Raw genomic sequence first — 144,179 nt, 5'->3', positions numbered from 1 at the left:
CACAGTGATAGATACTGGTAATCTCAGAGATTCAATAGGCTAATGCAGGAAGATCATAAGTTTAAGAACAGGCTCAGCAATTTTCCAAAACCCTCTATCAACAAAACAAAAAATAAAAGAACTGTGGATATAATTCAGGAGTAAAGAATTCCTAGATTTAATGCTCAATACCAATAATAATAATAGTAGTAGTAGTAATAATAATAATAAAATAAACCACAAAGGAAAATTAATAGTATTAATGTTGAATTACTCCCAGATTTGAGGTAGAAGCCATATCATTGTTTCATAATCAGGTCTCAAAATTTTAGGTAAGAGAGAATTCAGAGTTACAATCAAGATCATTTTATGAATGTGATTCTAAATTTGGAATATTAGAAATAGATCTGTGTCCATTTGAAGTGATCCTCTGTTATGAAAATTTAACAAACTGTCTCCCATTTAGATTTTTTTCATGATAACTTCTAATGTGATACAGCCTGTGTCACATCATTATGTTTTAAAACATTCAATTTTTTTTCTTTTTTAAATGATGTATGTGAGAAATAGATAAATGTTCTTAATTTGATTCTGATCAATATCGAGTATAGTCAAAAGATTAATTCCCTACTCTGATGTGCCATTTTCACATTGTTCCATTTTTAACTTGAAGTGTACATAAAGAAACACCCTGGGTTCTGTTGTCCTCCAACACCTGCATATTTTACATTGCACATGTCCTTGTTGCTTCTCTTTATATGTTTTTTTTTTTTTGAGCCATTCCTTAAGTACCTGACTTAACCAAATTGTAATTCCAAAAATTCTTTCAAAGGTATATCTCTTTAGATCTGGGAATAAGCCACACCATGTTTACCATTTATTAGCTAAAAGACTTCACTTTTCTTCTGTACGCTTTAGTTTATTTAGCTATTAGAAATATCATCCCCTTCCCATGATATTTTTTATTTATTTGCAAAAATAAATGAAACAGAATAAATAAAAAATCTTATTTTAGTGCCTTACCCCTGAAGTGCATGCTGTCTATGGGCTATTTCCCTCCTTTGCCTGTTATGTTCATGTCAACAGTTTACTAATACTTCTAACACAGGGCAGCGATGTTTAGTACAGAAGCTTACAGAGTCAGTTGCTGCCCATGGATAGACCTATAGCAATGACCCAAACAATTCACTCCACAATCATGCTGAATTATTGCTGTCCCAACAAAGGAGTCCACATTATGTATTTATTCTGATAACTGTGTAGGTCCCTTTATTCTCCATTAAAATTAGAGGCTCATGAGGTAGGGATAATAATGTTAATAACAGTGAAGATGATAACATAACAATATCTACTATGTTTAGGTTTGAAAGTCACAGCGGACCACCCAATCAGGAAAGCACTATTCTAATCTCCATTTTGAGGAACAGTGAGAAATGGTGAGCCTCCTAGAGGCTGACTTGCCTGGTGAGCCTCCTAGAGGCTGACTTGCCTGGGGATATACCACAGCTGTTAACAGATGGAACAAAGACCAATCCAGATCTATTGCTCTCCCAATTCCTTGCCCTTCATCATTACACCATGCTATATAAATGAAAATAGTTGTGAAATTTTCAATGATTTACTGACATTAAAGCTGCCACTAATCATATTTATGATTCTTCAATAAAATCCTTAGAAAAATCTCTGGTGTTGAGTGATGTTCAGACACAACCAAAAACATGAATTTGAGAGAAATTACAGCAGCTATCATTGGATCAGATATAAATTAGGACTAATTTTTAGAGTCTCAAAAGATTGGGATGTGGACCTGCAGGGATGATAATGGGATTCTGTGGATGTATGTTCTGGGCCCTAGAGAATCCGGTGATAGGTGGCAATTATCATTAGTGACTTTTGAATAAAGATGTTGGAGTCTTCTCACTCATTAGACCAAACAGTTCAATGGTCATTACAAGTGGCTGTGAAAAGCACTGAAATGCCATCAGAAAAAGAGTAATGCTTATTACCTTAGCAACCTATTATTTCCATAATGGCAGTGTGATTAAGAAATCAACATCAGACATTATCCCCCATCAGCTGTGGTTTTTAAAAGCTGGTGGCAGTGGTCACACATCAAACTTGGAACAGTTTCCATACCTTTAGTGGAACTCACATGACACATACCACTATCTTTTCCAACTGTGACTTTAATTTGAATATTATCAGGGGCAGGCCCAAACAGATCTGCTATAAATCACTCCGAAAGTTTGGTCAAAGTTGGAGACACACACAGAGCATTCACTATGAAAAGGAGACCACAATTTTATAGTCACGGTGTGTTACAAATCTCTCAGGAATAAGAACACAAATGCAGTTGTCACTATTCCACGCCCCCCCCGCCCCCATGCACTGGTTATAAATGCAAGACTCGGGCATTTTTTTTTTTTTGAAAAGTAATGTATCACAGCATGAGAAAAACACCACCCGGTTTCAGTGCCAGGAGAAGGAACTATGTAGACCACGTTGCAAATTAAAAGATGTAAAAACTATACCAGAGGACATTATGCTTAAGGAAACAAATTCTCATTATTTTGAATAAGACTTTGAATTCTTAAAGTCTGACCTAAATGACAATTATAATTGGATATTTACAATGAAAAATATGTACAAAACCTACAAGCAATAAGTCAGTGATTATGCACTTGCTAAAAACATGTGCTCGGCATTTTTTTAAATTCCCTAATTAAATCCTAATTAGGATGTGCAGTGGAGTGTTAATTTTTGCTGGCTATACCTCCAGGGCATTTTTTTACACCTTCAGGAGCATAAGCTTATTCAGATATGTAAAAGATAATTATCAATAAAAAGAACTACCACAATGTTGGCTTCGAGAGTTGCTTATGTGTGTTTTCTTTCTGCTGCAGCAAAATAGCCCTGGGGATCCTTGTGCTCCTATGAAGGGTACAGTCTTCATTTCTTGCAGTAGTGTCCATCTTGACCACCCTACAGGTCAAGTCTGACTACCCCCATTCCAGCCAGAGCTTTCATTCCCCAAAAAGAGAAGCCTGCACTGATCCAAGCAAATCTGGAAAGATGGTTGACAGCCAAGCAGGAATACTCAAAGTTTATTTCTATACAAAAATTCAGAGCTAAGATTAAATTGTGTACTTCAGTCTCTGAACACACAAAGTCCACATTAGATTGGTGCTGCATGTCTTGCAATTAAATGATGGGTTTAGTGATAACTGGGAAGTATCTTAATTACGCTCCTAACATTTTCTCGAAGGAAGGCTAAATATGTTACCATCTGAATTTAAGCCTCTGACATTCTTTGTCCTCCATATCGCCAACATATTTTCTCTTTCTTTTCTCACTATGTTCCAAGTGGCCCCCAATTTTTATCAGATCTTAAAATAGGTATTGACCAAAGCTCCAACAAGAAACGTGCAGTTTGAAAACGGAAAAAGTCATAGGAAACAGAGTTTATAAAATAGTAAACTATTAATAACATCAACAATAGCACTGATAACCAGCATACCTTGCAGTCTGGCTCTGTTATAAACACTATATGTACACAGGTTCTTAATTCATCTTCTCCAAGAACTATAGCATTTTCTACATAGTTTGTACATGCTGATGATTAGAAAAGCCAAGGAAATTGTCTAGAAATTGTAAAGTCAGCAAGCCTCATGGCCAGTCTTTTTTTTCTGAGCAAAAGACAAGTGCAGGATCAGGAAGAGTAGAAATTCCAAACCCATAGTAATGTAGTGGTGTGAATGATAGTAGTGGTGTGGGTGGGGGAGGGCAAAGAACAAGGCATTGAACACCTGTCATGTGGAAGAGAGAGAAAGGTAGGGGACCAAGAAAGATAGGATTAGGTTCCATGAAGGCAGTTTTTGACGAAAACTTTTCTAGTAAGAACTTTCCATTAACATATGTGAATACTTTTATGCCTCAAAAATGTTTAGTTTGAGTCTCACTAATTATTTTAAAAAAATAGAAGCGAATTCCTTCTCCTTGTTTGCCACTCATTAGTACATCTTGTTCATTTATTTTGAACTGTGACTCATATGTATTCATGTATGTATGTGTATATGCGTACAGACACATATACACATTCTGCAACATTGCTCTAATTTTTTACTTTTGCTCAGATCTTATATGCCCAATGTGTGTGTGTTTGTGTGTGCATGTGTCAAGCTGACAGTGAGGGACAAATATGGATTCCTAGGAATACTCCCCCTTCTCGATTTGCCCCAAACAAAGTGTGCTCTCTTACAAAGTTTTGTTGATGAGCCATCTGTCCCAGATCCCTTAGGGGACCCAGAGAAGATCTTTAAGGAAGACAGATAGCAGAGGAGGTGAGGACATAAGATACAGAGGCAAAGACAAGCCCAGGTGTAATTGATCTCATAGTGGCCCCTATCTCCAGAATTGTTCAGGTTAATTGCACATTGGAGAAAATTGACTAAGTTACTAGTTTGAGCAAAACTTTTCTAAAACCAATCCTTTCAGATGGAAAAGAGGAGGTCCTTTGACACAAGGGCATTTCTGAGGATGCACTGCAGAGGAAAATTTAATGATCTGTAAACTTTCACATCTGTTGACAGTTGCTCTCTGCTATTTTTGCAGAGAGCAAAAATTAGAGGAAAGCGTGATTTTTTAAGATGAGTGCAGCGAAGGACTTATTAAAATTATGAATAGAAGTGAAATGCCTAAACTATGAAAGTGTCACCTGGGCAGGTTTTTAAAACTCTGTTTTACATGGAATAAGTACGATTGGTAAAAACAGATTTAGAATGCCTAAGAATATGATTCAGATTCCTAACTAAATTCAAATTCTAGCTCCTTTGCTTACTAGCTGTGGAAACTGGAGTAAGTTCCTTAACATCTATGAGCTTAAACATTTCCTACTATAAAAATAAGATGTAACTACTCACTGATTTGTGTTCAGATGTTAATGAGAGTCTCTCTAAAAATACCTTAATAAGAATTAGAGCTTTTTTTCTTATTTGTTATACCCAAGAATTTTGGGGAGCAAATCTCATAATATCTTTTATCTTGCTCTTGGGTATGTCCCCTTCATATATTTTATAAGTGGAGCACATTGTCATGTGACCAAAAATCCATTATTGAAAATATTTCCTATAAGCTAGGATGACTCCAGATCATGCTGGCAAAAGTGATACCCAAGTTAAGTCTTGAGTTATATGATAGGTGAATAAAGGAGATAACTTACATCACCTTAGAGAGGTCCCTTGAGCACCCAACTATCCATATCTAATATTGCAAATAAGATTTGTTTGCCTAGGCTAAAGAGCTGAAGTTCCTTATTGGATATTGATATTCTGGTGCTGAGACTCTGGTCATCCATTCATTATCTGACCCCCTGGAGTTGTACCACATGTCTTCTATTGCAGTCAGATTTTGTGTCACTGTGACCAAAATAACTGACAAGAACAATGTAGAGAAGGAAAAGTTTATTTGGAGCTCATGGTCTCAGTCCACAGATAGCTGACTCCATTGTTCTGGGCCCAAGGTGAGGTGGAACAGCATGGTTCAGGGAAGTAGCTAAGGACATGGCAACCAGGAGGGAGAGGGAGAGGGAGAGGGAGAGGGAGAGGGCTCTGTTCATCATGGGGCAAAATATATACTTCAAAGGCATACCCCTAGTGACCTAGTTCTTCTAATCACAGACTGCTTATCTACAGATATCACCCAATAAACCCATACCTGTTGATTAATGCACCAATAAGGTTATAATTCTCACAACATCTAATCATTTTACCCCTGAAAATTCCTTCATTACTTCATACATGAAATTCTAGGGGACACTTTATATCTAAACCATAACATTTCCTAAGTAAAGATCAAGTTGGATTGGACATGGTAGTGCATGCCTATAAATAATCCCAGCAGATTAGGAGGCAGAGGCAAGAGGATTACAAGTTCAAATCCAGCCTCAGCAACTCAGTAAGGCCCTAAGCAACTTAACAAGGCCCTGTATCTAAACAAAATATATAAAGGGCTGGGGATGTGTCTCAGTGGGTAAGCACCCCTGGGTTCAATCCATGGTACAAAAAGAAAAAAAAAAAAACAAGCTGGTATTTAAATTTCAGATTCTTTTAAATATAATTCATATTCTCTTTGCTCAACAGTACACATTAATAGATTGTCACCATCAAGTCATTCAAAGGATTATAGAAAAGTCATGCCATACCATACTTGGTTGCTGAATACAATCCCAAATCTTTCTCTGTTTGCTCGGGTTGTTTCAGCACAGAGATATGTTAAAATGCAATCATTAGAAACCCCTTCTATCTCAACTATGCCAGAATGTGCCAGCTATTTGAGGAGTCACTGCTATTAAGCTACCAAATAAGTAAGTTATCTCTCACTAGCAGGTCAAATCTGGTAATCTAAGCCATTGTTTTTGAAATGGTTCACTTTTATTGCAGACAGCAAAACATTTTTGAGCTCATATTCAAGTAAACACATGATTTTTAATCTTCCCCAGGACTATCTGTGATGGTTGAAACTATTATTGCTGTTTACTTTCTATGCTGAAATAAACCTAGCCAGGCTATGTGTACAGATCAGCACAAAGGCTTTTGCTATGCAGGTAAATGCTTCTGATTTTTCAAGCCTGGATTACTGTAATTCTTATTTTCTGGACCTTTTGCTCATGATGGTTTCTCAGATATAGCTCTTAGAAAATGCAGAAGGTGAATCTTCATGAAAATGTACCTGCCTTGGTAAATTATTCCCATTTTGATATCCATGCACATGATCCTATCTAGCCTCCAATAATAGGATTCATATTTAAGAACTGGTGGGATAGTGGCTTTCTGCTTTTAGCTAATGCTAGGCTCACTGTTTTTCTTATAGTCTGAACTGTCATATTCTGGTTAGGAGCTTGAGATTTGAATGTTATTTCCCTAACTAGAATAGTCATGATCATCATTAAAGAAATTTACCTGACATCTCTATTTGTCATTATTTTAAAGAAGCTCACTAATCAACTGCTATTTTTTTTAACAAGCAATTTCATTTCATTCCAGGACAAGCATTGGCTCTTTAGGGCCAATCCTTCCTATCTCGCCTATACTACATTTTGTAAATCACAAATTTTCTTTTAAAATAGAATGTGCCCTTGTAAGTCCTTATTAAAGGAGCTGGAATGGGAAGAAGAATTACTTTTAAGTACCAGTTCTGTCATTTATTTGGTGCGTGTGAAGTAATGCTTATACTTCTTTGAACCCATACTTTCTTACTTACATGTTAAATGGAGAATTAGTCCAGAAAGAACCGTTTAAAATTAGATAACTTGCTGTAATAAGTGGCTCACTAACTGAAAAATTTCTCCAAGTGATAATTCCTTAAAATGATATTCATTTCTAATAATATTTGTGAGTCTCTGTTTTGACATTGTTGATGACCTTTTGCGATTGACTATGACATCCTCCCTTATAGGAATTTTATCTTATTTATTTTATATAGTTAATAAAATGTACAATATTAAAGGAGTTCCAAATAATTGCACATACTTTTTTTTAGTTGAAAAAATAAAATCCTTATGAGTTAAGAAAGCATTACTAATTTAATTTGTCAAATTGCAAAACTGAATCTAGTAGAGAAGAAGGGATATAAGATGATAAATTGAGCAAATCTTAGAAAGATGTGTGGAAGCCATATTCTCCATCTCCCAGTCTACTTCTCTCATAGAGCTTTGCAATATTTGTTTCTGCTGAAATATTCCTACCAGAGAGGGTAAAACACACGTTCCCGGAAGTTACAGACAGTGAAGTTTGACAAAATATGCTGCTCAGATAGAAAATTGAAGATTATGCTTTAAGTATGTAAAACTTCTAGATCAAAGAGAAAATCAAGAGCTCACATTTAACTTATCTGCAACCCCAATAAAACAATGATAAAAATAGTTTGCAAAACCTTAATACTCAAAATGAAGAGAACAAGGTGAGAGAGATTCCAGAGACATATATTGGATGGCTTCTTGACCTCTTAACTTAATGGAATATCTTTCTATTGACAAGCCTGACTCAAATAACTCATGCTGTGTCCTTACCAATAAATATGAAAAGACTTCCAGTGCCTTCTAGACATTTGAAGGGAGACCAAAAATAGTTTGAAGAAGTCAGTGTTCTTAGGGTAATGAACTCTGTACTGCACCATCAAAATATCTTCTCTCTCTGTTCTGGTCTCTGTATTGTCTCTAAAAATCCTTAATATAATCCATTTATAAAGCTGGAAAAATTTCTATGAAAAATAATAAGAATAAAGAAATTTTAAAAATTATAAGAAACAGCTAAAATTAAAATTAACTAATTTATTAAAAACAAAAGATGAAACTTAATTTCATAATGAAGTGAACATTTTGTGAATAAAAAACAAATTTAGAGTTCAGGACATACAATATTTTGCTAGTAGTTTATCCCCAAAGGAGAGAACAAAGAAAAACACTCTGGATTCAAGAAAAACCAATAAAGAGATTTTTCCAGAGATAAAGAACATTAGCCATCATAGTAAATACAATGTTTCATGCTTAGACGTTGCTGCATAATTTCTAAATCACTAGCAATGAAGTGAATAATCTAAGTTATTGTGAGGTAGAGATCAGTGTGAGAGAGAGCAGTAAAAGCCACTTACAAATAAACTGGAATGTTAGAACATAAAAGGGAGTTATACGTTATGAGAATAAATAATGTGCAGCTTAGGACTGTACCCTATTAAACTATCATTCACATGAGTTAAGCAAAATAAATATTTTTTCCTTTATATTAAGAATTCTACATTCATGTACCTCCAACAATACACCATTAACACAGGAAGCAATCTGTACATATACTGGAGTATATTTGAAATTTTACTGGAGTAAAATAAAAAAAGAGAAAAGGAATATACAGAATCAGGGAAATAATCATTCCAAAATGTAATTACAAAAAAATTAAATATCCAACATGAAGCCTTGAGGTCACACATGAAGATTTATCAATCTAGAGTAAATCAGCAGATGGTAAAGATTCAAGAACAATCTATATATACAATGAATAGTATTCCAAATGTATTACATCATTTTCTCTTTTAATTTTTTTATTTAGATGGGGTATCACTATGCTCCCCACAATGGCAACAAGCTCACAAACTTTCTGTGTCAACTTCCCCTGTAGCTAGGATTACAGATGGGTGCCACCACACCTGGCTTAGATTCCATAGATCTGATGCTATTATTTATTCAACTTATGATTCAACCTACATGCAAACTGTTTAGGGCTTAAATATACATCAGAAGAGCATATAAATATAACAAGCCATATACACAGGAAGCTACAGTCAGTTATAAAAGTAGACCTATAAAGCACAAGCACTGAAATATGAAAGGAATAGAGGAGACTTAAGAAAGAGAGCAGGAGGGTCCTAATATCTTTAATTTGCAAAGGGAGACATCAAAACATACAATCTATAGGAAATTAATGGACTGTGAAATATTTAAAAGATACAAGGCTAAGCAACACAGGAACAAAATTTGGATGAATTATGAGTTTAATCCTTCCTTTAGGATAGAATCATTAAGTTTTGAAAAGAAATATTGAACATCAAGACATTTAGCATCAGTATATTGCAGACATTATCAGTGATTTGCCTGTATCCCTCGGACATGCCTGCATGAGTGAAATCCAAATAACTGACATCTGTATCTTCATGCCTAAGGACTTTTCTAGAAGGTCATTCTGCCCACTGGCAAGGGAGGCAGGTCAGACATGTGGAGGACTCATGAACCACCAGGAACAGACCTCAATCACTGCCTCTTGGAAGATGAATAGATATCTCTGCTCTTTCCACCATCAAGTAGGATATCTCTGAGGTACTTACTAATATTCCACTTTTTTTCTACAGGATTAACTTCCTCATTAGGTGACTAACACACACTCTAGAAGTTGCCTTTTCTTCTCTGTGTCCTGTTCTCATTTCCTTAGACATTTCAAATAAACTACTATTTCCATTTCTTTTCTTGCAATTTGCCTCTGAAGAAAACCAAATTAAGACATGTTCATAGATATGAATTCAACCAACAGATCATTAAAATGGAGATGAGAAAGTACATGAGCTTTACTTTTTGTTGTAAACCTTTAAATATTTTTTGAATGTCAATAAATGCCCCTGTGTCAATGGCTAGAGAGATAGATATTGACAAATGATGCAGATAGACACCCAGAGAGAGATGGATAGACAGCAGGCTGAACTATTGTCACAGTTGTTAGTTAATCCGTCCAACATATAAAAGTCTCTGAGGGAATCAAGCTCACATTGCCCAGTATAAAATGTTTTTCCAATTACCAATGCCAGTCAGGCAGGGCAGATGAAGCACAATTTATCCACCATGTTTGGTTTTCCTACACATGATGTGACCATGATACATAGGCAATATCAGGCAAAAAAAAAAAAAAAAAATGGTGCTCAAGAAGTTTCTACATTCTCAATGCAGTTAATCTTCCCTACATCTTCCCCTCTAACTCTTTCTTATTAGACCTCAGCTACATTCTCAGGATGAGCTCCTGTCAAAATTCAGCCCAGTTCCTCTCTCTCTTATATAATGCCAACAAAATACAAACCCTAAATCTTGCTTGTTCATCATTATATTTCCAAATTTCTTGCTTGCTAAAATGTGCACAGCTTGCTGACTGACTCATGCTCACCAAATTCTACTGATTTAGTATCTTTCATTTGTGCTAATAGAACACCAAGTATTTTCAAACAGATCTTCATGTTTATATATTTTCCTTTAGAAATCCTTTAGCCAGGCACATTTTAATACATCTCACTTAACCTAATAAATTTCTGTACTTCACAACAACATATTTCCAACATAATCAATATAAAAATATATTCTTCTAGTAACTTAGAATACAGTTGATTCTCTCAGAAGCTTAAGCCAATCTTCCATATCCCTTTGTGGCTATCACACAACTGTATGCAACAATATATCTCTATGGGGTGTTGTAACCCAACTTGAAAACTATAGGCCATACCATTGTTATGCAAAATTAGCCCACATTTCCGGCTTTTAGCAAGATTTGAGATGCTATAAACTTTTTTCCTGGTTTTATTCCAAGCTATTATAAACACATGGCAAGTGCCAGACTGGAAATGGTGTTAGATTTTGGTGTTCACTAAATGAATGTTTTGTTACCAATGTCTTGATATTACATCAATATTGAAGTTTTCATTGAGGATACTGATCCTAGCAAAGGAAGATTCTTCATTTTTTTTTCATTCAGCTCACTATTTGAATCCCACAGCAATGGATTGGCCCCATCTGTGCCTCCCCCAAATTATACTTTATCATTTCCATTGATGACAAATGCTAGAAGGGTGAATATTTTCACTTTAGGGAAGCTGCTCCTATCTTAGCAAGAAATTTGGAAATGTAACAATGACAGAGTAAGAATTTTAATGATAAGCTCTCGAACTTTATGAAGTCTTGCTGAGAAGACATTAGTTGGTGATCAAGACAGACCCAAACCCAGTCAAGGGAGACTTATACAATTGACTGCCAATGATGAAATTACTGCCAAGTAAATACAACCCTAAAGAGGTTGTATAAAGATAGTATAGCATGTAACCATAACTGGTCTGGAAGATGAGGGTAAACTTCTCTGAGATCTGAAGAAGGATTATCTAAATAAATGAAGCATGCTACTAATCACAGAAATAATGTTTTAAGTGAAAAAACATGGGTAAAGGTCCTAAGACAGAAACCAGATGCTTCTAGAAAAGAGGTAACAGACTACATCCTGAAGACCACATCTAACCAACAAATATTTTTTTTTTTCAAACAGTCTTTTGTTGCTTCTCTCCCAGCCATTAGATATCACCCAATATTTATATGCCAGAAGATAACACAGTGAAGTCTATACATCTGCTTTCAGTTGGAAAATAAAATGATGGAACATAATGCAACCATATCCCTAAATGGCACAAACTAACTAAATAATAGCACTCTCCCTTTAATGGGTTTTTATCTTTCCTCTGTTTCTTTGAGGCCTGTAGTAACGAAATACATCATTGCAGGACTGTGTAGCAGAGTAGACCTTGGCTTATGCACCTGAAAAATAATGACTAACAAGAGCTAACAGCTGGGTGTGGTGACACAAACGTGTAATCCCAACAGCTCCAGAGGCTGAGGCAGGAGAATCATGAGTTGAAAGCCAGCCTCAGCAACTTAGCAAGGCCCTATGCAATTCAGTGAGACCTTCTTTCTAAATAAAATACAAAAAAAGGGCTGTGGCTATGGCTCAATGGTTAAGTGCCCCTGGGTTCAATCCCCAGGACCAAAAAAAAAAAAAAAAAAAAAAAAAGCAATAAAGAGGTAGGGACCACCAAATTCCCTTTAAGGTCGTACTCCCAATGACCTAAATTCCTCCTATGTCCTAAACTTTCCACTACCTCCCAATAATGCCACATTTTGGTGCCTTTAACATATGGGCATTTCGGGGAGAACTTTAAGATCCACACTAGGGGCACTTAGTATGTGAGCTCCCTGGATACTCAGAATTTTTTGTGATCATATCACTGCTGTTTCCCCAACGGAGAACCAAGAATACAATATGACTTGAAAACTCCACTGAATGAAATACAAACAAAGCATTTGAGAGACAATCCTAGTCCACTGTGACTGGATACAAGGGAGAAGGAAACATCACAAGAAAAATGACTGAGAATTAATCAAACATGGACCACAGTAATAGGTTTTTATTTTATATGTTAGAGCAGGAGAAAAACACCAAAATGTGTTCAACTGAGGAGTGAAAATGGTATTTGTAAAAGAATATTTCCAAACCACTAGAGGAAAGGAGGTACTATACATGGTGTATAGTTTATAAAGTAATAGCTTACATGTCTCTTTTCAGGTTTTAATATAAATTGTGTACGTCAGGATAGCTCCTCTGTATCCACATAGTTAAACTTAGACTTGAGGGAAGTGCCTTGCCCAAAGCACAGGGCTGATAGAATTCAAGAGTTAAAGACAAGTTTCATCCCCTGACTCACTGTGCCCTTTCCATATTAACAGCAAGTAAGTAGGGAGATAAGCTTTTTTCACAGTTGCTATATTTAAGATAAGACCTAGCCTTATGCACCTGCATAAGAATGACTAATAAGAGCTAACTTGACCTCCATAAACACTTGTTTATGGTTGAGCAGGAAGATAAGAAGACCCTGATATTTGCTTCCTTTGGGTGAATATGTCCTGATCAATATTGCAACAACTATCTTTAAGAAAAAACTGACATTCTCTTCCACTGCCACCATAAATCCCAATTTGAAAATTAAAACCAAAGTGCCTCCACAAAACTCTGCATTCTTATTTGTCTAATTCTGCACATTTTTTAAACATAGCCAAAATCAAGGTTCTATCATTAAAATACTGTATTTATTTTTATAGAGAAAGAAAAAAGAAAAGTTTAGAGGTTATCACTTCCCAGGCACAACAGCACATACCTATAATCCCAGTGGTTCAGGAAGCTGAGACAGTAGGATTGCAAGTTCAAAGCCAGCCTCAGCAAAAGTGAGGCACTAAAGCAACTTAGTGAGAGTTGCTTTAAGTAAAATACAAAATAGGGATGGGGAGATGGCTCAATGGGTGAGTGCCCCTGAGTTAAATTCATTGTACCAAAAAAAAAAAAAGTGGTTATCACCAAATCCGCCATTCATCAAAATAGATCTTAGATTTTTATCTTTCTTATACTAAAAATCACAAAACCAAAAACATGTATTTTCAAATATTGTACTTAAAATATATTGATGTTCTATGTGATCTGATCAAATATATTCTATCAATCAGTGAAAATCATGGACTTAGTTTACTTCATATTATAACATTTGCAAAATACGAACTGATAAAGTAAATAATTATAACAACTGCATGCCCTAATTTGCTAATGATGTGGGGAAAAGAAAACATAACTATATTGCATATACATTAAAATTGCAAAACATTTTTAAGGCAAAAAGAATATTATATATTTTCATTTACAATTTAACTTCAAAGATACCTACATTTTAATTTCAATCATATTTTTGAATAAAAAACTTGCTGCAAAAGATGTTAATAAATAGTAATGGAAAATTGCATGTGACCTACAATTATTTCTATTTTGTGTTCTTTAGTCTTTTTTTGTTTGATTCTGCACAGCTGGAGTGTTAATTTCAAAACAATAATCAGAACTTGCAATTCCCCTGGTAAACTAATTTGAATGAACACTTGTTGTTCTTAGAACAATTCTGTGTAGATCACCATGGACACAATAATCTGGTTCCTGTCCATGTTCACAGCCACTCAGTTAACACCCCAAAACCCCATACTCCCATAAAAACCAAACAGCAGGCATGCTGGAACCTTTCTGCACTTAGCCTTTATCTGTCACCTGCTGTTTGCACTTGGTATTTTCTCAACCTGAAATGCCTTTTCAAAGGCCTTCATAATCTAGGGTGTTTTTTGGTTGTTTTTCATATCTCAGCTTGAATGTCACTTCTAAGTTCCAGGAATGCAACCCAAACCAAATGAAAGTATAAATCCTTGAGATACCCTGTCAATCCTTGGCAAGATTACTATAAAAGGCAGATGCAGGTCTTGTCATGTGTCATGAGGAAATATAGTCTTGACAATGTTACAGCTTAGACCTGGAATGCACCCCCAAAAGCTCATTTGTTGAAGGCTTTCTCTTCAATGCAGCAAAGGCCAGAGGAGGGGCTTTTAGGAAATGATGGTATCATGAGGGCTCTGACCTTGTCACTAGATTATTCCATGGTTAACTCAATGAATGTTGGGAAGTGGTTGAAACTGGTTAGGTGGGCCATGTTTGGAGGAAGGAGGTCACTGGGGACATGCCTTTGGGGAGTATATCTTATCCTTGGTCCCTTGCTCTCTCTTTGTAGCTTCCTGGCTGCCATGAGCGGAGCAGCTTTCCTTTACCATGCCCTTTTGCCACAACCATGGACAAAACCTCTGAAACTGTAAGCCAAACTAAATCTTTCCTCCTCTAAGTTGTTCTTGATAGGCATTTGGTTTATAGCAACAAACTGTCAATACATACAGCTAAATATTCCCAATGATAGGGTCAGCTGGATTCTGGTTGGGTTTGGGCAATGTATTGACTGACTGGAAGGCTGGGGAGAGATTTCACACCAAGGGTTTCTCAGAGTGAACATGTTTGCCACGACTCCAGCACTCTGAGACAGCCTACGGGAAAACAGACTCCAATCTGGGATTCTGGTTCTTGCTTCTTTCCACAAAGCTTCCTTTCTCTGTCCCCCCATAAACAAAATTATTTCTCATTTTGGTATGGGGATTGAACTCAGGGGTTCTCAAACACTGAGCCACATCCTCAGCCCTTTTTTTGGTATGTTATTTAGAGAAAGGGTCTTGTTGAGTTGCTTAGGGCCTCACTAAATTGCTAAGGCTGGCTTTGAACTCCCAATACTTCTGCCTCAGACTCCCAAACTGCTGGGATTACAGGCATGTGCCACCATGCACAGCTAAACACAATTTCGTAACTGTTAAAATCTGTTAAATTTCTCATTTATAAGTTGCTCTTAATTCTCAAGCTTTAAAGGTGATAGGGTACTGTCCCAAGAATCTTTTTTGAAATTTCCAAGTATTAATCATTATTCCCTTGCTAAGGTAGAGAGGGAAATAGATTTTTTCTCCCACTGCAGCTTTTAAAAATACCTGAATGCCACAGCTATGTAACCACACTGTCTCCTTCAGTTGATGAAGCCAGTTTATAAAAAAAAAGAAAGGAAGGAAGGAAAGAAGGAAGGAAGGAAGGAAGGAAGGAAGGAAGGAAAAAATGGTGCTTTATAGGTTATTTTGAAGAACTTTTCTGATACCAAGAACCAAACAGTCAAAGAATAGAACTTGGATTTTGTTCAAAATTACAATTAAGAACTAGCAAAATGATTCCTGAATTCATGGCTATTCTTAGGAAATAAAAACTTGCTCAGGAATAAACTGTGCACATGAACTAAATAAATAAGTGAATGAATAAATGAATCAATAAGTAGAACTTATTCTCATAATAACCTTTTTGGGATCTGTCCAATTCTGGTGCACTATGCCACACTACTATATAAAGATTTGGATTTCAATGTCAAGCCTTCAGTAATTTGTTTTGATGGCTATTTCATGTTCTGTTCCTAATTGTCCACTGAGACATCCATAATGTAGTTAAGCCCTTTAGATTAATTTGAAAACATTTCCTTACCTTCCATGTTCTTCATGTTGTTGTGATACTGAACACTAAAATCTTGACAGCCACAGTTAAATATAATAAAGATATGTCAGGAATTTAGGATTTTTTTTTCCTCATGAACAGTTAATAGAAAAAGTTGTAACTCTAACACAAGGATATCTTAAATATGACAAATATATAACATGGAAAAGTCATTATTATTATTATTATTATTATTTGTTGTTGTTGTTGTTAACACGGATTGAATCCAAGGAGACACAACCACTGAGTCACATCCTTAGTCCTTTTTGTTCTGAGACAGGGTCTCACTATGTTGCTTAGGGCCTTGCTAAGTTGCTGAGGCTGGCTTTGAGATCCTCTGGCCTCAGCCTCCCAGGCTATTGGGCCATTCATTTTTAAAATTATTTTGGAGAGTTAGAGTTAGCAGAAATAACTCAGTGGGCAGGCCAGGTAATAGCTTCCTCTTTCTCTTTGCGTATTCTTCTTTTTTGTCTTTCAAAATCACATTTACTCTGGTTCTTTTGCTTTCTTGCTTTTTTTTCTTTGCTCTAGAGTCCCTGGGTGTTCTTAAAATGGTCCAATCACATATGGAACATTTCCACCCTTGCCAACTGTTTTAAATGCCACTATTACTCTGAGACAGTTGGTTTTCTCTATTGAACAATTTTGTTAAATTCCTCTTTTTTATCACTTCAAAAGCTGAAAATATTCCTGACAGCCTGCTGCCTCTCCTTCTATTGTTCATTTTCTAGTAAGACTTTCCTGTTCTCTCCATATTTCCAGTTACCTACTTGTCATTCTGGAATTTCAATGTCTAGGCTCAAAATTAAAATAATGCAAAAATTCAGAGCTTTTCATGATTAAAAAAAAAAAAAACCTGTCTTTTCTCACTACTGCATTTTTCAGTGCATCCCTGAAAGAGTACTTGTGTACACACACACACACACATACTTCACAAACTTGTGGGTCTCTGTTCAGTATAATGTCTCTTAACTTCCCTTATTTATTTCTCAGAGATAAGAAAATAATTTAATTCTCACCATCTACAAAAGAGAGTTGGGTAAGAGAAACTCTGACCTAAGGATGGAGAACTTCAGAACAACTTTTCAGTCCTCCTTCACTTCCCCTCCTACATTACAAACTCATAGGCATACATCTGTCTTTCTTCCTGGTTGAATGTGAGTGAATCTTTCCAGTCTGATTTTTAGTAGCTACCTTAGTTTATTGAGCTCAATCTCTGAAAAGTTAACTAAAAAACAGCTTAGCTCAACTCTGCCTCATCAAAACTTCAGTGATTTTTGAAACCTATTTCCACTTTATTTTCCAAAGATGCTAAAATTTGGAGAAGGGCAAGCCTAGCATTTTGTATTTGTAAATGTATGAGTGCATATATTTGCACATTATCGCTGCGCATTGATATTTTGTCAGAGAGGTGGGTAAAAGGACATGAATCACCAGTGATGCTACTTATAATTTGGAAGGTCCTACTGAACTCTGAATTTCATTGCAGAAGACAGACTTTATCACAGATTTTGAATGCACCTGGCACAAATATTCTGTGACGGTATAGATTTCTCAAGAGATAATTTTATGAAGTTAAAAAAAAAAAACAGAAGAAGTCATTGTCTATTTTGGCTGCTATCACATAATATCTTAGAATAGAAAATGTGTAAAGGAAAGAAATTCATTAATCACAGATCTGGGGACAGAAAAATTGAGATCAAGAATCATCAGATTCTGACTGGTGAAGGCCATTCCTTTAGAGAGTCCCCAGCACAAGGAATAGAAAGCTCCCTCCAGTTTCTTTAACTTATCACATCATGAGGGCTCCTACTTTGATCTAATTACCTCCTAAAACCTCCATCTCCTAATATCACAGCACTGTTGATTGGGTTTCAACATATAAATTTGGGGGAGGGTTACGGTTTGGATGTGAGGTGTCCCCCAAAAGCTCACGTATGACACAATGCAAGAAGGTTCAGAGGAGAAATGATTGGATTGTGAGAGTCTAAACCCAATCAGTGAGTTCATCCCCTGTTAGGGATTAACTGAGTGGTGACTGAAGTGGTAGTGTGTGGCTGGAGGAGGTGGGAATTAGGGCGTGGCTTTGGGTATAAATTTGTTTCTGGAGAGTGGAGTCTTTCTCTCTCTGTCTCCTATTCTGTGATGTGAGCTGCTTCCGTCCACCACACTCTCCCACCATGATGTTCAGCCTCACCTAGAGCCCTGAGGAATGGAGCCGCCCTTCTGTGTTCTAAGACCTTTGAAAACTGTGAGCTCTCAAATAAACCTTTTCCCCTCTACAGTTGTTCTTATCGGATCCTTTAGTCACAGCAATGAAAAAGATGACTAAAACAGGGAGTTATAAACATTCAGATCATGTCATGGTCTCTCTACAATTTGGGGGAGAAAGCTACATCAAAAATGGAAAACTTAGAGAGATCAGGCTTTCCTCCATTCAGTTAATTGGCCAACGCATCTTGGCATCTTTAATCTCACCTTTGGTCTTCCTTTTCCCTTCTGCTATGTTAAATGCTTACTTGTCTCTCTTGATCTTTCCTGAAAACTAAATTTGAGGGACATAATGAGAATATCCAGGAAGTTGGCTATTTCTATGATGGTAAGAAATTCTAGAACCTTCTCATTTTAAGATCTTTAATCATAATTATTAATGATATTAATTTATATATTACTAATATATTTTCACTTAGTGATCTATAATAATATAATGGTATAATCAGAATTAATCATAACAATAATATTACTATACATTAATATAATATGTTTATTTGTGTGTTATCATATGGTTTATTAGAAGCAATATATTTTAGAAACGATTAATGGTTTTTAATGTTTCATTTTGCAAATTAAGATACTCAGGTCAAAAAGACTATGAAATCCTTTTCATGTTATACTGAGAGGAACCAGGGTCAAATAATTAATTCTTGAATTATTTCTCACTCTTCTGCCTAATATAATATATTCACAAATAAATGTAGACACAATTGAAAACAAATAAAACAAACAAAAAAAAACCATGCAAACAACAACAACCAAAAACATTTGCATTGGCATCTCGAAGGCAAAAGCTGAGTATAAAAATAAGTACCACTTTTGTTTTCAATAGGAAACAACTTCAAAATATACAATTTCTGCTATGTCTTCTTTCTTTTTAATGACACATTTTGGGGGATTTCTCCCAAGTTAGAGCATGATATAATAAAGCTGCCTTTCCTTCTACAGCAAGGCAAAACAAAGAAGTGGATCTTGAATAAAAATGTTAACATAAAACATAGATAAGGCAATTTACATGAGTATTTCATAAGGATTTTCCTCCTGAGATTCAACCTCTCTCTCTCTCTCTCTCTCTCTCTCTCTCTCTCTCACACACACACACACACACACACACACACACACACAGCCTTCACTTTTTTAAATGTAAAGGAAAATGTAGTGATTAGTTACATTGCCTTTGAGAACTAGGTAAGTATTTATAAAGGAAGAAAGTCTGTGTGTTCTATATATAGATATTTTACAGGGAGAGCAATGGATACTCAGAGTAGAAATCTTGTTTCTGTTAGGGTGTGTCTATTGCATTGGGAACCCATTATGTTCTTTTGTAAAAGGGGCATATATGTTCTATTAACATTTTATTCTGATTTGCAGCATTTGTATTTCTGGAGATTAAAAATAATCCATATGGTTGTTGCATGCTTTCATGAGTAATAATATCTGTAAGGCTGTTTGCTTATAGCACGCAGCTGGGCTCCTTAGTGTTGATCCCAACAGGAATTTTCAACTTTCTTAGAAAATTCCCACTACGTGCCTCCTCTTGCTCTCTTTCTGCTTATACACATGCTAGGCACATTAATTATTCCATTGTGTATCTGCTGACATTGAAAATTTGTCCCTTGATATTTTGGTTATACCTCTGACTCCTGGCATAGAACCTGCCTCATCTACTTGGCACTGAGAACATAATTAAATTTTCTAGTCTGACCTATTTCACTTTGATGAACATGTTAATATCCTGTCTCAGTTATCCTTCCACTTCCAACAACTTCCTAATCTGCTCTAGCTATCCCAAGTACTAACTAATAACATCTACTTACAGTTATACAAATCTATTAACATTTTTCACAATCTCTTCAAGAGAGGAGTCATATCATTTAACATTACCAGGTTGAGCCATGTGTTTCTGCAATACCAGGTTGTAAGAAGGAGAGAAAATTTAAGGACATCACTGGAGGAAATTGAGGATTACTTCCTAAAATCCCAGAACAAGCTAAGATTTCTTGAGCACAAGCTGATGCCCACTTGTGGCCAATTAGCCAATGTATTGTAGCAAATTGTATTTTCCAATGATGTCATCACCAGTACATTTTATATCCCATATACTCTTACAGTGTAACATTGAGATTTCTCTACTGAGAAACTGGGATTATATCCTTTCTCCTTGAACTTAGTTTACCTTCGCAATTGCCTCAACCAGCTCACCATGCATCATGGCAGAAAGGATACTGAGTGACTTCTGAAGCTAGTCAATAAAAGGTAATATGACTTCTGCTACTCTGTCTTAAGATGCATACTTTAAACTGCCTTGATCTGACATGTAAGAAGGCTAGATGCCCTGACACCACTTCACTTGGTAAGCTGTGTGGGAAAACAGACAAGTGCCTCAAGGAGTCCACATTGTGGGTGTACAGCTTGAGTCCTCCCTTTTTAAGGCACTAGGAATTAGTAGGCACACCTTCAGATAATTCTAGCCCCAGCTTCCTGGTAGCCACAGTTGAACAAAAAGAAGTTGACCTCACTGAGTCCTATCTGAATTACTCTCTTAAAAGTAAAAGCAAAGCAAAGCAAAACAAAACTTGAAGTTGAAAACTACTAAATTTGGGGTTGGTCTATGAGGAAGAGGAAGGTATATTAATTAAGACAGACATATTTCTACAGGCCCCCAACATTTTTAGAAATTAATTAGCTGTCAAACTCAGATTTGCATTTCACTTAAAAATCTCAGTATCTACTTACTTGTAAGGTCAGATCTGTCAACCACAAGTCACTTTCCTTCCATAGCACTACTTAGTTATAGATAAGTAGATTCTGCCACTCTTAGTGAGGCTAATATTGTCAAGTTTCCCACATTTGCCACCACTCCTAGCAAACGTATTCATTTCTATTATCTGCCTGGTCACTTGGGGTATTCAAATTTGGACCTTCAATAGAGTGGGGATTTATCTCACTAGTACAGTGCTTAACTAGCATATGCAAGACCAAGGGTTCAATTCCCCACACCTGAGATTAAAAGAGAGAGAGAGAGAGAGAGAGAGAGAGAGAGAGAGAGAGAGAAAGAGAGAGAGAAAATCAACTTATCACTTCTGGACCGTTGATATGGCATGAAAAAATATCTCATTTACGAAAAAAAAAAAAGGAAATGATGTAGGCAAATTTCTTACGATATAGACGCAAATATTGGACATTAACATAATTCAATGCTTAGCTTTCAAAGAATTTTTAGCTACTGCTGATATTTACATTTAAGGATGGTTGTTGTTTAAGTCTGTTTATTTTCATAACTACAACTTTTCAGTAATAGGTACCAGTTGGGAAATAACTTCATATTCTGTGTTAAGGCATAGAGGCTTGGGTTGTTGGGTTTTGAGTATAGCTCTGTGATAGAAAACTGACTTAGCATGAGTGAGAGCCTGGGTCCAATCCCAAGCACTGCAAAAATAAATGAATGAATGAATGAATGAATGAAAAGAAGACTTAAAAAATAGAAGTTTCAGAGATACAAGTCTTCTAAACCTTACTCTGTATAATGAGTAGAATATGCCTGGTTAACTCTCCTGCATTTTCTGGTTGCTGCTTGGTTTTCTGTATGCCCCTTCCATGGCTATCTATTTCAGTAAGTTAACTGACCTAATTAAGTTTACCCAATCTAATAGATTGGGTTCTTAACTCCGCTTTGCAATGGTTTCAGGCAAATATTTATTGATATGTTTGATTTCCACTACTGTAGAAAAGTATTTAGATACTTAGAACAATTCTGGCCTGGGGACATGTCTCAGGAACCTAGATTAGAGCAGCACCAGGGGACTATCTGAGCAGATTCCCTATTGGAGAAAGCAAATATTTTTTTTTTTTTTAAAGAATGGAATATACAGTCAAGAAGTTCATTCTATTTGGTCATTGCTCCTCAGACACAAAGAGAGACCAGTAGGACATCATAAAGCAATTGTCATATGGAGTTTGCCTGAAGGACTGGGCAAGAAAGACATCTGGAGGAATTTCCTGAGATGCCATTGATCGGTGAGGCATGGTTCTATAGGGTATTTCTATTATAGTGTAAGGTACCATATCCTAGGACAATTTTGTCTTGGACTAACTTTTCAAGGAAATTTGTACAGCAAACCACCTTGGAAGATATCAGGGAAAGAAGGAAGATTTATTTCCTGACCAAGAAAATAAAAATAATGTTTTCCTTAGGGCAAAATTTGGGCATATTTATCAGCAGTGCTTTTACAAGACTGGGGATTTCTTAAGTTTGAATTTCCCCAGGCATGAATCACACAAGTCCACTTTGTGTGCATCATCTACCTGAACCACTCTACTTCACACCCACAGGGCTTATAGGATAAGGTGAACTGACATGAACATGAGAGTTATGAGGGCTGCTGTGCTGTGAGTAATCATGGTCTTTGTCTCTGACCCTAGAGTCTTGTGTCTTTTGTAGCATACATGAAACTATGTCAGGTTCACTGGTTTGCTTACAACTGGGGAGAAATAACAGAAGCAGCATACAAGAATATTTTTTCCGCTCTTAAAAAGTAATCCAGGATCTTGCTCCACTGCAGAGAATGGTTGGGGTTGAAGATGGTAGAAGGAGCTGGTAGTAGCTGGAACTACTTCTTTGTTTTTTGTTTTATTTTTTTTTAAAGGAAAAATATTTCTGGGCAGCCTGAATTCTCCTTAGTATATACTCATCACCCCACCCCTGATTGACAGTCCTGAGCATGAATATGAACTCTGCCTCTGGCTTCAAATATATTGCATACGAACTTTGCATTTGGATATCCTATCACAAAGAAGGCAAGAGAAAGTGTCACATCAGTGACACAGAGATGGAGGGGAGATTCTAAATGTAGGTGTCTGGAAAGTATTCTGGAATAAAGATGGTAAAAGAGATCATAAAATGAAGAAGGTTTTTGACACCAGGGATATGAGGACATTTTAATCAGAATAAACAGTGTATGGCAAGGTCATGTGGATAAAATCAATCCCAATTATGGATTTTGCATGCACATCATAATAGGTAAACCAAAAAGCTCCTCATAGAATCATTGAGGATGAGAATAACAGAAGCTTCTCAGATCCCACTCAGAGTTTACCAACTCTGTTTCAAAGAATCTTGGTTCCCTGGAGGGCAGAAGAGAGTAACAGTGTAGTTTTAGAATCCCTCTAAATTCACTTCAGTAGGAAATTCTCCTTTTTTTTTAATCTAAATAAATATATACACTCATAAGTAAACTTGCGTTTCTTCCAAGGTGCATTTATACAGCTTTCATAAAGTTTACAAAAAATGACTATGGTTTGGATCCTTTATTTATATTTGAGAAATCAGATTTCCAAAGAAAGAACCCATTTTTTTCTGAAGGTTATATGGCCAGTAACAGTCAGAAGTGACTCTCAAACTGTGTGTTAATTGCTGAATTGCATTTCCTTCCCTGACTGCAATGCATATGTTGAAGCTCTAAACTCAGTGTGATTCTGAACTACTCAGAAGTAGTTCAGGTTAAACAAATATGGTTAAAAGGTGACCTACTCCAATAGGACTGTTGTCTTTATATAGTGGCAGAGACATGAGGAATCAAATGCCCTGATGAAAGGCCATCTGAGAACACGGTGAGAAGACTGCAATCTTCTAGCCAGGGCGGGAGGCCTCACCCACCAGAAACCTGCCCTGTGGTCACCTTGATCTTGGAATTTTAGCTTCAAGATCTGTGAGGAGAAAAAAAAAAAAAAAAAACATTGCTATTTAAGCCACCCAGGGTATGGTATTATGTTATGGCAGCTCCAGAAGACAAACGCACTGGGAGCTCCATTTCTATGCTCTGAGCTTTTCACTACAACAAACTGCCTTTTATGATGATTGCCAAGATGTCTTCAAATACAAAGACATTTGAATCAAAAAACCATTCATCTGCATTTCTGTTTTGCAGAGAAAGGGATAAAAGTAACCCATTGACTTCTTGAACTTTTTTTTTCACTTTTGCAGGTTATTTTCCTTATTTACTGCTGGATAATGAAATGATAAAAGTGCTCAAAATACTTTTTAGTTGGTTATGAAGAGAAATCAATACTGCTTTGTGTTTCAAAGAGGAAAGGCATGCAAGGACACTGAGGTATTAAACACAAGTGGATTGAATAGTTATTTGTGAGGGGTTGCTAACAATTGAATTACTATTTTAATGTCATAACATGGCAGTACTCGAGATTACCTTTCACATCTAATCATACCATTTACATGGAAGTGGGAAAATGCTTCTGAAGTGGCCAAATGCTATCCACTGAATGGATCATGATAACACTAGAAATTGCTCTGGAGGAAAAATAATCAGATTCCCTGCCAGGCTCTGGGGAAAGGTTAATGTGACTTCATTGGAAGAAAAAGCAAAACAAAAACAAAATCCACAAATCACATTTTTTTTTTAAAAAAAGCAATTTATGCAAAAAAAAATGAGCTTAGGCACTGGCTTTTGGCTCTGATTTTTGACTTTTAGCATGAAAGTCATTGGTTTTGCCACAGATTTGGAGTATAAAATCGACTGACATGCAAGAACACTAGGCCCTAGGATTTCTATGAATTATTATGCCATTAATACTTGCAAAACCTTTTGAAATGGATACAATATTGTGCAAGTCAGGTTTTTGTTGCTATGACCAAAATACCTGATAAGAACAAGTTAAAAGGAGGAGTTTCAAGATGACAGAATAGAGAAAGTCACTTATCTGGTTGCCCTGTGATGTGAAACCAGCAAAGCAGACGGGCATTTTCTCAGCAAGGTAGGTGAACAAAATAAATAAATAAATAAAGGGGGAGGGACTTTACTAGAATTTAATACTGGACATTCAAAGTAGATCAGAGACTCAGGAGGTTGGATATAATAAGGGAAAAAAACAAACAAACAAACAAACAAACAAAAAAAAACAGCACTACAGTCACTGCTACATCTGGAGTCACCAGCCAGAAAAGTCCCTCTGAGCAAAGTGGTGGGACAAGGGAATTAAAGGGACTTCAATCCTGTGGCAAAACCATTTTAAAGAGGCTTGAGGCATGTCTGGGTACGGAGAGTTTTGAAATCAAAGACACTGCTTGACTATACTGAACAATATCCTTGTGCAGGAAAGAAACCACCATCTCTCAAGGCCACGTGCAAAAGACAGAGGAAGGAACCATTTAGCAGCCATGGAGCAGGGGCTGGTGGCTGAGGGAGCTGAAACCAGAGTTTGGTCTGAAATACGGGCCTCGCAAACCCACGCTGTACTACATAGAGTGTGCCTAAGTGATCACAAGAAAATAAAACATGGAGAGAGAGTTTTACCCAGGGAACAACTGGTCATGGGAACCCACAAAGCTCTAACCCTTCCCCCTCCAACCCAGCTGCTTGCAGGAACCACTGGGAGAGAGGATCCTGGCTGGGAATTTTAAAGGACAGGGGCAGGAGAGATTGAGTTGAGAGACTGAATCCCAGACCAGGAAGCTAAGGCACTGCAGGAGACATAGTTGACTAAGACTTAGCTCCTCAGTCACCGGAGTGGAACCCAGGGGAGAACTCTGGGGTACAGTCTTTCACTGAAGACTGGCAAATTCTGGGCCCTGGACGTGTGCGGATTTAAAGTTTCCAGACCAATTGGCATCCAGCAAAGAGTCTGGAGCCCAACTAAGCCTAAACCCCACCTCCAGGAATTCCACCAACAGGATTAACTCTCTCACCCCAGCAACCCCAACCAACACTGATGAGAAGGGAAATTGAGAAACTTTTGAACTCCAACAGCCACAATTCTTTAACTTTTCATTGATATCTTTTTTCCTTTTTTCTGTTTCATTGTGACCTTAATGGTTCATGGAAATTTTATACATATTAATATTTGTCTTTTTCTCATTTCTAGCATTTTTAAAGCCAATTATTTTTCATGGATCAATATTTTTTTTGCACTAGTCTATTTGATTAATATATTTCAATTTTTTTGTATTCTTTTATTTTTCTAATTTTTACTTTATATATATAATTATTTTTTTCTCTCACTTATCTGTTTCCCTTGCTTCTCTCTCTTTTCTTCTGGTAATAGCCAATCTCTCTTGTTCTCTCTTGCACTCTTCCTTTAATTTTTTACCTCTATCTTCCCTCCTCCTCCTTCATAATCATCATCTCCTACATCACTTCTGTTCTGTCCCAGTCGACCGTTCAAATTTGTAAAACCCTTTGCAAACTTAACTGTTTTTACTGTGGGCAATAACTGATCACATCATTTCTGTTTATTGTCACAATTAGCATTGAAGAAGTCATCGTGGGAACTATTTGGTTTAATTCTGTATATTGTTTGCATCCATTATTGTTATTATTCATCTCCCTGTAAACTGTGAGTAGTGGAAACCTTCAGGGACACTACGAGTCCACAGGGTAAAAACTGTACTACCTCAGATACATACTGATAGATGGGTAGACATACAAATAACATGAAAAAGCAAGGGAACAAATCACCCCAAATAAACCAAGATACTTCAATAACAAAATCTAATGATACCACAGTGGAAGAAATGTCAGAGAAGGAATTTAGAATGTCCATAGTCGAACTGATCTTTGAAGTAAAGGACGATGTAGGAAGTAAAATCATAAAGAAAATACAGGAAGTGAAAGATCACTCCAATAAAGAGACTAAGATTCTGAAAAAAAAATAAAGGAGAAATCCTCAAAATGTAGAAATCAATAAACCAAATTAAGAATTCAATGAAGAGCATCACCAACAGATTAGATTACTTAGAAGACAGTTTCAGTCAATGAAGACAAAATATCTAATCCTGAAAATAAACCTGACCAAGGAGAAAAAAAATGTTAAAATACCATATACAGAAATTCCAAGAAATATGGGATATCTGAAAAGATCAAATTTAAGATTTATTGGGATAGATGAAGGTTAGAGATACAAATGAAAAGAATGCATAATCTTTTCAATGAAATAATATCAGAAATTTTCTCAAACCTAAAGAATGAAATGGAAAATAAAATACTAGAGGCTTACAGGACCCCAAATATATAAAATTACAACAGACCCACAACAAGGCACATTATTATGAAACCACCTATAATACAGAATAAAGATAGAATTTTAAAGACTGCCAGAAAAAAAAAAAAAGGCAGGTAACATTTAGAGGGAAACCTATCCAGATCTCAGCTGATTTTTCAATTGAGACACTCAGAACTAGGTAGTATTGGAATAATGTATACCAAGATCTGAAAGAAAATGGATGCTAGCCAAAAATACTGTACCTAGAAAAATTAAGCTTCAGAACTGACTATGAAATAAAGACTTTCCATAAAAAACAAAAGTCAAAAGAATTGACAACTAGAAAGCCTATACTATGGAACATTCTCAGCAAAATATTCCATGAGGAAGAAATGAAAACTGAAAGTGAGAAACAGCAAAGGGAGGAACTACACTAGAATAATAGTCAATCAAAGGAAAAACTAATTCAAAGTAAAAACCATAAATAAATAAAAACAACAGGAAATAAAGATCATTTCTTGATAATAAAATTGGATGCTAAGGACCTAAACTCATCACTCAAAAGACATAGACCCAACAATATGCTGTATTCAAGAGCCTCACCTCAGAGGTAAAGACATCCACAAACTTAAGATGAAATGATGGATTAAAAGCATATCAATCACATAGATCTTGTAAACAAGCAGGGATTTCTATCCTCATATCAGATGAAGTGAACTTCAAGCCAGAGTTAATCAGAAGGGACAAAGAAAGCCATTTGATATTATTTATAGGAACTGTACATTAACATGACGTAACAATGATAAATATTTATGCTCCAAACAATGGAGAATCTATATACATCAAACAAACCCTTCTCAATTTCAAAAATCATATAGACCACAACACAATAATATTGGGTAATTTTAACTTGCCTCTCACTACTGGATAAATCCTCCAAACAAAAACTAAATAAAGAAGCTATAAAACTAAAAAAACACACTAATATGTATAATATTTCATTCATCATAACTGAATACACTTTCTTCTCAGCAGCACACGGATTCTTCTCTAATATAAACCATGTTATGTAAGCTATCACATATGCTGGCATACAATTACAATATTACCTTTATATATTTTTAGCCTCAGTAGAGTTGTTTTGATAGTACCTTTTCCATTCATATTAATTTTTGTATTCTTGCTTTTTTTCTTGATTAGTCTTATTGATATTTGTCAACTTTTAACTTGATACTCATATCTGGTGATATCTAGTGACAGACCCCCTAGTGATGGATTGTTATAAAAACAAGTGCCTGTAATTAGGGAGCCCCTACTTTAAGATGCTGGTTTAATAATGCACAGTTCTTACAAGCACTCTTGGCCAAGAGCGCTTGCCTGGCAGGTGACTCTCTCAGAGCTCCATGGTAAGCAGTGTTAAAAAGGAGAGAGAATCTTGAACTCCTCCTGCAATGGTACTACTGGGAAAGATGAAACTACCCTCTCAGTGAAGTTATCATTCATCTTTTTCAGATTAAGGGACAAGCAGGCCAGGACCTAGCACATGAACCAATTTATTGTATGACTTCATATCAATAACCAAAGGTGACTGACCAGCTGAATCTCTTCCAAAGCTACCTATGCCCTACCATTAGGCTATAATCCTGTCGTTATGAACACAGGATGTATTTGGACTAAGGCAGAGTTTGACTTGAATTCTGCTGATTGTTAAGTGTGTATGACTGGGAAACATTCAAAACACTTCAAACCTCAGCTCTCACATCATTAAAATGGGAGTAACACCAACGCCTAGAGAAGATGGCTAATGATTAATTGACAGAATGAATGAAAAGGATTTAACCCACCACCAAGCATGAATATTAATTGCTTTTTTAATCATCTCTACAAATCCATGACGGGGTAGAGTTCTAATGATCCTATCCTTATTTTATAGACAGAGAATCATGGAGGAGGGAGCTGCACTGGAGCAGAATAGAGATAAAAATTATGCTGCCTCTGCTTGTCTCTGGCCTTGGTGCTTGGAATTTCCAGCACCACGAAAGTTTTTGATTGTACTAACTGTTGACTCGGTGGTTACAGAATGTAGTCATACTCCTGCTTGTAAAAGAGCAGTTCCTGGAAACAAGCAAGTCATTAATTTGTCAAAGTAATAAGGATAGGTACCTTTACTGGGCACTAATTTCATACACAATTTGCCAGGCACCAATCCAAATCCTTTATGCAGATTAACTCGTTTAAGTCTCACACACCATTTCATAGACACCCTAGTTTGCAACTGCATGCATATATAAAAAATATACATACACAAAACAGATGAGCAACTTGCCCAGTGACACAGCTAGTCGTAAGTGGTTGAAGTCTTGATTCAACCTCAGTCTTTCAAACTTCACTAGAGTCCCCAGATGTAAAACATTAGTTGTAGCCACGTATTTTCCTCTGTTTGCCACTGTTTGATTAATTTTCATCGTAAAAATTTAAGAATAGCCAGAGGTGGTGTAACCATGGCCTGTAATTTCAGCAACTCAGGAGGTTGAGGCTGCAGGATCACAAGTTCAAGTTCAGCCTCAGCAATTTAGTGAGACCCTCATAAACTTAGTAAGATGTTGTTGTAAAAAAAAAAATGACAACAACAAAAAACTAGGGATGTAGCTCATTTGCAAATTAAATTGCTCCTGGATCCAATCCCCAATTTAAAAAAAAAAAATTAAGGATGAACATCTTTCATCATCTAATTAGCAATTCTTCCTCATGATTATCTTTGTGTGATTAAGATTTTTTTTTTTTTCGTAAGAGGATATAGTTGAGATGAATACCCCTCCCAAAACACGTGCAGTGAATTTGAAGAAGTCACTAGGAACCAGAGGGGCTTATCATTCCCTGTATTTACAAAATATTTTTTTAATTAAATACGGTAATGCAAATCTCACTTTTTCTCCCAATCTCTCCAGGGAGGAAAATACTTTAGATCAAGAAGAGATGTCTTTAGCAGAAAATCTCAAGTAAAAGAAGGAAGGAAAAAAGGTTTAACATGAAAGTGACTGTAACCAGTGGGGAAGGAAGGTTAGGGGGAGACCTGGTGAGTAGGTTTTTAATTCCTCACCTTCAACACAGTCTACTTTCAGACCATACAGGGTAGGTTTTTGGCTACCTCTGACCAGGGCACAAAATTGAGTCCCAGTTTCTGACTCCAGGATTCTATCTATATGGCCAAAGTCCACCAGATCTTGTGATACTCTTTGGGTACAATCCAAAGAACTTTTGGCCTTAAAAGAAGAATCCTTTGCTTTTGTGTATGGTATCCTCTGTTATAGTTTGGATTCAAAATGACCCTTAAATATCCATTAACCATTTCTTCATAGATTGGCATTGTTGGGAAGAGATAACATCCAGTGGGAGGTCTTGAGGTCATTGAGGGCATGCCCTTGAAGGGGAATGTGGACCATGGTCTCACTTCTCACTCTCTTCTTTAACTCCTGGCCATGACATCTATCATTTTGCTACACTGCATGCTCCTTCCTAATGCCATTCTGGCACCTTACCAGATAGCCTAAAACCAATACATCTGCCCTCTTGTGGACTGAAGCCTCTAAAATCCATGAGCTAAAATAAACTTTTTTCTTTATAAATTAATTTTCTCAGGCATTTTGTATACTGACAGAAAGCAGACTAATGTATTCTCTTTTCTCCTTCAAGGAACAAGTGATTTTCTTCTTCTTTTTTTTCCCCCTCCTAAGTATTTATTTGCCCAGTGTAGACCTGACACCCTTCTCCCCTTGGCTACAATTTGAACCTATTGCTCCAGTGGCTTTTCAGTTCCCAGAATCACGGCAACTTCTGATAATCTGCAACTTTGGGTTTTGACACAAGAAGGAAATATTAAGGTGTTTCTTTCATACCCAGCTTCCTTAGCTCCACCCCGTCTTTGGGGGGCTGATTTTGTATCAGCATTACCTGAGCACCATGACTGACCCATAGTTAATGGATGACAGCTGCCCCTTTGTGGTACGCACTGATTGGTTCAGGTTACCAGCTTAGCCCACTGCCTTGGGAGTTTTTTGTTAAAACATCAGGTCAGATGTGAAACCTAAGTTTCATCCACTGAATATTTATTGATTGCTGATGATGTGTTAACCCTTAAGGACTACAGGGAGAAGAGAGATGAATAAAACATATATTTTCCCCTGGGAAACACTGTATTAAAAAAACCATAAAAATTAACATCAGCTTTCTAAACACTCAGGGAAAGTGATCCAAATACTGCAGTCATACTTGTTTAGTGTGTCTAGTTGGGGTGGATATGTTTTGGTTGTTGAAAAATACTTCTCCAAAGTATTTAGTTGTAAGCTCTTATCCCATGGTGTGTCCAGCTAAGTCCTTTATTCTGACTTCACATGCTTGTTAGAAATGAGTCATATACCCCAGTCCAGACACAAATAATCAGGATTTCTCAAGGTGAGCCTGAGCTCTTCCACTCGTACAGCCCTACCCTGTCTGTGAGGTGTGTGGTATCCTCCACCTGTGTCTGTAAAAAGTCATAAGGAGGAAGGCTCAGTGTAGCTAGCATCACACTGGAGGCACACTCAGATCTCCTTCTTGGGGCTCCAACAATGACTGCTACTAGCTTCAGTTCAGGGTCATTCAGGGACTGCTGAGCTCAGTCATGGGAGGTAGAGCCATGGCATTTCAAAATTTCAAGTTAGCTTAATTGTCACTATCCCTGTGAACATATTCTTGATTTTTTTTTTTTTGCTTTTTTTTTGTTGTTGTTGTTGGTAGCAGGGATTGAACCCAGGGGCACTGAATCACTGAGCCACATCCCTAGGCCTTTTTATTATTTTTATTTTGGGGATAGGATCTCACTAAGTTGTGCAGGGCCTCCCTAAGTTGCTGAGTCTGGCTTTGAACTTGCGATCCTCCTGCCTTCAGCCTCCCAAGTCACTGGGATTATGGGTGTGTGCTACTGTACTCAGCTTTTGATTTAAAAGGCCTCACTTGGGTATAGCATAGGAACCCCAACTGCTATAACTCACATTTTCACCTAGATTGTGATCTCAATTTTAGGGACAGTGTCTTATGCAATATTTTAGTCCCCCAAGAACCAGTATCATTTAATGCATAGTAATGATTTAAATACTAGGCTAAGTTTAGGTTACATGCCTAAATTCATGCATGAATGTTCCTTTGATGTTCAACTGAAATCCTGAGATTGATGACCAATAGCACTTAGGAGTGATCACTGTGTACAGTTTGCTCATTGCTCATGGTTTTGAATATGACTCTTGCCTGGATCATATTAAATGTGTGTTATTTGTGATCATTTTTACTTTTCTTTAACCCTGGCCAGCATTATTCAGAATTGCTATTAATGTAGTTACAACCATGTTTTAATGCTAGTACTTTAATTTGTTAATCTTCACAATATAATGTCAATATGTCAGATAAACCATGTTGTAGGCTAATTTCTCTCATAGCATTATTGAAGAACTTTTAAAATTTGTGTCTCCCCTACCAATTAGCATTAGGTCATTTACTATTAAAATAAGACAGATTCACTATACATTTTGTTAAAGTAACAAAACTGAGAACACAACTACTTTTAAAAGTTTATTTTGGGTGTGATGGCATGTTCATGCAATCCCAGAGGCTCTGGGGGCTGAGGCAGGAAGATTGCAAGTTCAAAGCCAACCTCAGCAATTTAGTGAGGCCCTAAGTAATTTAGCAGGACCCTGCCTTAAAATAAAATATAAAAGGTGATAGGGATGTGGTTCAGCAGTTAAGCCCCACTGAGTTCAAACCTAGGTATCAAAAAAAAAAAAAAAAAGAGAGTTGCTTTCATCTTATTCATAGGTATTGATTAAAAATAAATGTGAAGGATATTTTGTTGAAAATAACATAAAAGGAGGAGGAGGAGAAAAGAATGCATAAAATCATGAAATGTAAGCATTTAGCCCAGAGGCAGGCTAAATCAACTTCATGAATCAAAGGTCTTTTTCCCCTTAGAAGATATCTGCTCAGAAATAGTAAATGGTTACTTTTGCTCATATTCTATGTTCATTTTGTGTCTAAATGCTCCCGAACTTCTATTGCTACAAAGTGGGAGGGCATCTCCCTGGCTTCAGCTTAAGGATTTAAGCAAATTTAATTCAGGCAAAGTGGCAGCAGGCTGGGCCTTCTCTATTAAACTGTAACTCACAGGAGACTATTCAGAATGAAAAGAAGGGGTGATTTTGCCAAAGGTGATTTTCCTAGGAGTGAGCTTCATGGGATTTACTGAGAAGAGTCACATTAGATAGCGGAAAGAAAACATGAATTTCAGAGTCAGGCGATTGGATTCAACATCCGCCTTCATTATTTATGAGCTGTGTGACCTTTAATGAATTACTTAACCTTGCTGAGTCTCAGCGTCTTTACTTGAACAGAGATAATACCTGCTTGAAATTTATTTTGAAGATTAGAATGATAAGGCATATAAAATGGTTGGAACATGATAGTTGTTCACCCTACATACATCCTCTTAATATGAAGAGGAAGCTGTAGAAAGACATTTGCCTTCAGGTAGAGGGTTGGTTCAGGATACTTAGAGATCAAATGGAGTATTTCACACATTAACATATGGAAGCATTCATCCCTGAGAGCTGTGCAGAGAGTGAAGAGACTTCTAATGTGTGAATGGCAGGTCAGTTTAAGGGAGAGTGCGTGGGAGAGGTTGAAACACATTTCAGAGGTAGCTGTTCGTTCATGGCCTCATCCTATGTCAAGTACTTAGATATGCTTTCCATAATAAATATGACCATTTGGACCTTGCTGCACCCTGTCAAGTAGTCATTGATAGTAGTCACTTTGGAAGCAGAAAAGCTGTAGCTACTGGAGGCACATTAATTTGCCTGAGATCAAATGACCACTAAGACCACTATGTAGAAAAACTGTTTTTCTGATTATAAAACAGCCTCTCTCAAAGTTAGCTGTGGAAATAGAGGATTCCCTTTGTTAATTCCAAAGGTATTTAAATATATGAAATGCCCAGTGACTGTCTACTACTTTTACAAAGAACTCTCATAGAATTAATGGAAAATTATAAAATGCCTATGAAAAGTAGATGATGAGCACCTCATGTCATATATCTGTGACTTTGCACATATGTGTGTATGCTTAATATATACAACTCAGTAAGCAACATTGATAAGCCCCCAGTGAGTATGAGATATGTCTCCTTGAGATTCTTTTTCATAGTTAAGTCCTATTCGATTACATACATGTATCACAATTTATTTACCCTCCTTATAAGCATTTTGATGGTTTTCAGGTCCTGGCTATGATAAATAAGGCATCTGTAAGTATTAGCATATAAATTATGGGTGGATATATGCTTTCATTTTCTTAAGAAAATATCCTGGAGTGAAAGAGGTGGATTATAGGGTGGGTTGACTTTAACATTTTAAGAAACTACCAGTTTCAAAAGCAGTTATGCCATTCTATAGTGTTATATAGCAGTATACCCAGATTTCCAGTCCTTACCATATCCCTGCTAACACTTGGAATGGTGTACCTTTTTAAATTTTAGTCATAAAAAAGGTATTTCATTGTGATTTAATTTTTGTTTCCATAAAGACTAATGATGCTGAGCACCTTCTTGTGGACTAATTAGCTATCTCTATAATCTGTTGGGTGAATGTTTAAATCTTTTGTACACTTTTTATTGATTTTTTTTGTTATTGAGTTTTGAGAGTTCTTTATGTATCCTGGTTAAAATCAGTTTATCAGATGTATGTACTTTGCTCTGGCTTACATATTTGTTAACAGTATATTTTCAAGAGTAAAAGTTCTATCTAAATTTAAATTCAGTCCAATTTATCTTTTTAACATCCTTTCTCTAACCCAATTTCATGGATGTTCTACTATTGTTATGGAATTTTTTAAAGAAGTCAACCCAGACACATATGGTCAACTGGTCTTCGTAAAAGAAAATAGGGCAAAGCAGTAGAGAAAGGCTAATGCTCAAAATATAGGATGGGGATATTTGTATATTCATGTGCGTAAGATATGATCCATACCTTACATGATATATCAATGTGTGTAAAATAAAATGAAATGAATCTCAGCTATAAAGAACATTCATTTTTGTTTATTTCTGATGCTATGTGACTTTGGCGATAGTGGTGTGTTTGTGTGCATATATATATATATATATAAATATATATATATATATATATATAAATATGATTCGGTGAGTATGCACACATATACTGTCACTTTGGGTTTCTGTATTATAGCAATGCTGTCTCATAGTTAAAAGAAAAAAATGTTTAACTTGACTAATTTTACATCCTGTGATAGTTTCTATAAGATAAGGGTCATTGGTGCTTTGAACATTTTATGCATCCTTCCCATACAGCCATCTAATCTTGATGCCTTTGGAGCCTTTTAATTTTTTTATAAGTTTATTGACCAATTCCTTAGTCTAGTCATTTTATATTTCACAAATTTTACCCATAATTAATTTGATTATACTCCCCAACTTTGTAGTCAGGTAGTATCTGATATAGAGTAGACATTTTAAGTGTGTTTGTGTGTGTATACATGTATGTATGTCTTATCTCAAATTATAAGTCATTGAAAAAGTAAATTTGATAAGTACTATAGGTTCTTTTAAAAAAAGTAGTTAGAGTTCAGAAAGAGAAGAAACACATAAGAAAATGGAAGGAAAACCAATATGATCATGCTTGCCTCTTTACAGAGATAATGATTTTCTCTTCAAATTAGTTTCTTCTCTGGTATTTCACATCTCAGTACATGACAATAGCATCTCCATAGTTGTTTGGCCAAACAAAAGGAAACAAAACCACATAGATTCAGGATGTACTGACAAATTAAAATTTAGGATTAATAAAAATGAATAATATGAGCTTTCAACTCTTTCCTGAAAACAAGATCTCAGATTACATTTTAATATGTCATTATAAAATAAATCATAAAAAACTTGATGGCATATAATTTTTTTAAAAATTTATTTGCGTTTTTGCTTTCAAGGTATTTTGATACAGGAGGACCTTTTCTCTTGAGGAATTAAGAAATCAAATTGGAGTGGTAGGAAATGATTCACCCTGACATAATGCCATCTAAATTTCCTAAAACTCGTCATCAATGTATAAGGAGACTTAAAAAAAATCTGAAACAACTTTATCCAAAAGTAATTTATAGGTTGAATTAGATTCAATTAAAAAGAATTATAGCCTGTTTGGAGAGACAAAGGATGATAAGAGGTACTGAATCTCATGTGGCTTGGATGAGGATTCACTTTTACTTCTTCTTTCACCTGAAATTTATATATGATCAACTGCTGCGGCTCGATTTTCTACACTGAATCTATCTAACTCAATTGAGTGTCTCTCACTTCTCCATTGACTGTATTCATGCGTATTATCTCTTGGTTGTTGGCCAATGCCACTCTCTATGTTGAGCTGAGTTAAGAAGCTCAAGAAAATAATGACAAGATGAAAGACTAAGCTTGTTTAAGAACCATGGAAAGAAAACTGCAAAAGCAATGACCTCATCAGCTTACTTCTAAGATGGACAATGAACTGATAGAAGAAAAGAAAAGCAAAACAGACAAAAAAGTGATTTCAAGCTCCTCTCTCCACTTATTTTCCTGGTCTTCTTAAGATAAGTTGTGTATTTTCACTAACAGGCTTTTGCTTACATTATTAACTTGCATGGAAGTGCCTACCCCATTTTTCTCTGAATATTTGAGTTGAAAATACCATTTAAGGCTGGGCACAGTAGCATGCGCCTCTGATCCCAGCAGCTCAGGAAGCGGAAGCAGGAGTATCATGGGTTCAAAGCCAGGCTCAGCAGAAGCAAGGCGCTATGCAACTCAGTGAGACCTGTCTCTAAATAAAATACAAAACAGAGCTGGGGATGTGGCTCAGTGGTCAAATTCCCCTGAGTTCAATCCCTGGTATCCCCCCATAAAAAATACCATTTAAAGTTGAGTCATCACCATTCACAGAATACTCTTTTGTGCTTATCAACTAAGGATAGCTAGTCTCATCATTTCTTATTTCTCTAAGCTATCTGGCATGGGAAGATGGAGATGTTGACTGAAAGGCAGTCATCATATCTTTCTTGGATATCCTCAATAACCTATTTTAATCTAGTTGTTTTACATTTGGATAGTATTTGCACTTACATAACCACATAAGGCAAGCATTGTACTCTCACTTTTTTCTGTCTCCATCTGTAGGTGTTTTCTTTGAGTAGCTAGTCTGTAAAACTCTTACAGTGTTATATAAAGACGTCTTGTCCTTGGAGACTTTGCACACAACAGATCTCACCCCCCAAAATTAAATATTTAAGTTATCTCTAATAATTAACTTACTACTAGACACATCTTCGTGATTTTGAGGACATTCTAAAGATTGTATGAGTAGTTGGAAAGATATATCTATCTGTAGTGGGTTGGAAGGTAAAGTAGGACTTCATTAGCATAGCAACTGCACCCACAACCAAAAAGCAGGATTTTTTACCAAGAATAATTCATCCATAATCAAGGAAGTAGCAGTTGATCAAATCTCCAATTCAGATGGCATATCTGAATATATGTGAAAGGCAACTGAAAATGTTGAGAAATGTTAACTTATTCAAAAATGTTAACACCTTACTGATACACAAAAAGACAAATGTAGAACAGGAATTTACCATCTATATATCTATGAACATGTAAAGATTGGGATGTAAATTTAGGAAATGACAGTATAAATTAAATAGAAATATAAAACCATAACATAAATTTATTCATAACATAATTATTAGTATACACAAAAGTTATAGCCTAAACTTGGTAAAATTGAGCATCTGTTCTGTTTTGTGTTTTTCAAGCAATGGTCACTTCTAGTTAGTGGAATTGAGAGCAATTTAATGACTTACAGTTTTCTCAGTACCTCATGCTATTTATATTTGCTAGTAGCTTCAATCTTTGGATAAAAGAATCATCTGAACAAATACATACTTCCAATAGGCAAAAAGTGATGGCTTATTATTGTGAGACCAAAGCTGTTTTTGTGTATGTATTTTCTTATTCTGGATCAATATTTATGCTTATTGGTAGTTTGTAGCAAATTGCATAGAAGAATTTAATATTTTACCAAAGATAGTAAGAATGGGAAATTGACTCTCTGTGCACCTGTCTGAGTTATCATAGAAAATGATAGTTCATAAATGCTTTTAAATTCATATTCTTTGCTCTTTGCATTTGCAGCATTGGTCTCCACATCAAATATGTATTACATAACAAAGTGTTCTGAAGAAATTAGCTATCTTATTGCCAAAACCACCAGAACAACAGCATCACAAACCTTGGATCTATATGGTATAAATATTTTCACATCTATCTCAGTAATGAAGGATTTTATATCAGGAACTAATCCAGATGCCTTACTTTCATGAACTGTTTCTGAGGGATTCTATTTTGCAAATGTTATCCTAAAAAAATAACCTGTGCTATATATTTATGAAGATTATTTAGATTAGGTGGTCTTAGGTAGAACCACTGAATCTTTATTTTTAACAACACCAGGAATTCTGAGGCAGATGATCTAGTGAAATTCAAAGATAATTAACATTCCTCCCTTTGTAATATTTATCTGAAACTAGAAGCATGTGTGGATGAGCAAAGAAAAATATGACTCAACTTTGGTCTCACAATAAAATACAATTAATTCATTCAATTAGTGACTGTAGAAATCCCACTTTTTCAGAATTGGCCAATCTCACCTTTATTCTAATCATTTGCCCTTAAGATGGCAAATTGCCACCAGATTTCTAAAAGCAGCTGAGTTGTGAAGCAACCCCAAAGAGAGATCAGTCAAGGAAGTGAAGGAAATTTTCTGAAACTGGATGCCCTCTGCAGATATTTAAACTTGTAATGCATGGACCTAGATAGAAGTGTTGAGGCTCCTCTACCACCTTTTACCAATTAAGAAATCCAGAGTTCTGTAGGTAGTCTGAATCAAACATAGACTTAGGCACTGTTTTCTTTTTTTCATTTTGAGCATATATTGTGTGCTAATCACTGTAGGGCTAGGATGAGACCCAGACACTTATGTCATGAGAAGAAAAATCCTTTGGCTCCGATTAACAGGGTTTGAAAGCGATACTGCGCTGATCAGCTGCCTGGACACCTCTCATATTTTCTAACACATAAAATGTAGACAAGAATCCCCCCCCCCATATATTTTATTGGTGCATTGTAATTGTACACAACAGTTCGATATAAAGTGGTTTGTTCTACACAGATATGGCTAAGGGATTTTTGAAAAAGGCACAAATATTTCAATGGAGAAAGCAGAACCTTTCCAAAAATGATCCAGGAACAATTGGACATCCGTAAGCCAAGAACATAAACTTCAACCTAATGTAAACTCACACCTTATACAAAAATTAACTCAAACTGTATCACAGAATTAAATGTAAAATTTAAACGCACAATTGCAATTCTATTAGAAAATAAGAGCCTCAAAGAAAAAAAATGTTCAGAGCTAGGTGAAGTTTCTTAGACTTGAGAATGAAAGAACAACCCATGGAGGGAAAAAGGGATAAACTGGATGTCAATCAGCATTAAAAAGTTTGCTTTGCAAAAAACCCTGTTAAGAGGATGAAAAGACAAGTGACAGACTGTGAGAGGATATTTACAAACCACATATACATGAAAGGATTAAAATATATTTTAAAACTTTGAAAACTAAACAGAAAATAAAACAACCATAGACATACTAGTGATCTAGTTAGAACACAGGAAAAACAGGTGGACAACACTTCACCAAGGAGGATACGCAGTTGTCAGATAAACACATAAAAACAAAGTTCAATATTATTAGCCACCAGAAAAATGCAAATTCAAGCTACTGGAAGATTCCACTGTTCCCCTTATCAGAAAAGCTAAATAAAAGACAATGACATAATCAAATGCTGAGAAAAATATGGAGAATATAGGTCACTTATACATGGAGGGTAGGAGGTAAAATGACAGCTTGTTACATACTTAACTAGCCAGAATCACACCAACCTACACTTATAGATATATCCCCGGAAAAATGAAAACTTATATTCACCCCAAAATCTGTGCATGGATTCATAGCAGCTTTATTTGACAAATCCAAGAACCAGAAGCAACCAGAATGTCCTTCAATTGGTGAAAGCTTAAGCAAACTATGGTACACTCATACTAAGAAATGCTACCCTAGATTTAAAAAAGAAAAAAAAAATACTATTGATGAATCCCACAACTTGGACGAATCTCAAAAGGAAATGTGCTGAGTGAAAACAGCAACCCCCACAATTAACACATTGTAGGATGCCATTTTTTTTTTTTTGTAGGATTTCAGTTATAAAATATCATCAAGATGACAAAATTACAGAAATGGAGAACAGACTATTGATTGCCATGACCTAGCAACAAGGGCTGTGGGAGAGAGGTGACTGTAGCCATAGAAGGGCAGGACTAGGGATTCTCGCTGTGGGGGAATAGTGTTGTCTCTTGAATGTAGGTACCAACAGCCACAACCTGGTTGTAATATTGTACTGTAGTTTTGCAAGATGCTAGAATTGGGAGAATCCTGGTAAAAGATACAAAGAGATTTTTGGAATTATTTCTTACAAGTATGCATGTGAACATGCAATTATCTCAAAATTTCCAAAAAGGTTAATTTTTGCTGGGCATGGTGGGACACCTTTAATCCCAGCGGTTTAGAAGCCAGAGGCAAGTGGATCACAAGTTCAAAGTCAGCCTCAGCAATTTAGCGAGGCCCCTATGCAACTTAGTGAGAAACTGTCTCAACATAAAAATAAATTTAAAAGGGCTGGAGATGTGGCTCAGTGGTTAAGTGCTCCTCAGTTCAATCCCTAGTACCAAACAGTAATGATAATAAAATTATTTATTATTATTATTATTATTTTAGAAAGAAAATGATTTTTGACTAGTACAGTGAATAACAAAGAGTGAAAAAGTTTTGAAATCAGAACACTGAACAATTGAAGATACATGTCCAGAAATTATTGCTAGAAAAAGTTTCCATTCTACATATATTTTTTGAAAATATTATTTCAATACGTTCTCCTGAAAGAGGTGAATAAAATGTTTGAGAGCAAATGACCACTAAATGTACAATAAAAAGAGACTCTAGACTTCAAACTTCCCTTGAAATAAATCAGGCCATATTTGAGAAAATGTTCATAAAATAGCGACAGTAAATAAAATAAATTAATAAATTACACACACACACACTCATAAAAAGAAATGAATAATAATCTTTTACAGATGGTTAAAAGTATCATGAACCTAAAGAAGAGAAAAGATTTAGTAGCCACGGTGGCAGGGGGATTTGGGCTGCTCAGACCTCCCTTCACAGGAGGACTTTCCATTTAGAGTCCAGGAGTAGAGTCAGCTGACCTGCTATAGTTCCAGTGCCTTCTGAATCCCCTTCAGCTTCCCTGTCAAAACACCATGTCCCTCTGGGTAGCCCTGGCCAATGACAGAAGCCAGCAAATATAGAGGGACTTGGTCATTTCTATTCATTACATTCTCAGAGCTCATTTAATGGGCTTATTGTATGTTCCAGGGTATGTAATGGAGTTACATACATATGTGTGTATGTTTTCGGGTTGAGTATAAATATCCACATTTCTCTATACTGCCTTTTTAATTTCATGCATAGATTTCCATTAATACCTCATGTAAAATTACTCTTTGTCCCAGCTGGGCAGTCCATCATGATATATTGAATACATTTCCTCATCATGTACTATATGTAAGAGAAAGAATAAATATCACTGCTTTAAGAAAGAGAGTGCTTTTTACTAAGGCATCCTCATAATAAATGTCTTACAGATAAAATAATGCACTCCTAACTTAAGAAACAACCACTGCTTCCAAATTAACTAGGGACAAAAAAGGTAGTTTCCGGGTTATTAAAAGTTAGCTTTGTTTCTGGGCCAGGTGGGAAGAGATAGAATGAAGACCTATAAAGAGAAACAAGAAAAAGAAAGATGTCTAGCAGTAGCCAAAGGAGGACATAGAAAAAAAATTACATTTCACATTAGGTATATTAAACCTTTAGAGTCCATTGCTAAATGTGATGGGTTTACTTCTCCATCTTTGACCTTGCCATTTTGTTTTAAAAATCTCCATAAGAAAACACAAGACATTTTATGTTCTTGTCACTAGTACATTTGGCACTTTGAACTCTCACAAACTTTACTTTCTGTTTTATTTCAAGACTTCTATTAATTGAATCAGATCTTGAATTTCTCTTTGAAGGAAGACTTTGTTAAGAGTTCTGCCTCATCTTTGATAAGAAGAGAGTGCTGATTTTCAGCTTTTATTATAACCTATTTTTTTCTGTCAAAATGTCCTTTAACACAGACTGTTTTAATCTCCTTAAATTAATGAATCTCGTTAAATGGCTCTTAAAGAAATCATTTTGATAATGGATGACAGATTTTTTTTTTTTTTGCCCTAGATGGATAGCTTAAGATAGTTTCTTTTTTGAAAAAGAGGGGGAAAAGCCATTTCCAAACTGCAATATTCTGTGTCTCCCTGATGAATACTTCCCAGTGTTGGTTTTTCTGGTCTGTGACCAAAGAGTGATTTAGTCGTAGAGAAAAAATGACTTAGATACACATCAAAGAACAAGACCTCAGGGACAGAGAAGTTTAAGAAATTCTTATATTTTTCGTTTGTAACATTCTTTTGTCAACTTTGTTTCCAGGTTTATACCTTTTCTGACTATCATTTATAGAGTGACTAGTTTTGTTTTATTTTTTGTCAAACTACAGTATAAAGTAATCCTCAACATGTACTACTAGGTCAGGCACCATGGCACACTCCAGTAATCCTAGCAATTCCAGAGGCTGAGGTAGGAGAATTGCAAGTTGGAGGCCAGCCTGGGCAACTCAAGGAGAGAATTGGGAGAATTCTGGTAAAGGATACAAAGGGATAATGGGTCTGGATGTAGCTCAATGGTAGAGAACCCCTGGGTTCAATCTCCAATCACACACACACAAAAGAATTACGCCTGAGATGTCTTTTATAGTGACCCAGGACTTCATTTAATATTGAAGACACGGCATTTTTCATAACATTGATTTTTCTTATAATATTTGCACATGTAAATCAATTTAGAATATATTTTGTTAAAAGTTCTGATATTATGACATCATTAAGACTCAGGACTAATGGTGGGGTGGGACAGAAGATCAGGGATTTGAATTATTGTTATATTTAAACAATAATGATTTTTTAACACAGTGTTCACATTTTTTAAAAGGGCTAGCCTTCAATTAATCAAATTTTTCTTTTAATTATCTTCATGTTGCCAAAAATGTATGTATATTAGCTAAAAAAATAACCAGTGCAGAAGAAACTGTCTTGTTTAAAAAGAATTACCAAATGGCCATACATGTATGATATGTAGGTACTGCAGTTTTACTCGGGACAGGAAATACCACAAAGGGAAGAGACAGAATGAAGACCTATAAAGAAAAACAAAAAGAAAAAAAAAAGAAAGATGTCTAGCAGTAGCCAAAGGAGGATATAAAAAATGTTTACATTCCACGTTAGGTATATTAAATCTTTAGAGTCTGTGTTAGGTACATCTTCCTGTCCTTTGGGTTCTCTTAAATCTTAAAAGGCACTGAATAAACATTATTTGTCTGAATCAAATAAGAGGATCTGAGAATGACTAATGAGTAAAAATTCTATAGGCCAAAGCAGGATGGTAGTCCTGCCAGGGTGTGTGTGTGTGTGTGTTTTGTGTGTGTGTACATACGTGCACATGCACGTATATGGGGTGTAAGGGTGGGCAGGGAGGGAAGGAGGGAGAGAGGGATGAAGGGAGGAGAGAGAGAGAGAGAGAGAGAGAGAGAGAGAGATTGTTTTTTACTGTACCCCATACTGGATAGTGAAACTGAGAATATAAATAGGTAAGTATTTTCTCCTTTCAGGGTTTTGTAAGAGGATTAACAGAGACATATGAACCAGCTACTTCCCTATCTCACAACATAGGATGTGAAGATTTATCTACCTGGCAGCTAATTGCCAAGTTATCACAGAAGAGCCAAAAGCATGCATTCCTTACTATGTTTACATTACTGTCCATGCCTAGGATTCTGGATCTTCAGCTTTATGATTATGGAAAATATGACTTATCCTCTAAGAAACAAATAGAAAGAAAAAGGAAACCCAGGTCTTGCTTGCTTGTAATTGTCAAATCCTTTGTCCATCGGAGGACATTGGTCAAGTGGTTCTGGTTCGTGTTTCATAGCATGAGATGGAAGAAGTGACCACCTGGACTGGGTTGGGGAGGGAGTCTTAAGAACTTGTGTCAAGGACAGATCTAACACAAAGCGGGATGACTGAGTGAGTCATTGGTCCTAGGAGACCAATGGTCTTTTTGAAAGTAAATTGTCAGTCAAATGAGGATCATCAAATATTTAAAGATGAGAACAAGTACGCATGAATAGACTTACAGCAAATTAGGGCTTGTATATCATTTTCCAACATAATCTAAAGTATCTGATTTGTATTTTAATGTGTCCCAGTTGAAGGGCTATAGGTGAGTCAAATTTAGTTACAAGAAAGAACTCACCAGCTGACTGTCAGACATTGAGCAACAGAATCTATATATTTATCTCATTAATTTTAATCTACTAATTCTGCATCTAATAGGGAATGTAGAATAATTAAAGCTTCAGGGTTGTTTTTCTTCTTCTGTGTTTTTTTTTTTCATTCATAGAATTTTCAAATCACATACACTTTACCAAAAGGTATTCAAGAACAAAATTGCTGTATCCTAAATGCAGTAATTTTATTTATGGAAAAGAAAAGATAAAAGGCAAATGTTTTATCTGCCCTTGGAGTTTTCACAGAATATACTCTCATGCATTTATTTGTTTTATTTCTCCCCAGGTAATAGATTATCAGAAGCCTGTTAAAAATCCTAGGACTTTTTAAAAATAAATTCAAGAAACCACTAGCAAAATTTGAAAGTTATGAAGTAAACTACACATGGAAAGAATGCATATGGTGTGGAACAGAGAGAATGTGAGCCCTGCACCTTGTCATGCCAATGAAGGGGTATAGCATCCACCATACTAGGGGTTTCAATTGTGTTGGCTTCATGTGCAGCCACCTTCTCCTATTTCAGTCAGCTGGTGCAACTCCGACGAGGGAGGTCAGAACAACCCCACTTGACCAGGTGAACTGAAACAGGGTTAAAGAAAACACATATTTGAAATTATGTTTATAAAATTTTAATTTTCTAAATCTTTAAAGGTTAGAAAGTGGAATATTATTACTACTTGAACTCCTTTTACTTTCCCCTATATAATATTTATTGCTGTCAAAAACATTTTTTGCAAAAGTCCTAGAAGTAAATTTTAATTTTTAGATGAAGGATGAAAAAACTATGATCTGTCAGTCAAATATGGCACCTACATATGCTTGTACAGCCAAGCAGCTAAGAGTGCTTATTGACCTTCTAAATTTTTTACATTTTAAAACAATACATTTCTTTATACACAATATCCTCCAATTTGCTATCTGGTCCTTTAAAGAGAAAATGCCCAATCCTCATTCTAGGTCATGATTTCTCACTTTAAGCTGTTGAAATAAAATATAGGCAGATTCAGAAAACCTGAAGTCATGGTAATGCAAACTTAAGTTGCAGTTTTCTCTTTTTTATCTTTATTTTTTTTTAATTTACTACCTGATTTAGGGAATGAATACATTGTAATTGAAAAGATAGACAATAAAATGAATTTTTTGACCACAAATGAATTAGCATGGAGCCACAGGTACACTGAAATTTAAAGCTTAAAGTTGTCAGACAATTTCTGCTTTTCTACTTTAGGACCTGATAGCACCTAAACCCTCTCCATCAGTCTATCCCTTTTCCTAGATTGTATGACAAAGTATAGTCTGGGCAAAGAACAAGACTTCAATAAATCTTGGAACTGTTCCCAAATGATAATTGATTGGCTTTCAATTAGTAGCCAATTAATATCAGAACCAGACCAAGAATTGGAACTCAGATCTATTAATATCCAAATTGATCTCCAGAGTATCACAAACTGTGTGCATCTAGTAAGGTCTTCTGTGATTCCATCTATGCATGCACATAGGAAGAGAAAAATACCCTGGGATGACTACTGATGGTGGGTGCCTCTGATGCTAGGATTTGGGGTAATTTTTATTTGTTCTTTACATTTTATATTTTGTTGTTTGCTTTGTTTACAATAAGTATATTTTATTTGTTTTGTATTGAGAAAATTGAGCTACTAATGAGCATTTTTTCAAATGCAATACTCTAAGAGTTATCAAGGAATTAGGAACATTGGTCTAGGGAGGTGAAAGTGAAAAAAAAAGCAGATATTTCATGAGCAAGTATCACAAAACATGGTTCGTCATTAACCTATGCACAGACCATTGAATGGTATAATTATTTCTGAATTTTCCTTCCGATTCTTCTTCCAAAGTTTTACTCTATAAACACATAGGCTTACATTTTCCTTAATTAAACATGGGTTTCACTATTGAAACACCAACCTACTGATCAAGTTTCATTTCTTTTTAATTAAAAATGTCAGGTCTCCTACATGGATACAAAGGGTTAAAAACTGAAGGTGACAGCACATGCAAAGTAGAGGGTGGGTTTTATAATCAAAAGAACAAAAGTTTGAATTCAGGCTCTGCCACTCTCTGACTTTGTGACATTTGTCAGGCCATTTAAGAGCTCAGAGCATCAATGTATGCGTCTATAAAATGCCAAGGATGATATCATATATCCCAATTCCCTCTCCAGGGTGAAATGTACCAGTGTGGATTTAGGAGAGCCATTGTGAGGATCCAAAGACCCGCTATGTGCTAAGTGTGTTGTGTGGTGCATTAGGTAGCTATTTCTCCATCTCACAGAATGGAATACAAAGAGACACAGTGCAATGCCAGAACATGAAACCAGAGAGGGAGCTGGGACACTACCCAGGGACTCTCTCTCAAGTTCTCCAGGCTGCTGCTCAGGTGAGTGGTTGACCACACAGCTTTTAAAGGTGCAGTCTAGCTAACTGGAAAGTCATTTAATACATCAGTGTCTCATCTATAAAATGAGAAGAGCATTGTACACTTCCTTGAATCATTATAAGACTCAAATAAAATTATATTAATCATAGTTGATAGTTAGTTAAAATAGATACTTCTCTTCTGACTCCAGCAGGTAAACATAAGGACTTAGCATGGAGTGAGCCTTTGATGCAGATTATGTCCTATTATCACTAATATTTCCTCTTTGTAATTAATATAATCCTAGCACATTGTAAGTGCTCAAAAATACCAATTACTTTTATTTTTTGATTTTTCTACTTTTTGGTTCTTTTCAGATACGTAAAACAATAGAGTCCACTGTAATAAAATAGAAAATACATAAAACAATAGAGTCCATTTTTATATAAGCATGGAATATATTATTACTTAATGTCACTCTGTCCCAGTGCCTTCGGTCCCCTATCATAGATATTAACAGGAAAAAAAAAAAGGAATTAACAAAAAAAAAAAAAAGAGAAATTTCTTGACTTTCAGTGGGCTGCCTTTACCAAGCAGGGCTTAATTAGGGATGTCTGTTTTAGTGATGCAAATTCACATCATTTAGCATCATTCAGCATCCATTTCTCTCACAGGCAATGCTTGAACTTGTATGGTCCAAGGGATTCAGACCATTGGCCATAAGAGCAGATTGGAAGCCTGAATAGAAAATGGAAACTGGATAGAAAGTGTGTCATTTAACCTAAATGAAGAGCAGAGGTTTGAATTCAGGCTCTGCCACTCCCTGATTTTGGAGGAACAGGGTAGGAACTAGAGGTGTTTTTGTGTGAATGTGGGTGAACCTGTGTGTTATGTGTCATCTTTGGGGTAATAAGGGAAGAGGTAGTGACATCATGTGCTATATTGCTCCATATTTTATTCTTTCAAACCTCACCACCTTTGCAGAATCAACACAGGTATTTCCATTTATCAAATAGAGATAAGACTCAGCATCAGAGAGGTTAAATATCCACCAGAGGTCACCCAGAATTTAATGGTAGTGGTAAAACTCATGCTGAGATCTGATAGCTGTTAAACCTTTTGTTATTTAAATAATAACACTTTTTAATTAAAGTGATAGGTGTTCATTATAGAAAAATTTAAAACTGTAGTTAAGAAGTAAAATTAGGGCTGTGGTTGTGGCACAGTTGTTGAGCGCTTGCCTAGCACATGTGAGGCACTGGGTTTGATCCTCAGCACCATATAAAAATAAATAAACAAATAAAGATATAAAAAAACCCACATTAACAAATACTTATAAAAAAAAGAAATAAAATTAAAGTGATTTTTAATCTACCAGTGAGAGCATTCAGAGTGTACATCATCCCAGTGATTCTCAGTGTCCCACGCTCTCTCACTTAACTACTAAGGTCCTCCTTTCCCTCATCTGTAAAATTGAAGCAAAAGCAATAGTGTTTCTTCAGTACCTTATAGCTTTAAAATCCTATCATTTTATACCTCAAGTGATTTTGCTTTCAATTTTTAGTCCCCTTAATGGAAGAAAAAAGTATCCACACAGAAAGATAGGCAGATTTCTATGAACAGTTCAATACACCCTGCACAGGGATCACATTAGGACACGCAGAATTTCTCTATGAAGGTGACATGACACTATCCATTCCTCATTTCTCAGAAAGGCCATGCTAGTGCCCAGCAAATATGTGGCTACATTCACTGCCCCTGGCTGCATTTAAGATGATTAGAGCAAAGAATCAGGAGAGAAAGCTAGCTTAGACAGGTGATAATATTTGTGAGCATTAAAGTGAATTTGGTGAATATAAAATTGTCGACCAGCTTGGAAACATTAAGGAGTTACTGGTCGAGTTTCTAAGAGCAAATAGATTGCTATTAAAGCAGAAGTAGTGGTTAATCAGTCACCTCTACTTTAGATGTTTGGTCCTTCTGGTAAGCAGTATTTTTTTTTTCCTGCTTCCTGACTACTCCACTGACAGAAAGATTAGAAAGTTACGTAATTGCATTAGGATAACAAGGCAGTTCAGGGAGAGTCTGATACCCTGGCGGTATTTTTAGAATAATTTGGAGAAGCTGCCATTGCTATCTTGTTGAGAGCTGACTTCATTTGTCAGGAGGGACAGAAAGAAGTAAGTCTACTACTTTTCCAATTAATGGGAGCTTCAAAGATAAGTTCAGAAGAAGCAACATGAAAATCAGGTGGTTTGGAAAATAAGGATGTCACTAACACCTTTCATAATGACTGTAGGTTTGCTTTGTTGTTGTTTTTAAGACAAGCACAGGATTGGTAGTATTTCACAGTTAGTCTTTTATTTCTTCTCTAAATTTTTCCACAGTCCTTGCCTGATTTTTCTTTCTCACCTTTCAACTGCACATGCTATCAGGGATGAAGAAGACACAGACACACAGAGACATACACAAATGGACAGACATACACACACACACTGATGGCAGGTGTAGAGTTTGGGTCTTTAATGCCTCCACCCCTGCCACCAAAAAAATAAAAAAGAATGAAAGAAAAAAGAAAACAAAAAGCACATGTGGTAGGCAATGCGGGAATACTCAAAGGTGAAATTAAAATTATGAAAGCTGTGACCTCTTCTTTAAAACTAGTTCATTTGATGGATTAATAATTTGAATGGAAAATGGATAATAATTGTAGGCACATGGGGTGTGGCTGGAGGAAATGGGTCACTGGGGTTCTGTACTGGACTCTGCTTTTCTTCCTCTTTTTCTCTCTGCCTCCTGACTGCCATATAGTGAGTAGCTTTCCTCCGATGTGCCTTTCTGCCATGATGTTCTACCTCATCTCAGGTCCAAAGCAAAGGAGTTCAGCCAGCCATGAACTGAACCTCTGAAACTGTGACTCCCAAATAAACAACTTCTGCTCTAAAGTTGTTCTAGTCAGGTACTTTTGTCAGAGTGAGGAAGAGCTGAATAACCCAGAGATACATGTACTGGAGCACCCTACGAGAAAATTTATTTTCCTTGAACAAACTCTAAGCATATTATATGTCTGTATGGTATATGTCTACATAATATCCTTATAATACAACCAACCTTCTAAACTACTGATTTTTCCATTTCTCTAATACTCAATTTCACCAACTGTAAAATCAGAGTGAAAATGTCATATAACCAGGATTATTATAAAATTTTGAAAGAGTTGAAATCTTTTCAATTGAAAGGGAAAGAAATTCATATTGTACTCTTTTCTTTACTTTTAAAAATTAATTCACTTACTTATGAGTTTAATTATCCATCTTTATGAGGTACAGTGTGATGTTTCTATACATGTATACAATCTGCAATGATGAAATCAGAGTGGCTAGAATTTTCATCTCCTTATACATTCTCAAGATTTCTTAATTAACGCACAATAATTATACTAATGAAAGACTGCATGCTATTTCAACACATGTATACAAGTTTTACTTATCAAATTGCATTTCTTCGTGTTTGGAGCCTCTCCAGCTCTTTCTTCTAATTGTTCATAAAATATACAAAACATATTGTATTCTCTTAACCAAAACCAGGAACCCTTTTGTGATAAAATGGATCTGTTCCACATGATGGATTTGTGTTACTAGGGCTTGATCTTCTCAAGCCAGGGCCACAAAGAACCATCCCACCCTATTAGTGTCTCACTCCCTGCCTCCACAGCTCATGCAAACTTGGGTGTCTGTCTCCTCTTATTTCTTCCTGGAGCAGAACAAAGCAGAGTCCAAGCTGCTGTTGATGGCACTGATATGTTCCCCTGGTACCAGGTATAATATACTCATTTTCCAGCATTGACAAAAGAAAATCGAGCCTGTTACATGTTTCATTTTCTATTTCTTTTCCACAAGACTAACTATCCCATTATTTCTATTTTTTACTTGAAAGTTTGGCTCCCAAATCACACAGCTGTTTCACACTAACCTCCACCCCCCCACCCCCTGTGATTTCATTCACACATACTCAATATCTTTCTTGCTGGGGTCATGTTCTTGCTATGAGGCTCTTTTGGCAACTGGGGAGTACAGCCAGTTTCCAAGTGAAATCTGTTTCCAAGCCAGATTTTCAGACAAGTACATTTATTTTTTTTGGCTAAGTACCATCTTTAAAAACACTTAGTTTTTTTTTTTTTTTTTAATCTTGACTTCCAAAGCAAAACCCAGGAAGAAGAAAGTCTTCAAAGTGTTATGGAACACAGAGGAATTTGTTCCTTGTCTTAAAGGAAGAGAGTAAGTTTGGTACAGTCATGTCTAATCAATTTATTCCAGTATTCATTATAAAGTGGGAGCTTACTTACTTGACTTTCCAACACCTTTGTAGTTTTTGTTGTTGTTGTTATTTTGTTTGTCTGGTGCTAGGGCTAAAACGAGGACCTCATTAGGCTAGGCAGCTGCTCTACCACTGAGCTACATCTCCAGCTCTGACTTTTCTATGTTGGTATCTAATATGACACCTGCTACAGAGTGGGCACTTGATGAATAATTGCTGAATGAATGAGAACATTCATGGAGGAAAATTTTATACTGCTTTGGTGATGGTGAACAGAAAATGTAACAGATTATATTTGAAAACTCAAAATAATTTAAAAAGGATGAAGAAGTGAAAATAACACTTAAGATATTATTCATTATAACCTATATATCTATCTTTGGGGGAAAAAAAGTAATCTCATATATATTTTGTTTGTATTTTACCTGGCCTTTTCACAGGAAGTTAATGCTAAAAGAGGATTGGAAGATGCTTTTATAATTACTTTCTTTCCCAGATAAGAAAACACAGAGCCAGCGATGTCTACCTCAATGCATAAAATTAGTTAGTGGCAGAATTAGTGTTAATCAGATTTTGTAAAGCATAATTATTTTTTTTCCTTCTAGGAACAAAGAGCTTTCCTTAAATGGAGGCATTTTCTTTAAATCACAGAATCCAACTAGAATGTCAAGCACCCAACTTTTCTAAGGATGAGAAAGGACTCTCAGAAGATTGTGCTGTCAATGTCACAAAGTCCCTCCCAGTTCGATTAGCCTTATTGGGGCCTTCCTCCCAGAGTGGAAAGTCTGGTGACTTTGCATTGTATAATCCCTGGTTAAATATCACTCTTCCCTGGAAGAACTCCAGGGAGAGAACATTTACCAAGAAAATAAGCTGGGGGTCTGGGGGGGAGAAATATGGGAACCAGAGTGTTCACTATTTTCCAAACACAGCAGAGACACTAGAGATAAAAATTGAACAGAGCACCTTCTGTAGTCATAAAGAACTCACTCTCTCATGGGGCAGACAAACAGCAACGACAACCAAAGGGCAGTGTGACAAATGGTTTGGCAAAAATCCATAATTTTGCTTTTACGGTATGGAGGAAGAAATTCACCTCTTCATGTAGGCTGAGGTTTAGATGATGGAAGGAGGTACATAGGAAAGAGCTAATGCAAAAATGTAGACTGGGCTTATAAAGTGACAGAGTTAAGGCCCAGCAAAGCCCAGAGGCATAAAAGAACATGTTCAAGTAATTGCTACTAAGATCCTGAGCTACAGCTTCTGGCCTCTTAGAGATCTGTTATCCAGACTAAGATTCTTACACTATGTGTAAAGGGATTGTGAGATTTTACAGCTTCCTTAAAATTAAGTTAGAGGAAGAAGAGATAAACAAAACCCGTGTTAAATGAGAAGCTCATCACAATTCATCAATGGGGCACCTATGACACTACTCCACTAAAGAAAAATAAATTATTTTCTATCTCTGATCTCATGGGTATCATAGACCATGACATGATGCCAATTTCCACAGAAATAGGAAAAAAACTTCTCATAAGTCAGAGGCACAAAATCTAATGGAAACAGGATGTTTTGGGCCAGAATTAAGCAAGTGAGTGGGTTATATTTATTGTTACAAGACATAGTCTGATTTGTTTTGATGCGCTATTTGATTGCAATCTTCTTCATTTGTTTCTTAATGCAAGTGGACTAGCATGTCAACTATGTTCTAAGCCTCTGTCCTAGGTACTAATAAAGAAGATTGATGGACATTGGTTCTTAAGATACTTGAATGCCAGGAAAAAAAATAATTTTACTAAAAATATTGCATAAAAACCTAACAAGATAAAACAAGATGATTCCTAAGAAATTTCTATGGTGCTTACTGGGCAAAAAAAAAAAAAAGGTGCCATCATAAACAAAGATTTGTGAGTCAGAAATAACTTGTATGTTTGGAGAATCGTAGATGAAGTACAGGGAAGAACTATGTGGAAAGGGAGCATTATTCTGGAGAAATAATTGGAAATACTGCTTTATGTGTTGAGAAAAATAGTTCTTCCTAATGAGAAAAACACATGGTACTATATGCAATTAATTTAAGAATCTAGTTTATGATTTTCTGGATCATAGGAGCAAAATAAGAGGGGGAAAAGGAGGGATCCTATGCAAATAGAATTGAATATCCATTGAGTAGAGGAAGGAGAGAAAGGGGAGGAAAGAGGGACTAAAAAAAGGAGGAAATGCAGAATTAAATTGACCAAATTATGTTATGTGAAACCAAATATATCACAGTGAATTTTACATTTATGTGTACGTATAAAGCATGAAATTTAAAGAACAATAAATAAATAGAAAACACATAGAGTAGAGGGAGAGGAACTGGGGAAGGGATGAGAGAAGGGAAAGAGAAAGTACTGGGGACTGATTTGGAGCAAATTACATTCCATGCTTGAATGATTATGTCAAAATGAACTCCAATATTCTGTGTAACTGTAATGAAACAATAAAACTATTAAAAATTCTTCTTCTGTCTAAATTTATGATATTTTATACACTTTGCCAATAACTCAAATTTGAAATTTAATATATAATATATGCAGATTATATAATTGATGGGGTGCAGTGCTTTTGAGGGCTTTTGAAGGCCAGATATGTGAGTCAGGGGAGAGAAAGGAGACCAGTAGGAAGAAACTAGTTAAAAATACTGTCATGAGTACAAATAATTAGCATAAAAATATTGGTTCTCTTCAAGTAAACAAATTATTATTGACACAAAATAATGGATTATTTATTGGTAGAAATGCATAAAAATGATTGTTCTCATCAAAAATACCCCTGAATGATAAGCTTATTTCCTAATTCAGAAGATGGAAGTAATTCAGGAAATCCACATAGGAGCTATATTTAAATGACAGGCATCTGATTCTAAAGCTTAAGTGCAGTTATTATGCAAAAATGACCTTTATGCTCTCAAATATGGTAATTCTATATAAATGACACTCTTATCCAGATTTAGTTATGAGTAAATATTTTCTAATGTAAATCCAAGCCCCAAATCAAACCAAGATATCCCTAATATGTTTCTCTATTATTCTTTTGTAAGTAATTCTGCATACTTAAAAGAAACTTGTCTTTTCCCCTTAACTTTGAGTAGAAGGAATACCTTATTTAAGACTAATTCTTAAATAAGAAGAGAACTTTTTGAGAGAACTCCCTAATAGCTGCTCTATGCCTTCTGAATTTAAGTGTTTCAGTGAAGAGAGATTTAGTTTATAAATTCTGGCTAAATATGTATGTAAGATTTTTTTTTGCTTCATAATTATGAAAGATATGCATAATTTTTTTGAGAAAAGAAGAACAAAGTCAATATTTATTTAATTGCCTTTTCCCATTTTTAAAATTTAACTGATACATAAAAACATGAAATTGCACATATTAATAGAGTACCATGATATTTCATTACATGTATACATCGTGTAATGTTTAAATCAAATTATACATACTCATCCCTCCAAGCATCTATCATTTCTTTATGGGAAAAAAAAAGAAAATTCCAAAACACTTTGTTCTAGCTTTTTGAAGTATACAGTACATTATTAAAATTTATAGTTAACATGCTGTGCCAGAACATCTTTGTCCTATGTAGCTGTAGCTTTGTAACCATTAATCAATATTTTCCCATTTTTTTCCTGTCCCCCTCTTCTCCTCAGCTTCTAGTAACAGGGGTTAACACCCCTGTTAACACCCCCCACTATAAGATAAACTTTTCTTATATTCCACATGAGTGAGATCATGTGGTACTTGTTATTCTTTGTCTTATTTCACTCAACATAATGATCTCCAAATCTACCTATATTGTTGCACATGACAAGATTCCATCCACTTTTATGACGGAATAGTATTTCCTTAAGTATACACACCACATTTTCTTTGTCTTTAAATCGATTGGTAGACCTTTAGGTTATTCCACTCCTTGGCTATTATGAATTGCGTTGCAATAAACATGAAAGTGCAGATCTCTCTTCAACATACAGATTTCATTCCCTTTGGATATAAAGATAGTACTGGGATTGCTGAATCATATGGTAGTTTGATTTTTAATTTCTGAGGCACTTTCATATTGTTTTACATAAGGGTTGTATCCACCAAGAGTGTGCAAGGGTTCCCTTTCCTCTACATCCACACCAACATTCGCTCTGTTCTGTCTTTGATAATAGTCATTCTTTCTGGTTTGAGGTGCTATTTCCCTTTGGTTTGGTTTTGCATTTTCATGATGATTAGTGATGTTCACTTTTTTTTCATGTGCCTGCTGGCCACATGTATATCTTATTCTGAGAATGTTATTTTTGTCTATAGCCAATATTTAATTGGGTAATAGGTTTTGCATATTGTGTCTTTGGAATATCCAATTTATTCTGGATATTAATTCCTTATCGGAAAAATAGTTTGAAAATAAATTCTTCCATTCTGTAAGTTGTTTCTTCACTCTGATCATTGTTTCCTTTGGTGTGTGGTAGATTTTTAGTTTAATGTAATTTCATTTGTCTATTTTTACTTTTTTTTTTTTTTTTTTTGTGCTTTGGGTGCCTTGTCCAAAATAAAACAACATAGAAATAAAAAAAAAAAAACACAGAAATACATTCTCAATATTATATCTGTAAATCACACTTGGTAATCACATAGGAGTTTGAAGATCAGTATATAAAATAGAATGCATATCCATTTCTTTTTATTTTTTTTAGTTGTAGATGTACACAATAGCTTTGTTTTATTTTTATTTATTTTTATGTGGTGCTGATGATTGAATCCAGTGCCTTACACATGCCAGGCAAGTGCTCTATCACTAAGCCACAACCCCAGCCCCTGCATTTCCATTTTTTAAATTCAACATTTATAATATTTTGGTAATTCTCAAATTTTTCTTTTTTTTTTGAAACCTATTTGTTATGAGTGTTTTGCTAATAGTTCTTCTACATCCTTGATACCATACTTTTTCTAATATCTGTAAATAAAAACCAGAGGTTTAAACTGAAATTCAAAGGGTAACAAAAAATAATTTCTAAAATTAATTGACTAATTTCTTTAATCTGCATTATTCTCTTTTGGAAAAATAACTTTGAATTATTTTCACTGGCACCTTGTTTTCCCCAGAAATGCATGGATTTTATTTCATCATAAAGGGTGATGATAATTATAGGATTTTCCCAAATCCCTTTATCAAGTGGAAGAATACCTTTTTCATTTCAAGTTGCTTAGAGGTGTTATAATGAATGGATTTAAACTTTGTCCAGTGCTTTTTTTCTCTATGTATTGAGTTGATTATGTGATTTTCTCTTTTATTCTACTGATTTTGAGATTTATTTGATTTTTCTTACATTGCAAGGATAAGCTCACTTTTAATATATGACTGTATTTATTAGCTGATATTTTGATGAGGATTGTTATAACCATTTCCCTGAGGAGTATTTGTCCTTTTCTTTTTCTTATAATGTCTTCTTTTCAAATTTCAGTACTTGGGTTAGGTGATTCTTTAAAAAAGTTGGGAAGAAACTTCTTTTCCTCAAGAAAGTTCTAAAGGACAACAAGCCTGCTATTTTCTCTTCCCTTACACGTATAATAAATGTCACCTATGAAGTCATCCAGCTTTTCATTCTTTCTTCCTGAGAGTGTTTTTGGTGCAAATACATTTTTTGATACAATATTTTGTATTTTTGCAAATACAATTTTTAACGTACTTGGCAAGAGAAATAGGGAGTAGAGAGGGGAAGAGGAACATGGGAGGGAGGAGGGAAAGGAAAGAGGAAGCCCTGGGGATTGAAGTGGAACAAATTATATTCCATGCATGTATGATCACATCTAAATAAATCCCACTATTATGTGTAACTATAATGCACTAATAAAAACATTTAAAAAGAAATATATGAGAGTGGTTTTCTTTTTTGTTTTGTTTTTTTTATTGATCAATTATTTTAATGTATGTTTAAGTCTACTTAAGAAAAGCCTACTTAATTATTTTTAAAGTGTTTAATTTACTTCCTCACAAGAGGATTTCCACATACTTAAAGTTGTTTTTTCTTTAAATGAATAAACAAATCTTTTAGCTGTTTATAGAAAATTTTCAGTCTACCATAATTAGATTTAAGAGGATTCTTTTGCAGATGCAAATACAAAAAATAATTGTGCAAATTTTTGTACAAAGTACAATTTTTTAACAGCTGTCCCATTTCTTCTCTTGTTAGTTTAGGTGTTTTTCCCTTTAAACAATTTGGTTGGAGAAAATACAGTTTTGATGTTCAATCATCTTATGCTAAACTTGTTAAATAAATATGGTTTAAAATTTCTATAAAAATAATTATACAGGGAGAAAATACTTTTTTCTCTAGAAGAGTAATTTATTTTTTAGATGATTCTATAATAAATTTAGATCTTGCCACCACTAATTCAATATCCAATACAAAGGTAATTACAGTCTTGTTTTAGTTTGACCACACATCACAGCTAGAATGGTAAGTTTTCCTCGGGGAAAATTTGTTCCATATAAACAAATATCTACCAAATTTATAACATTCACATTTAAATCTTTTTATGACAACTAAGGCAAAAAAATCCATTCAATACATGACCAGCATTCTAAGTGAAAGAGAGGATGTTGTCCATTGTGTAGACACTCTAGATTAAAGGGCAGTTAGCTGAATATTACCTATTTCTTCAGGAGAAGCAAGAAGTTGGGTTATCATAAACATTTTGATACTGAATGAGGATGGGCAATAAGCTATAATGTAGAATCCATTTGTGAGTGGCCAATTTGGGAAATGTGAATAGCACATTGAAATATACTTTTAAAAATTAAGGTAACAAAATCAGGTTCAGGAGGAATGATCTAGAGTGAGGAACATTTCTGGATTCAAGTATTTGTATGATCATGACATAAAAGAAGAATCTGAAATAATATATTTCAATCATCAGCAAATGAGTAGAAACCTGAGAACAATGATGAATATATTTACATAGCATTATAAATGAGCTGGAGGATACAGAACATTTGATTCTCAATGTGCCATGTAGGCACTCTTATATTATTTTGTGTTTGGAAAAGTGAGACACACAAAAATATTAACAAATCAACCCAGGTAACATAATTTCTGGGAAGTGGAGTTGAGATTTAATCTGTGGTCAACTGGCTAATCAAAAACTGATGTGTTTTTCCTTTGCAATTCTATTTTCTACACTGTCACATTGGTGGCCTGAAATTATCCATGAGAGAACGTTTTATGCCACAAATTGACAGATGCTACACACCAGTACCTCCCTAAGTGTCAGTCGTTGATCATTTCTGGGCCTAGTGTTGATTCAAAACATATGAGGTGCTCCAAAAATTGAGCTCTTATCCACTAGAATCAAGAAATCCAAAAATAAGTAAAAATTTTAACAAAAAGATTCAAATTACCCAACTAGAGGATGTCTTAGCTTCTCCTGACATTTGGGATATTCATCTAGAGAGCACATGAACACAATTTAGGCATAAAGCAGAGAATATTTAAACATTGAATAGTGACTGACAGCCATCATTCTAGAACTGTAAGTCTTACTTTCTATGAGCTTTAGATATTAAGAATCTACCACAAGTGACTTTGGAGAGGAAGAAAAATAGCTTTCTTAACACTCCTAGGCTTGTCACTGAGGCCCCTATAACAAAAGAAAAGCATAAAAAAATTATTTCAGATAAAATTTATCCAACAAGGGAGGCTTTATAAGGAAACAAAGACACAAGATGAAGAAATAGTCATTGAAAAATACTGGATAAAAAGTATAATCTAATAATAATAAAATTAGAAGAATTTAGCAAAATCTTTGTGTTCAGATTGACTCTGAGTCTTCAGAGGCAAGGGTATTCCTGTCCTCTGGGTAGAAAAAATAGCATCTTGAGTGAGGGTCTTAGGACCTGCTTCAGAGGATGGTCAGAAAAATATTTCCTAGGTTTTACAACCTGTTTTAGAGGAGAGGAGAGAGGAGAAGAGAGACCTCTTCCTTGTTTCTGCTGTTTTCTCAACAGAAATATGCCAACATGCTATATTTTGGGATAGCATATCCTAAGCTTTCTCAGCATAAATGATAATATTAAATAAGATTGGAATATTCTCTCTAATTTTTTTTGTTTTAAATCTGAGTAAAAATTAAGTGTAGTTTTGTACCTCATCATTATGAATACAGCATCTATAAAAATATTTAACATATACATTTTCGAGAAGTATGAATAAACAAATCTAAAAATCTTGAAGTTTCAAGTCAGGAAGATGACTCATAAACCAAATTAAACATTCCCTAAAAGTGCCATCCAAAGTCTGAAAGGGTCATTTTATTTTCTGGCTGCATACTTCAGAGCAGCATGACATTTTCTAAGTCTTGTTTTATGTTGTAAAATATTGCACTAAAATAGAAGTTAAGGTTAACAGATTTTAGAATGTATTCTATTAAGAAGAAATATATATCAATTTTGACTTTTTGAGGCAAAGTGAAAATACCAAGACTGCAGACATAATACTATTGAACAAAGGTTAAGTTTAATTCCTCATGTGCTCACTGCCCTCACAGGAGGGGGATTGGGGTTGAGGAATATGTAACAGTAAGTTTCTCTAATTATAACATAATGAATAACTGATATTCTTTTTTTTTTAATTTGGCAGCAGTGGGTGAAGTATGAAATGTTCTTTGATTACTATTGTTTCATACTAGCAAGTCTCTGGTTCTGGCCAGTGGGTGTGCACAGATCACCTGCTAAGAACAGTCCCTTTTGATGGGCTCCACCCTGGTGATAAGTGCACTTCAGCTTTGCTCTTTCTTACTTGAAGTCCCTCCAGGTTAGTACTCTGCAAGTTATTTTACTGCTGACCTTGTCCATTACAATGCATAGGCCAGTGGCTGAAGTCATTAGCAGCCTCCTCGCCAACCTGTTTCCTCCCTGGTTCCTGAGGATAAGTGGATGGCTATTTCTCATGTCACTTGTTATTTATTTTCTTGCACTGAGTGTAAGGATATTTGAGAGAATGCAAGTGAACTTTACCTTCTAAAAGCTGGCTTTCGATTATCTGTAAACTTTACAAAAGATTTTTTTTAAAATTTTTTAAATCATCAAGTGTTGTGAATAGGTGATACATAAAGGTACATTACATCTTTTTTGGGGGTCTTTCTTTATGTGGGCATGAGGAAAAGTAGGAGGGACATACATAAAGCAAAGAAAAGAAAAAAAATGAAGAAAAACAGAAGGGAGGCTGTAAAATATGAATGAGTTCTATTATATATTTGCTAAGATCTCTGATACATGATTTAGTATATTTTCCTATTTTTTCCAACTTATAATGTTGCTAAGAAGATAAAATAGAAAAAATATATTGAATTAATGAATAATTATTTTAATATATTACTACATCAATATAAGGTTACTATATTAATTTTACATTATACAACTATACATCAGTGAATTATATTACAATATTAATTATATAAATATATTAATGGATTATAATAATATGTAATAGAGTGTTATTAGTAATAGCAGTTATCAATAGTAGCTAATGAATAATTATTTTATTATATTAATCCGTCAATGTTACTATATTAAGTGTATACTATAAAATTATACACAAAGGAATGATATTACTATTTTAATCATATAATTACATAAATATTTTAATAAATTATAACACATAATAGAGTATTTTAATAATAAAAGTTATCAATAATAGTTATTATTATATACATTTTTTTGGTGTCATGAGGCTCAACAGAGCTAAAGAGACTTATGCAGTGGTATGCAAATGAACTGTACAATGGGAAAGTAAATAACTGTTTAAAAACAACAATCAATTGCACATAATGAAAGTGAAGATTTAATTTTTACTAAAAGCAAAAATTTTAGAGAATTTTGAACATTTAGCATTGATTTGTATTTAAAAATTGAATCTGAAAGTTTAATGTAAAGGTTGTTAACAACACTGATGCTACTCTTTCTATGACCTGTCCTAACAAAACATTCTTAAAAACTACGCATTTTAGAGTAAAACCAAGTGGTGGTGCTTGCAATTTGTAGTCTTAAGCATCAGGTGGCTTTCCATTTGTATTCTCTATATACAAAGAATAGTAGAGCAGCAGTCTCTATTATTCACGCAGAGAATGCTTGGAGAAGAATGCAATTCAGTCAGGAATACAAGGGTGACCCAATAAAGTGATTACAAAATGTCTTGAGGCCTTGTAATCCCCAGCACATGAGGTCAGGCTACTTTTTTCTTTATGTGAGAAATTTACGAAACATTTTTCTTCTATTTTTATATCTGATAGTTTTATTCCCCTTTCTTTCCCCAAAACCTATGAGGAGTGGGAAACAAATTTCCTTCACTTCCCCAACACATTCTGCTGATGTGATATGCTCAGAAGCAATGCAATGTGTATGGGCCCTGTCCTAGATTTTAATATGATTCCCTATAGAAAAAGAGGGGACTGAAAAACAAAATTTGCAGGCAATAATTTTCAGGTAATCCTTAACTTGTTTTCACTTTTTAAAAATGTGGTTTTTTTGTATGCATACCACATTCTAGTTATTATATTGCAACATAAAATTGTCATTTCATTGTGCAATTAATAAATAGCCTATTGCATTGTAGCTTTATTAATTAATAGTAATTGGTTTACTATTAAGCTAATTATAGTACTAATGACAAAAATGTGGTGAGTCTCAGACATCAAAGTATTCATGTAAAAGTGATAAAAACCTAAAAAAAAATGCCTGTGATAGTGAAACTTCAGTTTCAATCATATGTTCATTTAACTTCAATAGACAAACTAAGCATTGGAATGAAAAGACATAATTAGGATTTTTAACTCTCTAGAAAGATACATCAGGTTTATTGCCCAACTTTTGCAATTTCAGCTTTTATGCAAATTTTTAATGACATAATTTTTAAAAACATAGTTAAAGATTTTTAAAAAACTAATTTCAACTTCTGATTATCTCCTTATATGGATATCTGAAACCCCATTTGCTTATGTATTCAGTTCTTATTCTTAAGGATGAAATCTACTCTTTATTCCCAGGACTATTATCTACCTAACCCTTAGACTATTGCTATATGAATAGTAATACTGACAATGACAATATGACAACAATAACGATAATAATAGCAAGAAATATTCATCTGCTAAGGGATTAGACTGATTATCTAATTTTGTTCTCATCTTAATACTATTAGGTAACCTTCTTTGTCAACTTTTGTTTACCATAACCAAAAATCCGAGATAATCAGCTTACAAAGATAAAAGGTTCATTTTGGCCCACAGTTTTAGATATTTTCGTCCATGATTGATTGGTACCATTGCTATAGGCCTGTGTTGAAGCAGCATGTCATGGTAGAGCAGAATTGCTCTTTTACTACAGGAATTAAAAAAAAAAAAAAGTGAGGAAGAGATTAGGGTTCCCAATCTCCTTTAATGACATCATCCCTAATGACTTAAAGAGCTCTTTCTAGACCCCATCTATTATTTCTAGACCCCATCTATTACTACTTGGATAGTGCCCCCCAGGGAGACCAAGCATTTAACACATGGGTCTTTGGGAGGCATTCAAGATCGAAAGGATAGCAATAAGTAATGCTCACAGCTCAGTCTAACAAATGAGAGAACAGTTGGCATTATATAATATTTTTAGCAGCTACCATCATGTAACTGGTAAGTAGTAGAAGATTTACCTAAATCCATGTCTACCTAAAACCAGATAACGTGTAGATTGCTACTTATATTCAAATTATTCACTATATATGATATATTCTTGAAGAGTAGAGAGTTTTCACATCCATCACCATCATCATTATTCACATTGTCATACTAATTTCCTAGCATCCTAGACATTCAATTTTTCCTTTTTCAAATGATTAGCTGTATATTTCTATAGATGGAAAGATGACAGAAATAAAGAGAGAAAATTAAAAAAAAAAGTACAGGCAGCCTTGGGGAAATTCACTGAGTAATAAAGTCAGGTAATACACACATATCATGAATAGAACCCAAGAAGCAACCCTCCCACCCCACCCCATCACTAGCCCTCCTCTTCTTCAGGAGAAATGGCCAATCTGACTTCTGTCATCATAAATTACTTTAGTCTGCTTTTGAGTTTTATATAAACGGAATTGTGTACTTTTCTTTTTCAGATCTAGTTTATTTTTCTCAATACTATGTTGAAAGTTTTAAAAGCGGTGTCCTATAGCTGTAGTTTATTCATTTAATTCATGTATAGTAGTCCCTTGTAGGAACTGACTAATATTCCTTAATTTATTAGATTTGAATTAACATTTGAGTATTTGGAGGTTTTGTCTCTTAAAAATCAGTGCTTGAAATGGAGGGAATTGTTATATGCATTTATGAATGTTTTCAAAATGAATTCCACAATTATGTATAACAGTAATGCACTAATAAAAGTAAATTAATTTTAAAAATACCAGTGCTACAATAAGGAATTTCTGCACATACCTTTTGTTTCACACTATGATTATGTTGGGTTTGTGCTTAGAGATAGAAATGTGGATTGTGGTAAAGCATAAATGCCTCTTCCTAGGTACTACTAAACAATTATCCAATTCACTCACCCATCTACACTGTATTAAAGTTCTAATTGATCCTCATCTTCGCAGACTCTTAGTATTATCCGTTATTTTGATTTTAGCTTTTTCAGTGAGTAAGCAACTTTTTCAGTTTACATTTAATTATCAATTTTTTTTGAGTTAGCTAAGTATATTTTATAGAGAGAGGGTAAATTACTAGAACTGAAAAAAACTAAAGCAAATCTTTTTCAAAAGTATAAGACAGGTATGGGTAGAGGTTATAATTGTCATGTGGTGAAAACAAGCAGAGCAAATTCATCCTTGCAGAATTTTGTGTGCATATATGAGTATTGAATTGGTACAAGAAAGAAGATTTTAAAAATCACAGAAAATTTCTAAAGAATAGGATACAAAGAGTGACTGGTTTGGCTGGCATAACCTAAGGGCAAACATAACTTTATAATCTCAGTAAAGATATTTTTTCCCAGAGAATTTTCACACTGGTGAAAAGCAGCACAGACAATCATGGAATTATGTGATGAGCTTCCTCTCTTAGCTGTCACTGCAGGTGAAAGATATTAAGATCCAAGGCCACCCTTGTGTCACAAGTCCAAACTGTGGGCTCTATTCAAGTTGAATTACCTAACAGTTCAAATGATAGGTTTTTCACTAGTCAGTCCCATTTTTATTGGCTTATCATAATGTACTTGTATTTTGTGCTAAGAAGTCATCAGAGACCTTCAAAAAGTCCCATTTTTCATCAAGTGTTTAATGAAGGCAGGGCAATTTAGTTAAAGACATTAAATACTGAAAACTAATATGTAAATAATATCTCCATGTCCCTTTCCCGAGTACTTTAATCTGTCATGTATTTTACCAGCATTCATTCATTGTGGATTCAATTATGTTTGGTGATTTAGTCTATTTTACTAACTTCTAGAATTTTTATTCATCACCACCATGCAAAATTCTATGCTGAGTTTGTTTCTATATTTTTTTCTTGCATCACAGATTTTATAGATATTTTTTATGATACACAGCTACTTGGCCTTTCATTTCCTATGCTGAAATTGTGCCATTTTATAGATTTCTACCTCTGGGGTGGATCTGGAATTCAAGAAGCTCTTCATCCTCTATTCATATCCCAGTGTATTGTCTAATGCTTATCCTCAAATTGGTTTTCCATGTCAGTAAACAAAACATGGAGATGAAAATTTCAGGGACGGTTTAAAAAGCCAAACCACAATCCATTTTTAGTTTCTGTGGGCTATTCTGTACTGAAGTCACGGGCATTCATCATTCAAGATGAATTAATATTTATGAAATTGCATTCCACTTAAATGTATGGGCACGACATTGGCAACTGCAGATTTATGAAATAAAAGATGAAGATACATTCTCCTTTGGTTGTTAGGAAGGCTGTTCAAATGGTAATAAGCTGGAATTATCATCTAAAAAGATCTCTTATTTTCCTGTAAAATTATAGCAGCCACTTTTAAAATAAATTTTTCTATCTCTCAGAGAAAAATGATCCATCATTATGGTTATTGAGAATTTTCTCACCTAAACTAATGAAGGTAACCCTTCTTTTATGTTGTAAAATAAAGGAATGATTTTTAAGCATCTATCCACCAGTATTTTTTTACGTCAAGGTATATTACACGGATTCATAATTTCAAAAATTAAAAGGACGCTTTCTTTTAAAAAACATTTAGCACAAAGAGTTTAATAGGATATCTGAAGTTTAATTTTGGCTTCAGTGGCTGGTTTGGAAATTAAATCTCAACACTGAGCAACTTTTTGTTTTTAATTAGTTTCTTTGTCAGCTTGCAATTTTTACCACATGATCAAATGGTCTGGATTTATGCAAAAAAAAAATATAAAATCATGTCTACATGTAAAAGGGCAATTGCACAACGTTGCCCACAGCTTCTTTTTTATGACTTCTCAACCTTTAAGCTAGTATGTGAATGAATTCATACATAATTATCCTGTTTCCTATATGAAGTATCATTGCTTCCCCCTTTTTTAGAAGCCTGGCTTTTATTAAGGGGACAACAGGACAATTGCATACTTTCTGAAATGGAAGACCTGTGTTTCTGAGATTGAATTGTTCATGACTGAAGATCCTTCAGTAGTTGTAATCTCTTTGTATTCTTAACGACATCCCTGGGCATTTACGTAACTTGGGTTTTCATTTGGACCCTCTTGTCTATTACCATTGACATTCATTCCCTCTTGACTGCATGTGGGAATGGATCCTCCTGCCTATCCCACCCACTGCTTTGCACCAGAGTTTTCCTTTAACATAGTATTTAGCAGCACAGTCCTTGAGCTATTTAGCCATAGGTGTGAGTCCAGCTCTGTCCCATACTAGCTGTCAGCCTAAAACATCTTATATAACCTCTCTGGTGCCTGGTTTCCAATTTGGGGAAATAGGGCTAATGATGATACATAACTCACAGGGTTGAGGGGATCAGTCAAGAACAAATGAATAAATATTATTATATATGATGCCTGGCAACTAGTGTATGCTCCAACAAGGTATCATATTTAAATTTTGGATGCCTGTCTCTGCCAAGAGAACATGGGTTTCTTGAGAATGAGGAAATGTTTCTGGTTTTGTTATTTTTTATTAGCTTTAATAAATGTGATAGAGTTGACATAGGGTAAAATCTCAATAAATGGTTTTATTGCAATTTTATCCAATTCAAAGACAATAATAAAGTCTGCCTCTCTATTCTGTGTTTCTGTCCTTAAGAATAATGACACTGCAACTTCAGAATGTGTCAGATGACCCAAATTCAGTGGATACCATTGTCTCTAAGGTCATATCTTATGGCCTCCATGGGAGAGACAATGATACCCTTCAGTTCCTTCAGTATATTCTAATATAAGACCACACATCACCCACTTTTGTGGAACTGAAACTAACACTGAAATTAGTCAAACTTCCCAGCTTCTTTTTATATCTTGTTTTTGTTTTGTTTTACAACTCACAGTTTATGAATATGAATCCTCCATTAATTTTGGACTTTGACACTCTTTTCTGTGTAATTTATTTTAGTCTTCTAATTCATGATCAGAATTTAAAAAAACATTCCTTATCCAATCTATGAATCACTTCAAAACAATGACTGTCTTTCTTATAAATACAAGTTCACTGGAAAGTCCCTATCTCCTAAACACCCTTTTCCTCATTACAAATTAGAAAGTTTTCCTTTGATAAACTTATTTCTAACTTCAAGCAGCTTTCTTCTGTTGCATCTAACCCAATTTTTTTTTATCTAAGAAAAGCAAGAGTGACTCACTCCTAATAGATTTTTCAACTATTTAAAGGTAGCTTTTTGCTAGCTTTTTGAGTCTATACCATAGGAAAAGAATATTTACTTCAATTATATTTTATGCCTCTTAATCTTGAATTCTCTAAATGATAATCAGGAAAAATAAGTCTTCCTGTGTATTTCTCAATGACTTATACCCAGACTGACAGTAATGTGACCTGTCCAACAGGGAAAATTGTTCAAATATGCTCTGGGTACCAAAGTTCTAGATCAATTTTATTTGCTCCATTCAGTACTTATTTTTGCTGAAACAACTGTCAACTGGAATCTTAACACTTTTTATTATTTTCTTTGGTTACTCATGTATCCCTCTCACCTTGAAACTTACCAGATTATTTTAGCAGACATGTTTTGCCCAATTAAATTTTATTGCTAATTTTTTACTCTTTCCCTTAGCACACTGCCAAAACATATTTGGATCCTGATTATATCAGTAGCTGAACTATAATTATTTTTCTTCCCAGACTCCCAACCACATGCCATCTACCTCTGGAATTACATTTTCTTCCAACTATCTAGAAGCCAAGCTCATTGACATTTATGGAATTTCTAATACCACAAGTGTTCCTGAAGTATCTCCTACTTTTAAATTAAAAATATATTCTATGACTTTCAAATCTTGAGATAATAAGGTAAAAGTTTGATTTGAAATATACATGCGTATAATCTGATTTTTTTGTTTTCTTCTCTACCATGTTTACAGGATAACCCCTTTAATTTATATGAGGAATACTTAAATTATCAGGTGAGGATTTTTTTAATAACCATAGTATGTCCAAAAGAAGATGTGTATTTTGAAGAAAGTAGCGTTGTTTTTCTCTCAAATATTGTTTTGTTGTTTTTTTTTTAATTTTTTTATTGTTGGTTGTTCAAAATATTACATAGTTCTTGACATATCATATTTCACACTTTGATTCAAGTGGGTTATGAACTCCCATTTTTACCTCATATAGAGATTGCAGAATCACATCAGTTACACATCCATTGATTTACATATTGCCATACTAGTGTCTGTTGTGTTCTGCTGCCTTTCCTATCCTCTACTATCCCCCTCCCCTCCCCTCCCCGCCCCTCTTCTCTCTCTACCCCTCTACTGTCATTCATTTCTCCCCCTTGTATTATTTTTCCCTTTCCCCTCACTTCCTCTTGTATGAAATTTTGTATAACCCTGAGGGTCTCTTTCCATTTCCATGCAATTTCCCTTCTCTCTCCCTTTCCCTCCCACCTCTCAACCCTGTTTAATGTTAATCTTCTTCTCATGCTCTTCATTGCTACTCTGTTCTTAGTTACTCTCCTTATATCAAAGAAGACATTTGGCATTTGTTTTTTAGGGATTGGCTAGCTTCACTTAGCATAATCTGCTCTAATGCCATCCATTTCCCTGCAAATTCTATGATTTTGTCATTTTTTAATGCAGAGTAATACTCCATTGTGTATAAATGCCACATTTTTTTAATCCATTCGTCTATTGAAGGGCATCTAGGTTGGTTCCACAGTCTTGCTATTGTGAATTGTGCTGCTATGAACATCGATGTAGCAGTGTCCCTGTAGCATGCTCTTTTTAGGTCTTTAGGGAATAGACATAGAAGGGGAATAGCTGGGTCAAATGGTGGCTCCATTCCCAGCTTTCCAAGAAATCTCCATACTGCTTTCCAAATTGGCTGCACCAATTTGCAGTCCCACCAGCAATGTACAAGTGTACCCTTTTCCCCACATCCTCGCCAGCACTTGTTGTTGTTTGACTTCATAATGGCTGCCAATCTAACTGGAGTGAGATGGTATCTTAGGGTGGTTTTGATTTGCATTTCTCTGACTGCTAGAGATGGTGAGCATTTTTTCATGTACTTGTTGATTGACTGTAAGTCCTCCTCTGAGAAGTGTCTGTTCAGGTCCTTGGCCCATTTGTTGATTGGGTTGTTTGTTCTCTTATTGTCTAATTTTTTGAGTTCTTTGTATACTCTGGATATTAGGGCTCTATCTGAAGTGTGAGGAGTAAAGATTTGTTCCCAGGATGTAGGCTCCCTATTTACCTCTCTTATTGTTTCTTTTGCTGAGAAAAAACTTTTTAGTTTGAGTAAGTCCCATTTGTTGATTCTAGTTATTAACTTTTGTGCTATGGGTGTCCTATTGAGGAATTTGGAGCCCGACCCCACCGTATGTAGATCGTAGCCAACTTTTTCTTCTATCAGACGGCGCGTCTCTGATTTGATATCAAGCTCCTTGATCCATTTTGAATTAACTTTTGTGCATGGCGAGAGAAAGGGATTCAGTTTCATTTTGTTGCATATGGATTTCCAGTTTTCCCAGCACCATTTGTTGAAGATGCTATCCTTCCCCCATTGCATGCGTTTAGCCCCTTTATCAAATATAAGATAGTTGTAGTTTTGTGGATTGGTTTCTGTGTCCTCTATTCTGTACCATTGGTCCACCCACCTGTTTTGGTACCAGTACCATGCTGTTTTTGTTACTATTGCTCTGTAGTATAGTTTGAAGTCTGGTATCGCTATACCGCCTTATTCACACTTCCTGCTTAGCCTTGTTTTTGCTATTCTGGGTCTTTTATTTTTCCATATGAATTTCATGATTGTTTCTCTATTTCTACAAGTAATGCCGTTGGGATTTTGATTGGCATTGCATTAAACCTATAGAGAACTTTTGGTAATATCGCCATTTTGATGATGTTAGTTCTGCCTATCCATGAACAGGGTATATTTTTCCATCTTCTAAGATCTTCTTCTATTTCTCTCTTTAGGGTTCTGTCGTTTTCATTGTATAAGTCTTTCACCTCTTTTGTTAGGTTGATTCCCAAGTATTTTATTTTTTTTGAAGATATTGTGAATGGAGTGGTTGTCCTCATTTCCATTTCAGAGGATTTGTCGCTGATATGCAGGAATGCCTTTGATTTATGTGTGTTGATTTTATATCCTGCCACTTTGCTGAATTCATTTATTAGCTCTAATAGTTTCTTTGTAGACCCTTTTGGGTCTGCTAGGTATAGAGTCATGTCTTCTGCAAATAGTGATAATTTAAGTTCTTCTTTTCCTATTTTGATGCCTTTAATTTCTTTCGTCTGTCTAATTGCTCTGGCCAGTGTTTCAAGAACTATGTTGAACAGAAGTGGAGAGAGAGGGCATCCCTGTCTTGTTCCAGATTTTACAGGGAATGCCTTCAGTTTTTCTCCATTCAGAATGATGCTAGCCTGAGGCTTAGCATAGATTGCTTTTACAATATTGAGGTATGTTCCTGTTATCCCTAGTTTTTCTAGAGTTTTGAACATAAAGGGATGCTGTACTTTGTCGAATGCTTTTTCCGCATCTATCGAGATGATCATATGGTTCTTATTTTTAAGTCTATTGATGTGGTGAATAACATTTATTGATTTCCATATATTGAACCAGCCTTGCATCCCAGGGATGAATCCTACTTGATCATGGTGCACAATTTTTTTGATATGTTTTTGTATCCGATTCGCCAGAATTTTATTGAGGATTTTTGCATCTAGGTTCATTAGAGATATTGGTCTGTAGTTTTCTTTCTTTGAAGTGTCTTTATCTGGTTTAGGTATCAGGGTGATGTTGGCCTCGTAGAATGAATTTGGAAGTTCTCCCTCTTTTTCTATTTCCTGAAGTAGCTTGAAAAGTATTGGTATTAGTTCCTCTTTAAAGGTTTTGTAAAACTCTGCTGTATACCCATCCGGTCCTGGGCTTTTCTTAGTTGGTAGTCTTTTGATGGTTTCTTCTATTTCCTCAATTGATATTGGTCTGTTTAGGTTGTCTATATCCTCCTGACTCAATCTGGGCAGATCATATGACTTAAGAAATTTATCTATGCCTTCACTATCTTCTAATTTATTGGAGTATAAGGATTCAAAATAATTTTTGATTATCTTCTGTATTTCTGACGTGTCTGTTGTGATATTGCCTTTTTCATCCCGTATGCTAGTAATTTGAGTTCTCTCTCTTCTTCTCTTCCTTAGCATGGCTAAGGGTCTGTCGATTTTGTTTATTTTTTCAAAGAACCAACTTTTAGTTTTGTCAATTTTTTCAATTGTTTCTTTTGTTTTGATTTCATTAATTTCAGCTCTGATTTTAATTATTTCTTGCCTTCTACTTCTTTTGCTGTTGTTTTGCTCTTCTTTTTCTAGGATTTTGAGATGAAGTATGAGATCATTTATTTGTTGGTTTTCTCTTTTTTTAAGGAATGAACTCCAAGCAATGAATTTTCCTCTTAGAACTGCTTTCAATGTGTCCCATAGATTCCGATATGTTGTGTCTGTGTTTTCATTTATCTCTAAGAATTTTTTAATTTCCTCCTTGATGTCTTCTATAACCCATTGATCATTCAGTAACCTATTGTTCATTCTCCAAGTGATGTATGCTTTTTCCTTCCTTCTTTTATCGTTGATTTTCAGTTTCATTCCATTATGATCAGATAAGATGCATGGTATTATCTCTACTCCTTTATTTTGTCTAAGAGTTGCCCTGTGACATAATATATGATCTATTTTTGAGAAGGATCCATGTGCTGCTGAGAAAAAAGTGTAACTGCTTGATGTTGGGTGGTATATTCTATATATGTCAATTAAGTCTAGGTTATTAATTGTGTTATTGAGTTCTATAGTTTCCTTATTCAACTTTTGTTTGGAAGATCTGTCCAGTGGCGAGAGAGGTGTGTTGAAGTCTCCCGTGATTATTGTATGGTGGTCTATTAGACTCTTGAACTTGAGAAGAGTTTGTTTGATGAACATAGCTGCACCATTGTTTGGGGCATATATATTTATGATTGTTATGTCTTGTTGGTGTATGGTTCCCTTAAGCAGTATGTAGTGTCCCTCTTTATCCCTTTTGATTAAATTTGGCTTGAAATCTATTTTATTTGATATGAGTATGGACACTCCTGTTTGTTTCCGAAGTCCATATGAGTGATATGATTTTTCCCAACCTTTCACCTTCAGCCTATGTATGTCTTTTCCTATCAAATGCGTCTCCTGTAGGCAGCATATTGTTGGGTCTTGTTTTGTGATCCATTCTACTAGCCTGTGTCTCTTAATTGGTGAGTTTAAGCCATTAACATTTAGGGTTATTATTGAGATATGGGTTGTTCTTCCAGCCATATTTGTTTATTTCTGTTACTAAACATGGTTTGTTTTCCTCTTTGATTATTTCCCCCCCTTTACTGTCCTACCTCCCACTGTTGGTTTTCATTGTTATTTTCCATTTCCTCTCCCTGTAATGTTTTGGCGAGGATGTTTTGAAGAGACGGTTTTCTAGCTGCGAATTCTTTAAACTTTTGTTGATCGTGGAAGGTTTTAATTTCATCTTCCATCCTGAAGCTTAATTTCGCTGGATACACAATTCTTGGTTGGAACCCATTTTCTTTCAGTGTTTGAAATATGTTATTCCAGGATCTTCTAGCTTTCAGAGTCTGTGTTGAAAGATCAGCTGTTATCCTGATTGGCTTACCCCTAAATGTAATCTGCTTCCTTTCTCTTGTAGCTTTTAAAATTCTCTCCTTATTCTGTATGTTGGGCATCTTCATTATAATGTGTCTAGGTGTGGATCTCTTATGATTTTGCACATTCGGCGTCCTGTAGGCTTCTAGGATTTGGGATTCTGTCTCATTCTTCAAGTCTGGGAAGTTTTCTCCTATTATTTCATTGAATAGATTGCTCATTCCTTTGGTTTGGAGTTCTGTACCTTCCTGTATCCCAATGACTCTTAAGTTTGGTCTCTTAATGTTATTCCATATTTCTTGCATGTTCTGCTCATGGTTTCTTAACAGTCTTGCTGAGCTGTCTATGTTCTTTTCAAGTTGAAATACTTTGTCTTCATTGTCTGATGTTCTATCTTCTAAGTGTTCTACTCTGCTGGTAGTATTCTCCATTGAGTTTTTAAGTTGGTTTATTGCTTCCTGCATTTCTAGGATTTCTGTTTGTTTGTTTTTTATAACCTCTATCTCCCTGTATAGTTGATCCTTTGCTTCCTGGATTTGTTTGTGTAATTCATTGTCGAAGTGATCTTTCATTGTCTGATTTTGCTGTCTAATGTCTTCCTTGATACTCCAGATCATCTGAAGCATGTATATCCTGAATCTTTATCTGACATTCCATCTGTTGCAGCTGTTACCTCTTCTAAAGTTGAGTTGACCTGCATTGCTTGTGGTCCTTTCTTTCCTTGTCTTTTCATACTGCTTGTGTTTCTTTCTGCTTGGTGAAACTGTTGTGTTTTTGAAATGTTTTTTTCCCCTATATATTTATATTGCTCTTGTATAGTTGAAAAGTCTCCCTTGCAGGGTTGGGCGGCAGTCTGCCTACCTTGCAGGCGCGGGTAGGGGCTCTGCTCTGCCCCTCCTCCAATTGGTGTGAGGTGTCTACCACACCCGCAGAGCCCTGGGCCTGTTCTGCCTGTCGGTTGCAGGTCTGCCTATCTTGTAGGCGCGGGCGGTGGCTCTGCTCTGCCCTTACTCCAATTGGGGTGACGTGTCTACCACGCCGGCGGGTCGCTGGGCTTATTCTGGGCGCGGGAGGTGGCTCTGCTCTGCCCTTACTCCAATTGGGGTGTCGTGACTACCACGCCAGCAGGTCACTGGGCCTGTTCCGGGCGCGGGCAGCGGCTCTGCTCTGCCCCTACTCCAATTGGGGTGACGAGTGTACCACGCTGGCAGGCCACCGGGCCTGATCCGCCAGTCATTTGCAGGTCTGCCTATCCTGCAGGCGCGGGCGGCGGCTCTGCTCTGCCCCCCCTCCAATTGGTGTGACTTGTCTACCACACCCGCGGACCGCTGGGCCTGTTCCGGGCGCAGGCGAAGGCTCTGCTCTGCTCCTACTCCAATTGGGGTGACATGCCTACCACCCTGGCCAGCCGCTGGGCCTGTTCCATCAGTCGGTCGCAGGTCTGCCTACCTTGCGGGCACGGGCAGCAGCTCTGCTCTGCCCCTCCTCCAAATGGGGTGACGTGTCTGTCGCACCGGCAGGCCACTGGGCCTGTCCCGCTGGTCGGTCGCAGGTCTGCCCACCTTGCGGGCACGGGTGGCGGCTCTGCTCTGCCCCTACTCCAATTGGGGTGTTGTGACTACCACGCCGGCAGGTCGCTGGGCCTGTTCCTGGCACGGGCGGCAGCTCTGCTCTGCTCCTACTCCAATTGGGGTGACGTGTGTATCACGCCGGCAGACCGCTGGGCCTGATCCACAGGTCTGTCCCAGGTCTGCCTACCTTGCAGGCGCAGGTGGCGGCTCTGCCCTGCCCCTCCTACCACGCCTGCGGACCGCTGGGCCTGATCTGCAGGTTGGTCACAGGTCTGCTCACCCTGCGGGCACGGGTGGCGGTTCCGCTCCGCCCCCACTCCAATTGGGGTCACGTGACCACCACTCTGGCGGGGCCTGATCCGGGCGCGGGCGAAGGCTCTGCTCTGCCCCTACTCCAGTTGGGGTGACGTGTGTACCACGCTGGCAAGCCGCTTGGCCTGACCCGCCAGTCTTTCGCAGGTCTGCTTACCTTGCAGGCGCGGGCGGAGGCTCTGCCCTGCCCTTCCTACCACGCCGCGTACCACTGGGTCGCAGGTCTGCCCACCTTGCGTGAGCGGCTGGCGGCTCCGCTCCGCCCCCTCTCCAATTGGGGTCACGTGACCACCATGCCGGCGAGCCGCTGGGCCTGCTCCGGGTGCGGGCGGCGGCCCGGCTCCTCCCCTCTGGCTTGAAGACAAAGCGAGAGAGACTCGGGTGTCTGTGACTCACCCTCCTTACCAGGAGACCAACTGTTTCTGTCGCCGCTGGTATTGATGAAGTTCTCTCCTCCACTGCTTTCTGATGACATCAGATCTCTGCCATGTTGGTATCCTATGCGAATGGCAGCACTTTGTTCCTTTTGCCGGGTGACCAAAGCAACGGGTGAGTCCTGACCGGCCCTCAAAGGCCCCGTCTCAGTCCTGTTGCCACTGCCCACGAAGGCTCGGTTGGTATTTACCTCCACAGTACTCAGCAGGACCAGGACCAAGAAGCAGTTTCCGCGGGCTCCTTAGCCCTGGGCCAGAGCAGTTCCGGGAGCCGGAACTCAGCCGCTCCGTGCTCAGTGTATGCTCCGATAAGAGGAGGCTCCAAGAAGCAGTCTCCGCGGGTCATCTAGCCCTGAGCCTGAGTAATCTGTCTGCAAGCCGCAGGCAAATGGCAGCCTGAAATTACCTGTTCTATGGCTGAATGAGCTGCGGTCAGTCGAAAACAGGGATGGTGACGTCAGCTCTCCAAGATGGTGGCCGCTGGCCTCCTCTGTGATCTGACCGGTGTGGAGAACCGAATTGGACCGCTTCCTTCCCCCGTCTCGAACCCAGAATTCAGCACTGAGTACGGTGCTTGCACGGCTGGCAGAAACTGCAGCGCTGTATCCCTGCGTAGCTATCTCCTCGTTTCCCAGCGCGCGCTGCAGACTCTAGCCGAGGGGCGATTTGCTGAATAAGCAGTGTTACCCTCTGTGCGACAAACCTCTCGCGTTTGAGTCCCCGCAGCCGATCCTCGTGCGATGGAAATCCTTCCTCCAGGTTCCGGAGCACCCCACTATTGCTGGAAATTCCTAACAAGATAGCCTTTAGCAGTCCTGACTCGTCATTCTCCCACACAGTGACTCCGCACACGGGGGCAATGCACTCCCCTCGCCGCCATCTTCAGTCGATCTCTTCAAATATTGTTTTAATCAAATGAAAAGTTTCAGTAGTTTAAATTATTTACAAATTGTATTTTGTATAATTATGATAATCTCCATAATTTGTAAGAATTTAATTTTCAATTAATAGCAAATACCTGAGATGATGCATCAGAAACATACATAGAAACCCAGGAGATCTTGGTGTTGGTGTTTAAATGCAAACAGTAGGGAGAAAAGGCATACCTAAAAATTCTCTGTAGGCTTTGTATTTGCATTTGCTTGTTTCAGAATCAATTTATTTTTAGATTCTGTCTCTTTGGTCCACTTTTTCTATAATTTGCTCTATCTTATCTCTACAACATAACTTTTGCTAAAGCCCTACCTCCTATCTCCTGCACAGAGGCAATAGTTCCAGTCTTTTGAGACTTTGCTACCTCAACATGAGAAATTGGAAGAAAATTTATCAACTAAAATCTTATTTTTATGCTTCTGTTGCTAATAATAACCAAGAACTAATGGCTTAGCTCTTAAGGTCAAGTCTCTAGATTTTGACATTCTCCAACCCTCAGGTCTTCTCCCATGTTTCCAGCACTACTTATACTCAAAAATCTTGACAGACTTTTTTTTATATCCAACAATTTGTTGCACCCAGTTTGGTGAAAAATGTTCTCATTTTTTTTCCTATCCATGTTCTCTTTCTTATTTTCCTAGTGGACGCAATCATCATTTTTAAAATATTAGTGGACTCTATATTTTAGAACACTTTTATATTTATGAAAAAGTTGAGCAGAAAGTGAAGAGAATTCCTATATATAGATACTCTTCCCTAACCTCTACACACAATCTCCCCTATTATTAATATCTTTCACTAGTGTAATATGTTATTATGATTGTTGAAACAATAATAATCAATTCTTTTTATTTTTTATTTTTAAATTTTGTTTTTATTAACACATAATAATTGTATGTATCTATGGGGTACAATGTCATGTTTCAACACATTATCGTATAATAATCAAATCAGGGTCACTGTAGTAACTATTGTCTTAATGTATTATTAGTAACTAAAGCTTATGGTTTATATTAGTGTTCACTCTTTGCATTCTACAACTCTCTGGGTTTTGATTAATGTATAATATCATGTGTTGACTATTACAGTACTTACAGAAGTTTCAGTTCCCTAAATATCCCATGTTCTTAACCTATTCATCAAAAACCTGCTTACTACAGTTTACAATTTCCAAAATGTTACGTAGTTGGAATTTTGAAGTATACAAGCTTTTTGATTGACTTCTTTCTCTTAGCAATACATATATAAATTTCCTCCAAGTCTTTCATTAATAGCTAATTTCTGGTTAGTCCTGAATATTATTTTTTTGTATAAATATATCAGTCTATTTAGCCATTCACCGTGTTAAGGATGTCTTGGTTGCTTCCAGGTTTTGGTGATTATGAATAAGGCTGTTGTGAATATCCATGTGAATATTTTTTTGCCATAAATTTCCTTTGGGTAAATATCTGGAAATGCATTTGCTAATTCATTGGAAAGACTATTTAGCTTTGTAAGAATCTGACAATTCATCTTCCAAAGTGAATTTCTATGTTTCATTCCCACCAGCAAAGAAGGAAACTCCCTGTTTACCTGTATTCTCACTACCACTTGTTATTCTAATGCTTTGCATTTGAGCCATTATTACAAGTGTGCAGTGGTCACTAGTTGTTTTAGCTTACAATTCCCTAATGACACATGATGTTTTATATATATATATATATATATATATATATATATATATATATATAAACACAATACCTTTCCTTAAATTTATTCATTTATTTTTTTTATGTGGTGCTGAGGATCGAACCCAGTGCCTCACATATACTAGGCAAGTGCTCTACCACTCAGCTACAACCCCAGCCCCAGCTTGCACCTTTTAATTTTTTTTCTTTCTCTTTTCATATTTTTTTCCTTTTAAAAAATTTTATTGTACAAACAAACTATCATAATGTCCAACCATCCTGCTTCTGGATATATGTCCAAAGAAAATGATATCTGTATATCTAAGAGACACCTGCATACCCACATTTATTGCTGTACTATTCACATAGATGAAATATGAAATCACTGTAGATGCCCATCAATGCATGAATAGATTAAAAAATGCTTCATGTATACACAGTGACTTATTATTTAGCTATAAAATAGAATTATAGCCTCTCATTTGCAACAAAATTGATGAAAGTAGAGGTCATTCAATTATGCGAAATCAGACATAGAAGGAAAAACACCACACAGTCTCTCTCATGTGTGGATTTCTTATTGAGTTATAAATCTCATTTTTAGGAACAAACTAGGGTCATTTTATATTACAATTAAATATTCCGTCTCTCCTATCAGTCTGTTCTTTGAACTACTTTTTCAATTCTATACATAATTGTATGAAAACACTTGTACTAATAGATTAAAATTAATCATTTACACATTTCCTTCCCGTGCTACTTAGCTATCCATTGTTGTAACAAAATACCTGACATAAACATCTTAAGGGAAGACACATTTATTCGAACTCATGGTTTCAGAGGTTTCAGTCCATAATTACTTGGACCCATTACTTTGAAAGTACATAATTGTGAAATTCTGAGTCAGAGAAGGCAGCTAACCTCATCATAGCCAGAAAGTGAAGAGAAAAAGAAAAAAAAACATAGAAGGGCCCAAGGTCCCAATATTCCCTTTAAGAGCTTGCCACCAATGGTCTAACTTCCTTCCACTTAACTCCACCCACCTGCTGAATGATCCACCACCTCCCAAAGCACCACAGACTGGCGACCAAGTCCCCAACATATGGCTTCTAGATACATTTACTATCCAAATCACAGCACTCCTCTTACAGAAAATTGTAAAGTCTCTCAAAGCTGAATGATATTTGAATCCTCATATATGTACATCTTCAAGAATAGAAGAAACAATATTACGTGTTTTGAATGAATATTATTACTAAATTCAGCTAATGCAGTCTTTACAGCTAGACATCAATTCACTGTCTCAAATGTATGATAAAATTTCCTATTTCTAATAAAGAATTATAACACTTAAAGGTTTTCAGAAAGAACAAAGCATTTGATGGGTGTGACCCAGCTCTGAGACATTTCTAAAAATATTGACTCTGTTGCTACTTTATCCTTTATCCTTTAGTTTCTCAAAAGTTGGGATAGCTGGAAGTTAGTCATATCATTCTCTCTCTCCCTCCCTCCATCTCTCTCTCTCTCTCTCTCTCACACACACACACACACACACACACACACACACACACACACACATGCTTCATTCTCTTTAACCTGAATTTTACCAAGGATAAAAATACAGGAAGATTTAAGCACTTATTTTTTAAATTATTCCTAAAAAATATTTTTTAGTTATAGATGAACACAATATCCTTAATTTATTTATTCATTTTTTATGTTGTGCTGAGGATCAAACCCAGTGCCTCACATGTGCAAGGAAAGCTTTCTACCACTGAGCCACAGCCTCAGCTCAAGATTTAAGCACTTATTGATCAGTTCTACCTAGTCACCATTCAGTTCTGCTTGTGGGATAGCGGGGCAAGAAGACAGTGGTGGAATCAGTTTGATTTCCTCAGTGGACTCTTGAGTAGTCATTGACCAGCTTAAAGAACAAATAATCATTCTTAGTTGAATTCATACACACACATACATACACAAACACACACATAAAGTTTGGGAGGACAGAAAGACAAAAAAATTGTATATGCCTGGCTCAGAAAGAAATCACCTTTAGTCATTCACTCTTTGAAAACTCTCACATGTGCCCATAAGCAATCATATGAAAGATCAAGTTTTAATTGTAATAAGAAAAAACCTAAATGACCATGGCTATAGTCACATAGTGCAGTGCCATACAGCAAATGAAATAAATAAATAGGGGCTCCATGAATCAACAGGAGTAGATCTCAAAAAAATTAAGACAAAAATTCAAATTGCAGAATAATGCAAAAGGTAGAATTTATATAAATAGAAGGTAAATGTATTTTTAATGTATCAATATAAGTGGTAAAATATGTATTTTAAAAGGGCTGGCAGTAGAAGACCCTGGGAAGATGGTGAAAGGGAAGCCCCAGAAATCTGTCATTCAAAATATACCAATTGCACAGACAGAACTGTCTGATATGATATTTTAGAACTCTTGAGTATGTTGAAAATCTGCAATGTTCACAAGAAAGTTTTGGGTGGTAAATTAGGGAAATTCTGGTCATTCTCAGTTTTTGGTGGAGGATAGATTTCCTCAAAGGAAAATCAGGGTATATTTTATGGAAAAGCCCTCTGAAAAGCAACATGTAGAAATTATTATATCAGAGAAGCAATGATCGTACCGTGCGAGATCAAAGCTCATCTGCTATAAAAATAGCTTATGCTGTCATGCCACTCCAGGCCTTGCTATAGAGGGGAAAGGTCATTTCCCTCTTAGCTAACTACACCACTGTGTAGGAGTTTTCACAGCCTTTAGTGCTGCATATATGTACAAGTTCTAGTTCCAAATTCCTCTCTTCTTCCAAATCCCTGTCCTTTCTCCCTAGGGCATATTGCCTGTTCTTTTCAGCCAAGGCATCCTTCAGCATTCTGGGCCGCATGAGTGCAGCTCAAATGTAATGCCAAACAAATCAACAGAATAGCTGTCAGGCCTTCACTGGAAACAATATTAGCCTTGTCTGTTCATACTGAGAGCAGAATGGAAGTGACACAAATAAAATGTAATGGGATAAAATATATTGCTCAATGTACAGTAACAAGGAACTACTGGTTGACAATGTTTTTCCCTCTCCTCACTACATTTCACTATCATTTCTCTATGATTGCTTCATAGTGTACTCTAATTAAGTTCATATATCAGCCTCAAAACATAGTAAGGGGGTGCAGTTAATGTATTTTAATAAATGAACAAATAAATAATGAATTAAATCTCATTCAATGAATCAGTTACGGAGTCTGTATACAGAATTTTAAAGTTGGAAGGAAATTTGGCTTAAAAGCTATCTGATATACCTATTTTCCCTGAAAATGTATATTTCACCCTACGTTTCTCATATGTAGTTATTTTGATGCCAGTTGGAAAGAAAATTCATTACCACGTGGACAACTTAATTCCAATGATCTATAGCTTCAAACATCGGAGAGTTTCTTATATTAAAAATAGCAATGGTTGTTGTGATATCCATCCACTGAACCCATCCAGGGCAGACTGTAGGTATTAGGGAAGTATTAAGGAGATTATATAAGCCACTAGTGTTCTCTTTGGATTCATGGAATGCCTATAAGCTTAGAGAATTAATATCATATAATACAATTTTAAATAAAAGAATATGATGCCTTAAATTCTAGTTTCTTCTGTCTCAACAAACTGCATTTTCAAAAAAAATTTAAAAGGTAAAAGTATAGAGAATTGATAAGAATTTTTTGATGTCTACTATGTCCATGATACTTCATGTACAAAATCTCTTTTCATCTTTGCAGTAAAGAAGATATTGCTATTAATTCTCCTCTCAGATGAAACAGGCGTAGGAGATGCAAGTAACATGCCCAAGGTCACATAGCAGGTAGGTGGAAGAGCTGGCCCTTGAACCTGTGTCTTTATGGGGAGATAGTCCATGCTTTAGCCTACATGCACTGCCTCCCAGCTATGTTTATCATTTCTTTCCTAAATTGCATCAAAAAATTCAGAGATATTCTTGGCAAAGGATTCGCTTGAAAAACACACATGCTATTGGTTCTTCTGTAACATTTAACATTTGTGATACTGTTTGCTGAACGAGGAGAAATGCTAAGACTCGGACCAAATGTTTACTGAGCAGATTATTCTTGATGGCCTTCTGCTTAAAAGTTTAAAATTAAAAATAGAACACGATTCTCTACTTATCCCCTGCCAAACTGTGTAGGAGCAGCCACACTCTGCAGGGCTAGCTTTCTGAATCTCTGAGCTCGACAATACATCTTGCTTTGCCCCCAGTGTTAATATCCTCTCTACTTCTCTTTCAGTACAGAAAATAGTAACTAATAGCTTTAATAGCTGCCACTTTCATCACTTTAACTGCAAATAAACTCAGTTTTTCTTTCACCCTTCAGAATCTACAGACCACGGATGGCCACCTATGGCTTTATGGAGTCCCCGAACTGTTGCTTTGAGGGAATTACTACCATGATTCCTCAAATGTGTCTCACCACAAAAATGATAAATGGTGCTCAAGGAGCCAGGATAGGATCTTAGGAGACTGTAAATATGTCCCTCAGTTCTCTGGATGTACTTTAGGTTTCTCACCTTGAGGGAATATGGTTGCAGTCATATTATGTAGTAGGAGTAAATGAGAGTGCTCTTTTCAGACAGAATTTGTACAGCAGGGTAATTTTACCTGGGGAGGAGTTAGAATAAAACAAAATATTTCCTTTGCTTTTGATCTAATTAGTCAAGCAGAAATGTTGGTATTGGTGGAAGGCATCAGGGCTGATTCATGGCTAGGCATTGCTTGGATATTGCTGGAGAAGTCTTCAACAGTAGTTCAGAACCAAATATGTTGGTGTGCTCAAAAGGCAGGAAGGTATATGAGAGCAAGTGCCGTCATTGTGGGAAGACAGGATAGGGTTTAATTTCCTCTCTGGCACTTTCTAGTTGAGTAATCTAAGATATATAAGGTAAGTTCTCTGAATCTTAGTTTTCCTAGTTGTACCTTGGTGATGAGTTAGACTATCTTTCAGAGTTTCCATGAGAATGGTGTTGCCAGATTTAGCCAAAAGCAAAAAAAAAAAAAAAAGGTGTGAAGTAGTTAAATTTGGATGTCAGATGAAGAACAACAAAATTTTTAGTGTAAGTGTGTCCTCAATAGTTCCTGGGCTATACTTACCCTATAAAGCTACTTTTTGTTTGCAATTCAGATTAAACATGATTTGTATTTTATATGGCAACCTAAGAGAAGGAAATTAAAGCTCCTGCTAGCACAATGATTGGCACTGATTCACTGGATATTGAATTGGGGAGAATTCTTTGAATTCTATCAAAAGTTTATTTTTCTATATTTAACTTGCAAGAGTGAAAAGAGGAGGAAAAATAATTTAAAAAGTGGAAATATTTGGAACCCTTAAAAAGAAAAGACAATTAAACTGAAAGTGGTGTTATAATGTAGAAGTTAAACATATTTGTCACAATTAAGCCTATTTTCCATCATTCCAATATTAAAATGAAGAGCAAGCGAGCTATGCTTACACAGCATTTAAATGAGATTAATGTGCACCAAGGTTGGTAGTATGAAACATAACTCTCATTTTCATTTTACAGTTGGATTAAGTCCAGCCCTCTATCAATGTGCTATTAAATTCAATTTCAAGATATTCACTCTGTTGCTAAAAATACTCAGTTTTTAAAAATATAATTATTCGAAAAGAATATATTTATTTTTAATGCTTATTGAATGTAATAAACTCTACAATATCTATGCATCTATCAACTTACTCATAGGTAATATTAAATCCCATTTTTTAATGCCCTGATGCTTTGGAAAAGAATATCTAAAATTCTGAGTGATCCTTTTGTGCTTTGTGTTCCCTATGGAGCTGGATACATGCACAAGTTTGCATTTCATGTCATTTCATTTTTCCATGTATGAAATAAAGACCACTTTATTCTAGCAGGAACTACATTTGCAATATGCTAAAAATAAATAAATATGTAAATAAATAAGATGAGCAATGTGGAAAAAATATGACCTTAAAACCAACTGAGAATTAGTGTCTACTTATGTTTATAAAAAATGAATATATTCCAAGCATATCAAAATATTTGGAGGCAATTTATTTTATGTCATAATTGGCACCTTTAGATGAGATATTGGATATCTGATGTGCTCCTGGGCCAGTATCTGCAATTCAGCCTCCTAGTATTTGTGAAATATTTCTTAAATGGAATAGTCTATGGTATTCTATTAATGACAAATAATTATATAGACAATTACTCTTTTTTTTTTTTTGCTCTAAGTATTTCACCTTTTTGTTTTTCTAAAGGTGGTGTGAGGTCCACAGGAGGACGTCTATAGCTTTCATCTTGATTTATAGAGATAATGATAAAAGTTTAGTCTCATAGTTTGTTGCCCACTCCTCTGGTTGAAGGCAGCCTACAGCATATGTTCCAAGACAGGTTATCCATAGCTGAATGTAGCCTGGGTTTAGTAAACACAGACTACAGTAGGAATATATTGAATTTAAGTTCAATTGCACGGGAAAGATAAGTCAGACTACACCACTATGCAATACGTTTTCCAATAAATTTTGTGCCCAAGATCTTTGTTGTTGTTGTTTTTTCCTCTCAATCCTTAGGAAGTAAAATTCATAGTACACAAGGGTCAATATAAAAAAATAAACATATTGATAGAATATTTAGCTCAGATGTAAATGTTATGATGTTAATTCATTCAGAAAAAAAATTGTCTTGAAGGCTCTGTATACTATAGGTATTCCTGTTGGAATGAGGTCTATATCATCTCAACCATTATCAGGTTTATAATCTAGTAGAAAATAGTTGACTAAGTATGCAAATCACAAATATTGAAGCATGTTACAATGGAAAGTGAAAGATGCTAAGAAACAACATCATGGAACATTTGGGAATATTTTTCTAAGGAAGTGATTTTTATGATGAAACCCTAAAGAGTGAGGAGTCAGACAAACAGAAACCAGAAGGAAGGATGCTACTCTCCACAAACTCTGAAAACTTGAAGGTACTTGGCAAAAGGTTGCGGTTCTAATCAGAGATGAAGCCAGATTTGGCTAATCTTGGGAAAGTGCGTAGCAAGGAAATGACAAACGGATTTACATGTTTCTTTCTTCTGATCTCAATAGAGAATACACTAAATTTGGTAGTGAAGGAAATGGTAGAACTAACACAAAAGCTTATTGGAACTTAATGGTGGCAATCGAGGTAGAGAGACATGGATTGCTTGGGACACGTATGTGCTCATTATTTGGAATGTCTAAGTTGAAAAAAAAATACAAGTACATTTGTATGCAAAATTAGCTGGAAAACATATTGCATATTGGAATGTCTCTACTCACATAAATGTCTTTCAAGAAGTCTCAGAAAAGTCTGTGAGACACACTGACAAGCAAGCCATTGAAGAAAACTTCTGAAATGAATGATAATAAATAAAAGATATAATTGTGATATCCTCTGCAAAGATATTACCTTGCACAGGTGGAGGGAGCTCTTTTTTCTCCTTAGTTCAAAGATCTGTCTACCACCTTAATCCAGTAGAGGAAAAAATGTGCTTTCCTGTTTGCTATTTTTACAGGGCCCTTTATTCATGCCTCTGCCCTTCCTACCTTGTGACTCAGCTCCTTTATATAGTGTGCTCCACATGTATATGAATTGGCAAAACAGATAAATATTACCTATATTAAATAATGGGAATGGATATGATGTATCAGTTGCTACCAAAGGATTCCACTAAGCTATAAGAGATAGGAATTCATTCACCTCTTCAATCATCCTAAATTAGGATATGTTATTTCCACAAAAGGATCCTAGTACTGTTACAAACATACATACTCAAGGTGACCACATGGGAATGTGACAGAAGATGACAATTAAGGTGTAGGCAACGCTCAAAAATGGAGCAATCTTGCTAAAAGTGTCAGCAAAGCACTTGTTTATAATATTAAAGAGTAAAATAAATGAGTTGATGGAAAAGTTCCACAGTCAAATTTAGTGATCTGTAAAAATAAAGTATTTTATTTCTTTATCATTGGTAGAATGTACTTAGCCTTTGTTTGGAGTGATGTCCATTGGGGTGGCTATCAACTCCCTTAAAGTATGAAAATGATTGAGGCTTAGACAATATTCAAGATAGAAAGAGATCATGGTAGTTAACTTCATATGAGAGTTTGTTACCACAACTTAATTCTATCAAAGTCCATGCAAAAAAAAAATAAATAAATAAATAAATAAATAAACCTATACTAGATTCATGGTAAAAATGATATGTTTCAACAGAAATTCCAGAGAGGCAAAATATGGTTTTAAGTATCCTAATCACACCTTACATTAGGTTTCATTTCTAAAAATGTGACCTGAAACATATAATACTTGCTATTTTAAATTGTGTATATTTTATATTTTAATCAGAAATGATCACTCTTTAACATATAAAATAGTTTTCTAAATATTTTATAATTTCAGCCCAGAAAATCCCCACAGATAGTTATATAATTTCACAAGCACTTCTTTTCAACAAAAATGGAAGCATCAATGAATTTTAGCTGACTCAGCTGATATAAAAATATCCATAGTTCCCTGAGGAAGAATTGTTTAGCTGTGCCCATGGAAAAGAGTGTGTAGTTTGGAATGAACAATTCACTCGGATATTGAAAATATTTTAACTTTGCAGGGGTTTAGCACAACTGTTGGAAGCATCCCTTTGTTCTCTGTTTGAGCCACCAAGTGTCATTTCTTGAAAGCAGTATTGATTGTACAATTAAACCTGCTGGTTTTACAAATGGTAGGTGTAGTGCCTTATCTCTGGGAAATTAAGTGATTTTACCTGTGAACACAGATAAACCAAAGTTTAAAACACATACACTTGGGGTGTGTGTGTGTGTACAAATTCCCTTTGCAGAATGCCATGAAGTAGATATCTCTACACTTAGAAATAGAGAAATGGAGTAGACAGGAAAGATCTATTGGAAGTTAACATTTCAAAAAAAAATCAGATAAATTTTATATTATCCTAAGAACATTGTCCTAAGAACTGAAGATGCATAAGAAATATTAAAGCCATATGAAAATGTGTAGCAATAAAATTCACATCAGAGCATTAATGCGGGCCGGGATAGAAGGAGTCAAAACTAGAGACCTGGAAGCTATTTATGAATGTCTTGCTCACCAAAAGAATGTTTCAGGTATGCACTGACCATCAAAAGAAGCCAGGTTGTGCTTATTCAATACTATCCTCCACATCTAACCAATAATTGGCACAACTACTATCTGATGTTCTCTTCAGCCACCAAGCCAAATCCTGAAATAAGTAATTGAATTTTCTCTTCTTCCTGATCTCTTAATTTCCAAAGAAGAATGTTTAGATGTGTATGATAAGCATTGAGGAAACCTATTTCTCTACTTAAGATAACACAGCTGAAGGGAAACTCTGCCTTCGCCCAAACACACTTTCCCCAAAGCTGCCTTAGAATAAGATTAGAGCTATTTTATGTAATCCCTAATTGCTTGTGGAAATTCATCAGAACAAGGCTAACTGTTCAGTCCTATTTCTACCATCTTCTTTATTGAAAGTCCTATCTATCAATAGGAGCACAGCCATTTTTAAAAAATGGAAATGAAAACATTTGATGAAACCTCTTTCTATTCTAGGGGCTGCTGCAGGAAAGAAAGAAATTCAAATGTGGCTCCTCCTCCAAGGGCCTTTATGATCTCAGTCCTTCCTTCATAATTGAAGAAAGATGGTTTCTTTACATTTATTCCCACCATCTATTTCCTATTTGAGTTGTAACAGTTCTTTCTTGATTTTTCCTCTTTCTTAACAAAATTATCATCCTTAGGCTTTTTCTCTCTGGTCCCTAGATCAACATTGCTGATATAAATTGGGATCCATTCTCAAAAGAAAATGCCAATATCAGGTGGTCAACAAACACAGCCAGTGGAAACTTGTTTAGAATCAATGGTATGTATCAGGCCACCCAAGCAGGTATTCAAAAGTGAGCCTTCTGTGGAGAGGGAATAAAAAAAGAAATAAAAAGTGTGAAGGATCTGTTGAAACACAGTTGTAAGCAACATGCAGTAACTGTGAATGGCTGAGAAATCACAGTAGTTTAATAGACCTGCTGGGCATATCTAAGGAGAGAAGCAATTTTTTTCTTTGAACAAAGTAGCTGCCTATGTCTGTCAGCACCGTGGGGTTTGGGGGCTAGGACTGGAGATCAAAATAACCATTCCAAGTCTGCTCAGAACAGAAAAACAAAGCTATCTTTTATTGTTATTTTCAGGCACAGTAATCATAGTAATATCAACAGTAAGTAGGAAAATAATTGCCACTAAACATCGTATTAGGCACTGTTAAAATGCATTTGTCTATGTATTCTTTACATATTAGTATTAAAGAAAACACATGTAGTTAAAAGGGACAGAATTCACAGTGGCTTATACTAAAGGGAGAACGTGTTGACTTGTGTAATTGAAAGACTTCATTCAGGTATGACTGATTCCAGGCACTAAGCCAATATCATCAGAACTGAGACTCCAGTGTTGCTTTTCTCTCTTCCCTGGGGGCTCTGTCCACTGACATGCTTTCCCTTCACAGGGAAAAGCAGCTCCAAATATCAAACCTGTCTGTGTAGGGAGCCCCAAAGAGAACATCTTTCCCCAATTCTTTTAATCAAAAGAGCAACTGGGTCTCAATTGCTCTGATCGCCTTTCCTGCGGTCACCTGCCCATCTGTCACTAAACCCTGTGGAATGCGGAAGGCCAGGTCCAGTGCCATCACATTTGTCCTTTGCTGAATGAGGAGGAAGGAGGTTCAAGATGGCAACGGGGAGGCTGCTCTGAGAATTGAGTGAATGATTGCTGATAGACAAAGATTTCTCTTACAGATTTTATTGAAAATAAATAGAATAAGAGGTATTTGAGGCTTAGTATGGAAGGATGCTAAATCCAGACCAGGAGTTGAGGTTTGTGTGACACCTACATGTAAAATAAATAAATAAATAAACAAACAAACAAATAAATAAATAAACTGCAGAGTTAAAACAAGAGAAAAGAGAGCTTATGAGATTAAATAAAACTCTTACTGCATGGTATTCTATAAATATATAGAACTTTTATGTTATCAGTTAAAAATAAGTTCAAATTTGACCAGAAAGAAAGAAAGAAAGAAAGAAAGAAAGAAAGAAAGAAAGAAAGAAAAATGATGGAAAGGAGTTAAGCCACAGCATGATGGAAATATTTTAGGAAAAACATAAAATAAAAGGAAATTTTGAAAAATTTTACAAGATTATGTTAGTTTCCATGGGGTTATCAACAACTATGTTACACCTCTGTATAAGCCACCGTACTGGGAAGGGAAAGGTGGGCAGAAAGGAGACCAAGAACAATTGCACCTTTTACTCTTTCAACAAATTTGCCAAAAGGATCTTATTATTATCATAATAGAGGCAACAAAATTGAAGATCAGAGAAGCTATGTATGGTCCACAAATTACCCAGCTAGTAAGAACAGAATTAGAATTTTAACTGAAATTTGGTTGATTCTAAAGTAACTTAACTTAAAAAAAAAAAGTTGAGCTAAGGAGGTTGTATTAAAGTAGTTTTATACATATTTTTTATTTTTTTTACAAGTGTCAGGTGAAGTCACCAGTATAAAAAGCAAAACATTTTGGTAAATTCATCCAGCTTATGCAGACATTGATAGTTAAGGCTGAAAAGATAAGGATCTATATTCTAAGGAGAAGAAAAGATTACTAGTTGGCAGTTAAGGATATGTTTATATTTATACAAATCAACATACTGGTTTCAGGATGTAGAAAAAAAAATAAGTTTTCTTAAAACAGACTTCTTATTTCAGAGGAATAGATTCACACGTTACCTCAAAATGCCATCAGTTGGGTGGCTAGATTCAAATGTTGAATGTGAGAACTCTTTGGGAAATGCCAGTAATATAATTATTTAGAATGTGATGGTTGCTGCCTTGTAGTGTACAGTGTTCAATCTCTTTTCCTCCCCCACTCTTCTTTGTGGCTAATAAGAGGGAATATTTGAAAAGTGACAAATAACCTTTTTTTTCCCTATCCCTGATGGTGTTACCATATGGCTTTAGCATTTGGTCCCATCCTTTTCACCCTCCTACTATTTATTTATTTTAATCACTACTTGTGATTAGTATAAAGAAGGGCTCTGAAGAGTCTATTCCTGGCTGTCTTCTCACTCACAGTTTGGACCCAGATCATTCAATTTCCCCCTAGCTGCAGAGTCTGCCATCTTTAAATGAGCATAATGTTACTTACCCTTTGAATGAAATTCTTAAAAATGATGGTTCCTTATGTTTTAAGAGAGTTTCTATTATCAGTGGGGTTTTTTTGTCCCTAAGTTCCAGAACCATCTGTGCCTTCTCATTTATGGCCAAGACTCTTTTGAGTTTCAAATTTGCTTAGAGCTGACAAAACACAACATCTGGATTTCAATTCAATGAGAAAGGCTCATTTGAAAGCTTTTTAATGCCCCTGGACCACAATGAGATCAAATTGAAGAACATTTTTTTTATGAGTTGAGTGCAAATGAATTAGAAACATGTGGATTAAATTTCTCTTAAACCTCAAAAGGAATTTAAATATTAAGGAAAAGTGCTTTGCAAACGGCTTCTTGGCTTCTGCCAAAGTCAGAATACTTGGGGAAAAAAAAAGAGTTGGTGATATCTATTGAATCCTAAATGTACCCAGCATTTTCTTCTCCAGAGTGTAAAGGACATTTTGATCTTTGAATAAAAAAGAATAGAACTAAAGTTTGGCATGTCTCGTATCTAATAATACTTAGACTTCAGTCTAAAATAAGCACACATCTAGATTTCACAGACTTTCCTATTTCCTTTTGGTTGTTGTCCATTTTCAGAATAACTCAAATATGAGAGGATGATAATAGAATTTTTCCCTTTTAAGGATATTGCAAAATATGAGAGAATGATAATATAATTTTGTGACATGAAATTTCTCAGTCATGCCACGTGCTTTCCTTCACAGGTAGGAAACACTGATTGATAATATTTGTTTCACATATATGGCATATAACAATTTTCATTTCAGGTGAACTCAGATTTTTTTGGTGGGGTGGTTAAAAAGCTCTTCTGATTAATCAAGAATAACTCACCCTCTCCTTGGCATACACTCATCAAACCCTGGCTCTGTAGCCAATGTTGTCAAAGCAATATGCATGCTTTTGGCTCTATGTGCACAAGTATATAAAAACAGAATGTCACACTTATGCTTCAGCTCCATACTCCTGACCTCAAGGCCCCCATATACACTGATGAAGAAATTCTTCAATTATCTGCAGGGGAAGCTTTGCCATGACCATGGACCTCAGGACAGTCCCTGCAACCAACAGCACTGAAGAGGGCAAGCTAAAGGTAACAATCATTGAGGTAGGAGCTGCAATTTTCCCAATTTCCTAAGTTGGAAGCAGCTTAAAATGATCCGTTGCTGGTAGCCACAAAGTCTGGCAGTGACAGGGAGTAATTCTCCCCCTCTGCCCTTTCCTCTCAGAACCTTGATCTACTCTTATCCTGAGGGTAACCAATGTCATGACATGTCTGCAGCCTTCCTTATCACCGCTGCTAATAACAGATTCTCGCCTGGAGACAGCACCACGAGTACAATTTTAAATAGTCTCTTCTGGCTCAAAATGATTTTGTAAAGCAGACTCTGCAACTGAGGCAAATACTCACAAATGTGCCAGAATCACTCCAGAAGTCACTTGACGACATTAAGATAAAACCTTAAAACTGACAACTCCCTCTCCTATTTTTTTTTCCTCCTCTACATCCTACATTTTAATATGAGACCTTCAGAGATAATCCTTGTGCTTACCACACTCTAGCTTGGGAATAATGCCAAGGGATGCTGTGAATCCAGGGAAAGGATATCTCACCTACAAGCCTCTGAGAGGATGAAATCTGGACAGTGAGGTCCGGAAAGGGATGAGGCAAGATGATCTCAAATTAGGAAAAATAAACATAAGATAGCCTCAGAAAATAGAGCTATGTTTGGTACATAATAAAATTGATATTGAGAGGTAGGCTTGTGACTCAGTGATAGAGCACTTATATACCATATGTGAGGCTCCTGGATTCTATCCCCAGCACTGAAAAATAGTTATTTAAAAACTTAATATTGTATTTGCGACATTAAAAGTTACAAATAGGTTTGTTCACACCTTGCCCACCTGAAGGAAAACTTTAAAAAGGATGAAATCTTCAGGTTCAGAGCTTCCATTTTATCCATGGTAGTGCAGAAAGCAAATGCTTCAGAGAATAGCCCCATCCAAACAGTAAACCTAGCAAAGGGACTCCCTCTGCTTCAGTAAGGGGATCAGAAATCAAAAAGGAGCAAGAGACCAGGTGATTTAGAAAATAACACCCCCTATAGAGAGCAGAAAAGTGCATATATGCCACTCATATTTTAGTAAAACTCATCATTATCTCATATTTACTAGAAATATGTGTTGGGTTATAACAAAAGAACAACTCAAGGGCTGTGAAAGATTCCGGATCAATTACAGTTCAGTGATAGATTTGGTACTGTTCTTAAGACATCCAAAAGGACATAGTCACTCTCTTGTGTTGCCAACTGTATTCATTAAAGGAGATGCTATGTGTCTTTTTATTCACATTTTTGAAAACTTCTCTAGAGCGCCAATCATCATAGAATGCACTTAGTTAATTGTACCCCATCTGAGCATCAGATTCTAGTGGTTTCTGATTTTTATCTCTACCCTGAAAAAGTGCAGGAGAAAAAGTCATTGTCCAGGCAGTCAGAACAATGGTAAGTGGTTTTCAAGAAATGTTCTGGTGTGGTGCAAGAGTGAATTTTCATGATTCATTCCTCTTTCATTGTTTAATGATAATATATAAAAATCTCATATATATATGTGTGTGTGTGTGTGTGTGTGTGTGTGTGTGTTTATCTGCAAATGAGTAATAGCCAGTGGGGGGAAATGAATAAACATGTGAATAATTATTGAAAAAAATTCTAAAAATGTTCCACATACCACCTTTTGTCCCTAAAATGTAGCATTACAGATTTTTTTCAAACTTTATTTTATTTATTTATTTATTTATTTATTTATATTTTATTTGTTTATTTTTATGTGGTGCTGGGACTCGAACCCGGTGCCTTGTACGTGCTAGGTGAGTGCTCTGTTGCTGAGCCACAACCCCAGCCCCTCATTACAGATTTTTAATCCCATGATTTTTCTGTTAGAGGAATCACTTATTGGAATTACAGAAGAAAATGTATTAAGATTTCAATGTTGGAATCAGAGAAAAAATCATATATTTAATACATTTCAAAACTTATATAAATATAAGGCACTTATTCCTCACTGAGCAACAATCAGTTGGAGGAACACTATGCATGAAGAAAATGTAGTCTAAATTGAGAGAATAATAGAAGGAACACCTGCATTTTGTTGCCCACTAATTCTAACAACCTCTGTATAAACACTTTTTATGTTACTTTATAGAATCATCAGAACACTATAAAGTAGGAGCTGCTATTGGCCGCAATTTACTGCTAAGAATGTGGGGCATGTATAGGTTAAACAACTTACCCAAGATCATGCAAGTAGAATAACCAGTCAGAATTGGAGTCAAAACTCCTCCCTCTCTATCTAGAACCCATTCTCTCAATGACCATGCAGTAGTGCCTTGGAGACGGAGATCTGAAGCACGCGGTTTCTTCTTAATAAGCTGAGATCAGCCACAGGAAAAAGAGATGACCACATATCTTAGATGGGTCACCTCCACTTTATAGGTAGAGAATCTCTTTGGTGCAATTAATTTAACATATGTTCTTTCTTGGGCAATGTGTTATGTTGGTGGCATGGAGTGGTGTGTAGTTAGATGAGGGGTCTTGTCAGGACAAGGCTGGGCAAGTTCTCTGGGAATGACGCACAAGCACAGTGGTAGAAGGCTCAAGCAGCTCCCCAGAGCATCCTGTATTCTTCTTCTCCAGAAGCACTGATCACCTCCCAGCTGTGGCGATTACTTGACTGACGTACATTTTTAATATGTAAAAAGAATTGTATTTTTTGTGATATTCCCAACATGTGGACATGTTTAAATGAAAAGGTGTTTAATATAGTACCTGCTCTACTTTGGTAACTCAAACATAGTCATATACAAATGGTTTCTAAACCCATTTTAATACTTTGTGTGGAGGAGCAAGATCTGCATATATCCATTCTCCAGGTTTGTTTTTCACCCAACAATTTGGAGAGAGAGAGGGAATTTTCCATAATGTATCCATTTTGTTCCCAGTAGCAGTGGAGAGCTCCATTTCGTATGCATCCAGCCTATGCCTGTTGCTCTTTACAACTCCATCAGATATCACCTCCTTCATGAAGACCTTTTACCCATCCAGTGATAATGATCATTGCCTCTCATTTATTTCCTCTATAATGTCCCTATAGCTCTGTCATCTGTTTGATAGCCAGTTTTTCTTACCAGACTGGGAGACTTTTGGTGGCAGTAGATGTGTCTTATTTACCCTTACTTTCTTTGTTCCATTCTAAGAGCCTGTCAAATTACAGCAGCCAAAAGCTGCTGCTGCTGCTGCTAATAATAATAATAATAATAATAATAATAATAATAATAACAACTAAAGATAGAAATCAATTCTGTAAACAGTTTTAGTAAATGTCTGAAAATGTTTTCTGAACATTTTCTGAAATTTTACACTTGTGCTGTTTTAGAGACTCAAAAGAAAAGCATATGTAAAAATAATTTTTAAAAATAATAAAAATAGCTAACATTTGTTTATCATAATCTACCTGCCAATATTCAGCAGAGTGTTTTTCCAGTACTATCTCCATTTACCCTCCCAATAACCTTATACCTTATGTGATGAGAACTTGTATTCTACACATCCTATACACATAGAGGTTAAGTGACTTGCCTCAGAAATGCCAATTAGCTTGGAAGTTTTGAGCCTAGAGGCGAAGCATCCTTATTCTAAAATCTGTACTCTCAATCATTACATGTATACCCTCCTTAGGAAGGGGTGACCTTTTCGTGTCTAAGCCCAGAAAAGGAGCTTGAAATGTAACCAAGAATAAATAAAGCTCACTAAGCCAGAATTTAACACAATGAAAGTATGGAACAGGACACTTGAGATTAGGCAAACTTGAACCAGAAGCTAGACCTGCCTGCTGTGGGGAGAATCCTTCAATATATCTCCTCCTTCTGACTGTATCGAACATTGACTATGCACCTTTGTGCCAGGATTCACTCTAACCCCTGACACCAAGTCAAACAAGTCACGATGCAAGATCCAGAAGGTTGCAAAGTCTGCTAGATCTCTACACTAGAGCTGTATTATTCAATATGCTAGTCATTCGCTACATACGGCTACTTAATTTAAATTGTAATTAAAATAAATGAAATTAAAAATTTACTTCCTCTATCTCTTTAGCCACATTTCAAGGGCTTAATAGCTGCATGTAGCTGCCACACTAGTTAGAACGAATATAGAGTATTTACTTTATTGCAGAAAGTTGGTCAGTGTTGCTCTAAAGAATATTTAAGTCAGAGAGGTAGCAGTTCAAGCTGACTATGGTTCTTGAATAGGATACTTGACTTCTTTATGCCTCAGTTTCTAGTTTTTGTATCTGTAAAAATGAATATAATTACAGCACTTACCTTTGAGAGTCTTTGTAAAGATTATCTTAGGTAGTCCACATAAACATCCTAGCACCCATTTAAGCCATAGGCACTTAATAATTATAGACTCCTAAAGTTATTAAGTGTTGTTGATATTAACACTAAAAATAAATTATTTATAGCTGGCAAAGTACATGATGATGTGAACCATGAAAGACCAGGAGACCCTTTCCAATTCACAGATGAGAACACTTAATTCTCTGGGAAATTACCCACATAAATCAAATTCTCATGTGTAGGAGGTTGAAAGCACAAATCATACCCAACACTTGTTTTCCTGCCACATCTTCAGTACTCTAGGCAGAGATTTTTCACCAAAATATTTCTTTGTTGTGTAAGTTAAGTAAAAGATATTTGAAAAAGGACTTTACCATTCCTGTCTTTTCAGCTGTATTTGCTGTTTAATGGGCTGGTTTCCAGAACATGAACTTGAGGTTACACTTAGATGTCTGGAATAGATCTTCCTAATGACAGGCACTGGAGGAGGGAATAAAGTGTATCCCAGGGTCTTTCATCAAACATTGGCAAAGCAGATGCCTTGGATGAATGTGAAAGAGGCTCCGTGGATATACTTTTTTATTGATCTTAGAGCAATTCACTGAATAAGACGTTGGGCATCTTGTATCATACCACAGACTAAGCAACCGAAATTCACTTAGTGATTTATATCTGTATGTGTTACTTAACTAAAATATTACTTAAACATATCATGTATAAATAGAAAATCATTTAGAACCTTCTCACATGTGTAATGATGCAATTAGTAATTAATTATTGGGTGCCTATTCTATTCCTGGCAGTTTAAAGTCAGATTTACTTGAGTATATGTAGAATGTGAGAGAAACAGAGTGATACAAAAAGAGTAAATTTATAGACATGTTTGATTCTGCTACTTTCTAGCTATGTTCATATGACCACATTATTCAATTTCAAATATTCCAATGACCGCATCATTCAATCTCATTCAATATTCTTATTGGTATGACTCCACCTATACCCAATTTTTTAAGTGAATATTAAACTATATATGGCTATGGTATTCATAATACACTGCATGTATCACTCAGCTTTTTTACTGTTATAACTAAAGAATCTGACTAGAACAATTTTAAGAGAGGAAAAGTTCAATTAAGGGCTCATGGTGTCATAGGTCTCAATCCATAGACAGGCTCCATTCCTTGGGGCTTGAGAAGAGGCAGAACATCATGACCCAAGAGTGTAGTGGAGGCAAAACAGCTCACATGCTTATCAGGAAGCAGAGAAAGAGAGTCTCCACTCTAGAGATACAGAATACATACCCCATAGCCCCACCCCCATTCCCACCTCCTTTAGCCACACCCAACCACTTCAGTCACCCCTCAGTTAATCCCTATCAGGGAATTAATTCACCGATTGGGTTAAGACTTACAACCCAGTCATTTCTCCTCTGAATCTTCTTGCATTGTCTCACATGTGAGCTTTTGGGGGACACCTCACATCCAAACTATAGCACTGCACATCCTGTGTCACAACAGAAACTAAAATGATAACATGATCCTCACAGAAATTTTTTAAGGTAGTCATTATTATCTCTCATTCTGAAGGATAACCTGAGGCTCCCAAAGTTAAAATAGCATGCTCAAGCTCAAAGCTTTCAAAATTATACCTAGTAAAATCAACCAGTTATAACCAGAAATTCCAGATGCCTTCCTCTGCCCTTAAAAGAATACATAGTATTGCTGTGAGGCGATATTCAATATGCTTTAATATAATGCTGGGAAAATGATACATAAATTTTACATATCTACAGTCAAAGAATGAAAGGAATATGGAAGAAAATTCTATATGCCGATGAACCTAAATTTCATCACTAGGCTGAATCACTGCCCTGAGCTCCAAACTTATATCCAAATGTTTTCATAAAAACATTCCTTGGCTTGGAAGCCCAATAATAATCTCAAAATTAATATTCACAAAACTGAATTGTCAATCTCATCATCTCCTAACCCCCTACCTGCTCTTGCATTGTATTTTTGTACCCTACCACCTGGAAATTCCATTTTACTAGATGCTCAGGACAAAACCTTGGGTTATCCTAAATTTTCTCTTACACACATATCCAATCACTCAGTATATTCCAATAATGCTACCATTCAAACATCTAGACTCTAACTACTCTTCACTTCCTCCTACAGTACAGAATCCAGAAGGATCTTCTATCTCTTGGGAGGGAAAGAAAGCCCTTAGAATAATCCACATGACTTTCCATCATCTAAACCTTGTCCCTTTTGACTCGGTCCTCAAATAACAGATGTCACCTCTTGCCCATGTCATTCTAGCTGCATGGGTCTTCTCCATATTCTGTCATCAGAGCAGATACATTCCTACCTTAGGACCTATGCATGGACTGTTTCTTCCAGGATCCCCCTCCTTGATTCTCCAGTAGGGTACAAATCACTCTTTCTCTAAGTCTTTGTTCAGACTTTCTCACTAAATCTTTCCCTGTCACCTTATTTAAAAATTTAATCCCTTATACTAACGCACACATTTCTTCTTCCTCCTCTCCATCTCATTTTTATCTATGTATTTATGCATCACCCTATAAGTTGGATAGGCTAGGATATGATAAATAGGATATACATGACATGATGATAATTTTTTCCATCTCCACTTATTCAAATTTAATCTCCATAAAGGCTGAAATTTTTGTATGAATAGTACCTAGAGTGCTGACTCAGACATTATATGTGCTTGATAAATATTTATTGAATAAATGAATGAATGCGTGAGGATAAAAGACATTAGAATGGTAAGGTGCTATTTTAAATCTCTCCACTTTTCTGCTCCTTTAGATGAGCAATAATTGTTTGTATTTTAAATGCCATGTTTTCTTACATGATAGTTTTTCTTTTCAAGTTTCCATTACCACACCATAACATTTCATTTCTCCCTGTTTCCTTGTTTTGATTTTAGGAGCTCTGCTTTTGGCAAGCATTGGAAGAATCTAAAAATGTCCATTGTTTGAAAACAGACATTTAATGGCAAATGTTAATAGTTTAACATTTAGTTAATAGTTTCCTAGTAGTGGTAGTGGCAGAAGCATAGCAGTCATTCACGGAGAGCCTGTTATGAATTATAGACGATGTTGACTCTTTGTTTGCGTGGGTTTACTTGATCCTCAGAAAAGTCTTGTGAACTGTCTGCAATTAACAGAGATAGAAACTGAGATTCTGAGACACTAGGTAATTTTCTCAATGACATAAAACTAGCAATTGAGAACTTAGAATGTTAGTAAGTTCCTACCCATAGAGTTCACAGCATCATTACCTCAAAACATGAAAGTACAATGTGTATAAATATGATTTATTTAGCTCAATATTCATCTGTTAACATTAGTGACTCTGATATGGGTTGAATATGATCAGAAGGATTAAAGTTTCTTATATATTTGCTACTATTTTCGAAAGGCATCATTACTCACTGGTAAGCCCCCATTTCTTGAGCTGACAATGCTTTATTCTTTGTGTGCATGTACTTTTTTTTTTAATGCCACTTCTAAAGGTCTTGTAGGATAAGCAAGTGACTCTTTACACAGCCTGACTTTCTTTTGGAAGAATGGTCTTGCTGCCTTGAAAAGGATTCATAATCACTCCGTTACCTTTCCTTAGATATGTTTACTGGACTCCTTGGGGAGGCTTTGAAATCCTGACACTTCGTGTAAGTGCAGTATGTTTGCCAAAAAATATTCTTTGTTGGGAAGGCTAAGGACTTTCTTTTATTATTATTTACTTATGGACACAGCACGGTTTATGGCCTCCCAGAGTGAGGAAATGGAAAAAGAAAATGGCAAAAATAAAATAGAAACTAGCTCCTTGGTAAAACAACTTTAGTTTGAACAAAAGGAGATGGAGAAACTTTGAGAAGGGAAACTTCTTAGAATTAATCAAAGCAGCTGAGGAGGAAATTATATTTATGAAGTGCGCCTAACGTGTACAATGCCTCTGTATGTTTCAAATTATGCATCTTTGCAATTGTTCGCCCATTTTTCATAGAATTGTTAATGTTCAAAGAGTTTAGATAACTTATTCAAAATCAACTGCCTCAAAGTCTTTTCATCTTGAAAACTGCAAGCCTCCAGACCCCAGTATAGGGTGAAAAAAATTTAGGAGAATACCAAAATTTAGGATGTTATTTCTGAAATGTGGTTATTTTTTCCTCTTTTTGTCAATATTCAGCAGATTTTTCTTTCCATTTATGCTGCCTCTTCCCCTGTGTCATACTACTTTAGGATCCTGGAGTAATAAATCTTTTAAAAGTGATCTGGGTGAAACTCTCCTCCTGCTGATCAAAACTCACAAATAATGATTTGCTTAATAATGATAACTTTTTCATTAAATCTCAAAATTTCATGACTATGCTGACACAGATTCTAACATTGTAATCTAAGCCTAGGATGAAATAACAGGTGCTAGATTGAGCATTTCACCAGAAGCAATCATCAAACATCTATGAAATAACATTTTTCTGACTTTGCAAAAGTGCAGAATAGAGCAGTGATGCCCCACAGATGTGATCCATGATGGCACCTGGATTGTGACCTGGAGAGGACTCCAGGACGGACAATGGGGAGGTGGGGAGAACCCAGGCAGAGCTCATCAACGTCCTTGAGTTAGCCTGAGGAATTTGGTGCTAAGCCTAAAGTTTAGATTGGACACATAACATGTGCTGCATTTATCTGGTGAATCCAGGAGGATCTTGAACCAACTACCTCAAATTCCATTTCTAACTCTGCTCAGGTCCCTTTGCCCCAAATACTTCTTATCAAGGGGAACAAACACAGGAGAAAAACTGGTCAATAGAAACAAATGGTACCAGATGAAAATATATATCATATCTATACAAAGTATAACAGAATTATAAACATGTGGGCAGTCATACAATCTCTCCTTTCAATCTCTTTAAAAGTTAATTGATTCTGTAAAGCAAAATCCAATGACAATGTGTTATGAAATTTGTAATATATTTAGAAGTCAAATATGTGGTAAAATATTACAGAGGCTAATAGGTGGGCAATGGCATTATACTATGGTAAGATCTTCACGTGTCACATGAAGTCATACAATATTGATTACAATTAAAAATTAAAGATATGTAATAAAAATGATGAGGACTTTTTCAAAGGACACTGGAGATGACTGATGGGACTCATATTCTGGAATATTTTGTTATGAAAATAAATAATGATTATATTAGGTTATAGTCCTTTTAATGTATTATGAATCTTTGAGCCTCTACTGATATAACAAATGGATGAAAAAATGATTAAGTTCTTCTTTGCTTATACTCCTAAATTTCATACTTTCCTCATGTATCAGTTAGCCTTCTTCATGGATCATACACATGGATATGTTGTGTAAATTCCACTTTCTTTTATCATTTTTTTAGACTTAAAAAAAGGCTCATTAAATCCTACAAATAGAATACTTGACTGAAGGCAGGAAATAAAACTTCAGTATCTATATTTAGAATTTTTCTTATTATTGGTTCTATTGATATAGAAACATAATTTGATTTTTTATTTGCTTAGATATTTTTCATCTAAATCTCTTTGGAATCTTATTGAAAATTCTGTTTTCATATTATGCCTATTCTAGCTGAAATTCAAGAAAAAAAGGCCTAAGATTCTGGTAAACAAACAACTCAATTGAAACTCTGAACTTTTAAAATGCAGCTATATGCTCAGTGTGACTACTGAAGTTCATTTATTTTGTGTTTGTGAATCCAGAAATAACTGCCAGTGTGTGAATTCACCTCATGTGCTTTGTATCTCTTCTTATAATTGAGAGATCATGTTGTTGTTCCTTGTCAAAAATAAAACAAAATTAACAGATACTTTCTTGTTACTAGCTACAGAAATCAGATACAAAATACTTGGTAGCATCTTTTAGAGGTGATAGTGTTATACAATATTACATATCCTGCAAAAATGGCTATTCCGATAAAATATAACAAAAACCATTAGACAACAGAACTTTACCACATAGGGACATCTCATTAACTTCAAGTTTTCATATCTTGAAAAAAAGATAATGTCAAGTAAAAAATGACAGCAGGATAATTTGTCTGTTTCCTTCTCTTTTATTTATTTAATGCCAAATATGTGCCAGTGCACATTCTAGGTCCCAAACAACATCCCTAAAACATATCATCATATCTTGACCATTACTATCCCAATTTAAGAAATTTCAAGTGATATTTTATCCTTTGGACTAAATATGGAATCTCTTCTTAAATCCACAAAAATGCTAAAAATATAATGTAGGTAATAAGACTAACTTTAATAAATAATAGTATTATGAAAGGCATTCACAATGACTTTTGGTAGAAGTTTTAATAAATATGGATCCTGGGATTTATTTACAGAGAACTACTAGATATACCTTTGAAAATTATCTCCAGGTAATAAGAAAACTCAATGAGATCCTTAGAAAGGATTTGCAGTAATCTTTATTCCCTTAGGAAAATAAATTAAGTGGTTTCTCTCTCTAGATATAGTTGAAAGCAGAATTGCAGAGGATAAAGACATATTGTTGTCTGAACCAAGAGACTGGCCATTTTAAGGAGTTTAAAATTTATTAGGGCTGCCTGCCACAAAAACGTCTCTGCAGCTACGTGACAAATAGAACAGCATTTATATTTTCTTTATTTCGTTTCTGACCGTAAATCATTTGCTTCCCACCTCTCTCAAAACACATACACTTACACAACACTCTCATTATTTAACATGACTTCAAAAAAAATAGATTACATGAATAGGGCACTTAACTTCATCACAATAGTCAATAAAATCCTAAAATAAAAGTATTGAATTTCCAGACGAACCATCATTGGCCTAATAATCCTCACCTTGTTCCTAAAAATGTGAGCCTTACAAGCCTAACAATGAGTGAATATATTTGGCTATTATCTAATCAATATATAATCAAAAAATTTTATACTATAGCCATAAAAATAGCAATCACCAAAACCAAACAAACAAATTAAAAAATATATATATAGTCCTAAAGCCTCATGTTTGTGACCAATATGATTTCAAAGAGGAAGACAGATTACTTAAATACCAACTTCCAAAATATAGTGAAATTATATAAAGAAAGTGGTAAGTCAGTGTTTAAAAAAGGGTCATCCTCATTATTTAATAATACAGAAAATTTTGCATGCTGTGAATGTCATACTACCTTGCAGGGCATAGCAATCCCTTATTTATTTATTCACTCATTTATTTATATAATAACAGCACATGTTTCTAAATGTCTGGTGACGGAGACTTGAATCTACAAGGAGGCCATTATGGTTATAATATGCATGCATAAAATTTGATGCATTCAGACTGAAGCCCAAAGTAACCTTCCCGACTAACAAACTAATGAAAGGGCAAAACAGGAGATAAATGAACCCAAGAGACTCAGGAAAGAACAGGTGTGAAAAGTACCCTAAACACAGAATTATATAAATGGTAATAATTGCCTGATAAAGCCAAGACTGAGCTTTCAATAATGAGGACAGAATGATTCGGACTGACTATTTATGGATATAATTTTCACACCAGTATCCACCAAGCATTGTTAGTCTATGTGGAATAAATACAGAGCTTCCTTTAAGTATGTGTAGATATATGTATGTATGCATCCCAGCTGGAATGGAAAGTTAGGTAGGACAACTAAATTTAGGTAGTTCCTGATTAAATGAAATAAAGTTCTCAGGCACAGCACCAGACCAGTTTAGTACATCAAAATTTTATCAGTGGATGAGCACTTATTCAGTCACTGAGCTGGTTTTCAGGTGAATCATTTGACCTTGATGATATTAGCAACTCCATTTCTGCTCATAGCTTTTATAGATACAATATACTCTGAACCATCTCTGGTGACAGATTCTTGTGGGAGTCATTTGGGCTTCATTTCATATGGTTTTCCCAACTACTTCATCTAGAGACTGCAGTATCACCCCCACTCCAAGCACTCACTTGCTTGACTCTGTTTCTTCAATTCGTAGTATCCATCACTTTGTAAAATTATTGCAACAAAACCCTTCCTCCCCCACAATCTGCTTAAATGAACTGCCCTTACTTAGAATATAACATTTTTCAGAGCAGGCACCTTTACTATCTTGTTGAATACGCTCTATACTCAACTCTTATTAGGTGAACAGTAATTCTTAATTGAATAATATCACCTAGAATTTAGGAAATTTTTTATTACAAAGTAGCCCTTCCCAAATATTTTCCAAAATACTCGTTGAGGTGAAATGTGGCCAAATGTGTAGTAAGAACCATGGGAATGTAGAGGATGGACTACCTGGGGTGGATACCAAGTTCTAAAATAACGGTCTAGTTCCTTCTCAATAAGAAAGTTAAGAAGAACCATTAGCCAGAGTGGTTGAGAAAGTAAGGTTAATCATATCCTCAGCGAATAACTTCTCTCTCTGCTGGTCTTTTTTATTCCCACCCCCCCCCCCCTTTTTTTCTTTGCAAGGTGTCCCAAAGCAATGTGTTTCCCTTTTGTGCCTAAAACTGTTTTCTTTCATGCTTCAGGACCTTTGCTAGTGTTGCTTATGCTTGATCAAAATATCCTTTGTTTCAAATGCTGATCAATTGATTGCTACCTATCTGTTCTAACAATGCTCTGCCATGAACCACTGTGGGACTCTTTCTGTCTAATCTAGTGATTTTTCAATCCTGTTTGCGCATTAAGATCAGCTGGGGAGCTATTAAAAATAATGTTGCCTGAGCCCCACCTCAGACCATTAAATCAGGATCTATGAGGGTGGGGCTTCACTGTGTCTTTTCAAAAGCTCCCTAGGCAATAATAATGTGCAGCCAAGGCTTAGACCTACTGCATTAGCCTGAATGTCATGCTCAGCCTCTCCTTCCTCTCTTTCTGTCATGCTACAGTGATCAGAATGTTTATATCCTATTCCTTTGGTGCCAGAAACAATGCCCTTGGTAAATCCCCAGTTGATGAAGAGCACCCCACTCTGAAGAAAGATGGAAGCCATGATACATCCGTGCATGTACTCACATATTATGTGTGTGTGTGTGTGTGTGTGTGTGTGTGTGAGACTGCCTCTGTCAAGGTGTTTTATTTTTTAACAGAGATCTAATGTATCCACACATCCATCTCTCCACACATTCCTACATAACACTCTACTTTAGAAAAGAGCTAAGCAACTGCAGAAAAACATGACGATAAGTAAACAAATAACAGGTCTCCTCCAAAAATGCCTCCCGGAATCTTCTTGTAGATAAATTCTTAAGAGAGGCTTAACTGGGATGCTTCCTCATACCTGTTGTAAACTCTGCATAATATACACCTCGTTGGTTGGAGAATCTCTTCTTGCAATCTAAAGCCTTTCTGTTCACCTCTCTTTTTTCTATTAAAAAGGGTTTTTCTGATAAAAAGAAATGTCTTCTTGTAATCTCCTTTTATTGCCAGGATATAGATAGGTGACATATTTGAAAATGTATTCATACTATTTCCAATTTAAAAAAAATACTTTTTCAAGATATACTTAAAATGTTCTAATTATAAAACAAAACAAAAACAAAAGACACTTCTTAAAGTGATGCCAATCAAAAGATATTACAATAATTTTTAAAAAGCACATTTATTCATTTCCTCAATTCTAATTCTATTCCCAGGGGGTAGGCTAGGATAATTCAGTGCTTTTCTAAAAATTTCCTTATGCATTTACAAATAGATAGTTGCTCTGTGTATTTTGAACATGGCTTTTATTCCCTCTTAACCTCTCCTCATTTGCTGTGTATGATTTCTACCACTCAATGCCAAGATATTGAAACAGATTTTGCTGATGTACCTAGCGCCCACTGTTGAAGTATAGTTAAAACTTTCCAGGAACACAAAAGAGAAACAGCATAATTTGCCTTCACTTTCCTTCTCTCGGTAATGACTGAATGTTTATAATGGAACTTGAATTTTTAGGGTGACAGGAAAAGAGTGTCAATTGGGAAGACAAAATAACTTTAACAAAAGTTCACAGGAGCTAGATTAGAACATCACATTGCTAGTCCTATCTGTCGTCTCCCCAAGATTCCTTGAGCAGGATCACACAGGGCCTTCCCTCTTCCTTTCTAAGGAAAAGGATCAACAACAGGGCTCTTGGTGAGGACAGAAGAGGAAGAAGGAGTGATAGTCCTCACTTCAGGAACACAAATAAGTGGCATTTTCTTAGTTTGCGGTTCATGAAACACCTTTATATCAATGACAGTTTGTTTAAAATGAGTATTTCTGGGTTCAAATTTCAGGGTTGAATTTAAATATCTGGAGTGAGCTTAAAAATCTTCATTTAAAAAGTGTCCGAGCTGAGTTTAAAGCCTAGGAATGTTAAAAAGAGTGGAGGTGTGCCCGCTATATTGGTGGCTGCTCATCACCCTGGGTTCTTCCACACTGCACTAGATCTTCTGAAGGGACCGTGGTAAACAGAGATTGAGGCACCTAAAAAAATTACCAAACTGCAAAACACAGAGATCCTTGGCCCCTCCCCCCCACATAGAAGCTAGTTGACAACAAACAGGAACATCTTCCAAGTAGACAGTCCAGAAGAAGCAATTCTGGAAACTCAGAGAAGTATAGGATTCCTTACCATAGGGTTGATGATCTGATAGGAGACAAAAGCTACACAATATAATGTGAGGAGAAAAAAAAAATTATTCTTACCCTAAGTATTTGGTTAAGTGTTTTAACTTTTACTTCTACTTTAGCCATAGAGAAAAGAATTCATAATTGAGTCTTCTAACCTTTGCTCCAAGGTTTCCATTAAGTATTCTACATGTGTGATCATAATAGTCTAGATCTGACTCTAAATATTTATTGATTCACTGTACATATAAATGTACTGTGTTCTGGATTTGCAAGGCATGTATAGTATTCAATTTCCTGTATTATTTTCTCATGCTTTTGAGAGATTTTAAAAATCTCATTGCTTTAAAACCTGCTACCTATTTGCTTTTGTACTTAAATATAAAACACGTGTGATTTTTTTCACTTATGCATTAATTCATTCTGTCATAAATTGGGGGTCATCTATGTACTTCTGGGTTATTAAAAATTGTTAAAACTTGGTCCTTATTCTCAGAGACCACAGCCTAAGAGATAAGGCAGATATATAAATGAATCATGTGCCCCAGTTTTGAGTTTGGAGAAAAAAAGTAAGTGTGTGTGTGTGTGTGTGTGTGTGTGTGTGTGTACTATTGCTATACAGAATATATTTTGCCCCATTTGCTTGGCAGATAATGATGATTTCAGAATGCATGACACAGATTAAAATACTACACAGAAAGATGGATGGAGAGGGAACACACATTTAAAACCAGCCCAAATATGGGTAGGTGACAGATAAGTCAAGGAACCTTATTTTAGCAATGGAGAGGAAAAGGACCTGTAATGATCTGCTCAGTGAAAAGAATATGCTCCTTAAATAGTCACTATCTGACATGCTTTTCCCATCTGATAACCAGATTAACTGTGACACAATAGGATTCAGGGCATGGGTGAGGGAGGAGAGAAGAGCTCTCAACCTGGAACAGAAATCCAGCTAGGGTGCACAGTTGCCTTGCCCCACCAACTAGAGATATGTCATTTATGAACGAAAGCACCCATCAAAGCATTTTCAATGTAGAATCCTGGGATGCCTTCATCTGTCACTGGGCTCCTTCTCTTAGCCCTGGCAGGAGACTCAGATGCTAATTGTCACCACGGGTTCCTAGATTTACACATTGCTCGCTATGACATAATCCTGGGGGAAGACAAGAGATTGGGGAAGACAGATCTCTCCAGCCCCGCTGTGAGGGGATAGATAAGCAAACCCAAAGCAAACCTGACAACTTTCCCTTTAATTGATTTAAATTAGGAATTCCTCCAACTTCCAAACTGTTTTCTAATTAAATTCGATATGAATGATGGCCCATATTGTAGATGGTTGAAAAGCAAGTTTTCTAAAATAATCATGAAACAGGAATGTGATCTAGTTTTGTGGAGCAGTAATTCATGCTATTCAGATGACATCTTTCAACATTTTGGGGGGTGGTAGTGGTGGTGATTAGTTTATTTTGGGTTTCCATATAAGATAACATTCGTCGAACAGCCTCCAAAATACTAAGGTTTGTCTTAAAATTAATTTTAAGGAGGTTTATTTTTATCCATATTATTTTAAAAATTAATATGTGTGCATGAGAAAATATTTGGAATATGTAAAGCAGAAAAAGAGAGTAGCCATAATATCAGCTACAGTCACAGATAAAGATTAATATGTTCGATATATTACTTTTATGCTTTGTTTGCACCTATACATAATTTTGAAATCATATTAAACATACACACACATATATATTTTTTCATGAGCTATAGAACAAGTATGCTTCCAAGAAATTACAATATTATACAAAGATGAGTGCAATCCTTGCTTAGTACTTATTCCTACAAAGCATGCCATAATTTATTTGCATAGTTTCTCTCTTTCATCAAAACGGTTATTTTCAAGTGTTCCATGTTTTTAAAAAGGCTTTGTGATACGTATGTTAATGTGGATATTTAAAATATTTATTGTATTAATTTATTTTGTTGTTATTTTATTTACCTCTTTGGATATATTTCTGAAAGTAAAATTTAGAGTTAAGGATTATGGTAACATTTAAGAGTCCAATAAAATTTGTAGCACTATCTTTTGAAAAAAAAAGTTACCTCAAATTCTGCTTCACTATCAAGGTAGAGCTCCCCACCTATTTTACTGTAAACATATTCCAATTTTTACAGTTGTTTATTTGACAGATGAATAGTTTCTAACACTGAAGTTGAATTTGTATTTATTACAATGCTTGCTGAGAAGCAGAATATTTCCATTTGTACTATTCCATCAGAATTTCCTCTTTTATAAATTGTTTGGATCTCTTTTGTTTGAATACATGAAAATGATATTGTCGATTTCTTATTTTCAAAGAACATCATTGGTCTGTGGAGAGATTTTTCAATGAAAATGTGCAAGAAAAGAGACTCTTCTGTAGTTTCACCATTCACACAGGTTCAGGAAAATAATCTAAACAGTTATGTTTTCTTTATAACATAGGATTCTGAGAAGTTCAACAAAATATATTCTGCATATATTTCTCTGTATTCACCAACTTCTTATACACTGATAATTTTCTATAGAAGTTTAAAAAGTATTAACTTATTATTTCTACTACCCACTAAGATGAGTGCCCGTCAATAAAAGTGCCTGAAATAATAGATATCTCTTTGTAAGCTAAAACACACATTCACACTGAGATATTTGAAAAAAAAAAAACTGGAGGGGGGGCATATTCTAGGTCATTCCTATGTAAACTGTATTTCTCTATTTAGAAAAAAAAAAAAAATATATATATATATACACAGTTTTCTTTGTCAATAGCTCTGTAAAATTTGAAACGTGCTTTCGGTTGGAAATCAAAGTAACTCAATAAAAAATTACACTTAAAAGTTCTCCAGTTCATTTTAAAATGAAATAAAATTAAAATATAATAAGACTCAAAATAAATTTGAACTGTGACTATAACATGAACTATTAGCAATAATAATATCTTTCTCAGCTAGAATACAAAGTTTCCAAGAGGGATTTTCATTTTCATTTATTTTAAATCTTTTGACCTTAGTATTCTTGATTGCAAAATAAGGTTAATATTTCCTACCCCTTTGCATCTTTTTGAGGATTCCAAAAGATACATGCAAATTGAATTTTCCAAAGCCTAGCATTTGGTATGTGTTCATTTAAATATATTTCTCTCAGGTCACCTTCCTCTTAAGTACTATAAATTATGTGTGTCATAATCCATAATTTTTTAGTCTTACGTTTGGGACAATGGGAGGCATCTGCATTTTTAACATTTGAGAGAAAATGGCAAGACCTAAACAAGAAAGTCTCTATTTTGAAAGCTTCACAGAATCAATTGATTCCTTTTCTTCGACAATGTCCCTCTTTTTAGAAAGGATCCATACAATGAGATGCACAAGAGAATCTCTCTTCTGATCACTAATGAAGGGAAATGTTAGCTGTGCTTTGTAAATGCATGTGGCTAGCAGAGAGAATAGGGAAGGTTGTCCTAGGATCCACAGCAAAGAAACAAAATGGGATGTTTGAGGAGAATGCAGAGGGACCTATTAGGGTTGCCTCAGAAATCACGCCTTGGTTAGGTGCCTATGCGACTGTGAAGCTGTCAGGATTTGTTTAGCTAATGACTCTAACTTGTTAAAATTTTAACTAAGGTTTCTTCGCCTTCATTTCAGAGGATTCATGATGTTCCTTTTATTCTTTGTTTTCTGTGTTTGAAAAGATCATCTCACCTGAGTATTTCTCATTATTTAACAACAGGAGGGCAGTTATTCACATCTTTTTATCCATTCCCCCCTCTGGTTCAGTTAGCTATTTTCTTCCAGCAGACTGCCTCTGTATTCTTTCTTTTCTGCTTGGGATTCTGAACTTTATCCAAGATAAATGTAGCATAAAAGTACTAAGGAAGTGGAATGGAGGTAAAAATGGTAGGAATTCGACTCGTCATTCAGGTTATATTATCTTATGCAATATTATCATCATCCAGGGATAAGCAATTATTTTCATACCCATTTTGCAGTTGAGGAAACTGAGTCTTAACAAGTTTCAATAGCATATTTAAACTACACAACTGGTACATTTCCAATAAAGCCTGGTTTCTCTTTGAAAACAATATTAGCTTCATCATTTTTCATGAAATCATCCCTTGGGTTCATGTGTTTCAATTTGACTAATGAATGCACCAAAACTCAGGGAGAATAATTAACTTGCCTAAGTTCGTGTAGCTTACTCAGTAACAAATAGGTTTGATCACAAGTCTTTTAATTTGAACAAAATATGCCCTCTATTTCTTAACCTATAGGTATTTTTGGTACTTGTCTATTAATAAATATTACAAGTGATTTAAAAATTAATCAAACTTGGCACTTCCTCTGAATATTCTGAGAGCTTATCAAGGGATATAAATTTGATATTTTAAAAAAATATTTGAGGTATAATTTAACAACAGCCACAAGATAACCATAGTAGATAAATATGGACTGCAGTAGGAAAGTGGGGGATTCTAGGAAATTGAATGAGAAATAGATGGACCTCTGGTCACTCTTTAAAGTGTTGAGATAGGGTGAAAATACCTGTGTTATCAAGTATGGAATCAATGTCAGGGAACTGACTCTACAGATATTCTAGTAGAAAAATGATTTAATTCGGATCATGGTGACAAACAGAAAATTAATACTTTAACGTTCACCTACTAAGAGGTTTATAGAAAGTTAGTAATCATTGCTCTAAAATTAACCTTAGGCTTATCATAGAAAAAAAAATGGTTTTGCTAAGAAAATTTGGAATGAAAACAAAAAGTAATTGAGATGGTTGTTAAAGTACTAGATATTTTTTAACTACTTGGAAGAATCTTTCAAATAATATGCATATTATATTCCCTTCAATATAGAAACTACATTTGCAAATTTTAATTATTTAATAATGGTAAGGTGTTTAGTTTCAATGCTCCTTTAGTTGGAAACAGGATTTTTTTTTCTTTCTTAATCATCACTAACTTGTGCTTCTGAAAAGATAAAACCTGTGGAGATACCCAACCTATTTATAACCCATACACTTCCTTACTTTTAATAATATCCATACTATTATTATATTATTATTATTTATGTATATATCACCCTTTGTATAATATTCATTTATATATAATCCATACTTCCTGAAATGATTTTTTTTCTTTTGGGATTCTTTTACACTTTTAATATTTTTATTCTCAATTGTTTTCAATGTACAAATAAAAACTGTACATATTTATGGTGTACAGGATAATATTTCGAAATTCTTGCACATTGCAGAATATCTAAGCAAACTCATCAACAAATACATTATTCCACATACTGTATTTTTATGTTGAAAACACTTAAAATCTATTCTCTTAGCAATTATCAAATTAACATCTTGTACCACAGATCTCTTGAACTTTCTTCTTCTTATATACGAAATATAATCAAGTAATCAGCAAAGCAACAGTATACAAAATCCACATGTAAAAATCAGTAACATTTCTGTCCACTAACAATGAACTACCTGAAATAGAAATCAAGAAAACAATCCCACTCACAATAGTTGGCCTATTTCTCCATTTGCAATAATAAGGTTTTACATTCTAGAAAATAGTGGATTAAATAATATTCTTCTTGTCTATAGCAGACACTTAGAAAATATTAGCTAAATTTCCTTTGGTATAAATTGCTTCCTCTTGTGCCTTTTACATATGGGGTACTCAGAATTCTCCTAAGTCTCCCCTACATATATATTGTTTGTCTAATGTGACTTCTATTGTTTTAGTTGTCATACAACTGATTTCCAAGCAGAGGTTGAAGCACTCTTGATTCTCCCCCTTTCTTATCTCATTATGCATTATAATGATGCAAAGGAAGCTTCTGCACTGTCTTTTCATGGTGTCAGCTGTGAACTATAAGAAACACTAGCTATAGACTAAACAAAACACACATGAGAGATGATTTGTAAATAGTAGAAGTCATTATTATAATTAAAGACTGGCTCAGACACCCAAGGCACTAAATTTAACTTTCACAAACTTGTTAGGAACTCTGCTAATATTTAACTTTAATTTTCTGGCAAGAAGAATGTTGGAGGTTGCTTTTAAAACTTAGTTGGAGAAGAATGAATATTGAACCTCTTTATCTCAAGGAAAAAAAATGATAAAACATTTGAGAAAAAAGACAAAAATTCTGTAGAGGAGCTGAAGGCCATGAGATGAAGAAGATTTTATTTTGGTATGAAAAATAATCCTAACCTAGAAATCCATTAATGTTTTGATATGGCAGAGGCTCAAGGAGGGACATATAATCATTTGGTTTCCTTTAGTCTTTCGAAAGATAATGCTATTTCTGTTCTTTGATGGGTTGCTTTGTAAAAGGATCATGTAATTTTCAAAATATAAATGTGAGTTTATCTTATGGTGAGTGTCAGAGGGAAGGAGGAAAAGAGGACATGGTTTGTATATAAAGCACCTGCCCAGGCTGAGTTCTTTGCATCTGTAATTGTTAGGTGAGGTAGATACAGTTGAGAGAGCTGAGGCTCAGAGATACTTGACAAATTTATCAATGTCACAGAGCTAATATGGGAGGAATAACAAGTAGTGCCCAGGTGAGTTTGATTTTACTTAGAAGCCCATGTTTCTCCCATTGCACTTTTTTTGCTTGAAGGAAAAGATGGGACCTAATTTTCTATGAGTTCATCAACTTCCCTGCTGTCTTATAAACACCTACTTAGAAATTAACATTCCAACTCCTGTCTTCAGTGTCCAATCGACAAATGTACCATGAAGGTTTCTTTTGAGCCTTGTTAAAAAACAAAACAAAAAGAAAAAAAAAAAAACTCATCAAGGTAGTAGAATAGTTAGAGCAGTGTATGCAACTTAACCTCTCTCCTGGGAGGTTTGCCTGAACAATTTGCCTGGCCTAAGATAGAATAAACATTGGGGCTGGGGCTCAGTGGTAGAGCACTTGCCTAGCATGTGTGGGGCACTGGGTTCAATCCTCAGTACCACATGAGAAGAAATAAATAAAATAAAGGTATTGTATCTATCTACAACTAAAAAAAACAAATTAAAAAAGAATAAAATAAACATTAGAAACCCTGACTCTGTTGCACATTTGGCTCACGCAATAAACCGACTGAAGCCAAATTCTAAGACTGTTTTCTTTTTTATTAATTTGTTTTATACACACACACACACACACACACACATATACATGACAATAGAGTGTATTTTGACATAATATACATTCATGGAGTATAATTTATTCTAATTAGGATTTCATTCTTGTGGTTGTACATGATGTGGAATTTCACTGATGGCATATGAATATATAAAAAAGTTTAACATCTCTAGCACTTAGAGAAATGCAAACTAAAAATACACTGAGATTTCAGCTCACTCCAGTCAAAACAGCAATTTTCAAGAATGCAATAACGATAAATGTTGGCAAGGATGTGGGGAAAAGGTACATCCATACATTGCTGGTGGGACTACACATTGGTGCAACCACTCTGGAAAGCAGTATGGAGATTCCTCAGAAAACACAACATGCAACCACCATTTGACCCAGGTATCCCATTCCTCTGTATATAATCAAAAGGCTTAAAAAATCAGCATATTACAGTGATGCAGCCACATCAATGTATATAGCAGCCCAATTTACAATAGCTAAGCTATGGAACTAACCTTGGTGCCCTTCAACAGATGAATGGATAAAAACATGTGGTATATATACAGGATGGAATATTACTCAGCCATAAAAAAGAATAACTATGATTTTTGCTGGTAAATGGATGTATCTGGAGACTATCATGCTAAGTGAAATAAGCCAGTCCCAGAACATGGAAGATTGAATGTTCTCTCTGATATGTGGATGCTAACACATAACTTCCTAAGACTGTTTTCTACCTGATTATACTGCTCTTAGGACAAATATGGATAGTCACTTCTCTTGATACTTATGGTCATTTGCTTTGAACTTTTCATTTGCACATAAGTGTTGGGGACTTTCTACTGAAAATGCCATGCCTGAAAATAATCTATATTATATCACAGAGTAGATACAAATGGAATTTCTGGTTCTTTTAGGTGAAGGCCTAAGGGCTTACCTAAGGTGAAGGTAATGTGTCTCTGTATAAATTCACTCTTTACCTTGCACAGGTGAAAGATCTATCAGATCTTTTCTACAAGACGATTCAAAAAGTTTTTATCTGATATGTCTGTAACCACATCATCAAAAAGAATACTTTATCAACATGCTATTTAGGAGATTATATTCGGATAAATTTCTTCCCCTAATAAAATATTTTGTTATTTTAGTTTTGATACAGTATCTGATTCCCTACCAAGATCAATCTGCTCTGTAAAGATCCCTCACAAATGGAAATAGCAAAGTGGAAGGAAGGGTAATGATTTTTAAAGTAAAAATTTTATAATTTAAGGAGATTTTTCTCCTTTAGAAGAAAAATACAGTTCAGAAACTACAGATTTATTACATTCATCCATTTTAGATATCAAGGAAGTATAAATATATGATATCACATCATACTGTGTCATACCATATCTTGTTTTGGTCCAGATGATTTTCAGGCATAGGAATATAATCCTCTTAAAAAAAAGACTGTGCTTACAAAATATGTGGCCCTAGATGAACATTTTTGATAAACATGCAATGTTATTTATGGGGAGTGTTACTTAATACAAACTTTTCGAGTCCATCATAGTCCAATGGAGACATACTTTTATTGTTAGATTTTTGGCCTAAAACTCTGCTTTGCATGAGTGTGCCAACTATTTTGAATTACAATGCATTATTTTAATCTTAAAACTATCACCATACACAAAATCAGTGCCCCATTCAGATGCAGGTGTGTAGGAGATGGTTATTAACACTATCCATGGATGATCCAAACTGTTTCAATTAATGCTGTTTTTAAACAATTGGAAATCGCTGATAATTACAGCTGCTACCAAATATCTGGCTGCTCTGGGGATCATTTAAATGTTAGTAACATAGTGACAAGGTTTACAGTCATCTATAGGATTCATATATGAATGCATACATCAAAAAAATACAGCGATGTTTGCTTTATTTTTCCAGTAGAAACATTGTCAGCTTTAGATAAAATTTAATAGGAATTAATGGCTTCTTAAATAAATCCTGTTGACAAGCAACATTTTCTGAATCAAGTATTCTCAGATCCGTGTTTATAACTGGAAGCAATGTCTGTATATATTTATAACAATCGCTCATTAGCTTACTCATATTTTATTTAAATAGCCGCTTTATGTCAAGTTGAGAGATTTTTTCAAAAATTCAGCTCAATTCTACTTCAGGCAAGACATTCTACTAGACACTTGACACCTTTCAATCAAATTCTTCAGTATCACTGTGATACAGAAACTATTACTCTTATTTTGCATTTGAGAAAATGAAAAAATGAGGCCTCAAGTCTTGCTGCAGGACACATGATGTGGGGAGAGGTAGAGAGAATTTTTCAGAGGTAACTATTATTTATTGTGTATCTGTTATATGCCAGGTGCTTCATAAGGGGCCTATCACTTAATCTCTCCAAACCTGCATGGAGAGATATGCTTTTAATTAAATGGAATTTACCTCCATTCTTCTGAATACATAAAATTTTCTTCAGATAATTATCATCATAGGATATTATGTTGTGTTATGATAATCTGGCAGCATGGTGTGGTTACGGGAGGTAAAGAATGCCACTTCATTTTTACAGAGAGAGCTTTGGAATTATTAACATTTCAGGCAGGGCTTTTGCAGCTGATCATAACTTAGCATTTGAAAACTTCTCATGCTTGTTCATGAGTGCCTCAGGAACAGCATTCTGGAAGTTTCCTCTAGGCACACAAGAGGGCTTCTGGTGAATCATGTACCCTAAGTTTCTCTAAGTTCAGTGACACCAAAAAATGTCTAGGCAGATATAAAGTTTACCACTCGTTCACCAGTTAGAGGTGTTGGCTTCAGTTGGAAATATGCTCATAAGTCCAAGACTAATTACATGGGACACTTGTTGTAGTTGTTTTGTTTGTCTTCTTTGACAAAATTTCAGATTTTAGGCCATCAACTCAGAGAGTAAATGTTTCTTGTTTATCTGCAGACAGCCCCTTCCCTGTGGGTGGGGTTGGATGTGGCCTCGACCACAGTTCCAGTTGCAGGTACCACCTTAAATTTAAATTGCATTCCTCATGTTGAAAAGTCAGAGCTTTGTTTGCTTCTAAGTTGTTCTTTGCAGTATTTATTCATGTTTATTAAGTGTGGTGAATATTCTAAGTCCCTGCTGATTTGTTTCCTTTCCCCAACCACAACTGCTTCTTCCATTTTCACATATACAACTGTACCTATCTGCCTGCAAACATGTCCATTTAAACAAAATATTTGCATAATTGAGAGTATTTTTTTCAATTAAATCTCCAATGCTATGACAGCCAGAGATTATTCCTTAGGGTCTTCCAAATTGAAGAATGAACCCACTATTTGGAAAGGAGAAGTTTGCTAGTTGGATATATTGAATCTCAAACTAATATTTTATTAGTAATATGTAGCAAGTCTACTGATATGTGCCTTGTATAAACTGTCTTATATAACCTGCAAAAATTATTTACAAGCTTCTTTACAATGGATGACACTTTTTTTTTGGGGGGGGGGGGCGGGTTAGAAACTAAGTTGGTTAAAGAGTCATTGCACCTGCAGTAATAAGAGCTCTGGGATTTTAATACATTCCAAGTTATTCCAAAAACACATCTTTCAAGTCAATGCAACAAACTGGAAAGAGGATATGCACAAGAAATGTACATAAAAATAAATAACAAAAAAAGAGATTGTCCTTTAATTCTCCAGAGCTCAATATTCCTATTTAGAAAAGGTGCCAAAGCAACTGTAAGGTCAGACTCCAAAAAGAGGCTGACAATGATATACAGATACAAGACTGTCAATGTCTTTGTAATTACTTCATGTAATCTGGAGTGTATATTGTAATGCTGCCAACTTCCCATCTAGAGATATTGAATTATCTGACAGATCATAGTTTCGATTTGTTGGATATCCATTGTTCATGCCTCAAGATCAGCTCGCCAATCGTCACATGCTTCCTGGTGCCTCATGAGCCTGACCTTCATGGACTGAATCAAGGAGCCTCCTTGCCCTCCACAGTCTCTTTGGGCCTATCTAGTAGTGGTCCTGGCTGGAGGTTAGAGTGGGGGAGGAGAGGGTATTGAGGTACTTATACTCTGGATACCCTCCATGCTGGATCCAAGTTTCAGAGTATTTAGACAATCCTTTCTCAAAGGTTACATCCCTGTCTCTGTGTTGTGCCTCCCATAGCTCAGCTCTTCTCAGGCTATCAAAGCTTATTTTCCTCACGCCTCAAATTTATAAATGACAATGCCTGGTTATTAGTTCTGAATCCAGGATGATTCTTGATATTTTATTCATTCCTTTAATGCTCATGATACTTTTATAAATAATCCCTTCCTTAAATTCTTCCTATGTTTTGAATCAATGTCCCCCAATGGACTATGTGTTATAGACATGGCCTTCAGGGTGTTGGGAGGTAGTGAAACCTTAGAAAAGTGGAGCCATGTGAAAGGTTCCTAGGTCATTGCTGGTGTACCCTCAAAGGGGACAGTAGGACTTCCACTATCCTTAGGACTCTGACAACTACACTGTGTTCCTTGGCTTATGATGTGAGTGGTGTGCTATACCACACACTCCTGCCATCCTGTGCTGGCTTTGCCAGAGGCCAAGAGCAATGAAGCCACCTGATCTTAGACTGGAATCTCCAGAACTGTGGGCCAAAGGAAATTTTTTCTTCATATAAGTTAGCTGACTCAGGTATTTCATTGTAGTAATGTTAAACTAACACAACTCTTTTATTTTCCATTTTGACTGTAATCTTTTTTCTTTTGAGACCCTGATTCAATTAATATAAAAGATCTTAGGGATACTTGAGAAAACTCTGAGTCTGTATTATATTTGTGATAAAACCTTAAAAACAAAAAGGATAGATGAAATGATCAATACTAAGGGAATGTCTCTGCAGAACTATTCGATACTGAGTTTCTCTCTAATCATGAATGCAATGGATGTACATTGAACTGTCACTCAACTACTAATAGAATTTTTTTGAAAATCTAATTAAAATTATATAGGACTTTCCCTCAAATAAATATTTGTCCGCTAACAAATCCCAGTTTCACCTTTGTTCTAATTTTGGCACAGCATGGTTTTTCATTTAAAAAAAGTAATAAGTGTGAGTTCCACAAATAAATGAAATAACAGAAATTTTCTAAATATTACTTGTATAATTTTAAGACTTTTATTATAAAAGAGCTCTTTTTCATATCTCAAAGCAACATTTTATCTCATACTCTTTCATTTGCATTTATTCTCTCTCAAGCTAGCAATGGTCCAGCCACTCACTCACATCAACAGTCATTTGCCATCAAACTCTTTCCTTGAGTTTCTGTTCAGCACAGGTCTCATTGTTTTCTACCTATTTCCATGTCTTCCTGCTTCTCTATTGTTCTCTCTTCTCTGTACCATTACTTGTCCACATTATAAATATCACTCCAAAACCACACTCAAAGATAAAACTCACTTAAATGGATAGAGGAAATGGAAACATGAATGAAAAATACCTTTGTTCTTTCACTTCTTAGTGGAAAGCAAGCTCTTGTGTCAGGAGAGTATATATGTCGGACCAACTTTCTATGTAAGTTTCAAGAGATCCAAAGACATAGTGGAGCTAATTCACAAAAACGCTAGACACTGAGAAAGTCATGAACTTCAAGTCCAAAACAAATGGACAGAGTAGAAAATGTATGTATAACACAAATTAAAATAAATAGTAGAGAAGAAAAAATTTATATTCACAAAGCCCAGATGTATTCTCTAATAACACCAGTAAGTCTAGACTATAAATAATTAACTGTGTATTATTTGTATATTTGTATATTATATATATTTGTATATTTCAATGTACATGTATGTGTAACTTTGGCTATTTTTAACTAATTGTTTAAAAATATTCCCTTATGAGCTTTATACTCAATTTGCCTATTTATCTCTTAGAAATTTGTTATTTCAACTTTGTATACTGTATTTGCTATCAAAATTAAATATAATCATTTATATATATTAATGCTTCTTTGATAGATCACTATCAAAGATAATATTCTGGGTGATATATTAGGATGTTTTTAGTCTTCTGATTTATATTGCTAAAGGTATTTCTGAAGAAGTGTAATCAATACATGCTTCTACTCTCAACATGTGAGGTTCTTTCTCCATGAAATCCTCAGCAATTTATTTGATGCTAGATAAATCAGTAAAAAATTGCATATTGTTATTTTCATTTACATTGGAATGGAGGATTATGCTATAGTTCACATTTATTAACCATGCTTTTTACTCATTTAGACACTAGTGTTAAAGACACTGGTTTAGACACCTTTGGAAAAACTTAAATTTCATAGTGCTTCAATGTGGGGCATTTTTCTTTGTCAGTAATTTTGCATTTCCTATCTGTGATTTTTTGTTAATATCACATTTTTAAAACAACCCTCTGTCCAAATATGACGTTCCTTACAAATTACTATTGTCAATTTTACATTAATATTTAGTGTTTTTCCTCTCTATTGGCCTTCTCAGTTATTATTTCCATCTAATATTTCCATTCGGAATTTCCAAAATGCCAAAAGTCTAATGTAGTGTAATTTCTCCGGCACATAAAACTGTTTGATTAGGGGTCAATTATTAATTTCAGTTAGGTTTCGGTAAGAGAGTATTGTGTTTATGAGTTTTGATTATATAAGAAACTAAATTTACATAGTTATTTATAAAAATATAGAAACAATGTCCATAGTTATTAGTTATATGATAAAATATAGTGAGATGCAGCAGTGGCATGACTATTGTAGTAAGGACTATTTAGTTTTTATTCCAGAAGGAGGCTGTAATTAAATTCTTCTGGGTCTAATGTGAACCTGACCAGCTGCCATTGTATATTTTGCCCATCAATTTATAAATCACTCAAGTTACTCAAGGAGGACTATTGAATGTGGAAAGGGGTTTCAAATACCAGCACTAGTCTTTGGTTACATGAAAATCTTTATAGCCTAGGGAATCGAACATCTCATTTCTTTTACCCACCATCTATTGGTCATGACTTTCAAATCCACTCTCATTGTCACTCAGGTCACTATCTTCTGGACTCACTCTCCTATCTGTCAGTGTTCTGTTCTAAAATCAGCCCAAACTGAGAAGGCCTTTCCTTCTTATACTACATAGTATTCCCCAAATCCTGTCTCATGTGATCAAGAACAAAAATAATAACTTAATGAATACTTTTCATACACCAGAAACTATTTAAGGTGCAACAGAAACAGTTTTGAATCTATCATTATCGAGCTTACGGAGAATAAAAGGCCAAATTTCTCCACTCCATTGTTATTTATCAGATGATATGAAAAGCCATATCCAGATATTGTCCACACTTCTTCTGAACTTGTGCTCAAAGGTAAAACTATTTTCTGTATCCAAATAATTTCGAATCTCAAAGTTTGCATTTCTAAGACATGAATGGGGTTGCTTGTTGTTACCTTCAGGAAAGTTTCTGAAATAACTACTACAGGGCTGGCGTTGTGGCTCAGTGGCAGAGCGCTTGCCTCGCACATGCAAGGCCCTGGGTTCCATCCTCAGCACTGCATAAAAAATAAATAAATAAATAAGTTAAATAAATATATTTAAAAAATGACTACTACAAAAAAAAAAAGATTGTTTTGAACTCGTTATTAATTTTTCAAGAGAAAAATAATAGGCCCATGCTCTCAGCAATGTCAAATTCATTTTGTTCTCTTTGAGATTAAAGAAAAAAATAAACAATCTTGAGAAAGAATGACAGAGCTGTAGGACTCTGAAGTATAGTTTCAAAACTGAATGCAACTCAACAGTTGCTAAGACAGTGTAGTATTGAAATAAGGAGAGACTATAGAAGAAAGACTAAAATTGAGATTACGGAAATAAACATGGTAACTATTGATTTTCAATGAGGGTTCCATAGACAGGCAATGAAGAAAGATAGTCTTTTCAACAAATGGTGCAGAGAAAACTGGATAGCTACATGAAAAAAAGTAAAGTTGCATACCACATACAAGACTAAACAAGAGTGAATACAAGACCTAAATATAGGAGGTTTAACCATAAAATTCTTAGGAAAACACATAGAAGTAAATCTTCATAACTCTTATTTTTCAATGAACTCAGAAATGACAATGTAGAAGAAGACATTTTGCATAGGCATATCAAATCTCATCAAACTTAACAACTTTTATAGAACAAAGGACATAATCAAAAAACCTGTAGAAAGTAGGGAAAATATTTGCCAACACTACATTTGATAAAGGGTTTATATTTAGAATACAAGAGGGATATTTACAGATGAATAATAAGAGAAATAACACCAAATGTGTGCAAATAATCTCATGTCATTTTTCCAAAGAAAATACAAATGTCCAGGAAGCACATAAAAAAGATGCCAAACATCATTGGTTGTCAGGGAAATGCAAATCAAAACCACATTGAGACACCATGATAACTAGAATAAAACAGTCACATAGTAAATTAACATGTTGGCAAGAGTGAGAAAAATTCAGATCTCCATGCACTGCTAGTAAAAACAAACTGTCCACACAAAAGCTTACACATTAGTGTTTATTGCCACATTGTTCATAATATACAAAAAGTGAAAGCAGCCCAATTATACATCAACAGATGAATGGATTTATAAAATCTGTTGCATCCATAAAATGGTGTATTGTTTAGCCATTAAAAGTATGGGTGAGCCAGGCATTATGGTGCATGCCTGTAATCCCAATTGCTTGGAAGACTGAGGCAGGAGGATCTCGAGTTCAAAGCCAGCCTCAGTAAAAGCAAGGTTCTATACAACTGAATGAGACCCTGTCTCTAAATAAAATACAAAATAGGGATGTGGCTCAGTGGTTAAGTACCCCTGAGTTCAATTCCTGGTGTTCCCCCACCCTCCGACAAAAAAGTATGAATGAAGTGCTAATATATTACACTGTGGATAAACTTTGAAAACATCATGCTAAGATGGAAGAAACTAGTCACAAAAGGCCACATATTATTATGTGATTCCATCTTTATGGTATGTCCAGAATCAGCAAATGTATACAAATTGAAAATAAGTTAGTGGTTGCTTAGGGCAGGGGTGGATGAGGAATAATGTGGAACGACTTTTAAAAAGTAGATTTTTAAAGGGGATTTCAGCAAGATGGCAGAATAGGGGTTCCCAGTCTTTGCTCTCCTACAAAGAGGAGGCGGGAAGAGAAAAATAGGAAGAAGAGGAGGAGGGAAAGGGGGAAGAGGAGGAGAAGAAAAAGAGGAGGAAGTAGAAGAATTACAAGAAGAATTAGGCAGCTATGCATGAAATAAAGCAGCCTGGGGAAGGTTTAGGATTCTAATTAAGAACCTAGAGAACCAAATTTGGGCAAGAAAATAAAATGAAAAATAACCACACAGAAAGCATTGCTGGGGACACTGGCTTAGCAGAAGCATCTGGAGATGGCGAGGAACACAGAAGTGGCTGTGTCAGCCATGTGGCAGGTGCCACCTAGTTGCTAGTGACCTGCTTGCTCTGCAGATGACCCTGGCAGTCTTTACCAGTGAAGACTTCAACAACCTCTCTCACAGTCATGACTTCCCACAGCTTCTTCAGGGAAGTAAACCACATGTTTGTTGGTACCAACTTCAGCAGCTTGCTACCCAGAAGACCGCAACAACTTTGACCACCAAGGTAATGAGCGGCCATAGCTACCATGGTCTCCTCCAAAGACAGACCCTATTGCACCCCACAAAAAAAAAAAAAGATTTGTAGTCTCACTTTTCTGGGACCAGAGTTTCTAAATGCCATCCCTACATACCACAAAACCCAGAATCATAGTTGCTCTATTGGTACGTCACTTCAGACTGCTGGCTAACCAGCACCTTTGATCCCAGACCACTGTCATTTGACAAGAAGCTGTACTGAAGTTCCTAAAGCCAGGCACTCCATGGTCCTCAAGGGACCCCAAACAGACTTAAACCAAAGAAAACGTCACCTAGACACAATATATTAAAACTTTCAAAAATAAAAGACAGAATAGTTTTCAAATAGCAAGAGAAAAGACTTAACTCGCACCAGAACTTCTATGAATTTCTCAACAGATTTTCAGCCAAAACTTTGCAGGCCGGGAGAAAGTAGAACAGTACTTTCAAAGAATAAAAAATAAATCTGCCAACCAAGAATACTTTACCCACAAAGTTGCCCTTCAGAAATGGAGACCAAGTCTTTCCCATACAAACAAAAGCCAAGGGAGTTCATGGCCACTAGACCCACCTGTCAAGAGTTGCCGATGAAGTTCTTCACACTGGCCTGAATTCTTCACTATTTCATCCAGATTGCTATTATCAGCTACACCTGGAAATTCAGATATAGAAACACAGGCATTAGTCATAGGGAATTATTTTAGGGGAGTAATTTGCATATCCAAAAAAAGATGCTCAGTTTCATTCATTTACATTAACTGGGTAGCAAAAGTGCCATGCTTATTCATCCAAAACTAAAAAAAAAAAAAAAAAAATCTTCCTGTTGTCCAGAGAAAGTTTAGCAAAATATTTTATCTAAACTTTCATAGAATTACGTTTAAATAAATAATTTGAGGGGAGAATTGAATGAAATACAGTAACTTAAAAAGAAAAACAGATAATAAGTGCTAGTAGTATAAAATATTTACATGTCGGTATAGGAAAATTGTAGAAGAATGTGAGAAACATTATATGGATATGGATTCAGAAGAGAATTCCAGAGAGTTTTATTTCATTGACTCATAATACAAATACAAATACATAGGATAGCATTAGTTTAAGTGTGTTGGATAATATATTTGCACATACTCAAGATAAAAGACGTAAAAAAGCATGTTTATTTTGAAGAATTAGTGAAACAAACAACTTAAATGTTGCTTTAGATAGCTCCTTAAAATTGTAACCCAACCAAAACTGTATTAGGTGAAGAAATATAGGAAAATTAAGTCAAAAGTCCTCACATTCAGGAGAAAGGAAGAGGGTTTGTTTTATTGGAGATGGGAGATGTTAATAGAGTCACACAGAACAGTAAATATGGAAGAATTCTCGAAGATCTCATTTCCAGCTGCTTCGTTTTCCAGTGGAAGAGGCTGAGACTCACTTATGCCCAAGGTTATATCTAAAACTTGTGACAGAACAATGTCAGGAGCATAGATTTTCTTTATAGACGCAGGGACCTGCTCCTCTGGAGAGGAGATGACAGTGTGATATCATCTTTGCTGAGAATAATTCTAGTTTCCTCTATACTCATGTGAAGTATTATCTTCATTCACTCTTCCTGATACAGCCTGCTGCCATCCCTGAAGCTGTTGATTAATTACCAAGAACCATCAAACTCTGCAGTGAGATCCCCTAGGCAAAGGCTGTCTTCCTGCCTGAGATGCCAATCTGGGTGAAGGTCTGGGATACTCCATGCTTCCTGACATTCTTGGCTGTGGGGCCCCTCTGCCTGGGGCTGCTTCAGTAGGAAGAGGGTTGACTTTAACAAAACAAGATGCTGCTTCCCCACCAGCAGGCCTGCTGTTGCTGTTGTTTCCAATCCTCCAAAGGCAGGTTCCTCCATATGCTCAGCCACAATGGCCCCAGTACAGAATCAAATGTGTGAACGAGTGAATGGGAGGAGCAGAGACCAGTGGAATTTAAGAGCAGGACTGGCATTAAGCCCAGTCAGGCAATAGGAAGCGACAAACACTATACCATAAATGAATAGAAATTCTGTGCTCAAAATGCGACCAACCTAAGAACTGAGTTTCTAGTTTTGCCATGTCACAAGGCAATGCCAAACGTAGTCAGAAAACCACTGTTTTGCAATCAAATCTGAATATCATTCTGGGATTCTTAAATTCATAAAGATCTAAATTATAATAACTCTATTACCATCCAATGATGACAAACCTATAATATGATGTGTCCTGAGTTTATTTATGAATATGTTCTACTTTGTCTCCTAAAAATACTGTGCCATTTGGAAATATGCAGGTATAACAAGTCTTAAAAATAGCTACACTTTTTTTTTCTATAATAATTATAAAATAACATTAAGGATCTGGACACACAGGAACAAAAACACAGCAAACAAAGCTCTCTCTATATATGTACTGCAGCGGTTATGAAAACGTGTTTCTCCTATCGTCTTTTGGATATGCCAGGTTTGCACCAAGGCTAAGTTTCATGTGGGATGTTGTATGTTGAGTATGGCTGGTTACCAAAGGTCACCTGGTAAGATGAAGTGCTCTAGTGATAGGTGATTTTTTAGCTTTAAGGAATCTCCAGTGACCTTGTTGAAATTTTCTTGGAACTATGATGCTCTGTAAGTCTTTCTAGCATAAATATCCCGCCTTCTGCCTCTCATTTAACAGGAGCTAGCCCACATTTTATTTTAAAGACTCATGCTCCTTCCCCCAATATCCCTTTGTTGCATGTCTAATCCCTGCATTGTTGTCTCTTTTCTAGGAACCCAAACATGTAAGAAATATTTAAACCATTAGTTATTCTAAAAAGAAAAATGACCTAACTATTCAATTGTACTATGAGATATTACAGTGATTATAATATTAAACCCTGTTTATATTTTAATTTTAACAAAGAATTTGAATTTATGCAAAAAAAATTTAATAGAATTACATTATTGTTATGGTGATCATTTGTATTGATGCCAACTTTCTCTTTTAAACTCTAAATTCTTTAAGGGAAATGGTATGATTACCTTTCTTATAGTCCCTATCTCTAATGCTCAGGACACTGCCAGCTACACAGTAGCATGATTTTGTGATAAGTTCTAAGAATTAAGCATGGTTTACAGGTTTTCTATTTTTCTAAAATCCTCGTATTATGCCCTTGATGTTATGTGAGGTAACTGTGGACATCTGTAAGTTACAATTGAGAAGAAAGAAACCTGTAAAAGAAGATAATTGAGCAAATGTGGACACTAAATCTCTGGAATCCAAATAATGAATTAATCCTGTCTATTTAGTAGCATACTTCTTGGGAAAGTTATTTGGTAGATACTAGCCTGGATATTTGATTTCATGAACTAATTAAGCATGCATTTATTTTACATTTATTGGTCTTTGCACAGTGCATAAGAGAAACATCTATGCAGGCTTAAAAATATTCCAATTTATGCAGCAGAAATAGTGAAGAAAAATGTATAGTAAACTTTAAGAACTATTGCAAAAAAATACATTTTGGACCATTGAAAAAATATCTCATTTAACATGTATAGACATATCATATGGCTAAAACTTTAAAGAATAGACTGACATCTTGATCATCTTGATTTTCTCATCAGTTCCTAGAATTGCATGATCCACATTGTAATGGCTTCATAAGTCACTTCTTTCTATACCCATAGTCTAGCAAATGGCCCTGATTATTTGTGGTTGACTATGACAAGAAGTTTTTAGAACACTTTACAAATTAACCACATATTCCCCAATGAATTTCCCAATAAAAAGCGACTGTGGAAGGTTCCCACTTGGCCTCATATTCTGTATTTGTCCAAATTGGTGGTCTATATGTCAGGAGTAAGAAATACTAGGAATGAATTCCTTCTTGTAGTCACTCAGTCATTTCCTAACATCTAACATTTCAAAGTTTCTCCCTTTCCTTGACTACAAGCTGCAGGCCCTCCAGAATGGTGTACAAAACCCTCATTGACCTCACTTCTCAATTTCTCTTTTCACGTTCTCTCATTTTTTTTTTTTTTTACTCCACAAGATTCACTCAGCTACAGCTGCCTTGGATTCATTATGATGCCAAAGCTATGTGCCCCTCATCTCCCTTCTCCCCTCCCCTGCTTCCCACCTTCTGAACTTAAAACCTTCTGTCCTTCACTGGGGGCCACTTTTCACTCCTCCTCATATTCAGTATGTCTGTTATAGTCAGTATATCTGCATTCACAGGTTATTCCAAAGTCAACTTAAAAAATCTCCTTTAAAGAAAAGCTCCCTCTTCCCACTGTTTCTCCTAGGTAGACTTCCCACTAGCGCTCTGTGCCTACCTTTATCTTCTCACTAACTATATCACATTGATACTACTTTCCATCTCCTTCGTAGGTCTGAGAGCTCTGTGAATGCAGGAGCCTTCTCTTTATTTTACTTCCAGCCTCTTTGTAGAGATACAAAAATATTTATTGAGTAAATGTCAAATAAAGTGAGAGCTCTACAGTTTTAATATAAGGCCATAGATTACACAGGAAAACAAGAAGTAAATATATTTATTACTATCACTGTGTCCTAAAGAAAATAATTTGTTTAAGATATTACCTTTAGCATTTCAGGGCTCATAAAAATAAAAAGGCTTGAAGGACTACTCCTGTTAATAATTTCTGTATCAGATATCTTATTGAAAAAGTGCTAACAACTGCTAATAAAAGATTTGAAAAAGTATATTTCAAAGTGAGTTTTATTAAATATATATCTATTGCTTATTTGACCCCAAACATTTGAAGATATATATAACATGGCTATAAATGTTAAAGGAGCTATTTTCCCCCAATGGTCCAAAATGTATATATGTATGTATATATATATATATATATATATTTGTTAGGATATATATCCTAAAAAATTGAGGAAATATTACAAACATCATTTAATATGTTTATTAGTCTGTTAAAGATTGTTGAAAGTCCTAAAATAATATGACTTCTGAATTACTAAAAAGTGGATTTAATAAATATTGATGATGGAAAAAAATTTCCTCTTTTTTTTCCTTTTTTTGGGGGGCCTTGCAAAATTATGGAGACTGGCTTTGAACTTGAGGTCTTCCTGCCTTGGCCTCCTGAGCTGCTGGGATTAGAAGAGAGTGCCACCCAGTGAAACTTTCTTTCTTAAAACATTAAGTCAAAGCAGGGTGTGGTGGCACACGCATGTGATTCCTGCAGCTTAGGAGGCTAAGGCAGAAGGATGGAGAGTTCAAAGCCAGACTCAGCAAAAAGGGAGATGCTAAGCAAATCACTGAGACCTTTTCTCTAAATAAAATGCAAAATAAGGCTAGGGATATGGCTCAGTGGTTGAGTGCCTCTGAGCTCAATCCCCAGTACCAAAAAAAGAAAAGAAAAGAAAATTAAATCAATAATCTCATCAAAAACATGTATTAATTGATATGAGTTAAGATATTTCCTAGGATTAATATGCTATGACACAAATATCAGAAAACAATGCTTAAGTTAACATTTCATGAATGCCAGAATTCATTTTAAGCCTTATAAACATGGCACAATTATTAAGGTTATACAATTTACTTTTCCAGGTACAGTCAGGAAAAGATGATGCATCCATCAACTTAATGGCTCTCTCCTTGTACTCATAAAATCCATCCCTTCTCTATAACCCAACGAAGATCTTTACATGTATTAAGAATTAGTTTCTGTTTGTTTCCAGGGGTTTACACAATTCTATTCACAGACATATTTGATTTGTGTTGTAAAATACAAATTAATAAGTACTAAAACAATTTAGGAGAAAGGGCATTCTTAAGAAATGTGCTACTTCACTCTCCTTGTAGATCTTATCTACTTGATGATCAGTACCAGTGAAGACTGATGGCCTCCCTGAGAGGAGATTCTTCTGATGGTATTGCTGGTACTGTGGTATAATCTCATAACCCTGTGATTTAAGTATGTATATCGGAAAATACTCATGAAGTGTTTACCTCACAGGTCAGAACTATGAATGAAAAATAAGAATGTGCTAATGTGGTATTAAGCAAGTCATCATTCAATAAATACTGTTTTCATATTGAATTTCAAAGCCTATTCATTCTAGCTTCTTTTCTTTATATCGTCATCATTTATACCATTTATATTATTGACTGAGACACACTCTAATAAGCACAAATTAACACGGTCCCATTTTCCCAGGTCTCTATTACTTTAATCCATTTAAAATTTTAATATAAATTTAACAGAACTAAATAAATGTAACAGAACTAAATTTGCTCTTATTAAAAAGATTTAATTAATCCAACAATAGGGTTTTTATTTGTCCCAGTAACCAGTAAGAAATAATAAATATTTCTCACCAGGCACAGTGGCACATGCCTGTAATCCCAGCATCTTGGGAGGCTAAGGCAGGAGGATCATGAATTCAAAGCTAGCCTCAGCAACTTAGCAAGGCCCTAAGCAACTTAGTAAGACTCTACCTCAAAATAAAAAATAAAAAGGAACTGGGGTGTGGCTCAGTGGTTAAGCACCCCTGGGTTAAATCTCTGGTAAACAACAACAACAACAACACAACAAATAACAACAGCAAAAAAACCCATAGATTTCTTTTTACTAATATAGCATGAACACACAGAATAAATGACATTTAGAAAATAATTAACATCATTTTTATAGTTAATATCTTTTGCCATATCACGAGGACCATGACTCTTGATCTGCCCTCATGATGTGTGAGACTCTTATTTTTTAATGGATATATCATTGCCTTACAATCTCCCAGTACCTCACTTTTACAGTTTGAATTATGCATGTTACAAATGCATAGGCATGTGAGAAGGTTGTAGAAAGTTATTCATGGCAGTCTACAGTAGAGGTTTTAAATCAATCCTATCACATTTTTATTTAAGACCCCGGTTTGCTTTTTATGTCTGAGAATCAGATAATTTAGTCCTCATGCTTAATATTTACTTTTAAGCAAATAATATCACCATTTTAAAAAGCTAGCCATTTCTCAATTTCACATCTATTTTCACATGTTGTCATCTTGTCCTTCTGAATAATTCACCAGACTTCTATTATCTTCTAATGATGCAACCTATAATTTTCCATGTTTAATAAAAAAAAATCATTCAATATTAACCCTTTTTGGCTAAAGGTCTTTAAATTGCCTTCTGTTCTCTTGTGAGTTTATATTTTAATTAAATTTTTGTTCATAGCTAAAAGAGAAACTGAACATTGTATTGCTCTATACGATCCTATGATTCATAAACAATTTAGACCAAGAAATTCTATCCCAATTGTGAGCTTCGTTTCCTATATTACACATAAACCAGAGTTGTACCCCTTCGTTCATTTATTTTCTTCATTGAACAAGTGTATGGGTGGCTACTAAAATCAAATTGACATTAGGTGTTTGGTACTCTGTGATGAACAAAACAAATTAGCTCCCTACTCTCTTGGGGCTTATATTTTAAAGGCATAAAATATATAATTACATCTTGTAATATATTTACTAAAAAAAATAGAGACACCAAGAGAAAACAAAAGGAGTACATTTTAAATTAAAATGATGTGGGGAACATCCTAAAAGGGTATGTGTTAGAAGAGATTATGATGGCACACGCCTGTTATCCCAGTAGCTCAGGAGTCTGAGGCAGGAGGATTTCGAGTTCAAAGCCAGCCTCAGCAATTTAGAGAGATCCTAAAGCAACTCAGTGAGACCCTGTCTCTAAATAAAATATTGAAAAAGGGCTGGGGATGTAGTTTAGGGGTTAAGTACCCCTGGGTTCAATCCCTGGTACAAAGATACATATTTGTACACACATATATATATCCCAGCTCTGCACTGATAAAAGCTACTCAACAAATGTTAGTCTCCTTCATCTCTGATGTACCACACACTGGCATAGGAATTTTATTTATAATTTACATAAAGCAGTAATTTTATTTTATTTCCCCTGGATATAAAGGATTATATCAAATTAATATGAAGTGTCATGAGTTACATTGTCTTATAAATAAGAGATCTTTACAACAGCTTTGTAAAACAACCATTTTTCCCAAGCACACAGTCTCTTGACTGTCTGATGCAGAGGATCTCAACCTTGGAGGCTCATGATAATTACCCAAAGAACTCCTAAAAATTGTCAGGCTCTCCTGAGATCAATCAAATCATAATCTCAGGGCAGGGACCCTGGAATGTCTATTTTTATAACTCCATGGGGTGATGTTAATGGTCAGCCAAGGTTGAGAACCACTGTTCTAGAGTGCCGGGCAGACACCATAATAAGTTTTTAAAAGGCATGCATTCACCTTTTTGGAAAAAAAAATGTATTTTCCTTTTGAAATCCTCCCTACTTTCAAGTCCCAAAGAATTGTCAACTCTATTATGGATCTCTTCCATCTGAAATAGCCTTGCTCTTTTGTGGACTTTATGACGTTTCTATTACAGCAATGACAGAAATAGCAATCTACAGTGGAACAGAATACTATGGTGTGCTCTGCTTGAAGAAAGCAAGTCTCTTTAAAGCAAGTCACTTAGCCTAGTGACTCTCTCTGCCGTACATTTTAATAAATTTATAATAAAATTGATATGAATTAAATTCTGTGCAATTAGAGTTCAAAGTTTCACACCTAAACATTCAACTGTATCTGATACAGCATCTCTTTATCTCTGTGTCTATACTTACATTGATCTATATACCTACAATCTGATCTATATTAATATAGATACAAATATATAAATGTTGATATATGTATTTCTGTAATATAAATCTTAAATATCCTCCAACAGTCCATGTGTTAAAGGGAAGTGGGGGAACCTTTAAGAGGTGGGGCTTAATGCAAGGTCTTACAGTGAAAAAGATATTGGGGCTCCAGCTTCTCCTCATCTCTTTCTCTTTCCTTCCCTGCCACATGGTGAAGAATTTCCTAGGTCATGCATTCATGCCATGATGTGCTATGCTGCCATCAGCCCAAAGCCATCTAATTGGTCCTGCACTGAAACTTCCAAAACTATGAGACAAAATAAAACTTTCCTCTTTGTGAGTTGATTCTCATAGGTATTTGTTACAGTAACATAAAGCTGACTAGTACACATAATTAGCCAGTACAAACAAAAGGTATGATTTGATATTATATTGGACTTTAAGTAAATATACATCATTCTAACAAATATTTTATATAAGCTGTAGTATTTCTTTAAGGTAGTAATGATGGAACTATGTCTCTTAAACATAATGGGTATTCAGTAGTATTTTTTTTCATGGTATCATAACATCTCTTAAAAGAATATGAGTAATAAACCCTGGAAATTATGATGTGCTCATTGTTTTAGAATAATTGTCAGATAAGGGGAAAAGGGATTGAAGAAAGTAGGGGATATTTTTTGAAAAGAAAATGAATTTAAATGGGAAATAAAGATTCTAGTTTGAAATCTGACATATAGTTTATGGCTGTTTTCTCTTTCAGTATTATAGTTTTCTCTCTTATAATTATGAAACATATAAGTTAGATCAAGTAAGCATTATTCTCCACCATCTTCTTGAATGGAAAAAAAGGAGGTTATTGATTATTGAGTTGTTAATTCTTGGGGAAATATATATATATATATATATATATATATATACACACACATTATATGCATATATACATATAATATGTGTATATATATGCCATATATAGCTATACATGGCTAATCCAAAGTGAACGTCATAGTGAATGGGGAAAAACAGAAAGCATTTTCTCTGAAATCTGGAACAAGACAAGGATATTCACTTTCACCTTTATTATTCAATATAGTACTAGAAATTCTAGCCAGAGCAATTAGGCAAGAGAAGACAATAAAAGGAACAAAAATAGGAAAAGAAGAAATGAAATTATCACTCTTTGCAGATGATATGATCCTGTACTTAGAAAATAATAATTAAAAAAGACTTCTTCTAGAGCAAATAAATTCAGCAGAGTATCGGTTTACAAAATCAACATATAAAAGAACTAAAAAAAAACCTTAACACCAAAAACAAACAAATAAATATATAACCCAATCAATAAATGGGCTAAGAAGAGAAATGCAAATCAAAACTACTCACTCCAGTCAGAGAGGCAATTATCAAGAATACAAGCAATAATAAGTATTGACAAGGATGTGGAGAAAATGGTACACTCATAGATTGTTGGTGGCACTGCAAATTGGTGCAGCCATTCTAGAAAGCAGTATGGAGATTCCTTAGAACACTTGGAATAGAGCCACCATTTGACCCAGCTATATCACTCCTCAGTCTATATCGAAAAATCTTAAAATTAGCATACTATAGTGATGCAGCCACATCAACATTTATTGCAGTTCAATTCACAATATCTAAATTGTGGAACCAACCTACATGCCTTTCAATGGATGAATAGATAAAGAAACTGTGATATATGTACACAATGGGATATTACTCAGCCTTAAAGAAGAAAAAAAATATGGCATTTTCAGGCAAATGGCTGGAGTTGGAGTATATCATGCTAAGCAAAGTAAGCCAATCTCCAAAACCAAAGCCCAATGTTCTCTCTGATAAGTGTATGCTGATCCATAATTGGGGGGGGGGATTGGAAAGAATGGAGGAAGTATGACTAGGTAAAGGGGAGGGCATGAAGTGGAGGGAGGATGGGGGCAGGAAAGATGGTGGAATGAGATGGACATCATTACCCTACATACATGTATGACTGCACATATGGTGCGACACTACATCATGTACAACCAGAGAAATGAAAAATTATGCTCCATTTGTGTACAATTAACCAAAATTTGTTATGTTATCATATATACCTAATTATAATGAATAAAATTTTAAAAGGGACATATTAAATGAGATATTAAAAAATCAATGGCTTTTATATACAATAATAATAAATCTGCTGAGAAAGAAATTATCAAAACAATCCCATTCACAAACAATATCCCCAAAAAACTAGGAACAAATTTAACCAAGAAGGTGAAAGACCTGTACAATAAAAACTAGAATGTCGAAGAAGAAACTGAAGATGCAAAAATATGTGACTGTAATTGGGTAATGACAGATTCAAGTCAACAACCAAATCTCCCCTGCCCTGATGTTGTATAACTCATGATTCAGCAAAGTGACTGAGAAACTCTTAGAGGACAATGTTGACATTGCCCTGACATTTTTACCAAATGGGAAAAGGAGGTCTGTGGGAAGTGCCTATTAAAAAAAAATGCTCTCAAAGAATTTCATTCACCCTGTCACCCCTATGAATCATCCATCATATGAAAATAGAAGAAACCTTGCTAAGATTTGAAGATGATGTCAGAATTAAAATGAAAAGAAGTAAGAGAGAATGAGTCTATATTTGTGTATCTCACTGATATTTTTAAGCAAATATTTTACATGTGGTGGTACTTGCCTATTGAGAACTCAAATTTTACTAGAACAACTGAGGGGCTAGATTTTTATTTTCATTATTTCAAATATAAATATACACATGTAGTTAATGTTGCCCCACTAGAGAGTACAGCTGTGGGCTCTAACCTCCATTTAACCTTGTTTGAAAAACAGGAGGATATGGAGGAATTCCCCTTCCTTTGGGGCACCTATTATGTGTCTTCCTATAATTCCTTTAAATTAGTTTTTAGGTCAAATTTTCTGAAACCACACAAGACAGTTAAATTCTCCTTTGACTCTGAATAAATTTCTTAATCTAGTATTTTATTTCCCAGTCCAGGTAGTAACTTTTTTTTTTTTTTTGTACCAGGGTTTGAACTGAGGGGCAGTTAACCACTGAACCCTATGCCCAGCCCTACAGAAGTAGTTTTGTCATCTATCATTTCTCCACTCTCATTCTTGACTCTAGTCCATAAACCACATTGAGTGCCTCCCCCATCCAAATTCACGTGTTGAAGCCCCAACACTCAATGGACTGTATTTTGGAGAAATTATCTAAAGAGGTAAATTAAGGGTAAATGAGATCATAAAGGCAAAGCCCAATCCAATAGGACTGGGTTTCCTTAAAAGAGGAGGAGGAGTCATTAGGAGTTCAAGCACAGAGGAAAGACCAGAGCAGGGCACAGTGAGAAGGCAGCTGAGAACATGCCAATACAAGACGCTCAGGAGAAGCCAAATCTGACAGACAGAGCCTTGGTCTTGGATACTAGTCTCCCGTCCATTCTATTGTGTAAGTCACTGAGCTTGTGGTATTTTCTTAATGGCAGACTGAACAAACTATCATACTTTGACTTCAGCTTTTTAAATCAGGCAGATGTGAATTGGAAACTTGCCTGCCTTATTTGCATACAGTATGTTCTTGAAAATATTAAGCCTAGTTTTGAATTCTATAAGATAGGTATAGCAATATTAACTATCTCGCACTTGGTTTATGAGGAATAAGAAATGTACATGGCTACTAAATGGTATGTAACAGGTAGTGAAATTTTATTTCCCTCTCACTTAAGGTTGATATGTAAGTTAGATCCAGAGTTCCATGTTATACTCTTATATGAATTTGACCAAAAGCACAAAGGACACATCCTAATAGTTGACCTGATACATTGATATTATTGTAGGAAACTGTTATTTTTCCCTCAGTGAGAGGGAGAAAGAGAATTGCTTCGGTAACAAGTTTGATGTCCCAAAACTTTCGCTGAGAATAGGCATTGCAGGATTTATTGAAGTCATCTTGTCTTCCACGTTCAGATACTTGCTGTTCCTGACTGCAATCATTTGTTATCTACAGGACTCCCACTCTAACTGTGGGGGAAGAAAAGCAGTTTTATATCAATGCCCCACAGATAGCTTATTCACTTGCCCCCCAGAAATGGTTCATTACTTTTAAGAGGGAAGAGTGGCTGAAAAATGTGTAGGTTTCCACAGATGGTCTTTTTGAAACTATAAACTGCTCTACCTGGGCATAAAACTACACATCAAAAAGAAAACAACAGAATTCTTTTGAAGTATGGGACAAACACTTATCTGAGCTACATTTGTGAATGCATTATATAAAGATATAATGGTATGGGTGTAAATAAAATATAATAAATAAATATATAATAAAAAATATAATAAATAATAAATAATATATAATAAAAAAATAAAATATAAAATACCCTGGTATTTTATATGTGTGTGTATATATATGTGTGTGTGTGTATAATTCTACACCATTATATATTATATATACTATTATACCTATATCTAACATGCTTGAACATAATGTATATATACTATATATATGATGTATACAACATTCCATGTTGTGTACATCATATCCCATTATATCTTTATATAAAATGTTTAAACAATGCATTTTTGTATATATATATACATACACACACACACACATATAAAATTTTGGAGAGTTCAGACAAATTGGAGGCTAATAAAATATTTTGAAAAAATAAATTACAACTAATAAACAGCTTGATTGTCATTGTTATGTAATTTATAAATTATATATTCAATCTCTAAGCACATTTTTCATCCTAATAGTTTGTCTTATTTTCAGACTTAATTTAATTTTCACAAAATGTAAATTATGAATGATATCAGTAACCAGCAAATACTTTAACATAATGTATCCCTTATTCAAAATATTTCCTCTTGGGAGCATATTGGTGATAAAGCATTGTCTGCCAAATATTTTTACACCAACAATTAATTCATTTTTCATGTTTATTGAAGACATTTATAATACCAATTTTAACTCTTTATTAATAAGGTAAAATCAGTCTCACAATTTTGAACAAATTATTTTTCAATCTTTTATTTATTGAACAAATCACTATAAGCATGATGTAGTGGGGATATGTCAGTGAAACATGCAAACATGGAATCTTCCCCTATGATTCCACAAATTGCACACCCTACTCCGCGGGGAGAGGGTGGAGATAGCAATTATTATTATTTTTTTTTAAAGTTGCCTAGTACTGCAAAGAACACATTAAGACAGGCATAGGGTTAAACATATTGTGCTACCCAAACTATTATCTTGGGAAAAAAAGGCATCATTAAGAACCAAAGAAACATAATTTTTCTTTTCTTTTTTTTTTTTTTTTGTACCAGGGATTGAACCCAGGGATACTTAATCACTGAGCTACATCCCTATCCTTTTTTATATTTTATTAAGCTTTAATCTCACGATCCTCCAGCCTCAGTCTCCCAAGTTGCTGTGATTACCAGTGTGCACTACTATGCCAGGCCATGGGTGCTCATTCTAACAAAAGATTTGTTTTTTTCAAGAGAGGAGAGAGGAGAGAGGAGAGAGGAGAGAGGAGAGAGGAGAGAGAGAGAGAGAGAGAGAGAGAGAGAGAGAGAGAGAGAGAGAGAGAGAGAGAGAATTTTTTAATATTTATTTTTCAGGTTTCGGTGGACACAACATCTTTATTTTATTTTTATGTGGTGCTGAGGATCGAACCCAGTGCCCCACTCATGCCAGGCAAGCGCATTACCACTTGAGCCACATCCCCAGCCCCACAAGATTGTAATAACAGAAAATTGAGTGTAGAGAACTATCCCTATTATGCTCACAACTTTTCTGAAGATTGAAAATGTTCTAAAATAAAAAGTTTATTACTAAATCATAATTACAAGGATTAATGAAGGAGCAACATGGTTACTATAGCATTGGTTTTATTTTTCTCACATTTCCCAACAAGTACACAAAGTAACTAAGAGAAACAAAATGGTAGTAGTAATAGTAATTAGTAGCAGTAGCAGAAAAACTCTTAAAAATTAGGGGAAAATATTCTTGTGCAATATGTATAAGAACAGATATAATAGCAAAAGTAATAAGAACTATGTGGGTAAAAGCCCATTGAACTTGCCCAGTACTGGAACACAGGATACCTACTCTCTCCATCATTTCTAACTCACAGCTCACAGTTCTCAGTAAGGAGCCCTTCTTTGGCTAATGAGTACGTGTTCACCTCATTTCTTTTCCATGGAAGTTCCTTTTGTAATACCTCAGCTTACTCCTGCATAGCATAGCAATCTTGAACATTTTTTATTTGTAATGGGAACTTTCAAACTCTTCTCTTCCTGTTCTTTATAAAATACATAATAAATTACCCACTGCTAACCTCTTGTGTGTAACTATTCTTATGTGTAGGTCTCATTAGAGCCCTATAATCATTAGATTAGTAAATTTATCCTGGTCGATTCTTACCATTGAATGAAGGCCCCATCTGTTACAAGAGGTAAATTTATATAGACTGCAATAGCTTTATTTAGGTATAGTTATACTGCCACAAACAGTGTATATAAATAAATATTTATGTGTAGCTATATTGATCTGCAACTGTTTATATTTACATATAAAACCATCACCATAGACAAGATAATGAATAAATCCAATATCACCATAAGTTCTCATTTCAAATTCATCATTGTTATCCATTCGCCCTTGTGACAGACTACTAATCTGCATGTGTCACTCTGTTATTTTGTATTTTCTGGGATCCTATATATGAGTGTAATCATACAGATTGTATTAGTTTGTATGACTCCTCTCTCAGTATTATTATTCTAAGATTCATCTATGTTCATATTTCAGTAATTCGCTATTTCTCATGGCTATTGATGGATATTTAGGTTCTTCTGGTTTGGGACTACTGCAGTTAGAGCTGCTATCAATCTGCTTTAGTATCACTTAGATAAATAACTCAGAGTACTAGGGCTGGAACACAAGGAAGACATGCATTGAATTTTTTAAAAACACTAACAAATTAATTCCCTAAAGGATGTGTATTATTTGTTATTTCCTCCAGTAAAACATAGAATTATTATTTTTCTAAATCCTTGGCTACTCTTGATATGTTAAAAATTTAAATTTTAAACATATTCAGTAGTATCTCTTTCATGTTGACATCTACATGCTTCTCATAATTAACAATACTGAACTTTCCATGTGAGTATTTGTGATTTCTGTATGTATTTTAGTAGGGACCAGGTCCAAATTTTTGCATTTTGGTTGAATTTTGAGAGGCTTTTACACATTATATATGCAATTTATTTACGGTATTTGTTAATATTTTCTTTCAACTTGTTCATGATCTAATGTTTCATAAAAGGATCATCAAAAAGTATACATTTTGAAGAAGCCAGGTTTTCTTGTATGAATTGTTTTTGTGCGATATTATTTAAAAACTTCCCTGTTGGTGGGGATAGATATATTTAATCTAATTTTCACAATACAAAATATATACATGTATAAAAATATCACATGAAAGTTCATTAATTTTCACAATTCTATGCTCTGTGTATTAGTTAAATATAAAATTAGATGAAAAATATTAGACTGGAAAAATCAAAAGTAAAACACTTTCTTAAACAAGAAGCCATAAGGATTTCTTCTTTGCTTTCTTTTACAGATTTCATAGATTTAGGCTTTACATGTAAATCAATAATGGATTTGGAATTAGATTTCGGTATGCTAAGTGAGGTAATAAAGTTTTCCATGTCTGTATGCTGAGTATTTTAGTGGCATTTATTTAGAATTTTTTTTTCTCCCCCAAAGAACCTTTGTTTACAATTAATCCACCAAGTATAAGTGGGTTTATGTATGGACACTAGTAATGTGCCTTTGATCTCTCTACCATCTGAACACTAGTAGTACATTTTATTGATTACTGACTTCAGAACATGTCTTAGATTGAATGAATGCAAGTCTTATAAATTTGTCATTCTTATTAAAAACCACTATTTGATCCAGCTGGCCCACTCGGTCTATACCCAAAATACTTAAAGTCAGTATACTATAGTAATGCAGCTACATCAATGTTTATCGCAGCTCAAATCACAATAGCTAAACTGTGGAAGCAACCTAGATGCCCTTCAATAGACGAATGGATAAAGAAACTGTGGTATATATACACAGTGGAATATTACTTAACATTAAAAGAGAATAAAATTATGGCATTTGCTGGTACATGAATGGAGTTGGAGAAAATCATGCTAAATGAAGTAAGCCAATCCCCAAAAAACAAAGGCCAAATGTTCTCTCTTATAAGTGAATCCTGACTCATAATGGCTGAGACATGTAAAAAATGGAGGTGCTTTGATGGGGCAAAGGGGAGAAAGGGGTAGGAAGGGGGCTTGGGGGCAGGAAAGATGATGTAATGAGATAGACATCATTACCCTAGGTACATGTGTGACTGACTGCACATATGATGTGATGCTACATTGTGTACAACCAGAGAAATGAAAAGTTGTGCTGCAATTATGTACAACGAATCAAAATGTATCCTGATGTCATATATGCCTAATTAAAATAAATAAGTTAACTTTAAAAAAAAGTCATGTTAGGTTCTGGGTTCTTTGGGTTTCCATGTGGAGTGTAATAGAATCAGCTTGTTATTTTCTACAAAAGTACTCTGTAGGGATTTTGAAATTGTATTAAATTTAAACTTAGTTTTGAGAGCATTCACATATCAATGTTGAATCACCTGATCCAGGGAAATGTTATATACTTCTACATTAATTTAGTCATTGTATTTTTAATTTTAATCTCAAAAATATTTTGTAGTTTTCAGTGTACCAAAATGCAGGAGGTTTGTCAAATTGATCCCTGAATATTCATAAATTTAATGTGATTATAAAGCAATTTTCAAAGCCTGGTGTTTCTTTACCAGTGTATAGAAATATAATTGATTTGGAGATATTTATATTATATACCACAATGTTGCTAGATTCACTCATTAGTCATATTTCTTTTCTTTTTTTTTTTAGATTTGTTAGGATTTTCTCCTTAAAAGATTACATTGACCGCAAATAAAAAGATATATGTCTGAATTTCAGAAACTGATTACTTTTACTTCTTTTTTTATACTTTATTACATTGACTAGAATTTGATTACCATATTGAATAGATGTTGTTTGGGGGAACAAGCTATTTTCTTTTACTATTAATATATAATGCTATCTGCAAGTACTTTTCAGGATATCTTTTATGTGGATAAAGACATTTCTTATTATTTCTAGCTTATTGATATATTTTCTTAAGAATTGATGTTAGATTGTGTTGAATGTTTGTCTGCATCAACTGAGATGATGTTATGATATGCACTTCTCCCCCAAGTTTGTAATACTGTTGTCATATGTTAGGGCATTCTATGTTATTAAACACTACAATCTATTGTTACTAGTTTTGCTTTTAAGAGATAATTGTCTTTCAAGTAGATTTAAATAAGAAAAGGTCTTTGCATTTATTCCTGTAGTTCCCAATTCTAATGTTCTTCATTTACTTATGTATGTCCAGATTTCTTTCTGATTATCATATCCTTCATCCTAAAGGACATCCCTTATCTGTTCCTGTGGTGCAAGTCTGCTGCTGATAGATTCTTTTAATTTTCCTAAGGCGGAAATGCCTTATTTCATCTTTGTTTTTGACAGGTATTATATATAGCTATAGAATCTTAGGTTGTCAGGTGTGTGTATGTGATTTTCCCTTCTCCTTCAGCATTTTAAATATGTTATTCCATTTTTTCTTTTTCTTCAACTCATATACATTCCTGGTAAGGAGCATGCCCTTATTCTTAAATCATTCCTCTCTTTATGTCTTTTTTATCTCTGATTATTTTTAAGACTTTTCTCTTTACCTTTCTTTAAGCAAAGTGTTAACATTTTGTATTGGTATAAAATTCTTTATAGTTCTTTTTTGATGGAGCTCCTTTAATCTGCTGCATTACAGTTTTCATCAAATCTGAAAATGTTTCTGCCATTATTTCTGCATTTTTTTTATGTTTCACTCCCTTTCTTCTTCTTCAGGAATTATAATTGCACAACTAGTAAGCCACTTGAGGTTGCCTTACTACTCAATAATTCCTGTCTGTTTTTTCCATCATTATATTTTCTGTGTGTATCATTGCAGATAATTTTATTGCTATGTGTTCAGTTTCACTAATCTTTTCCTGCAATATTTAATCTGCATTGGAATGATACACACATGGAATTGTAAATACATTCACTTTATTTTCATCTCAAATATTTTAGTTTTCATTGTTATGGGTTTTATTTTTTATTTTTTGTGTCTGCATAATATTGAACCATAATCAATATTTCCCCTACCTTCTTCTTCATATGGGATAAAATTCTGTTAATTGAGTGGCTTTGTTTACTGAAACCACAATCTGTCATGTCTGCATCCATTTTAATTGGGCCAATTTTCCTATCATTCACCTGTAATCTCAGCTACTCAGGATTGCAAGTGTAAGCAAAAGCCAGTATGAGCAACTTTCCCCTTGTCTCCAAATAAAGGCTAAAAAAAAAAAGACTGGGCATATAGCTCAGTGGTAGAGTGCTTGCCTAGCAATTGTGAGAACCTGGCTTCAATACCCAGTGCTGCCAAGACATCTATATCATTCTGAGTTGTAGTTCCCTGAGTTTTTTGCATTATAATATTCCAAACACTATAGATTTCATCTTTTTGTCATGGTGGGTATTCTTGTTTTTCCAAAAATATTTTAATTTCACCTGGGATACAGTAAAGATACATGAAATAATTTTTTACTTATTTGGTATTGTTTTTAAACCTTCTCCGTGTGGTTTCCGATAAGTCATGGCTTAGGAGAGTTTCAAACATGCCTGGTGGGAACAGAAGGTATTTCCAACCTTACACTAATCAACACACAGTAATAGTCATGGGGGACCCTGTATGAATAGCCACCACTCTCTACTTATAGCTCTTTCTTTCCTGTTATTCACTTTGCAAATTACAGTCACTTTGGCTTCCCTAATTTATAAGCCATTTCCTCCTCTCAGGGAATGACAAGAGAGCTAAACATAGCTGAGAAAAGATTAGAAATAAGAGGGAGGTGGGGTGGAAAGAAACAAGAGAAATGAGCTAAATTATAAGGAGCAGAGTAGCAAATAGTTAACAGAAAATCTACAAAGAAAATAGAGGATGAATGAGAGGGAAAAGGAAAAAAAAATATCAAGTGGAAATAAGAAGATAAAATGAATATTTAAAAAATGAGTAGATGAAGAAGAAAGGCACAGATGATCAGGTATGTTATTATATCAAACACAAAAGAAAATTAATACAGCAGAATGCATAACTACCTGTGCACGTGCGCGCGCACACACATATACACACACACAAACTCACACTGATGAAATGCTATAAACCAAAGTCAAAGAAAAGTTTCTAGACTTAGTATGTAAACTTCCATATTGCAAGGGAATACTCGGGTGAAAAAAACAACAGAGTAGGGTCAATTGTCAGAACCATTTTCATAGAATTATTAAGTTTTAAAGAACTACAACACCTTCAGTGCATCTAAACAGAAAGTACAAATTACTTCAAGAACAGAAAAAGACTGATGTCAGATTATTTTTTAAACTGCACCCTATTTCAGGAGACATCAGGGTAATATATTTAAGATACTGAAGGTATGAAAATGTAAAGCAAGAATTTTATATCCAACCAAGCTGGTCGTCAATAATAAAGTCCATAGGAAAGCTGTCATAAATGAGGAAGAATACAAAGGATGCTGTTTGTTGTGGGGTTTTCTCAGTGGCTCTAACAGATTCTAAAGAGCAATTTGAGATGCTTCAACCAATAAATAAGCTGAGAACCTGCATCATAAAAACAGGTGGCTGGTGTGTTTTTACCATAGGAAAAATGCCCAAGTCCAAAATTGACCAAACAATAAGAGAGGGAAGTATGTGGGTTTCCATAGACCCTTGTCTGACATTTAGCTGTTTTGCATCATCCTACAATTGAATTGCCATTTAAGAAAATATCTTCTATCACATTTGGAAAATCAGGTAAGTGTAAACAGTAGCATAAAAAGAGAAGTT

Source organism: Marmota monax, unplaced genomic scaffold (assembly GCF_021218885.2).
Source record: "Marmota monax isolate L192 unplaced genomic scaffold, Marmota_monax_Labrador192_F-V1.1 WCK01_AAM20220418_F8-fsc00024, whole genome shotgun sequence".
Lineage (NCBI taxonomy): Eukaryota > Metazoa > Chordata > Mammalia > Rodentia > Sciuridae > Marmota > Marmota monax.
Note: the sequence above shows the minus strand (reverse complement) of the source record.